At 44.4% G+C, this 144179-nt stretch overlaps 2 protein-coding genes across 20 annotated transcripts in view; both read left to right on the forward strand.

The window, feature by feature from the left end:
- The window catches only part of ATP5IF1 (ATP synthase inhibitory factor subunit 1), a 1744-nt gene extending 31 nt beyond the window's left edge, over positions 1-1713 (forward strand). Inside the window, exons 1-3 of the mRNA XM_037881847.2 lie at positions 1-132; positions 259-371; positions 1422-1713. The exon at positions 1-132 is cut by the window's left edge and continues 31 nt beyond it. Of these exons, the coding sequence (XP_037737775.1) occupies positions 40-132; positions 259-371; positions 1422-1563 (348 nt within the window). The 5' untranslated portion in view covers positions 1-39 and the 3' untranslated portion in view covers positions 1564-1713. The remainder of the gene's footprint in view (positions 133-258; positions 372-1421) is intronic.
- A 22323-nt stretch (positions 1714-24036) lies between these two features.
- HNRNPR (heterogeneous nuclear ribonucleoprotein R) lies at positions 24037-114186 on the forward strand. 19 transcript variants are annotated; one of them, XM_037881859.2, is made up of 14 exons: positions 24037-24458; positions 24745-24930; positions 33548-33716; positions 36069-36187; positions 36612-36719; positions 39424-39537; positions 52546-52722; positions 60646-60781; positions 64097-64302; positions 71127-71276; positions 78535-78656; positions 78836-84094; positions 97679-99426; positions 100874-114186. In XM_037881859.2, exons 2-12 carry the CDS (start codon positions 24766-24768, stop codon positions 79443-79445), a joined length of 2076 nt encoding a protein of 691 aa, XP_037737787.2. In that variant the 5' UTR covers positions 24037-24458; positions 24745-24765; the 3' UTR covers positions 79446-84094; positions 97679-99426; positions 100874-114186. The 19 variants fall into 19 exon arrangements, with proteins under 19 accessions (XP_037737787.2, XP_043388308.1, XP_043388302.1 ...); XM_043532367.1 differs by having other exon boundaries at positions 24213-24458; positions 33551-33716; XM_043532371.1 differs by lacking the exon at positions 24037-24458 and having other exon boundaries at positions 24689-24930; positions 33551-33716; positions 78836-79377; positions 84003-84094.
- Positions 114187-144179: the final 29993 nt, after the last annotated feature.

Raw genomic sequence — 144179 nt, forward strand, 5'->3', positions numbered from 1 at the left:
AGCGCCTCAGAGTGCGACCGCGCCAAGGGCAGGCGGGCGATGGCGGCGGCGGGGCTGCGTGGGGGCCTGCGCGGGGCCTTGGCGCTGCAGCAGCGGGGATGGAGCTCGGGCTCCGGCTCCGGCTCCGACCAGGTACTGCGGCCCGGCCGCCCGGCGTGACTCTGGCCCGGCCGCTGAGGGGTGCCGGGAGGGGCGAGGCGCCGCGCGGCGGGGGCAGGCGGGGCCCGGGGCTTCCCTGACGTGTGTCTCTCCCTGCAGCTCGGCGAGCTGGGGAGCGGGGCTGGGAAGGGCGGCGGCGGCGGCGGCTCGATCCGTGAGGCTGGAGGGGCCTTCGGGAAGAGGCAGGCGGCCCACGAGGAGCGATACTTCAGGTGAGTCTCGTGCGCCGCCGGACTCCTGGGTTCCGAGCTGCGCGGCCCCCGGCCCGCGCGGGAGAGGGGGGAGCCTGGCTGCCCCTCCCCGGGTCCGGCCCGCCCGCGGCTGCTGCCCGCGTAACCTTGGGGCGCCCGGACTCGCCTCCTGGGGGCCCTGGCAGCGCGTCTGACCCCTTGGGGGGCTGCCCCGGAACACGGGGTCACCGCTCGCTGCCGTAGGCTCTGCCTCGCGGCCCGGCTGGTGCCCTCGGGCCGGCGCTCGGCTGCTCGGGCCGGTTGCGGGCTCGTTCCTCCTGTAGCAGCAGCCCTGTCAGGGCTGGCTCGCAGTGGGAATCCCGACGCCTCTCTCGCCGGCGGCTGCGGTGGCCCTGGCGCGCTCAGTCCGGTCGAGAATAAGAGAGGAGTCTCGGTGCCGGCATGAGGCGAGGGGCGGGCGAAAGACCCTGGAATACCCCAGCTGAGACCTCAGATCCTCCTAGATGTTAAGGAAATATCAATAACTGGGATTGTCCTCTGTTAGAAGAGCTGTCTCGTATCATGCCCATCTCTGTAGTATCCCAGCACCTTATGTAGTGACCTGTGTGTGTTGCACCCTACCCTTTTCATCCTTTTACAACCTGATTTCTCTTCATAAAATTGGGGTATGACCTGGTAAACTCTAGCCTTTTCGTTTTGGGGCACTGCTGCTAGATAGGGTCAGGTTTGGTAAATGTTAACAGCAGAGCACTCCTGATTGCCGCCCTCCCAGGAGAACATACCTGCTTGGTGGGGATTGTTGGTGTAGCTCAGCAGCCTAGGCTTTGTGTCCAGTGGTGCCAATCAGTCTATAGAATCCTGTGTTCCTGTCTAGTTGGAAACATTGTCTGCTGTTGTCCTGAAATGAAGGTGATCCAATTAGCTATGTAAGCTTTGAAACCATTCTGTGTCTCGGGAATACTTGTGGGGGGGGGGGGGGGGGAGTTTGATTTAAACAGTCTACTTAAACCAAGTCAGTCTCAAACTCCCAAATAACTTGGTTTGTCTGAACTGGTGATGTGCACTGTGCAGGGAGAAGGAGGCGGAACAGCTGGCTTCTTTGAGGAAACATCATGAAGAAGAAATCGATCATCACAAGAAAGAAATAGAGCGGCTGCAGAAAGAAATCGAACGCCATAAGTACAAGATCAAGAAACTTAAAAATGATGATTAAGCTGCTGTTGGTTGTTTTTTCATGTACAGCCGGTGCTTCTCAGTGTAATCATTGCATTGGAGACTGTATGCTTTAGCCAACATAATATAAATTTTCTCTGTTAGAGGATGTACTACAAAAGTCAAATAAAATTCTGTCTCCTGCTCTGTTTAGTGATGGTCTTATTTAAAATAACTTTTCTTTTTCAGCTAAACCCTTGTTGGAGTTTCATATAGAGTTGAAATGCTTTTTATACCTTTCTGTAGACCACATCTAAATAAATCTAATTTAAGGTAATTAGAAGGTCATCAGCTGAACCCCCACATGAGGTTATGGGCTGGAGAGTTATCAGCTAAAAACTAGCACCAATAGTACTCAGTGTTACACCTTCTTTGTTGAACAATTGAAACTTGTTTTCATTGCCTCAAACAAACCTTCACCCTAGTTAAAGGGGGGTTGGAACAGATAGGTGAAATAAATGAGGTTGTAAGGGGTTTTTAATCAATGTGCAATTTATTATACACCTTGTTAAAGAAGAACCCACCCCAAATACAGTGGAGTATTAGTGGATATGGAAAGTCAACCTGTTTGATTTCCTTGTTAAAATGTTCCCTTATTCAAAAGATTTAACCTATCAAGTGCTGGCTTTCAGTCTTTCTGGGTGAGCGTGTAAGTCCCCTTTCAAAGGGTGGGTTATGTTAGACTTGACATTTTACTGTTAGTGGTTTTATTTTGATGGTCAACAGATTTTCTCCATATCTCAACTACTAGCAAACAACCTACTCAGCTAGTATGTAGCTTTCTGCAAGTAGGGAGCTAAAAGCAGATGAGGAGAAGGAGGCAGACGGACAGCAAGAGTTACCACTCCTGCTCTACTCTCTCCATCTGCCAACCTATGAGTTAGGGGCAAATTCCCTAACAAACTATTTCTAAGTAGTCCCACCTTGTGCAGACTAGTGTACTTAGCTATAACACAACTAAGTAGTGCAGTGCAGTTGGTTGCATCTCAGGATTATGTGGCTGGAAGAGATGCTTCTGACCAACTGGTGGGTAGCTCACAGAGGCTTTGATACAGAAAATGTTTTCACTAGGGTACAGTTTCCACAGACTGAATGAGAATAGAGTAATTGTTTTTCTTTAAGAGTGCATAAATCAAATAGCAACTAGAAATAATTGATTTCTGCATCAGTATTTTTTTCTCCTTTCACCTGAGAAATTGTGCAGCTGCCATGTGTTGGGTTCTGCTAGTGCTGGTAAATATTTTCATTATGAGCAGGGGCATAGTGTCATGTGGTGCTGGATGCTCTGCAGACAGAAAAGAATCCCTGTCCTGACAAGCTTATTTTTACTACATCTGCATTAAACCTGATAAATAATCAACTGTGGAGGAAAGAAACTGCCTTGCAGAATATTTCATGCCCACCCTACTTTTAGCTTGTGGGGGTGGTTGCAGGGTGTTCCCAGAATGCCTGTCCTATGTCTGAATTCATTCTCTGAATTTTAAGCATTTTATTATTTTAAAGGAAGGTCTTATCTTCACACACAAGTTACGGTAATTTAAATTGGTTTGAAAGCTAGTTAAAGCAGAACAAACTCCTATGTAGACATTAGTTTAAGAGGATTATTTTGCTTTAGTTTAAACTGAATCCTGACTTAAGATAAACAAATGAGTGTCTACTTGGCCTTTTATACGTGTTAGTATCTGCAAAGCCCAGCCTACTATGGTATGAGAGGTGTGAACTACCCCACAGTCATCTCAGTGAGTATTAATGTAAGTGCCTAAATATGCTCATTTAAATGTCAGTGTTAACTATTTCTCTGCTGCCAAAGTATGTATTTTTAAAAAAAAAAAAAAAAAGGGAGGATCATATATGAATGCTATGCATCCGATGAAGTGAGCTGTAGCTCACGAAAGCTCATGCTCAAATAAACTGGTTAGTCTCTAAGGTGCCACAAGTACTCCTTTTCTTTATATATGAATTGTGCTTCATTTTGGTACCATAAGTATATGGTAGTGGAAGGCACCACCATTTCTTCTATCTCAGGTTGACCAGTAGAGTAAAAAAGGCCTCAGAGGAGGGATGGAGTGAAATATGCATCTGTGCCCCCAAAGAGCCAGTCCCTTTAAGACCAGTGGGTCATCTAAGGCTTGCAGCCAGTCAGTCCCACTCTCCTCTCAGACTAGCAGAGGCAAGGGCTGCTCTGATGGATGTGGCTTAGGCAGCTTTCTCCTGGAGTCAAATGACTGATGCTCCACCGAGGGGAGGAGCTCAGCAGTGTCTCTGATCATATTTTAAGGTGGCACAATCTGCTATGGGAGGCATTTCCAGTAGTATTCTTTCTTTTTCTTTTTTCTAAAACAGCCCTGTATTAGCATGTTTTCTTCACCCACACCTGCCAGCTGTGAGAGAGTCTAAGTAGGGGCTGAGTCCTCGCTCCCAGGGAGCAGAAATGGGGAAAAAGGCAGGCAAAAGACATAACATTTGCAATAAAAGAGCTAACTGCATTAACAGCAGCACAATGTGATGTTCACAGCCCTGAGAATGAGGCAACATTACTAATCCATGCTTTCATGGAGTTGATGTCATTGGGGGTACTGATTTCAAGGCATCTAAAGTATTTGATTGCAGGATACATATACATACATCATCTGCGTACAGCTGAGGTAGCTTTGCAGGCAGTATATGGTAAGGCAGCTTGAACCCCCAATAGAGAAAATGTATTTGTTTTGAAATGGATGTCCGTACAATATGATATGCCTCAGAAAGTGCTGCTGGACAAAGCTTTGGCCGTTCACCTGAGGAATTCCTCTTCTGTTAAACAACTAAGCAATGGTGCTGGGAATGCTGGGGTGGAGGGAGAGGAATAGTTCACATTCCTCATTAAACTATTCCAATAACGTGGGTGGGTGGAGAACATTTCTCTTTAATGCTGGGAACAGAAGTGAAGAGGTAGGGGATACAAAATACAGGTACTATCAGCATTAACAATTGCTTTTCTCCACTGAAATTGATTTAATTAGATTTTTTAAAAATATTTAGAAATTTATTTTAAAATGTTACTTTAAATACATTAATTTCTCTTCAATGTTCAGTGAGTGCACCTATGCCTTGCTCTTACATAACCACCCCACCTGGCAAATTTGCTGTCAGTTACACTGGCATCACTTTGGAGTGTAATTCTACTGACCCCAGTGGACTTACAGTTTAGCTCAGATCGAGCCAGGATTCTCTAGTTTCCATGGCTGCTTACCCACCGCCGTGGGAGGTGGATATAATAGGCCAGGGAGGCCTCACCTCTTCCCCAAGGCCCCACCAATTGCTGCATCCCTCCTCTCCCCCTCCCCTGTGAGACCCCCCTTCCTGCTGCTCGGCATGTCCCTTTTTGCCCCCCAGCCTTTATGGGGGTGGGGGATGTAGGAGAGGGGGGACATGGAGAGTGAGAGTGGTGGGAGCCTTGGAGGGAGGGGATGGAGGAGAGGAGAGACACGGCAGGCATAGGGGGGCCATACGGGGGAGGAGGATGGAGGAGAGGAGGGATGTGGTGGGCAGAGGGGCAGAGGAGGGCCTGGGGCAGAGCCGGGGTAGAGTGTGGGTGGAAGAAGCAGGGCAAGGAGCTAGCCTCCCCAAGGAGAAGTTTCACCTGCCGCCCATGCACCCTCCAGGCTGTACATGGAATTAGGTAGGGTCATGTGGAAATAATAGTTTGTGATTGTGTAATTAAGGACTGTAGCAGAATAGACAAGCACAAATGTTGAGGTTTCTCTATGAGAATAACACCCACCAACTCTTGTCTCCTTCATTTTTCTGTTTCTCCCATTGTGTTTGCCACAGCCCAATGGCATCATAACTTCCTGGCAGAAGATTCCTCTTCCCAGGCCCCTTGATTGAGACTGGGAAGGGGGGCATAGGTTCCAGACACTCTTCACTCATCAGCATTTCCCCATAGAGGTTACGCGTCCTCTTTTCCATGGAGATATCTGCATGAAATTACTCAGACAACAGTAACCTCGAAAAAGGAGAAGAAACAAAGGAAAATGTATTGAGAAGAGAAAATGGAATTTAAACAAAAGAAATTGTTAGTTTATCAGACAGGTCAATCTAGATATACTGTGCTAGATATGGCCTTGTCAGCTTAGCTATAGCGACAAAAGGAATGTGAAGATCAATCCCCTTGAATGAAATCCAATCTCTCTCTGTGATCATGCTGGTCTGCTAACAGTCTTGTACCCCATGTTCACCCATTTTACAAGACTATGATAAATTTTGTACAAAGTATGCTTTGTGAGGTATCATTTGAAAATTCATAATTTGCTGATCGGTATTGTCCTGGTAAAATATGTGTGGCAACATATTGTATGTAAAGTTAAGTTATAAAATAAACTAAGAGATGGGGGAAAGCCGATTGCTGCAGAGGAGCACGTGGATCGGACAGAGACTTCTCTTAGAGGAGAGTCTGTTGATAGAGATTATCTAGGTTTTAGTCAGGAGGAGAGGATGGAACAGGATAAAGGAGGATATTGATATAATAGGCATCACAAAAACCTGGTGGAGTGAGGACAATCGATGGGACACAATCGTTCCGGGGTACAAAATATATCGTAAGGACAGAACAGGTTTTGCAGGAGTGTGTTGGGGAAGTGGCACTATATGTGAAAGAAAATGTAGAATCAAATGAAGTAAAAATCTTAAATGAATCCGCATGTTCCATAGAATCTCTATGGATAGTAATTCCATGCTCTAATAAGAATATAACAGTAGGGATCTATTATCGACCACTTGACCAGGACAGTGACAGTGACTATGAAATGTTAAGGGAGATTAGAGAGGCTATCGAAATAAAGAACTCAATAATAGTAGCGGATTTCAATTATCCCCGTATTTGACTGGGTACATGTCACTTCAGGATGAAATGCAGAGACAAAATTACTCGAAACTTTAAATGACTGCTTCTTGGAGCAGCTGGACAGGAACCCACAAGGGGAGAGGCAATTCTTGATCTAGTCCTGAGTGGAGCGCAGGATCTGGTCCAAGAGGTAACTATAAGAGGACCGCTTGGAAATAGTGACCATAATATAATAACATTTAACATTCTTACAGTGGGAAGAACACCTCAGTAGCCCAGCACTGTGGCATTTAATTTCAGAAAGGGGAACTATGCAAAAATGAGGAGGTACTTTTAGTTTCTGTTTAACTTATCAGAGGGCTAGCCGTGTTAGTCTGGATCTGTAAAAGCGGCAAAGAGTCCTGTGGCACCTTATAGACTAACAGACGTACTGGAGCATAAGCTTTTGTGGGCGAATACCCACTTCGTTGGATGCATGCAGTGGAAATTTCCAGAGGCAGGTATAAATATGCAAGCAAGAATCAGGCTCGGGATAGCGAGGTTAGTTCAATCAGGGAGGATGAGGCCCTCTTCTAGCAGTTGAGGTGTGAACACCAAGGGAGAGAAACTGCTTTTGTAGTTGGCGAGCCAGTCACAGTCTGTTTAATCCTGAGCGGATGGTGTCAAATTTGCAAATGAACTGAAGCTCAGCAGTTTCTCTTTGAAGTCTGGTCCTGAAGTTTTTTTGCTGCAGGATGGCTACCTTTAAATCTGCTATTGTGTGTCCAGGGAGGCTGAAGTGTTCTCCTACAGGTTTTTGTATGTTGCCATTCCTAATATCTGATTTGTGTCCATTTATCCACAAATAAATATTAGGAATGACAATATACATTAGTTTAGTCTTTTCTCAAGACTAAACATGCCTAATTTTTTAATCTCTCCTCACAGGTCAGGTTTTCTAAACCTTTTATGATTTTTGTTGCTGTCCTATGGACTCTCTCCAATTTGTCCACATTTCTCCTAAATTATGGTGCCCAGAGTTGGACACAGCGCTCCAGCTGGGGCCTTGCCAGTGCTGAGTAGAGCGGGACAATTAACTCCTGTGTCTTACATATGGCCAGGGGTGAAAGTGAACGGGCCGGTACTGCGTACCAGTAAGAACTCGCACCGGCCCATACCCAGCCCACAGTAAAGCGCTGCTGCGGCGTCTGGAGCCCTGGGCCCTTTAAATCAACATGGGAGCCCTGAACGGCGCGGGCCAGCCGGACTGGAAAGGCTGGCTGGGGGATGCTGACCCCCCCAGCCCCGCCCCTTCCACCCGAGGCCCCGCCCCTTCCCGGGGCTGGAGCTGCCCCGGCCTTCCTGGTAAGTGGACCCAGTTACTTTCACCCCTGCATATGACACTCCTGTTTATTCACCCCAGAATCATGTTAGCCTTTTTTGCAGCTGCATCACATTGATGATTCACTCAGTTTGTGGTCCACTATAACCCTCAGACTCTTTTCAGGAATACTACCGCCTAAAATTGAATTAGCTTTTTTCGCAACAGCATCGTATTGCATTAGTTTTTTCTTCCCCATGGGTGGCACATGAACTGCCCATTTGGGGAGGCTAGCCCTGGGCTCTGCCCCTTCTGCCTGAGGCTCTGCCCTTCCCGTCCTCCTCAGCCGACCGGGCCCCAAGCCCTCCCCCCCCCCCCCCAGTGCCCCCTGCCTGGAGTGCCAGGTGGGTGCCCCCAGCCCTGGGCTGCAGGCTGGCCTGTCTTAGCCCAAGCCGGGGAAGAGGAGTAGCCTGGGCTAGGGCCATGGGGGAAGAGTGGGAAGCAGGAGGCGGGGCTCAGGGTGGAGCATGGGTGAAGCCACGCCTGGCTGTTTGGGAACGCTCAGCCTCTCCTGGCCTCCGATGCTCACCGCCCATGTTCTTCCCAAAGTGTAGCACCTTACATTTGTCTTTGTTAAAATTCATTTTGTTGTCTATAGCCCACTTCTCCAATTTCTCAAGATGTCTCTGAATTTTAGCTCAGCCCTCCAAAGTATTGGCAACCCTCCTAGTTTTGTGTCATCTGCAAATTTGATCAGCATGCTCTCTCTTCTTACATCCAGGTCATTGATAAAGATGTTAAACAACACCGGACCCAGAATAACAGATCCCTGTGGAACCCCACTTGAGACCGCCCTCCAATCTGGCATCACTCCATTAATAGTTACTCTTTGTTTCCACTTAATGTAGTTCTACCAAGCCCACATTTCTCCAGCTTATTTATGAGAATGTCATGTGGGATTGTGTTAAAAGCCTTGCTGAAGTCCAGGTATATTATGTCCACTGCATTCCCCCATCCACCAAACCAGTTACCCTGTCAAAGAAGGAAATCAAGCTGGTTTGGTATACTTTGTTCTGAGTAAATCCAGGCTGGCTGCTAGTGATCACCCTTTCATCCTCCAGGTATTTGCAAATTGAATGTTTTGTACATTGCTCTAGTAGGGTTCCATGTATTGAAGTCAGGCTGACTGGTCTATAGTTCCGCAATTCCTCCTTTTCCCCCTTTTTAAAGATGGGCACTACACTAGCCCTACTCCAGTCTTCTATTATCCATTAGTTTGTAAATGTTATTGCCAGGGGCTCTGAGTTTTCTTCAGCTAATTCCTTCAGCACACTGGGATGAATAGCATCAGGCCCCACTGACTTGAATTCATTCAAAGTTCTTTTCTTCTCCCAATCTGCATCCCTTCCCCTTTATTGTCTGTGGTAACTTTGCTAGTAGTCCGGTCACATGTTACTTTTTGTGAGAAGGCTGAAGCAAAGTCGGCAGTGAGCAGCTCTGCCTTCCTATCATCTTCCATTACCAGCTCACCTTCTCCATTGAGCAGCAGACCCTCACCATCCCTGATCTTTCTTTTTTTTTTCTCTGACATATTTGTAGAACCCCTTCCTGTTGTCTCTAAAATTTCTTGCCAGTTGTGACTCATTCTCAGCCGTGGCTTTCCTGGTTTTTGTCCCTACATGCTTGTCCTATTCCCATGTATACTTCCTTGGTGACATGCCCCTCCTTCCATTCCCGGTATGTAACCCTTTTGGTTTTTAGATATCAGTACAGAGTTCTGCAACTCAGAATTTCAACTGCACCAAGAGAATTCACCACATGCTTGGCAGTCATGGCAGTTCACCTGAAGAATCTGAAACACAGGCTCCCATTCTAAGCAACAATCAGCCCAAAACAGCTGTCCTCCAGTGGGGTCCCTTTTAGGGACAGTACTGCAAACCCAGCCGTTGAGGCCAGTTCTCAAGGTGCTGCATTTCAGTATTGAGGGGATATTGGTCGCTAAAAGGGATATCCTCCTTCTCTTAACTACAAACCTTGAAGCACACATAATCTTGCTTTCGGAGATGCACTCAATCACCAATATGCAACTTCCTGTTCCATGCTGTGCTGTCACAAACCATATGGGATGGCATCTTATGTTAGAGAAGGGCTGTCTGCTGCCTCAATATTGGCATCTGGTCCAAATGACCTCATAGAATGGCAGGCGATAAGGGTGAATGGGCTTACTCTGATCAATGTCTACAAGCCTCCATCAGTTAACTGGCCATCTCCCACTGTGTCCAGCTTTTCAGGTCCTTCCACCTACTGTGGAGACTTCAATTCTCACATTCAATTGGCGATATCCTGACAGCAGCACAAATGGAGAAAGTCTAATGGAATGGGCAACAGGTGCTGACCTACAACTCCTCTACAACCCAAAGCAAATGCTAAGCTTTCACAGTAGCAGATGGACAACAGGCTCTTCACCCAACATTGCATTTTCATCTTCTAGGCAACTGCCACCCAGTGGTCATAGAGTGAAAGCTGCTTGAAACTTTCCCAAAGTCTCATCATTAGCCATCTTTGAACACCATGGGCCTGCAGATATCAACAACTCACAGAAGTCCCTGTGGAATTTTTGGAAAGCTTAGTGGGAGGTCTTTCAAGCAGAACTAGAGAAATATGTCAGCGAACTGGCTGAATTGGACTTTATATGTCCAGCCAACATAAATGACTCCGACCGAATTTTCTGTGAATTAGTTCAGGCAGCTGCTAAGAAATTGATCCTTAGAGGCTATTTTGGACCATATATCCCTGGGTGGTTGTCATAGGCAATTAAGTTCTATCAGAAATTCAAATATGCTGGTAGTGAACAGGAGGTCTGTAATAAAGGCCTTGGTGAGTTAGGTGGCCTATTGGTTAGCGCACCTAATAACTCCTTCTCAGTGGGTTGGTTTTACAGTCCTGGTCTCCTTTAATCAGAGGTGTGGTGAGGTGGACAGATGGTTTGACTCCCTCCTTTTGTGGGGGCAGTGGTAGGGCAGCCTAGGCCCATGCACTCCACTGGGCTCCAACCCATGGCCCTAGAAGGATCAACAGTGTCTGGCCTCCAAAGGCGCCCTCTGAGTTACTCTCCCTGGGTCACTTTTCTCTCCCCACTTTGCTGCTTTTCTCTCCCCACTTTGGGTCCTGGATAAGATGAAAAGAAGAAGAAAAGGAAACCACACTGTCAGCCCCACCGGGCTCAGCATACTGTCTTACTCCCTCAGGGAGGCTTCTCTGATGCCCTTGTCAGGAATCTGCAGAGTAGGTCTATCCTCCTTCCCAGCCTCCCGCTTCTGAGCTGGGTGGATCCATTTTGCCAGGGTCCAGTTCTGTCCTTTAAGCCCTTCCGGCCCAGTATGGGGTTTGTATACCCCATCATTAATAAGAGCAAGGAACTCATTCAACTCCTGGATCAAACGAGGTTCGATTGATGCAGAGAGACAGTAACAAACATGGACTTTACTTATGCTAGCTAGAAAGACTGGCATATCATCAGAAGACTTTCTGGAGTGTCCAGTCTCAGCAAAAAGGAGTTTCCAGTCTCTGCAAATGCTATTACATCTCAGTTAATGGCTCATGGTTGTACACAGAACTTGGCTTAGTCTTTCAGCCATGAGATCAAAACTGAGGTTACAGAGAAGTGGCAGGTAGAACCCTGTGTGGGACTATTTTAAAATCCCGCTCCCACCCACTTCCAGTCCTGCAAGATCCGTGGAAGCCCAGCTCCGCTGCAGGGCTCTACACTAGTCTGGCGCAGGGTTCTACTGGCAGGCTCCTAGTGTGGATTCAAACCTGATGGCTCCTTTTTTCAAAGAGCTGGACCAGGCCATAAGTTTATGACAACAGGAAAGGTTCTAGGCCTGGATTACATTAACATGGAGTTCCTTCTTCACTTAAGCCCAAAAGCTTGACCGCTCTGGGTTCTCAGACAATGTTTCCAGGACAACTGCATCCCAAAAATCTGGTGCAGGGCAAAGGTCATTGCTATTCTGAAACCAAGAAAACTGCTGGAAGATCCCAAGAGTATCGACCCATCTCTCGCCTTTGTGCCACATACAAAGCTTATGGAGAGACTAGTTCTGATGCGCATCAACGAGGTTATTGAACCACAACTGCTGTCTGTTGTGGCTGGCTGCAGATGAGGCCAGTGTACCCAAGAGAAGTCACTTGCCTAACACAAGACATCGAAGAGGCCTTTGAGAAGGACAAGAAAATTGGAGCTATTCTGGTGGATCTGTCAGCTGCATAAGACCCTGTTGCAGACTATTCTCTGTAAGCCTCTGATGCAGTCCATCACAGAAATAACAAATCAGAGCTTCATCTTACAAGCTGGAGACAAAGTCAGCTAGCTTAGGTGTCACAGTAACAGAGTCCCCTAAAGATCTGTTCTAGCTCCTCTTCCTTTCAATGTATAGACTTGTGACCTACCAACAACTAAGGCTGATAAGTATGTATATGAAGATGACTTCTGTCTCGCTAATGTGGGTAACGATCGACACAATATCGTAGGGTCACTCAGCCAGGACACAAATGCTCTCTCCACTTATCTTTCAGTGGAGACTTACATTAAATGAATTTAAGACGGCGGCCACAATCTTCCATCTGAACAATGACCTGGCCAATCAACTCCTTTCAGTCTTCGTTGAGGACAATCTATTCCATTTCCAGCCAGTTGTCACTTACTTAGGAGTCAACCTGGACTGTAGTCTAACATACCAGTCCCCTCTTGAACGCTTAAAGAAAAAGATGACCTCCCCCACTGTGATCCAGAGGCAAATGTTTTTTAGACCTCAGTACTAGTGCTGGTATTCCTTCCCGTGGACTATTTTGCAGCAGTTTGGGGCAGGAGTTGGCTCATGTTAGCTGAAATTGGGCCAGCTCGTAAGCTTAGGGAGGACTAATGACCCACCAGAGTTTGGCAGAAAGCAGCACGTTTATTATACTGATAGCTAAGCTCAAAAGAAAGGAGGGGGCCACACTCACACTTGCATACTCATGCTCCCAGGACAGGCATGGCACTGGAGATGTCAGGATCCTTCAAGGTAAGTGTCCCACAGTGTAGCGATGGGTGGGGCGATGAAGGTCAGTCTTCCCGAGGCATGATGGAATGCAACGTGGCGAAGCACTGGCCAGGCGGTCCGGGCGAAGGGCGTTCACGGGAGGTACAATCTTGTGAGTGCACTGCCGAGCACATGGCCTCTTCCCCTTTTAAGGACCTGCTCCTCATGGCCTGCGACTAGAGATGACTTGGCCACGTCTGGTTGGTCACACTCCACCCGGGCAGTGTCCATGCATTGGGTGTGTGATCGCTGCCTAATCAGACTCCCAGACACCTTGTCTACCGGGGAGCTCTTCTGATCTTCCAGCTGCTCAAGCAACCCATTCATTCAACAAGCATTCCAGGAGGGAGCGGGAGGGGGAAAGCCACTTCACAAGTATTCAAAGAGGGAGAGGAGACAAAGGGGGGGGAAGGTGTTACAGCCTTTTGAATATAAAGGTTATACAGAGCATACAGATCACTGCTGCTCCTACAACAACTCATGCATCTTGTTGATTCAGAGCTGAATACAGCTACCTGTATCATTAGTGATTGACTTAGCCACACATTAACGTCTAACTGATATGTGTTGGCTCATATAGCTTCCCCAAACTTCAATGAGATGCCATCACCTTTAAAAATGCACAGAGGGCTGCACACAAGTTTGACAATGGTTTCAATAGGTGTAAATAAGCAACATACCTCGCCACAACCAACTTTGTAACATCCTTTTGTGGTGGCCATTCTTACATTGATGTCCAGTGCTGCATATCAGAGCTGACAGCTATATCTTTGCAGAGTAGCAGCAACTAAGGGATAGAGAGACAGGAATACTGATGAACTTCTGAAGTCCTAACTTACACCCACCTGTTTGCAATCTGGGATGCAGATCCTGGTTTAACAGGCTGCTGACTGGAACAGCGAGTGTGGCTGCCACAATGCAAAAATTTTGGCTTAGCCCAATCTTCACAGTGTGACTGAGGAGCAGCAAAGCAGACAGTCAAACACGTGGTGGAAGAGCGAACAATGAAAAGATTAGAGGGTGAACTGCAACACCTCCTAGAGGATGCAGCACTTAGATGGCTCAACGATTTAGATATTGACTTGTGCTAAATATGAAAGAAGACTTGAAGAGACAAGGGATCCAGGCGTATCCATACCTGGACAATTTGGCTCATTTGAGGAACCCCAGATGAATGACTCCATTCACCGATCCTACATCTTTCAACACGCTGGGCCTCAGGATCAACAAAGAAAAGTTGTTACTGCTTAAGGACAGTGCTAGATTCTACAGCAGCAAGGGCCTGTCTGCCATGAAACAGGTTCAACACCACAGTAGATCTCATCAACCAGCTACAAGCTCACTTTCAAACATGAGTTTACCTCAGACTTCTGGGTCATACAGCCTCTTTTACATATGTCGCACAGCATGACAGACTTCATCTGTGCTCCATGCAAGGATTGCTGAAATCTGTGTATCTCCCAAACAGACATCACACAAAAATAAAGGTCCCCTGAGAAGTTCTTGCATCCCGAGAATGGTGGAAGACACCCTCTACAGGTAAACAAAGGGTTATCATTTTCTCCTCACCTAATTAGTGGGGCTGCCTGGGTGTGGCTCCACTAATTAGGTGCCTGGACCCTAGAGAGGAGGACCCACATGTAAGCTGGTGGTGTGGGGGGAATAGAAGGTAATGGGGGGGGCAGTGGGGTGAGGAGATTGGTGAGGGAAGGGCTGTAGCGCCTGGGGAGCTCGGCTGACCCCCTCCCCTGGCCAGGTCGCCGCAGCCAGGGAGAGATGCGCCTCTTCTCTCCCAGCCCCGGCTGGGCTGCGGTGGTTGGGGAGAGGTGCCTCTGGGAGCCAATGGAGAACAAAGTAGTAAGCTCACAGTGGCTGGCAGTTGTATTCTTCATAAGCTGGTGTCTCTGTTGCTCGAATGTTTAGCCCCAAGTACAGTGACAGTAATCAAGTCTGAAGGTGACAAACACATGGATTATTGGGGCTAGATCTCCAAGAAAGTAGGAGTAGAGGATTTTAGCAGCTGAAGGTGGAAGAAGGTGGTGTTGTATTCGTATGGTTCTGGTTTTTTGTTTTTGTTTTTTTGCCACAGACCATTTTATGGTTATAGGGGACCCCCCCGGCCACTGACACTGCCTGGTTATTTAGGGGATGGTGTGTGTCTCCCAGACAAACTAACTCTCCCAGTGCTAATGGGAGTGTAACCCTTCTGCCCATCAGAGTTGGCAGCAACAAGGGCCGGGTTCAATATCTAGGGGATCCATTCCAATAACACAATGCAAACCGGCTCGAGCCCCCACCCAGTGACCTGGGACAAATATATACCACCCCCGCTGGGCGCCTCCAAGAGGCAATACTTCCCCTCTCGCAAGCACATAGTCTGAGTGTAGCAAAAAGCCTTTTAATAACAGAGAGAAACAATGTGGCATTATGCTGGGGAAACTCCACCAACAGGATTCATAACACAACCCATGAGCAAAAAAAAACCACCCCAAGCAAATTGGGGCATGCCCCTTTCCCTCGGGTTCTTGAGTCCCAGCACCCAAACGTCTCTTGAGTCCAGCAATCCACAAATCACCCAAAGTCCAAAAAGTCCAGCCCCAGAGTTCAAAAGTTCATCTACATAGTGTTACTCCCCAGTCTGGCTAAAATGTGCCTGTGTGGGGGGGAAAGGGGTAAGGGGCACCTTACGTGTCCTGAAGCTGACTGCCCCACAGGGCTCTGCTCTGCTACGCTGTCTCACGAACGGCTCTGCTCCACCACGACCGGCTCCGCTCTGCACAGCTCGCCGTCTCACGAACAGCTCTGCTCAGCTCGCCGTCTCACGAACACACCGCTGTCTCACGAACGGCTCCGCTCTGCACAGCTCGCTGTCTCACGAACAGCTCTGCTCAGCTCGCTGTCTCACGACCGGCTCTGCTCTGCACAGCTCACTGTCTCACAAACAGCTCTGCTCAGCTCGCCGTCTCACGAACGGCTCCGCTCTGCACAGCTCGCCGTCTCACGAACAGCACCACTGCACTCTAGATCTTCCGGCTCCCCACTACTTGACACAGTGCTTAGCGATTTCAGCTCTCAGTGATTTCAGCTCATAGTAGTGGGGGCCTTAGTGCTGGTGCACCATAAGGCCAAAGTGAATGCAGCACAGTACCTGTAGCAAGACTCTTAATAGACCCAAAATTAGCTCTGACATTCCACAGTGGAGAGAGACAGAGGTGCAATTGGTGCTTCAGGCCCACACCACCAGGTACTAATACCTGTCTCAAGTCTCTCTCAATTCACACAGTTTTGGAACCCATGACCCTTGCCTAGCGAGTGCTACTTAGTTGATGGTGAGTCCCTCCATCATAGCAAAAGGCCAAGTACAGTTCCAAGCACAGTTCCCATAATCAGGGTAATAACAATTTATTCTTCCTGCCCCAATAACAGAGACACTGGGGATCCCACAGCAGCCGAAGTGACCATTTGGGCAGCTATGGCCTCAGTCTAGGCGGGGTGGATGTGCCTATGCAAATGAGATCGGCCCCTGAAGTTTTTTTTCCACAACTTGCCACACCTCACCACCAGATGTCAGGGTGGAGCTCATCCTGACACTGCTTACATCAGTACTTGATCTTCACTGGCGTTCATCAGTGACCAGGGGGACAGCACAGCTTTCAAATGTTTCCAAGGGCTTCCAGCACTTTATTGTGCAGGAGTTAGGGCCAACTCTTGTCCAGCCCTCTCCCCAAACAAATTTTAAAACTTAATGGAAATCACTTGTCTAGATTGCAGACAAGTGATCTCCATTAAGGTTTAGAATTTGTTTGGGGAAAGGTATTGGAAACCATTAAGGCCAGATCTTTGCTATCTGCTATAGTTCTCAGAGTGGCAGCCATGTTAGTCTGTATCAGCAAAAACAACGAGGAGTCCTTGTGGCACCTTAGAGACTAACAAATTTATTTGGGCATAAGCTTCTGATGAAGTGGGTTCTAGCCCACGAAAGCTTACGCTCAAATAAATTTGTTAGTCTCTAACCTGCCACAAGGACTCCTCGTTGTTTATGTTATAGTTCTGGCTCTTCAGAGTACTCCCATTGACTCATGAGTAGCAAGCACTAGGTTTGGTGCTAGGTGTTTTGTAGGATAAAGACTTTATTTGCAAGCTCTTTGAAGCAGGGATCTGTCTGCAAACTCCGCAGCCATTTGTCAATGTGCTCTGTTTACTTAAGGGGCTTGTAAAAACTTAATGAGCCTACTCTGAGTTTTTAAATTGGTGACACAAACAATGTGAAACCAGAAGTTTAACTTTGTCTGTTTCTACAGGGTTCTGTTGGACTTGTACAGTGTGGGTCCTAAACACTCATTTAAAATACACAGAACCAACCACTTGATGTTTTACTTCCCTTCATATTTTCAATGTTGCCACTTGTTTGTTTGTGGTTTTGTTTTCTGTCTGTGTTTGCTTTATTACTTATTTTTACTGTTCTATGTGTGTGAAGTATTAATCAAATTAAGAATTGACATCCCATAGAAATTGTGTAAGCCTGAGTGAATGCCTTTTACTCTCCTTTCCAGTATCAGAAAATATTGTATTAATATTTGCGAGGAGAGCATGACAATTTCCAGTTGACTCATAGAATCATAGAATATCAGGGTTGGAAGAGACCTCAGGAGGTCATCTAGTCCAACCCCCTGCTCAAAGCAGGACCAATCCCCAACTAAATCATCTGAGCCAGGGCTTTGTCAAGCCTGACCTTAAAAACTTCTAAGGAAAGAGATTCCACCACCTCCCTAGGTAACGCATTTCAGTGTTTCACCACCCTCCTGATGAAAAAGTTTTTCTAATATCCAACCTAAACCTTCCCCACTACAACTTGCTCCTTGTTCTGTCATCTGCTACCACTGAGAACAGTCTAGATCCATCCTCTTTGGAACCCCCTTTCAGGTAGTTGAAAGCAGCTAGCAAATCCCCCCTCACTCTTCTCTTCCGCAGACTAAACAATCCCAGTTCCCTCAGCCTCTCCTCATAAGTCATGTGTTCCAGTCCCCTAATCATTTTTGTTGTCCTCCGCCGGACGCTTTCCAGTTTTTCCACATCCTTCTTGTAGTGTGGGTGTGGGGCCCAAAACTGGACATAGTACTCCAGATGAGGCCTCACCAATGTCGAATAGAGGGGAACGATCACGTCCCTCGATCTGCTCGCTATGCCCCTACTTATACATCCCAAAATGCCATTGGCCTTTTTGGCAAAAAGGGCACACTGTTGACTCATATCCAGCTTCTCGTCCACTGTAACCCCTAGGTCCTTTTCTGCCGAACTTCTTCCTAGCTACTCGGTCCCTAGTCTGTAGCAGTGCATGGGATTCTTCCGTCCTAAGTGCAGGACCCTGCACTTATCCTTGTTGAACCTCATCAGATTTCTTTTGGCCCAATCCTCTAATTTGACCTCTAATTTGTCTAGGTCCCTCTGGATCCTATCCCTACCCTCCAGCGTATCTACCTCTCTTCCCAGTTTAGTGTCATCTGCAAACTTGCTGAGGGTGCAATCCACGCCATCCTCCAGATCATTAATGAAGATATTGAACAAACCTGTCCCCAGGACTGACCCTTGGGGCACTCCACTTGATACTGGCTGCCAACTAGACATGGAGCCATTGATCACTACCCGTTGAGCCCGACAATCTAGCCAGCTTTCTATCCACCTTACAGTCCATTCATCCAGCCCATACTTCTTTAACTTGCTGGCAAGAATACTGTGGGAGACCGTGTCAAAAGCTTTGCTAAAGTCAGGAATAACATGTCTACTGCTTTCCCCTCATCCACAGAGCCAGTTATCTCATCATAGAAGGCAATTAGATTAGTCAGGCATGGCTTGCCCTTGGTGAATCCATGCTGACTGTTCCCGATCACTTTCCTTTCCTCTAAGTGCTTCAGAATTGATTCCTTGAGGACCTGCTCCATGATTTTTCCAGGGACTGAGGTGAGGCTGACTGGCCTGTAGTTCCCCGGATCTTCCTTCTTCCCTTTTTTAAAGATGGGCACTACATTAGCCTTTTTCCAATCATCCGGGACTTCCCCCGATCGCCATGAGTTTTCAAAGATAATGGCCAATGGCTCTGCAATCACATCCGCCAACTCCTTTAGCGCTCTCGGATGCAGCGCATCTGGCCCTAGGGACTTGTGCTCGTCCAGCTTTTCTGAATAGTCCTGAACCACTTCTTTCTCCACAGAGGGCTGGTCACCTCCTCCCCATGCTGTGCTGCTCCCCATGTTTAGCATATTAAAGCCGAGCTGTGTGTGCAGGTAATATGCATGCAAGAGGGATAGTTCTGTGAACTGCAAAAGTCTGTAGCGTGCTCGTGTTTTGGCAGATGCTTCATTTTTGAGAGCAGCTTTCCCTGAAAAGTTATGGTCTACGGTAGGAGTAGGTTATTAAATTGGGCCTCTGGTGCATATTTTTAATGCTTTCACTTAATGGCCATGTCTTTGTTTTATTTATATAGCAGTTTTCAGTATGCTACATTTTGGTGTGTTTACTAGCTTGAGTTGTTAGAAAGGATGATAAAATACATGTACTTCAAGGGCAGTGTTAATTTTCTTTTTATCTGATTTCATATTAAATAAACATCTTAAGCAGTGCACCTTATTAATTATCCTTTGTTTTAATATTCCTTTCTTCTTCTTCCATACCTATGAACTTTAAACAAAAAAAAATTTTTAAATCTAGGGGTCTTTTTTGTACTGGTGGTGCACGTCTACCCATTACCTTGACATTGGTGCTGCACACAACAAAATTCATTCCGCACATGGATGAAAAAAATTAGAGAGAACATTGGCTGGCCAGGGGCCAGTGGGGCTTGAGCCAGCTCTGCATGGTGGGATCCGTGGAGGGAGTGTTGCCTCCAACCCCTGACTCACCCCAGCAGGCGACCCAGCCTGTGTGGGTTGCAGGTGGGAGGGGAACAAAAATTATAACTCAAAGGTAGGGGGCTCAGCTCAAAAAGTTTGAAAGCAGCTCAGGGTGCAGGGAGGGGGTACCTAAGGGCTGTGTGCAGGCAGGGGGCTAGCTCAGGGTGCAGGGAGGGGGTACCTAAGGGCTGTGTGAGGGCAGAGGGGTAGCTTAGGGTGCAGGGAGGGGGTAGCTAGGGGCTGTGTGTGGGGATGGGGGTAGCTCAGGGTGCAGGGAGGGGGGTAGCTAGGGGCTGTGTGCTTGAAGGGAGGTAGCTTGGAGTGCAGGGAGGGGGTAGCTAGGGGCTGTGTGCCGGGAGGGCTCACCTGTGGTCCCTGTTCCCCGAGGGCTCAGCCAGCCATGGAGCTGGGTTCCAGGCTCTTACTGGCTGCCTGAACAAAGGGGACGGAGTGCTGAGGAGTAGCTTCAACCCCCTGCACCAGCAGGAGACAAGGGAACACCACGGCACCAGCCAGAGCAGCAACTGTCCTGCACTGCCCGGCTCTGGCTTCCCACCTGCGACCTGGCCAGGGGGCGGGGAGAGAAGGAGGTGGAGCGGGCGCATGGAGCTGCCCCGGGACTGCCCTGCTCTTGCAGTGTAGTTTCCAGGGTTGGGGCAACACCCCTGTGTCTCCCAACTCTGCCCATGGGCTCAGGGCTTCTACCCCGTGGGGAATAGTGGGGCTTGGGGCTCTGGGATTCATCCCCACTGCTCCCAGGTTCAGCCCTGTGGGGGTGCCAGAGATTGGGGCTTCAGCCCCAAGAGAGATGCTGGGGCTCAGGCTCTGGGTTTTAGTCATGGGGCCCCATGACCCCCCCCAAAAGGGTTCAGGGACCCCCTGTTGAAAACCACTGCATTAGATCATGCTATGCATTAGACTGCTTCCACCCTTGCAGGTCAGAGCCCATGCCAACTAGGCTTATGCATCTTCTGTGGCTTCCCTGAGAAGCATACTGTGACAGGCTGGATCAATTTGTGAATTCCACTTTGTTTTATGAACACCATTTATGATTATAACCTTTATTGCGGATTACAGCAGCCACTTCGTAGCAGAGGTTTGACACCTAGTGGAGAGACTTTAACTGAGAAGCTATGACAAACCAATGCAGGGCCATCAGCCCTGAACAAGTCTTCCCTAATGGAATGATGTTTTCTATCAACAGGAACACACACAAAATGGCCTTGCCTCCTGCTGGTGCTCATCAAAATACCTTTTTGACTAAGGGAAGGTACATTAGGCTGGGCACCAGAATGCCATAAATTAAAGTCACACTTTCTATTGACTGGTATTATTGCACTGTGGTAGCACCAAACAGCCTCGGTCCTGGACTAGGACCCCACTGTTCTATGCTATGTTCAAACACACACTATGATGTTCCCTATCCCAAAAGAACTTACAATAATTCTGTGTGCAACGAGCTGGGTCACAGAAACCCCCTTAGGACTGCCACCTGATGTGCTGAGACTACTTTTGACCCCGTTTTCCCTGGCAGCTTGGGACTTCAGTACCCTCTCTTGTTGAGCCAGACACACTAGCCTGCTGCAAACACAGATTCCCAATGGGGTCCAAACCCTAAATAAATCTGTTTTACTCTGTATAAAGCTTATACAGGGTAAACTCATAAATTGTCCACCCTCTATAACACTGATAGAGAGATATGCACAGCTGTTTGCTCCCCCAGGTATTCATTAGTTGCTCTGGGTTAATGAATAAGCAAAAAATGATTTTATTAAGTATAAAAAGTAGGATTTAATTGGTTCCAAGTAATTACAGACAGAACAAAGTAAATTACCAAGCAAAATAAACAAAAACACGCAAGTCTAAGCCTAATACAGTAGGAAACTAAATGCAGGTAAATCTCACCCTCAGAGATGTTCCAATAAGCTGCTTTCACAGACTAGACTCTTTCCTAGTCTGGGTCCAGTAATCACTCACACCCCCATAGTTACTGTCCTTTGTTCCAGTTTCTTTCAGGCATCTCTTTGGGGTGGAGAGACCATCTCTTGAGCCAGCTGAAGACAAAATGGAGAGGCTTCCAGGACCTTTTATATTCTCTCTCTTGTGGGCAGAAACCCCTTTGTTCTCCTGTGCAGAATCACAGCAACAAGATGAGGCTGTAGCTACCTGGGCAAGTCCCACATCTATGAATGATTCAGCTTTTTGCAGGCTGACGCCATTGTTTACATGTTAGTTTGAACTTTCCCAGGAAAGCTCAGATGCGGATTGGCATCTCTCAAAGTCCATTGCTAGTTAAGTACTCCCAATTACTTGAATAACCCCTTTCACACTATGTTGACTAAATCTGCCTTATGTGCTTCCTACAGCAAACACTTTAAATACAAGCATAGAGCCAACGCTCATAACTTCAGATATAAAAGTGATACATGCATACAAATAAGATGAATATATTCAGTAGATCATAACTTTTGCAAAGATATGTTACATAGCTAGCATACAATATATTCCAGTTATGTCATATTTACACTCATAAGCATATTTCTGTAAAGCATTATGGGGTGCAATGTCACACTATGCACTTCAAAACAGTTCTGTAAGGCCCCAGACTTTCCCTAGAAGGGAAGCAAGCATTTTACAGACAGCGGTTGCACAAGGTAATATCTGCCCTAGCTGAGAAGAGAATGCAGGTATCTAATATGACAAACCAAAGTCTCAGCCATTTACTTACACTGTTTCTCAAAAAGAACCTGGAAAAACTATGCACGCTACGTATGCTGCCTGTAAAATAGGTCTCCTCTTGCTTACATAACCCAATGTTTCAGTGTTTGTGTAACCCACACACCTGGTTACTTTGCATTTTGCATCCCCTCTAATGGCTGGTTAAAGAGAACAGCAGCCACTGCTTCTGCAAGCTAATGTAATGAGTCCTTTAGCTCAAGCAGTAGAGGCTTGTGGTAAAGGCGTAATCCTACCGTTGACCTATATGTGAGAAGTTGTTATAGTTGCACATGATAAAATGTGTTTTTCTTTAAAAATGAAGAAAAACCTAGAAAGTTACATATAAATTCTACTTGCATCCGACGAAGTGGGTATTCACCCACGAAAGCTTATACTCCAATACGTCTGTTAGTCTATGATGTGCCACAGGGCCCTTTGCCAATTATATTGAGAACTTTTAAAAATTGCAAAAGTCAAATACTCAGTAGTTAAAAATACTAGAATTAAGGTTTCCCATCCAATCCTAAATTTGCACCCTTTGTATCTGTTATGTAATCTTTAATTATTTGATAGTCCCTCACTGTGATGTCTATAAGGAGATAGCTTTCAGGTCTGAGTCACAGCCATGAACGATATAGAGAAACTAGTCACCTATGGTTATGGCAATACAAATTATCAACATGGGTTGAGACTGTTAATTGTTATAAAAACGTATTCATTGACTACTTTTATTTGAAAAAAAACACATTGATTAAGTTCTGCTTTTAAGAACCAGATTGGTTTTTAGTGTCCTAAAAACCCAAGAGGCTGGTCAGTGCTCACCTTGTTTACTCTCAAGCCTCCCCAGGAAAGGGGGTGAAGGGACTTGAGGGGATATTTTGGGGAAACAGGAACTCCAAGTGGTCCTTTTCCTAAATCTTTGTCTAACTTACTTGGTGGTGTCAGCGATACCGTTCCAAGGACAAGGAAGAATTTGTGCTTTGGGGAAGTTTTTAAACTAAGCTGGTAGAGATAAGCTTAGGGGGTCTTTCATGTGGGTCCCCACATCTGTACCCTAGAGCTCAGAGTGGGGAGGGAACCTTGACAGAGGTGGGTTAACTTCTGCAGAGGTGACATCTTCACTAACTGCTACAGCACCGCAGCAGCCCCAGTGCCGCTGCTCCACTGTAAGTGTAGCCAAGCCCTTAAAGTTCTTCCACAGACTTCAAAGCAGTTCTTAAATACTCACTGCCCCTTTGCAGCCCAGCCAGATCAGCACCGAGTACACAATGAAACTGACTTCTTAACAACTGCAGGACAAAGAACACTGCTAGTGACAAGCAAATATCTGAATGCATCCGATGAAGTGAGCTGTAGCTCACGAAAGCTCATGCTCAAATAAATTGGTTAGTCTCTAAGGTGCCACAAGTCCTCCTGTTCTTTTTGCGAACACAGACTAGCACGAACACAGACTAGCACGGCTGCTACTCTGAAGCAAATATCTGTTCAATATCCTCATCAATGATTTAGATAATGGCCTAGAGAGTACACACATAAAGTTTGTGGATGATACCAAGCTGGGAGGGGTTGCAAGTGTTTTGGAAGATAGGATTAAAATTCAAAATGATCTGGACAGACGGGAGAAACGATTTGACTACACAGGATGAAATTCAATCCAGACAAATGCAAAGTACTCCACTTCGGAAGCTGCACGCAGACAGAATGGGAATGCCCGCCTGGGACAGGGGGCTGTGGGAAGGGACCTGGGGGGGTCACAGTGCAGCTCAAGCTAAACAGGAGTCAAAGGTGCACGGCTGTCGCGAAAGAGGCGACCGTGACCCCGGGCCGCGTCAGCCGGCGTTTTGTTAGCAAGACCCGAGAGGCGTCTCCCGCTCGGCTCCGCGCGGATTAGGCCTCAGCGGCGGAGGTGGCGGGACTGGAGAAAGCCCAGCGAGGGGCAACGCAGGAGCGGGAAGGCCGGGAGACCCGACCGGCGGGCGAGGCTGGATCCCGGGTGCGCTCAGCCGGGGGAACCGCCTGAGCAGGGCCCGGCCGCCCGGACAGACCCGCCGCTGCCAGGAGCGGGGCGGTAGCGCGCCCTCGGTGAGCCCGGAGCGCCGCGCGGGAAAGCGGGCGGGGCAAAGGCCCCTCGGGGTGGCCTCGCCAGATCCCCCGGCCGGCCCAGGGCCGCGGCCCGCTCCGCCAGCAGCGGCCCCGCCCAGCTCTGGAGGCTCGAGGGGGCGGGGCCTGGCTCGCCCTCCCTTTGTTTGGCCCGGTGGCGGGAGGACGCAGCTGCCGCGTTAAATCCCCCAGCTCTGCGCGGCAGGGCTCGCTGTTTTCTCCAATTGGCCGGAGGGAATAACGGTGTCCCGCCTCCCACCTCTCATAGGTTTCGAACGGTGCTCGTCTGATGCCCAATATGCTGATTGGCGAATGCCGGGATCCCTGGAAGCAGTTCCGGGAAACCCCGCGTGTTGCCGGGGTCGCGCCGCCGTCCATGAGGAGAGAGGAAGTGCGCGGGCGCCATTTGCAGTCGCTGCTCAGGCCTCAGCCGCGCCGCGCAGGCCGCGCTCCGGTGAGTGCCGGGGGGAGGCCGCCGCCGCCGCGGGGGGGGGAGAGCGGGGCTGCCGCGCTCTGAGACAGAGAGTCCGCGGCCGGGCCTGCGCCCCGCATGGGGAGCCCGGCGCGGTTGCGAGGCCCGGCACGAGAGGAGGCGGGACCGGGGCCTTGTGGAAGGCGGGGGCCGCAGGCCGCGCTCGCAGAGGCGCCTCCGGGCACCTGGCTGGGGAGGCCGGGGAGGGGGCGGCTGGGGCGGCCAGCAGCGCGCGGGGCGTCGGCTTCGCTGGCGGGGCGCGGGGCCCGGGGCCCGCCGTGGGGGGTGGGCGGCTGCTTGCCGGCGGCGTGGGGGGGGCGGGGGGCGCTTTGCGTGCGGGTCGGGCCTGGCGGCGCGGGTGGCGGGAGACTGGCCCGCTCCGCTCCACCACGTGGACTGGCTGCTGCCTGCGGGTGGCGAGAGGCGGGCGCTGGCTCCTGCTCCGCGCGAGGCTTCGCGCCGGCCGCCTTGCGTTACAGCCGCTGTGGGCGAGGCGCAGCCCGCTCCCTCCGCAGCCTGTGCCGCTGCAGGGCCGCTCGGGGAAGCTGCCTGCAGGCAGAGCCCCGTGGCTACTGGCCCCGGGAGACCCCTTCCCTGCCCTGCCCCGTGTGCGTGGGTTGGCTAGGAAACCTCTTGCCTAAATGCGGATTGATCTGTATTGCCATGAGGGTGGCGACGGCGACACATCTGTTCTCTGCAAAACCACCCGTAGGAAGTATTCTGCTAGTGTGGGTTTTAGTAAGCTAAATTTTACATTAAACCTATTTAAAATAATTCAAGTTACCACTTACCTATTTCGTTCTAGATGGTAAATCTTACTTAGTGTGAGAGAGAGATAAAATTCTCTAGGACCTGATCACTGTGAAATTGCATTTTCTTTTGTAAACTTTACCAAACTTCTGTTCAGTACCATTTTGAATAAAAATACAGGGTTTTAAAGTGGATTTAGTTACTGTATGTTAGTGGCCTTGTTATCCATTACTCTGAATGTAGCCAGTTACCCTACTTGGCCTGTGGTTCAACATAGGTTTATTTAGAGGAAGTTGCTTAGACTTTTCTTTGTATCTTTTTTGTCTTCTCTCCCACTACTGAGCAAGAAGATTCCAGCAGCTTTGATACTTTTGTGCTGTGGAGAGCATTGTGAGGGCCACATAAACATTTTGGAGTCCTATTTGTGATGTATTACAGAACGATTACTAGTGTGATACACAGTATATTTTGTAGGAGTAAAAAAGCTTCTGTAATTTCGAACTACAGTGCTTTTTTAATCCTTTCTGTGAAGTGACTGGCTTTTCTGTGTAAATTATAGGGTTTGCAGACTAGCAAAATTCTACTTAACCTTTTTATTCTAAAAGCTGTGTTTCCTAAGAGTATTTAACATCCCTACTCAAGTGTCTGTCTAGGTAGTTATGATGTGAATCACAGTAATACTGGATTTATTCTGGCAGTATCACTGTGTGGTAGATAAATGATTATTACCTCTGTTTTACAGATCAAGAACTGAAGTGTCCTTTTTTGGAAGATAAATTCATGGATGTTAGGGCATGTCTTCACTGCAGAGTTAATTTGAGTGATAACTCAAGTATTGTCCCTAACTTTAGTCCCGTCCACACCCAAACCCTTAACTTGGTGTGGTCCTGTTTGTAACTTGAGTTGGCTGACCCTTTTGTGGAATGGAGTCGGGGGTTAGCACAATTTGTCAGCTGCTAGTACAATCACCGAAGCCTGATATATACTAGGAAATTAGGTCGGTATAACTGTCGCTCAGAGGTGTAAAAAAGTCCATACCCCTGAGCAGTGTGGTTAAACTGACATAACCCCCAGTGCAAGGTCACTGGTAGAAACCCTCCAATTGACATAAGTAGTTTCTTGCAACTGGAGGGGTGTTAGGCTAGTTTGACAGGGAGTTGACTCAAATGTAGATAATGTAATATGAGTTAATTCTGCAGTGAAGTTACAGCCTTTGGCATTCATACCATGATGACAGGGTATTATACATCTATATAGATACTCTTGAGCATAGCCTCTCAACTTGGGGTTGTAATGACCTCCCTCTAGATGTGGGGGAGGTGTCCCTATGCTTTCCCATATCATGAGGTCATTTTATGGGAAAGGTTAAGAATAGCTGGTCTGGAGGGGTGGATGTGTTAAATACTCATTGTAACAATTGTGTTTACTGTACTAGAAGTTAGACTTTAGGACCTTGGTAATCTGCAAAGCTCTTAATTTGCATGAAGGCAGTAACTTCGGAGCAAAAACGTAGTCCTGTAGCTTGTTCACTACTTTTACGCTAATTAATGTTTTGTGGTATATCTTATATAATTGAAACTGTCATAAATAACTACTCATTTGTATCACAAGTATTGCTTAAGACAGTGGTTTTCAACCTTTTTTTTCATTTTGTGGACCCCCTACATTTCAGTTGAAGGTGTTGACCCATTTGGAAATCTTAGACATAATCTGCGGGCCCCTTGGGTCCTGGACCAAGCTTGAAAACCACTGACTTAAGGTAAACTGATGCATTATAGTTAGGTTTTTTTTGGCGTGTGTGGAACTTGCAAAACTTTCTTCTGGATTGCCAGTCGGAAGTGTGGGCTAGTGAGGTTCTTCAGTAATTCAAGTCACTGTTCAACTTCCATTATAAACCCTTGCATTCCCTCACATCTTTCTTAAATTCTTCTTTTGGATTTGAAATGTCCATGATCTTAGAAAGAACAGGAGTACTTGTGGCACCTTAGAGACTAACAAATTTATTAGAGCATAAGCTTTTGTGGGCTACAGCCCACTTCATCGGATGCATAGAATGGAACATACAGTAAGAAAATATATATAATACACATACATACAGAGAAGGTGGAAGTTGCCATACAAACTGTAAGAGGTTAATTAATTAAGATGAGCTATTATCAGCAGGAGGAAAAAAATCTTTTGTAGTGAGAATCAGGATGGCCCATTTAGACAGTTGACAAGAAGGTGTGAGGATACTTAACATGGGGTAATAGATTCAATATGTGTAATGACCCAGCCACTTAGTGGCTGGGTCATTACACATATTGAATCTATTCACATATTGAATCTATTAATTAGCCTCTTACCGTTTGTATGGCAACTTCCACCTTCTCTGTATGTGAATATATTATATATATCTTCTTACTATATGTTCCATTCTATGCATCCGATGAAGTGGGCTGTAGCCCACAAAAGCTTATGTTCTAATAAATTTGTTAGTCTGTATCCGCAAAAAGAACAGGAGTATTTGTGGCACCTTAGAGACTAACACGGCTGCTACTCTGAAACATGATCTTAGACTGAAGGTAACTTTTTTGGGTGAAGGGAGGGATAAATCTGTTCTGCTGTGCTTCAGTAAAGCTGCTGGGGTAGGACGTAATTTTTCAGTTTCAAAAAAACCCTTTTTTGATACATTGAACATTTTGAAGTTCAGCCATTTTGATTTATCATTGTAATGTTTTTAAACCTCCAGTGAGGCACTAGTTGTCTAGTAGGTGGTGATGGCGGGGGGTGGGGAGATTAAAGTAAGTAATTTAGGGCAGGTCTACACTATGGGGCTAAATCAACCTAAATTATGCAACTCCAGCTATGTGAATAACATAGCTGGAATCGACGTATCTTAGATCAACTTACTGTGGTGTCTACACCATGCTGGGTCGATGGGAGTTTCTCCCGTCGACTTACCTTATGCTTCTCATCCTGGTGGAGAACCGGAGTCGACAGGACAGCAATCGGCAGTTGATTTAGTGGGTCTTCACTAGACTCAATAAATCGATCCCTGGATTGAGCGCCACAGCATCGGTCCACCAGTAAGTGGAGACAAGCCCTTTGAAATGGCTTTGGTGCAGGCTCAGTGCAGAATATCCATAAGGTTTTTAGTTATGCCTGCTGTACTTTAAAGTTGATTATGTACAGCTTTGCTGCTTCATGGTAGCATAACTGTTGTAGCAAGCTGAATAGCAGTCCGGAACAAGTCCATGTTCTCAGCAGCTGTATCATCTTGTAGTGGGATTTATACTAAAAGAGAACTATTTTGGTGAGGAAAGTGCAGGTTTGACTACTTGAATTACTTGCGCATAACTCCTCCCCCACATCAGGTAACTAAATAACCAAACCCAGAGTTCCAACTTTGCATGTGGCTAGACCTCAGTGAGGATTAATTACTTTGACTTTGAGATATGGGTGGGCAAGTAACTCAACAAAAATTATACAGTGCTGTCTTCAGTTGCACAGTTGGCAGTGCCAATATGGAGTCTTACGTAAAACACCATTCTGCAACTTCAAAATGGTGCAGTTAGGTAATGGCCTGGACACCAATATGGATTCTACACAAAACATCCACACTTACAATCTACAGTTGCTCCCAAACTTTATATACTGCTGCTTGCTTAATAGGCACATCTTTATACGTATGCGCATCCTGAAGTCCACCTGTCTTTGCACATTCTACATATTTCACGCATAGCAAAGTAAATGATCCTTCTGGAAGTGTATCTATACTCTTTGCATACAACTGGGTTAAAGAATCTCCCTGTCCTCCCGAAACTTGGGTTGTACAATTTCTGTATGTGTACCTAATCAGTTTTATATATGCATTTTGTGCTTTCACGTATGGCTCAAACTACCAACTAGCCATGTCATGGGCATGATCCACGTGCAAACTCCAACATCTCTCCTCCTTTTTCAAACTTGCTTCACTTCAAAGTTCTTTTCTAGTCTGAATAATGAAAGTAAACATGTTACCTTCTTAATCAACTGATCTTATAGCATATTCAATTAACTTTCTTTGGTGACAAAGAAATTGTACTGGTGTTTACTTCTGGTGTCTTTGCATAGCTGACACAGCTAAGAGGAAGAGAGCTGGATTACCTTCCTCTTTGTGCATCAGTATGACTCTTGAATTCCAGTTATACCTGTGCAGCCCCATTGAAGGCAATGGGGTCATAAGGGGTGTTGCAGGGGATATGATTTGGCTTGTGTGTTGGTGAAGCATGGAGGAAAAATCACCATTTAACCATCAGATTCTGATCTGAGTTTGCAAAACTAGCTGATGGGGTGGGGGGGGGGGAAATCTCTGCTTGTGGTTGGAATGGTGTGCATGTTCATCTGGAAATCAGTGAGACACAAATTACTCCTACCATAATACCTTCATGTTTCAGAGTAGAACCACACTTAAAGAAGAGTTTGCAGTTAGACACATGACAGGAAATGCATAGTTAAGGATGAATAATCTTAACTTTGCTGGTTTGTGCACATGCATTACAGTAGTCCTAAATTTTGTGATCTCATACTAATTCTCAAGTTTTTTTTACAAAGATAAACATGTATAGCATGAAGAATACACTTGACTTACATGAAGTGAAGTAAAATAGGCTTAAAATTCATACTAAAAGTGCATTCTGCATTGGAGTAATACTGTAGCAAAAAGTTATTGGATTGTACACTCCTATATAAATACTAAGCTGATAGTGACACTAAATATTTCATACCATTAGGTTACAAAAGTAATACTGCATAGCTTATGAGAAGCTTTAGCTGTGGAACTGCAAATGCATTAAGTTTGCAGCTAAAAGTGTACAGCCAATAATTCTCAGCACAAGTTTTAGGTAAGCTTGAGAACATGACTAAAGTCTTAACATCTTCCATCAGGAGAGGGTTGAATACTGTGTGAAAATGACATTTGAAGTGTTAATCCAGCTTTAAGAAAAGCCTCTTAAAGGGACATCAATTTAAACTACTCACTTAGGAACATTTTTACTGTTAGAGGTAAAACAATTACTGTAGTTGAGGCTATTTGTCTATTTCACTTGTTTACTTTGTGTAATCAGTTTCACACTTTCCCTGTATTTTCTTGTGCAAAACCCTACAAGTGAGAGAAAGTAAAGTAAAATGATTGTCAAGCTTCAAAAACTGGCAAAGGGGTTGGGGTGTTGGGGGAGAAGAGACAAGACTCAAAGGCTGATATGGTACCTGAAACAATTTTTTTAAAACTATTTCAAGTTATGGGGGGGGCAGGGGTGGCTTCTAAAGATACCTAATGAGCAAATTTCTAGCCTTAATTTAGCATTTATTGACTTTTGTGTAATTCACTGCACAAACTAACATTGCAGTAATGTTTTGGGATTTAATATAATGTGAGTTTGGTGAATATTGTGTGTAGAGGTGAATAAGCATGGTTCTGTTGACCATGTTTTGTACAGTAATATTGTCACTTTAAATCAGGGTGGATAAACAATTTTTTAAAAAAACCAGAAATCTGATTTTTTTAATTTAAATCAGATTTTTTTGATGAAATGCTTTTAGAGGGGAAAAAACCTATCTAAAGATAGTTTTAATTAAGACACATTATAGCTCATCATGGAATAGGGATTATAAATTCTAATTCTATGGTATGAGACAATATATTCATGAAATTTTTAAGAAACATTTTGTAAATGAGCTCCAGTAGTTCATGGATTTAGGGACCCAATCTTATAGGGTTCCAGGGGCTTCTGTATAGATTATTTAGGTTAATCTTTCTATCTACCCAATGGGACTCAGTGCTAAGTCTAGAAGATAACATCAGAGATGCTTAGTTTTGCAGTTCTCAGACTGTGGATTTGTCTCCAGAGATAACATGCTTGTTAATAGCAAAAATGTTTTAAAATATATAGAGGAGAGAAATAACAGACCTCCAAACCTATTATCCCTCTGCAAATTTGTGTACACAGAGTCAGTCCCTTACCTCTCTCTAAAAGTGCAGTTTCAAAATGTTCAATGAATAGAAGATTGTTGGGAGCGGACTAGATCTAGACAAGGAGACATCTGGAGATAAATGTGAGAAGGGAGGGACAGGCAGTAGAAACAAAAGTGAAACTATTTGTTTGAGCAGCATATTCTAGGAGTCTTGAGGTCTTTTTGAGCGTAGCCTTCATTGATTTGAGATCTACCACACCATTCTCTCACTAGAAGGGAAAACCTATAATGGCAGCAGGCCGTAAAAGAGACCCAGTTTGGCTCTCCTCTATCCCTGAGTTGTGAAGAATATGTATTAAGGTTATAACAACCAACAAGAATACACTTTTATGTAGAAAGCCATGATTAAATCGAGTCTTCCTGACTAGTGATTTAAATCATGATTTAAAGTGATTTTAATAAATTCAAATAAGGTATAGTATATGGTTTCTATTTAAAACTAATGTGAGGCTTGATCAAGAAGCAGAATGAACAGTCTAAGTGCATACATGTATACCATGCAGCTGCAGAAGTTGGCTTTGTTGTATAGCTTGCATGAGGGACTGTCACTTGAGTCTTGTCCCCTCCCAGTCACCACAGTTCTCTCAATCCATTGCAGAATCTCTTGTCTGTCTAATAAGAATGATTTGGCTCAAGCCAGCAAATTTGCCCTGGTGCATTTTCAGAGCAGTGCATAGGCTTTAGTTTAGAAGCTTTGGATATGTTGCTTGTCTGTCTTGGATGTAGTTATTTAAGAGAGTTGTTCTGTGGTAGCTGACTAGATATCTTGAGGCTTAAACATTAGAAAAGGTTTATTCTTGAACCATCTTCAAATCATGTATTCCAGTACATATTGCATTGCTCCTGTCATATTGCATATGTCCGTGTAGTTACTGTTCCATCGCTGATACATGCATCATCAACTTTTCTTTCATGTCTTATAAGGCCCAGCACCATTTGCATCTCTGCTGATCTTATACAGTTGACAATCCTAATTAGGTAGTTGGTTGCAACCTCAGCCATGAAAGCTGAGGTGAAAACATCTATTGGCCAGCTAATAGAGAAATTGAGACAAATTGTACAGTGAATTAGGCAAAGCCCATTAGAGTTGTCTAAGACAGTAGCTGTCCCTCTTTTGAATGCACATCCTTGCAATCTCTACTGATTGTTGCATCAAGTCTTTTACTTATGAGAAATTCAGGATGCTGCAGTCATGGCTGCGTTTGAAACTAGTAACATTCAAAATATCTTGTTGTGCTACAATTTGCAGAATCTAAAACATTCTACCGGAAGTGGTTTTTCACTTTCAGATTTGTACCACTATGGATTGAAATTGGTAATATGTCGTAGTATGGCACTTTTCATGTTTGAGTTCTGAAGCATGTTGAGCAAAAGAGTATGGCCTCTCATATAACATTAAGTTGGGTTTGAAAGAAGGCATGACAGCAAGCCAGGAAACTATGTGAAAGTTGGCAAACGTATTGACATGTTAAGATACCCTGCATAAGAAATAATCATTTTAAGAATAGCAGTAGTTTTGATGTGGCTTATTGTTCACCAATTGAAGGGTGTTATGTAATACACCAGTACACTCCAGCTGCTATGGTAACCAGATACCTTACTGACAATCAAAGTTGAGTTTAGATCTGATGTACATGAAGTACTTAAAAATGTAAATTCTTCCATGTACATGTTCCACAATGTTACAGGACTGTACTTGTTGAAACTTAAATCAGCTGCATCCCAAAAGCATTAAATACGATTTTGATACAGGTCATTTGCAGCATGTATACCAATTAGTTTAGATAAATCATGCATTGTCCTACAAACTAGTTATTTCTGGCTTAATGTAATATAGCTCCTGAATTTTTTCCAGCAGCATAATAAAATGGCTAATCAGGTGAATGGTAATGCGGTACAGTTAAAAGAAGAGGAAGAACCAATGGATACTTCCAGTGTAACTCACACAGAACACTACAAGACACTGATAGAGGCAGGCCTCCCACAGAAGGTGGCAGAGAGACTTGATGAAATATTTCAGACAGGTATAATATACATTTCTTGTTTCTGATTGGTTATGAAAGTGAGGGCATACCATTTTCAAATTTTATAGATTAAGGTTTAAAAATTCTCACTGTGTTTGATCTGTGTAGCTCTGAATGTATTGCTACTTTCACTTCCCTGAAGGCAAATTGGGTTTGACACTGACTCTTTTTAATTATTGGAATCATCCTTAGTGTTGAATGACATCCTAGTTCCTTCAGGAGACAGTGCATCAGTTTGTCTTAGACTTTCACAAGTAAAGATGTATGTTCCAGCATACTAAACTGCACATTTTTCTTAATCCAAATAGTCATCACTTCGCTTTTACTTTTCTACTGTCAACTCCTCACAGTGACTCTTAGAACACTTAAGGGCTGAGTAGATGGCTCAGTGGGGAAAGCAACTAGCTTGTCTTGACTGGGACAACATTTGAACTCCAGTCTGCCTATGGATTTTATGTTCTGTCTAGTTCCAGCTGAACAGTTGAATCCATGTCAGTCATTACACTGAAGTTTTCACTCTAACTGCATTTTAACACAAGTCCAGGAGTAAGCTATTCAGCAAATTGAATAATATAGTCTCTGGAAATCCTAGCAAGAACGGGTCCCTTTGCAGGAAGAGGTTTTTTTTTGTTTTTGTTTTTTTCTGGGGGTGGGGGGGGAGGATAATTTCCCTCCATTATTTTGGTCTTATAAATGGAAACTTCCTCTTCCTCTTTAGAGTGTTCTTTGAACAGATTTAGAGACATAAATGGAACTGCTTCATGCACTTACCTGAATATCTCAGTGACAAGATGCCAGTTTCTCCTTTTAAACAGTCTAAAAATTCCACAAACCAAGTGAAGGCAGTTCAAAATAATACCTTATCCATCTTCAGTATGTTGATATTCTGGCTTGTGTGGGCAATCTCTTTTGGAAGTCAGTCCAGTGAGTTTCTACCAGCTTTTATTTGCTTAGAGATGCATTTCTCTAAGTGTGGGTTATGATAATATCCACATCATGGCTTGAGGATAGATGTAAATGGCTGGGCAAGGGACTTGTAGGACTCTAGTCTAGACGGTGTTGCAATTGTGTTGTGAGGAGTTCTCAAGTAAGAGTATTTTAACCCAGAAATTGACTAGCTAGTATGACTTCATTGCATGGGTAACTTTTGAAAACACATTTGTTCAAATTTCCTTAATACCAACTGAAGATGTTCTACACTATGCAGGGTTTTATCAGCTCTATTAGTTTCTTTTGATGCCACAGCCAAATTTGGGGATGTACTTTGGGATTTTTTAATCTGCTCAGTCTTTTCACTTGTGAATGATACAGGTGCCTTCCAATATGCAGGATCATTTCTGAAATGCAGTCTTTGTGCTCTGTGCTATTGTGTTTTTGAACTCCAGTGGAGATTAAGGAGTGTGCAGTAATTTAAATTCCAGAATGTTCAGTGTTGGGAGGAGTTCTGTATGTGGATTCACACTGAAGTCTGTTAAATATCAGCAGGTTTCTTGGAAAATGTAATCTTTGTCTGTAACTGGCAGCACTCCACAGCTTCCATAAAACCACTGATATTCCAAAGAGAGGAAAAACTTCTAAATAATTTGAAAATAACATGCGATTCAGAACTGGTCCACTGTCTTTGGGTCTGTACCTGTACAGCTGCTAATAGTGTACTTGGGGTACATAGCAGGGCTCGAAATGTCTTTCTGGATACTAAAAACAGTGGGTGGGTTAAAATGTTTTTTTGTACTTTCCCAAGTGGAAAATTCACTGTAATCTCCACTCTTCCCACCTACTTCAAGAAGTCAACAAATTGTTCTATCTCTAATGCTTTTTGAGGTGAGGTGGGAGGTGGCTATAAGTGGCTCAGGTCCTCAGTCAGTTGGCTCCCTTTTCATTATGGGTAGGGTACAGGCAAGTGAGTAAGGTATAGGCAATGCTTCCCTGTCAGTGTATTTTAGAATGGCTCCATTCAAAGAAAGGAAACTTAAAGCTTTGGGTTCACAGATCTGTTGGAAATATGAGCCAAAGTTTTAATTATTTCAAACCCTGGTATGTAGCATTGTTTTTTTGCAGCAGATTGGATTTCCAAAGCTTCTGAAACTATTACTCTTGGTTTAATATTGCACTTAGTTTACTGTAGTGCCTAGGTATATACATTTTAATTTCTTAACTTTTTCATTCGTATACCCATATCCTTTCATATACTTGTGTAGGAGTATGTAGTTAATATTAAATAATGCATAATTCTGTTTACTAATATGCAGTATAACTGTTGCTTGTTTTAAAAGCAAATAGCTTAGTTGTTAGCCATCTTGCTTTTGTATAATTAAACAGAAATCTGTAACTTTTCTATCTTTAACTTTTTAGGGTTGGTAGCTTATGTCGATCTTGATGAGAGAGCAATTGATGCTCTTAGGGAATTTAATGAAGAAGGCGCCCTCTCTGTATTACAGCAGTTTAAAGAAAGTGACCTGTCGCATGTACAGGTAAGGTGAGAGCTCCAGAAGTGTGAGCAGATAAGTGTAATGGTGTTTTGGCACTTCTGAGTTCCCGAAAAGCAAATACTTGATGTTGCAGTGTTCTAATGTTTCAAACCCAAATTGGAAGTTTGGCATATATCTTTGATATTGGTATTTTGAGTGCAAGGCAAAAGCCTCTAATGCTAGAATGAGCACTATATATTGAGTGAATGTGTGACCTGTTAGTGCTAGCTGGAGCCTTACTGTCTTTAACAATCATCAGTTTGTTCTGATAATTTACATCAGCTGGGATGTTCTTAATGTAATAACCAAAATGCCAAAGGAATCCTTAACATGACACATTGGCTTTTGTGATGTGTAAGATCCAGTGGCTTTAGATGGCTTTTTATAATACGCTCCAATTGAATTACTTTATAAATTGTGTCTACAGAACAAAAGTGCATTTTTATGTGGAGTTATGAAGACCTACAGGCAGAGAGAGAAACAAGGAAGCAAAGTACAAGAGTCAACAAAGGGACCAGATGAAGCAAAGATTAAGGTAATGTATTTAGATACAAAAATTAAGCTGTAATGGAGGAGCAGGTATATTTGTCTCTAGAAGGAGACTGGGTAAATCTGAGTATGCTCATAAATCCTCTTCAATACACTGAAGTAGCATACAACACTGTTTGGAAGCTTTCCACTCTGATACTGTCAGGAAATGCACATCAGACAAATACTTAAGAGGCATGCTTCCACTAGTAAACTAGCAGGTGTTTTAAATTAAATACTTGATTTGAAACTTTGGTTACTGTAAGTATGTAAATTTGAACGACTAGACTGAGGCCTGTCTGAAGAGAGCATGCCTGAGTGACTTTTTTCCATCAAATTTTGTGGTAATATAGATATTTTTTTGGAAACTTGGAAATAAACATAGCACACATCTTAAGCAACTATTATGAATAGGGGTCTACTTAAATTGTGGAAAAATAACACTTTTTGCAGGTTGAGCAGGACGTAAAGCGCAAATTTCGTGGATATGTTCATACAGTTGTAAGTTCTATGCCATCTTTACTTCTGCGCTGCTGCTGATGGCGGCACCACCTTCAGAGCTGGGCAGTGGGAGAGTGGCAGCTGCTGGCAGAAGTAAGGGTGGCATGCAATATACAACTATATTTGTTGCGCAAAAGTCAGCATGGTTTCTGTAAAGGGAGATCATGTCTTACTAATCTATTAGAGTTCTTTGAGGGGGTCAACAAACATGTGGACAAGGGGGATCTAGTGGACATAGTGTACTTAGATTTCCAGAAAGCCTTTGACAAGGTCCCTCACCAAAGGCTCTTACGTATATTAAGTTGTCATGGGATAAGAGGGAAGATCCTTTCATGGATTGAGAACTGGTTAAAAGACAGGGAACAAAGGGTAGGAATAAATGGTACATTTTCAGAATGGAGAGGGGTAACTATTGGTGTTCCCCAAGGTTCAGTCCTAGGATCAATCCTATTCAACTTTTTCATAAATGATCTGGAGAAAGGGGTAAACAGTGAGGTGGCAAAGTTTGCAGATGATACTAAACTGCTCAAGATAGTTAAGACCAAAGCAGACTGTGAAGAGCTTCAAAAAGATCTCACAAAACTAAGTGATTGGGCAACAAAATGGCAAATAAAATTTAATGTGGACAAACGTAAAGTAATGCACATTGGAAAAAATAACCCCCACTGTACATACAATATGATGGGGGCTAATTTAGCTACAACTAATCAGGAAAGAGCTTAGCGTCATCGTGGATAGTTCTCTGAAGACGTCCACGCAGTGTGCAGCGGCAGTCAGAAAAGCAAACTGGATGTTAGGAATCATTAAAAAGGGGATGAAGAATAACTTATTGCCCTTATATAAATCCATGGTACATCCAAATCTTGAATACTGCATGCAGATGTGGTCTCATCTCAAAAAAGATATGCTGGCATTAGAAAAGGTTCAGAGAAGGGGAACTAAAATGATTAGGGGTTTGGAACGGGTCCCATATGAGGAGAGATTAAAGAGGCTAGGACTTTTCAGCTTGGAAAAGAGGAGACTAAGGGGGGATATGATGGAGGTCTATAAAATCATGAGTGGTGTGGAGAAAGTGAATAAGGAAAAGTTATTTACTTGTTCCCATAATATAAGAACTAGGGGCCACCAAATGAAATTAATGGGCAGCAGGTTTAAAACAAATAAAAGGAAGTTCTTCTTCACTCAGTGCAGTCAACCTGTAGAACTCCTTGCCTGAGGAGGTTGTGAAGGCTAGGACTATAACAGGGTTTAAAAAAAGAACTGGATAAGTTCATGGAGGTTAAGTCCATGAATGGCTATTAGCCAGGATGGGTAAGGAATGGTGTCCCTAGCCTCTGTTTGTCAGAGGGTGGAGATGGATGGCAGGAGAGAGATCACTTAATCATTACCTGTTAGATTCACTCCCTCTGGGGCACCTGGCGTTGGCCACTGTCGGTAGACAGGATACTGGGCTGGATGGATCTTTGGACCCAGTATTGCCGTTCTTATGTTCTATGTTCTTATGAACACAGCTGTGAAATTTGCTCTTTATGCCCTGACCAACTTGTGAAAAAGTGTGGATCCACCCACGCGCCCCCCTCCCCCCCCATTTTAAGTAGACCTGTACGCATAACTGTTGCTTAAGATGTGCTCGGTGTTTTATCCCAGGTTTCCAGAAGTATCTATATTACCACAGAATTTTGATGGAAAAGAGTCATGCCAGGCATGGCCCTATAGTATAGGGTAAAAGTAAACAAAAGACAAGATTTCACGGTCCATGATGTGTTTTTTCACAGCCACGAATTTGATAGACCCCCCCCCCCCCCCCCTCGTTGAGGCAAACTAGGCGCCCAAAAATTAAAAAAAAAAAAAAAAAAATGCAATCAACTTTTGGGAGGAATATGTAGTGTGCTGTTCAGTGTGTCATAGAGAATGCACTAAATACTGGAAATATGTTGCATGTTGCTTCTGGGACACCATGTCAGTGTGTTTGCTTAAAACAGAAGTGTTCAGGCTTCCTTTTCTGAAAAGCAAGCTGAACAGTTTTTTGCTGTAAACTTTTCTATACAATGTAACACTTCTGTGCCCACTGACAGTGGTCTGCACAGCCTCTTGAAGAGGCCTATAGCTTGCTGTATGGTACTGGCAAAGTGCAAATTAGGAAATGTCAATCCCAATTAACTGTCATATCGTTAAAACTATCTAATGTGACAACTTTTTACAATTTTCAGGCTTTGCTAGAGAGGACTGGTTATACTCTGGATGTGACCACTGGACAGAGGAAATATGGGGGCCCTCCTCCAGACACTGTCTATTCAGGCATTCAGCCTGGTATTGGAACAGAGGTTAGTGTATGCAGATTATTCTACTGGGCCTTTTTGTTATGCTTTTACTAAGAAATTCAGGAAATTAGAAGTAAACAATACAACAAGTAAAAGCATAGAGTCTTGCAGATAAGGACACACTTCAGTATCCTATTGGCTTTCCGCAGTTACGTTCTGCTTCTGCAGAAGATAACCACAGATGGCAGAAGAAGCAGAGATGGTGTAGAGAATAAAACTAATTGAACAAGCTTTTAAAATAGGATAAGATGACCAAAGTGTCAGATGACTTAAAACTCTAGCCAAACAGATCTGATTGAAAAGAAACCATTTGACCTTTTTCTTGTACAATGTGACTGTAACTTGAGGGACACTAATTGGTTTTGTTAGAGACTACATGCAAAAAATGGGTTTCAGAGTAACAGCTGTGTTAGTCTGTATTCGCAAAAAGAAAAGGAGTATTTGTGGCCCAAAAAATGGGAAGATGCTTGCAAATGTAAGTAAAGTGTTCAGGTAGAGAGCTCTGAAGTGTATACTAAATAAATGAGTATTTGTGGATGGGTTGCCTACATTTTGTGGATCGTTCACATACATTTTGTTTCAGTTACACAAGCATCCTGGAAACTTTCAGAGGACTACTATCAAAACTTCAGTTCTGTCAGTGAAATCTATTAACAAAATTATTGAAAAGGCAAATTTAATTAATTGAAGTACTTAGTATTTCGTTCAAATAGTCTTGAATCTACTGTAAACATATTGGCATCAGTAGCTGCCCCACAGCATCTTAATAGAATCTTCCTATAAATTGCTGTAGGGAACCCATTGGTATTATCTCTCTTCCAATGAGCTAAAACATTAGTTTTAAGGTGGTTGTCATTTCCTTTTAATATTAACCAAAATGACTGAAGTATGTAAATAAACATTGATTAGTTGAGTCCACTATCACTTGTCCACATCCAGCTGTTCTGCAATAAATTTGATATTTTGCTGCAAGTGAAAATAAGTTACTCTCAATTAAATATATATATATATATATATATATAAATAAATAAAAGGCAAGAGGATACAACACTTAGTAAAGGAAACTTTTATATATCTGTCTGAAAGGACCTCTTAATTATCCTGCATTGTGTGGCTCAGTCTGGTGTAGGTCCCCAGCTTTTAAGAGCCCTAAATTCACCCTGAAGTTACAGTTCAACAAAGGAAAACTGAATGAAGTTGGATATTTTAGGGTTGGAGTGGCTTTGGTTTTTGTTCTGTCAATGCATTTATGATTGCTGTTACCAAATTCCCCCATCCCCCTCACAAACGTAAAATTTAACTGAATTTTACATCCACATCACACTCTGGTTAACAGTTTGTATGCCAAATTTTAGCCTAGATTGACGTCGTTTGCCTAAATTGAAGACCCTGTGCAATGTGAACGTACAGCTGAAACTGCTAAACTGCTCCTATAGCTATTTACAGAAATAGAGTTTATGTATCCATTTTATGACACTTAATTTCAAATTGTATATGTTGGTATGTAAATCAGGAGCCTGTTATTATCCTTTACATTGAGAAGCTATTGATGTTATATAAGTAGTGGTCAGGCTGCTCACCTCCTTTTCTTAGCTCCTCCACAGTAGCCATATACAACTGCTGGTATTGCAGACTTCCTTTCTACCTAGTGTAGCAGAATGATTGGGAGTAGTACAGTGATTGGTAACCCCTGTGAATCTACATTGTATAGTTGAGAGGGTTTAAGAACAGACAACCTGATGGGCACTAATTTCCATCTTTTATATACATGGAGAGGAACTCTTTCATCTCCTTCTCCGGGGATGGAGTTTGAATTAGGCATTAACACAACTGACTTGTATACTAAATGCATGAAATGGCACTGTGAAACAAAAGTCAAGAAACACTAAAGTTAAGATTGAACTCACAATCTTATGCATATGCAAAAGGATACAACTTGGGTCTTGAATTCCATCTAATCAGGCCTCAATGATTTGTGTATAGAAATAGTAATATTCATAATGGTAAATTGCCTAGAAATGGAAAGGAGATGGTTATTTTTAAGGCTGGATCTTCCTTCTTCTTTTCAGTATTTATAGGTATTATAGTGATGCTAAAACTTATACTGAGATTGGGGCCCTGTTGTGTTAGGCATTGTACGCTCACTCTCAGGCAAGGCAAAGCATGGGAGGGGAAATGGAAGCACAGAGGTGAATGAGTTCATTGTGTGGTGCTGCTGGTGTGATTACATGACATAGTATGAATGACAAATATCCATTTATTCCTTAGGACAGCATAAAGTAGTGTTAAATAGCTGTATTATGACTCCTACCTGAAGGCACTCAGTTGGAGTCCCCCAAGACTCAATCACCCTTGTTCATGAATCCACTAGGGACACAATGTCATGCTAGTGTAATCAGCTCTGTCTTTCTGCTGCTGTTTACCTCTTCTGATACCTTCTGTATATTGGGGCCTGGATGAAAACCAACTTGCTGAGGCTCCTTTAAAATAAGGAGATAATGCTGATTTTAAGACTTTGCAAAATCTACAGTCAGTATGGAGGTCTTGTTAAATTTGTTCTTAGACCCCCAGATTGCTTTTTTTGGCCAGAAATACCCTTTTTGTCAATGGATGCTGACAATTACATCCCCTTGCCTCCCCGCAATCCCCTTTTCTCCGTTTACAGTTTTCTATAGTTTTGTTACCTTTAGTTTTGACAGTTGGGGTGGGCTATACATCAGGCCTAATGAGAGCTCATCAGAAGCTCCACCTTCTGAATAGTATAGGCTGGCAAGAACATATTGAGCTTGATTGCTTCTAGAGATACAAGACAAATACCTAGTGTAAGCTTTACACTGAATGAAATTCTAAATTCTTAGCCGACAACCACACTTCTGGCTGTAGGGCAGAGGTGGGAAAACTACGGCCCCTGGGCCACATCTGGCCCATGAGACTGTCCTGCCTGGTCCCTGAGCTCCAGCTGGGAAGGCTTGCCCCCGGCCCCTCCCCCCCTCCCCCGCAGCCTGAGCGCGCTGTGCCGCCAGTGCTCTGGCCTGCTGCTCTTGCCAGGTAGCGTGGTGGCGTGGCTGGCTCCAGCATAAGGGGGTGGGGAACAGGGGGTCCTGGGGCAGCAGTCAGGGGACAGGGAGCAGGAGGCGGTTGGATGGGTCTGGGTTCTAGTGGGGGGGAGGGCGGCAGGGGGCAGTTGGATGGGTCGGGGTTCTGGCCGGGGGGGGGGGGGGAGGTCAGGGGATGCAGAACATGGGGGTTGGATAGGGCGTGGGAGTCCCAGGGGGCCTGTCAGGTGTGTGGATAGGGGTTGGGGCGGTCAGGGGACAGGGAGAAGGGGGGGTTGGATGGGGGTGGGGTCCCAGGAGGGGGCGGTTAGGGGACAAGCAGTGGAGGGGTTGGATGGGTCAGGGATTCTGAAGGGGCAGTCAGGGGGTGGGAAGTGGGAGGGGGCAGTTGGCAGTGGGGGCCAGGCTGTTTGGGGAGGCACAGCCTTCCCTACCCGGCCCTCCATATAGTTTTGCAACCCCCATATGGCCCTCGGGCCAAAAAGTTTGCCCACCCCTGCTGTAGGGGGAGTGTGGTATATCTACTCCTATTGGGAAATTGATCTTACAGTAGCCTATGACACAATTTGGCAGACTGGTGTGCACTACACGAAGTAAAGAATTCTTCATAGATTGTACTGGCAGCTAGCTGAGGCTGTGAGGTAGATGTTTTTAAGTGGCTCTGTAACTGGTGATTCTAGAAGAACAGACTTCTGCAAGGCACAGTGCTCATACCAATTTTATTTAATGTAGTCACCAGTGACCTACTGAATACTTCAAGGCAGTTCATGTACACCAGTATTTGTTTGTCCACAAGGGACTGACTTCAAAAGACTTATGAGGAGAGGCTGAGGGAACTGGGATTGTTTAGTCTGCAGAAGAGAAGAATGAGGGGGGATTTGATAGCTGCTTTCAACTACCTGAGAGGTGGTTCCAGAGAGGATGGTTCTAGACTATTCTCAGTGGTAGAAGAGGACAGGACAAGGAGTAATGGTCTCAAGTTGCGGTGGGGGAGGTTTAGGTTGGATATTAGGAAAAACTTTTTCACTAGGAGGGTGGTGAAACACTGGAATGCGTTACCTAGGGAGGTGGTAGAATCTCCTTCCTTGGAAGTTTTTAAGGTCAGGCTTGACAAAGCTCTGGCTGGGATGATTTGATTGGGGATTGGTCCTGCTTTGAGCAGGGGGTTGGACTAGATGACCTCCTGAGGTCCCTTCCAACCCTGATATTCTATGATGCTATGATTCTATGACTGAAGAGAACCTGAACAGTGAGATTCATAGATTCATAGATATTTAGGTCAGAAGGGACCATTATGATCATCTAGTCTGACCTCCTGCACAACGCAGGCCACAGAATTTCACCCACCACTCCCACAAAAAAACCTCACACCTATATCTGTGCTATTGAAGTCCTCAAATTGTAGTTTAAAGACCTCAAGGAGCAGAGAATCCTCCAGCAAGTGATCCGTGCCCCATGCTACAGAGGAAGGCGAAAAACCTCCAGGGCCTTCCAATCTGCCCAGGAGGAAAATTCCTTCCCGACCCCAAATATGGCGATCAGCTAAACCCTGAGCATATGGGCAAGATTCATCAGCCAGATACTACAGAAAATTCTTTCCCGGGTAACTTGGATCTTACCCCATCTAAAACCCATCACAGGCCATTGGGCCTATTTACCATGAATATTTAATTACCAAAGCCATGTTATCCCATCATACCATCTCGTCCATAAACTTATCGAGTTTAATCTTAAAGCAAGATAGATCTTTTGCCCCCACTACTTCCCTCGGAAGGCTATTCCAAAACTTCACTCCTCTGATGGTTAGAAACCTTCGTCTAATTTCTAATCTAAATTTCCTAGTGGCCAGTTTATATCCATTTGTTCTTGTGTCCACATTGGTACTGAGTTTAAATAATTCCTCTCCCTCTCTGGTATTTATCCCTCTGATATATTTATAGAGAGCAATCATATCTCCCCTCAACCTTCTTTTAGTTAGGCTAAACAAGCCAAGCTCCCTGAGTCTCCTTTCATAAGACAAGTTTTCCATTCCTCGGATCATCCTAGTAGCCCTTCTCTGTACCTGTTCCAGTTTGAATTCATCCTTCTTAAACATGGGAGACCAGAACTGCACACAGTACTCCAGGTGAGGTCTCACCAGTGCCTTATATAACGGTACTAAGACCTCCTTATCCCTACTGGAAATACCTCTCCTGATGCATCCCAAGACGACATTAGCTTTTTTCACAGCCATATCACATTGGCAGCTCATAGTCATCCTATGATCAACCAATACTCCAAGGTCCTTTTCCTCCTCCGTTACTTCTAGTTGATGCGTCCCTAGCTTATAACTAAAATTCTTGTTATTAATCCCTAAATGCATGACCTTACACTTCTCACTATTAAATTTCATCCTATTCCTATTACTCCAGTTTACAAGGTCATCCAGATCCTCCTGTATGGTATCCCTATCCTTCTCTAAATTAGCAATACCTCCCAGCTTTGTATCATCTGCAAACTTTATTAGCACACTCCCACTTTTTGTGCCCAGGTCAGTAATAAAAAGATTAAATAAGATTGGTCCCAAAACCGATCCCTGAGGAACTCCACTGGTAACCTCCCTCCAACTTGACAGTTCACCTTTCAGTAGGACCCGTTGTAGTCTCCCCTTTAACCAATTCCCTATCCACCTTTCAATTTTCCTATTGATGCCCATCTTATCCAATTTAACTAATAATTCCCCATGTGGCACCGTATCAAACGCCTTACTAAAATCTAAGTAAATTAGATCCACTGCGTTTCCTTTATCTAAAAAATCTGTTACTTTCTCAAAGAAGGAGATCAGGTTGGTTTGGCACGATCTACCTTTTGTAAAACCATGTTGTATTTTGTCCCATTTACCATTGACTTCAATGTCCTTAACTACCTTCTCCTTCAAAATTTTTTCCAAGACCTTGCATACTACAGATGTCAAACTAACAGGCCTATAATTACTCGGATCACTTTTTTTCCCTTTCTTAAAAATAGGAACTATGTTAGCAATTCTCCAATCATACGGTACAACCCCTGAGTTTACAGATTCATTAAAAATTCTTGCTAATGGGCTTGCAATTTCTTGTGCCAATTCCTTTAATATTCTTGGATGAAGATTATCTGGGCCCCCCGATTTAGTCCCATTAAGCTGTTTGAGTTTCGCTTCTACCTCAGATATGGTGATGTCTACCTCCTATCCTCATTCCCATTTATCATGCTACCATTATCCCTAAGATCCTCTTTAGTCTTATTAAAGACTGAAGGCAAAAGTATTTGTTTAGATATTGGGCCATGCCTAGATTATCCTTGACCTCCACTCCATCCTCAGTTTATATTAACTAACTTTATATTAATGCTCTTATGGGCTTTCGTCTACATCTTAAAATATAAACACTTAGAAAACTTGTAATTGCTAGTTCTAAAACATTGGATGCTTGGCATCTAAGCCTGTGATTGCAAAGTCTATGACGTTGTTTGCACAAGGGGCAGCTAAAGATGTACATCAGCCTTTAACTCTTGCATTTCCTAACTTCTTAGTACTTACTGTTGAAGCCTTTGGATTTTTTTTTTTTTTGGTTTAATTGTCCTAGGTATATCTAAAGGAAAAGTGCCCAGTTCTATAGGCAGACAGCTGTCAGTCACAAATTCCCTTGTGTAAAATAGTTTTAGGGCCAAGTATGCAGCTAATATCTCACTGTATTATTTGGATTGAGGAGTATACATCTGCCATCGCTCTGTTGTGCTGATTTTGCAAAACTCTTGCACTGTGTGCAGCTAGCACCACAACCATTGCACCTAACAGCTGACAAGTTCTGTTGACAAAGCTTTCTTCATAGCTAATCAACTTGTCCTGCTTCTGAAGCTAATTAGAAGATGGAGCTTAGTTAACTTACTGCGCACACATGTATACCGTATACATAAGTGCTTAACTAGTGGCTTAATGGAATCGTCTACTGAACGTGTTTAATTCTACACTTTCAAACTCTGCATGAAATTTAAGCCGAACTTCATTAAACTTGGCAAAGCACTTCTCCTCAAATCCTGTTTATAAGTCCAGTTTGACATTACATAGCGCAGATGTTTGTGTTATCCCTGAGTGGGAAAAGTGGCAGCTGCTTTACGATGAGGAAAATGCTTTTTATGCTCTCAATTCTAAAAGAAAGGGGTTCTGCTGAAACGTTTAAAAAATCATCTTTTGGCAGAGGCCAAACATAAAGCGGTGTTTGAGAATAGATTGTAGCGGAAACTTGTTAAATATACTCATCTGCTATTAAGTGACTGCTATATCTCTCTTCCAAATGGGAAGAACTCTTAAAACTTAAGTCTGGATTTTTAAAGATACATGTGAAAACTGTTTTACCTATTAAGTAACTCAGATAAAGTGTGAAGAACATTTGGTATGTTTAACTTGGTTTTCTTCTGAGTTACCAAACCCCATGTTTTGTTTGTGTGCCATTCAGTGCATGATACTCTTAAATTGTGTTGGAACCCAACTTCAGGTGTTGCTTGTGGGTCCTGTGGCTCAGAATTAGGGTACTTGGTATCATGTCCAGCTCTGTTTGGATGGAAATTCAAATTCAATTAATGCACAAACATTTTATTTTTTATTAAATAAAACTACCTTAAGTGCACTGGATAACTTTTTTTTTTTAATGTGTCAAAACATGTTTGCATTTAAACCTGATTTTAAGAACGTTTATCTGTAATTTACGTATTGAACTGTTTCTGGCCACCACGTCCTTCAATATTTTACAACTAGTAGGTCTTATAATTTAACACCTAATTTCCATTCATACATTGGATGCAAAAAAACAAACATTCCTGCTTTTTCAGATCCAGGGTTTCTTAACTTTGAATGAACTAGTTAAATAAACTGAAATGGAAAAAATATTCTCCCTGCATCTTCAGAATAGGCCACTGCTGTCAAAGCTCTTTTAGCACTTCAGTAAACCCTGGTTGAAGGTGCTTAGCCAGTGACTTCCACCAGTTCGTTGGGTTGACTGTCTTTTTTTTTTTTTTTAAAGTTGGCTGCAAACTTAATACTTTTTGTATTTCATTTAAATTATTTTAATATATTAGTGAGTTTAGGCTGTAGACCCCTGCAGGTCCCCAGCTGCCCTGCAGCTCCCGGTGGCTGCAGAGGGACCCCGAAGCTGCTCAGCGGCTGTGGGGGGAGGAGGGGAGTGCTGGACCCTCCTCCCTCCCCATTTTGTCAGGGATGGTTTTTAGTAAAAGTCATGGACTTCTGTGACTTTTTTTTTTATTGCCCATGATCTGTTCCTAACTTTTACTAAAAATATCCATGAGTCCTGTATCTTCAGGAACATGGGCCGGTACAGAAAGCTGCAAGTGGGGACTTTCTTTCCAGACCAGAAGATTAAAGTGGGTGATGTTGAAATGCCCTTAGTGATCCTGGGAGACGCGGCATGCCACTTAATGCCATGGCTCAGTAAGTGCTGCCTCAAAAATCCCTGAGCTGGACCCCACCAAGAGTAGGGTCGGCCCTCCCTTGCTGCGTACGCACCGTCCTCTCCAGCGCTCTAAATATTAGTGGTTTTAGTACCCTGAGCATGCGTGTTGGGGAAAATGCTTTCTCAAATTAACTTAAATAATCTGTGCTCTTTTAACACATTCTCCTAGGTACTGATGATGTGGCTAGTGCCACAGCTGATCAGGGTCTTTGCATAAGAAGCAGTATTCAAATCACACTATCTCTAATACATTGTGGTAAAAAAATTTGTTACTCTCTCTCTATGGCAGAGGAGTATTTTAATCATCCTTGGGCTCCTTCTTGTTTGAGAATATTAGGCAAATAATTGTTGCCTTGGTTTTGTTAAAGGGAAGTGGTCTGCTTGAAAATCACACCTATTGAATCTTCTACCTTCTGTTGAAAGAGTCCCCCCTGAACCCGAAAGCTGAAGGAGATTAGAGGAAACCTTTCTCTTCTTTCACGGTCTGGTAGATTTCACAGTCTTGTTAGTCATTCGCTTTTTATCCTAGCACATGTCTAGCCAGCAGCTAGGAGGTGTGATTGCTAGTGCAGGTGGATTTGCACACACTAGCTCTGCTTAATCTAGAGCAGGGATTCAGATTTTTTGGTGTTTTCAGATCTTGCTGGTGGCCTTGCTGACAGTTTTTCCTAAAATACTTAACTTTCGGAAAAACAAATACGCACATATACATGTCCAAATCATTGTAATTTATGTAGGATTTTTTCACTCAGTAACAAATAATTGTCTGTCCTTTACTGGACCGAAGCAGAATAGAAACGCACACAAATAAGGTGCTTTGCGTGTTCTTGTCTTTGTATCTTTGCTTTTTTGGTTTCACTTTTTTCTCCCTAAGACTTGCTAGCTGATAAGTCTTCTGCTGTGAAAAGAGATACTTGTATGATTGTTAACATCACTTTTCACACTTACTCAGCTCTGGCAAACCCTGGGACAAATTAAGCCCTGGATGGGGAGGTGGGCAGGGAGGCAGTGGGGCCCAGGGATGATGGCAGGGTGCCGAGCTTGGGGCCGGAGCCTGGAACCAGAGTTTGCCACTGTGTGGACAGAGCCCAAAGCCTCATGGCCAAAGCCTGCCTCCCGTACCCCTGGGAAAGTGGGGAATTCACCAGCTCCCTGCACCTCCAGCATTTGTGTCTCCAGAGGGGGGGCAGGACCCAACCGCTGCTAGTGTCCCTGGGAGAGGCTGTGGCAAGAAAAGGCCCTGGTAGTTGCATTTAGAAACCCTGATCTAGAGTGCTAGATATACAGTAACGCCTTGCTTAACATTGTAGTTATGTTCCTGAAAAATGCTTCTTTAAGTGAAATGATGTTAAGTGAATCCAATTTCCCCATAAGAATTAATGTAAATGGGGGGGGGGGGGGGGTTAGGTTCCAGGGAAATTTTTTTCACCAGACCAAAGACTGTATTGTATTGTTTTTTATTTTTATTTTTACTTACACACACACACACACGTTTTAAACAATTTAATGCTGTACACAGCAATGATGATTGTGAAGCTTGGTTGAGGTGGTGAAGTCAGAGGGTGGGATATTTCCCAGATAATGCCTTAGTGCTAAGTGAGTGAGTTTGTGTGTGTGTGGGGGGGGGGGGGGGTGAGAGAACCTGGATTTGTGCTGGAAATGGCCCACCTTGATTTTCATGCATGTTGTAAGGAGAGTGGTCACTTTGGATAGGCTATTACCAGCAGGAGAGTGAGTTTGTGTGTGTGGTTTTTGGAGGGGGGTGAGGGGGTGAGAGAACCTGGATTTGTGCAGGAAATGGCCCACCTTGATTATCATACACATTGTGAAAAGAGTGGTCACTTTGGATGGGCTATTACCAGCAAGAGAGTGAGTTTGTCTGTGGGGGGGCGGAGGGTGAGAAAACCTGGATTTGTGCTGGAAATGGCCCATCTTGATGATCACTTTAGATAAGCTATTACCAGCAGGAGAGTGGGGTGGGAGGAGGTATTGTTTCATGGTGTCTGTGTATATAATAATGATATTCTGCAATTTCCACAGTATGCATCCGATGAAGTGAGCTGTAGCTCACGAAAGCTCATGCTCAAATAAATTGGTTAGTCTCTAAGGTGCCACAAGTACTCCTTTTCTTAGTCCTAAGTGATGAACTAGCACTCGGCTGAGCCCTCAAGGCTTAACACGTTGGTTAGTCTCTAAGGTGCCACAAAGTATTCCTTTTCACATTGTTAATGTAGCCTCACACTCTACAAGACAGCATGAATGGAGGGAGGGGAGACACAAGGCAGAGAGAGACAAAGACACACACACCCTGTGTGAGAGACACCTGCATTGTTCCTTTAAGTATGCTGACCCCACTCCAAGTACATTGCCTTTTTAAGTAGATTAGCAAATTGAGACAGCTGCTGCCAGCAAGCTCCCTTTGTCCTGAGCCCTGTCATGTCCCCCCCTGTGGAGATAAATTACAGGAGATGGGGGTACAGGAGCAGGGGGGGGGACACCCTGATATTAGCCCCCTTGCCCCACCGCAAGTAGGAGGCTTCTTGGAGCAGCTCCAAGGCAGAGGGCAGGAGCAGCACACGTCAGTGGGGGGAGGGATAGATGGGCGGCTGCTGCACAGGGAACTTAGGGGAACGGGGAGCTGATTGGGGGGAGGGGGGCGGCTGCCGGCCCACCCTAATTCCAAGCCCCCACCAGCTAGCTCTGTCCACTGACAAAGCAGGTGGCTGCCAAACAACGTTATAAGGGAGTATTGTGTAACTTTAAATGAGCATGTTCCCTAATTGATCAGCAATGTAACAACGAAACAATGTTAACCAGGACGACTTTAAGTGAGGAGTTACTGTAGTGGTATGGTCACTGCTATATTCAGCATGGTAACTCTAGCAGAGCTAGTGTGCATATGTCTACCTGGGCTGGGAACCACCTCCCTGCTGTTGTGTAGACATACCCTGGGATAAAAAGTATAACCTTAGCTAGCTCATTCTGACTAACAAAGTTTAATGTAGACAAGGTGCACGCTGCCTCTGATGTGCTGAGATGATAGAGTTTAAGCTTTGCCTTTAATTACATGGACTTAGTATGTGTTTAACTGTACACTGCCTTGGCTAACAGCAGGTTGTCCACCCTAGACTTAACGTGATGCAGGATATCTTTTTTAATCTTGGTCTAGATAAAGGCCATAAGAATATGTATACGGGTGATGAGAGTGTTTGGTGTTCTTGAGTCTGCTCATAAACCCTTGTACTTCTTTTAAAACTGCTTTAAAAAAATTCAAGACATGCGACTTTGCTTTCTTAGAAAACTGCATTATTTTAAAAAAAAATCAATTGTTTGAAAAAGAAATTGGGTGGACACGTGTCTGTAAATTGGTGGTAAAATCTCGATACCTCTCCGCTTAGGCATACATTGTGTGTATCTTCAAAACTGTTTTTATAATACTTGTGTTCGGATGCTCAGAGCTGTCAATAACATTCAACTGTCAGTACTGAATTTCTGTTTGATATGCGTCCAAAAGTGACTCTGAGAAATCCGACCAATTTTTGAAAACTGACTTAACTTTAAAACTTAGTTTAGGAAGAAGAAAATTTTTAAGGTTGTCTACCATTCATTCATTCATTCGTTACATTTAGCAAAAATTTGCCAAGTTAGTTTCCATCCTGCACCGTTTAAACTTACTGTTTAGAAAACATCATGGGTATATCTTTACAACTTGACTTAACAACAACAAAAAATCCACCAACCAACAAGTACAGCAAGGGTGAGAACTTGTTTCTTTTCGACAGAAGTTACTACAGTTTAGACTCAGGAAATGGAGAAGTTCAGACGTGAATAGCTATATCACCTCAATTGTGTTTAATATATTAAACCTCTAGTGTTTTCTGCTCTTCCTTATTAATTACATATTTAAATCTGTCTGTTTTTGTGTGATACATTTTTAGGTTTGGAATGGGCATGTTACTTATGAATGGCAAAGCCAGACAGACCAAAAATAGAATATCTTGAATGAATGGCTGGGAAAACTTAAGGATAGGTCCACTCTAAAAAGTTAAGGTGACCCAGCTATGTCTTTCATTGGTGTGAAAAATCCATACCCCTGATTGCCATAGTTAAGTTGACCTGTCCCCGAGTGTAGACGGTGCTAGGTCAACGGAAGAATTTTGTTCAACCTAGCTACCCTCTCTAGGAGAGGTGGATTAACTGCATTACTATAGGGACGGGAGAACTGCTTCAGTTTAGCCACTCACTACAGCTGCAGCTGTGCCGCTGCAGTGGGTTTAAGCGTAGACATATCCTAATTGTGAAATGAGTCTATAATGGATAGATAGTATTACAGCCGTAACTAGGGGTTTCTTTTATAGTTGTTCATAAATTTATTGTTCATGCAGTTTTTGTTCCCAGAGAACTTCATTTAAAATGCCAATTCCAGGTCAGAATCTGCAAAGGCTTTTAAAGAGGTTTTGTTTTCTCTCCAGGTTTTTGTTGGCAAGATTCCCAGAGACTTGTATGAGGATGAATTGGTGCCACTCTTTGAGAAGGCAGGCCCAATTTGGGATCTGCGCCTCATGATGGATCCTCTGTCTGGTCAGAACAGAGGTTATGCTTTTATTACCTTCTGTGGCAAGGACTCAGCACAAGAAGCAGTCAAACTGGTGAGTTAATTCATTCTAGACACAGCAGGTTAATAGTATTACTCCACCAAGTTTAACATACCTTCTTCAAAATCCCTACTCAAAGCTCAGCTCTGCTATAGTTCATGCAGTGAATTGCCATGTGACAGTGGCTATGTGGTTGATCTCTGATTATTGCTGCTGATTGGTTTCAGATTGTGCGCACCTCCAGTCTGTGGTAAAACAACTGTGTTACTCCTTCTGCAGCCCCAACACCTTATGTACAGATGCAAACATGCTTTTTCTTCCACCTGTTATATCTTTGGTTTGGGGCTCTGCACCTAGGGACAGTCCTGGTACAGTGAGGCTTCAGCCTGCTTGGGCCTCTAAATTGAATCACAATATAAGAGTTGCAGGAAAAATAAAGTATTACGTACTAGGTTTCACCTGTGAACAGTGACTTTCACTACCTGTTATGTCAACACAGTTCCCCACAGTACATAGAATCCAAACTCTTCCTGTGGTTTTTTTTTAAGGAAGTATTAGCTCAGATTTTCTCCCTGGACATGGCCGTTTCTAGGGTTCTACTGTTAAGGCTGCTAAGCCCCAATCTAGACCTGTAGTGTTAAGAAAACTTCAGTTTGATTCCATATTAAAAAATGAACTTAGTTCTGTGGTGCAGGCAACAGCCAGAACAGAGTAAGAGAACTGAGACCTCAGGAGAAATGGCAGACTCAGTGCCCCAATCTCCCTTTCTTCTGGAAGCTGGAGAAGGTGTCACCTAATCCTCCTCAGTATATGGCCATCTGAAGAGACAACCTCATAAGACCACAGGGCAACTTCATGTGACATCGCTGCTGTTTTGCAATCAAGTTTCACTATATGACATTGAAGTATTTGAATCTGCCTTCTCACTACAGAGGGGCGGATGGGAACACTGTCTCTCCTACTGCTTCCTTTGCAGTCCCAGGAGAGCTCTACTCAGCTGCTTTACCTTTTCCTGCTGAGGTACAGCAGCTCTTCCTCTATATTCCTGACATCAGGGAGAGCAGGATAGATACTTGATTGACTCAGCCTGAGCCTAGAGGAACTCCTAGTAAGGGATTACTCCCTTCCCTCACAAAACCATGAGGGATAGCCCAAGAGAGGGAAAGTGTGAAGACTGCTAGTTGACAGCTGTCCCCAAAAGACCATATGCCAGCTGTGGAGAACTAGAATGGAAGCTGTACACTTACGTATGACCTGCCCCTCCACAGCCCAGTAATATCCTCTGTGCTGGGGCTGCAGGATGAGAATCACAGGAACTGAATGCTTTGGTTCTATTCGCTCTTGGGTAAATCCTTAACAGGTGACTTGCAGGTGCCTTCTGTTCTCCTTGTATTGCCTAAGTAGTCCAAATGGTGCAGAGCGGACCAGAGAATTCATCCCACTTGGGGGGGCGGGGTGGGGAGTGATTGGCTCTCAGGCTGAGAAGGTGGAATACTACTGCTGCTGTGTAGCCTCTCTCCAGGTTCATCGAAACCCACTTAACCCTTTCCTGGTAGGATCAACACCTGTTAACAGGGTGAGGTTTCAAGCAAACACTTGCAGCTTATTAGCCTCACTGAAAAGAACTCAGCAGTCATAATCTAAGAACTTGAACAAACATATGGCTGTGTAAGATTATCTTGGGCTCTTCCAGGACTCAAATTCCCAGGAGGACATGCATAATTCATCTTTTCCAATAGTATGGAGCTGAAATTCATAGCCCTAAGAGGTCATGAAAAGTCAAGCTTTGAAGTTAACACTTCCAAAAACCATTGTTGGCCCACTCCTGATTCTTGTGCTGGGCCTTGATGCAATAATTTGAAGCAGGAGAAAACATTCCTTGGGCAGGTTAGTTTAAGAAACTCCACAAAGTTGTGTCTCTGAAGCTGCCCAAGATATGGAAATGTTAAAATAACTCTCGGATGTGGCTTAGTGGACAGGCAATGGGTCACTGGTGAATGATTTATCACAATCTGCAATTTATCATATGGATGTTTTCTCCCATATGTGCATTGTGTGTGTATATAAATTTCTAAAGTGTCCTATCCAGAATTTTCAAACTCAAAATGTTTGTACAGGCAGTCCTTGACTTTATGATGTTTGACTTACAACAAACAGCACTTACGTTTATGAATTGACACCCTGATTTGACTTGACAATTGGTTTCCACTTTGACGCTTGGTCCCGCAATCGAGTTACGACGTTTTGGCTTATGACGCAATTTTCAGGAACCAGTTGTCGAAAGTCCGAGGACTGCCTGTATTAGTGTTTCGTGGTTGAATTTATACTTGGCAAAGAGGTGAAACCTGCTTTTGAGAAATAGAATGTCGTTTCTGCAAGATACTGGAAAAAATCAGTCTTAGAGCTTGGTGTTCATTATTTTTAGCAAAGATTTGAGTTTCCATTCAGATTGAATTAAGATCATTGCACTTCAAGTAGTATGGGACAATGTTGACTTGTGTAGGCTTCACTCATAGGGTATGATTCTGCTTTTGTTAACATCAGTGACAAAATCTTTAATGACTTAAATGGGAGTGGGATCAGGTTTGATTAAAAAAAAAAAAAAAAAAACACACAAAAAACCATAATCAACACTTTGTTGAAAAGCAGATTGAGTTCACTTACAATAGTTAATAGAAAATGAGAAGTTTATTATGAATCACTCTATTTGTATTGAAAGCAAATTTTCAAATGAATTTGGATCAGATATTAATCTGTCCCTTCAATAAACTGTTCTTTAAGTGCTTGCTCATTGTGATTCCATTCTAGGTGTGCGCGTGCCCATGCCCATGTGCGCGGTTGTCAGAGATTTTTGCCTTAGTGGCATCTGGAAGGCTGTCTGTGGCACCCCCTTGAGTTCCGCATCCATGCGTGGATATATCAGGCGCCGCCGGCCTTGTGCCCTCTCGGTTCCTTCTTACTGCCCGTGGTGGTCAATCAGAGCGCCTTTCCTTGCTTGACAAGGACGAGCGGTTTTTCTCCCTTTGACTTTGTGCCTTAAGGCCTTGTATGTAGTTAAGTACCCATTAATACCTTAATTGTTAAGGTTCCAGCAGGTTCCCCTGGTGGGGCATGCCCCGGTCTCTGGGTTTCAAGCCCTGAACAGACTGTAACAGGCCTATACCTGTTAGTGACCCTCACGGCAGTTGTCTCAACTGCTTGGGGGAGGCACGTGTTAAAGACAAGTACTGTATCTGTAAGAACTTCTGGTCCCACACGCAAAAAGAGTGGGACATTCAGCTCCAGGCTCTCCTGATGGAGTCCATCCACAATCCAGGTCTCCTCGGCATGAGTCACCAAGCACCTCGGCATCGATAAAAAGTACACCGGCACTGGGCTCCTCCCGGCACCACTCCCTGTTACCAGTACAGAAAAAGAAGGTGTGGAAGCACAGCTCCCCAGCACCAGTGAAGAAAAGCAAGGGGACAGCAGGGAAAGGAACTGCCTTGGGCCATGCACTCACCCTAGAGCCCCGCGGTCAGCTTTCTCCAGCTGTTAGCCCAGTAAAAGGTCCTCCCCTGACTACTGCGAGCAGTACTAGACTATCTTCCTTGCTGGCACCAATGCCAACACATGCTCCCACGCATTGAAAGAGCACAGGTCTCTGCCCACACAGCTAGCGCAACAGGTGCTGCAAGCTTTGGCGAAGGCTCCCGAAGAGGGCAAGTGAGTGTTGGAGCGCCGCAGATCCCCCAAGATGATGGTGTGCTCTCCACCACCGTGCCGATGCACGTCAGAGCCTCTGTCCAGGCTGCCAGATGCTTGCCGTTGGTCGCCGGCACCGTGGCCTCTGTCACTTTCACCCAAACAGTTTGCCAAAAGGAACGTGCTGGTCCCTCTACTACTGGCACCAATTGCCATCATGCAGGTTGTTTTCTTGTTGCCGATCACTGATGCCGTGGCAACGTTCTCCTTCCTGTCTCTGGTCCCCCCTGGCACCGACACGGGTCTCCATGGTGTGGGTACCGGCCCCCCTATGCAGGGCACTGGTCACCATTATCAATGAGCTCAAGGCAGACTCGGGCATCTACAGCCCCTCTGTAGTCTCTGGAAGGAGGTTCCTCTGGAACCGAGGGTCGCTTCAACTTGTCGCATGGACCCCCAGAGGCGGGAATGTGTTACTGAGCCGGCATAGACAGTATAGGGGCAATGGCGGCAGGGACGGTAGCCGGTGCAGTGGCCTTGTTGAAACGCATGGGTTGTTCCAGTCATGGCTATGACCCTTCATTGGTAGCTCCCTCGGAGTGATAACCACCAGCACCAGTGGCACTGAGCCTGGAACCAGAGACACACCCAGAAGCTGAGACTTGGTACGTGGTCCCCACCACTAAGCCACCCTCCCCGATGGAGGACGATGACCAGGGTCCGCCTCCGGTGGGACAGTTGTCATTTGCATCCCTGGATGAGGCGGTTGCAGGACCCTTCACAGCCAGCATGCCCAATGATTTTTTTTTATTATAGCCCTCCAGGCCTTGGGTGGCCAAGAACTTGGGCCTCAAGGTGAAGGAGATGGCTGAACAGGCGGACACTTTATTCAGTGTCCTGTCGGCCTCCACCCTGATTTTTGTGGTGCATGCAGAGGTCTTCAAAATTGCCAGGGCCATCTGGCAAACACTCTCCTCCATCTCCCCCACCTCAAAACAGGCCGAAAATAAGTACTTAGTCCTGCCCAAAAGTTTTTGAGTATCTTTATACCCACCTTCCCCTTGGCTCGCTAGTGCTCTCCTTGGCCAATGAAAAGGAAAAGCAGGGGCTGTTACCTTTCCTCCACCGCCTCCTCCCCTATGTGCGGCCTAGCTGTTGGTCACATCGGACTGCTGGGTTCTTGACATAATATCTTGGGGCTATCCCCTGCAATTTTTGGCTACCTCTCTTTCCCCTCCCCAACAAGGTTTCTACTCCTGGTACTTCCTGATGCCGGAGGCAAAAGGGGGCCTCAGACCCTTCCTGGACCTGTCACTTCTTCAACAAGTCTCTCAAGAAGCTGAAGTTTCACATGGTTTCCCTGGCCTCCATCATGCCTCCCTGAATCCAGGAGACTGGTAGGCTGCTCTCAACTTAAAGGGCACTTACTTCCACATTTCTGCATTCCTGGGCCACAGGTGTTTCTTCCAGTTTATGGCAGGAGGGTGCCATTTCCAGTTCACTGCGCTACCCTTTGGCCCTGAGGGTGTTCACAAAACGTGTGGCGCCAGTAGCAGCTTAGCTCAGTCGTCGAGGAATCGATCTGTTTCAATACTCAATGACTGGCTTACGAAGGGCAGGTCTCCAGAATAGGTACAGAGAAGCCTCGACCTAGTGCGTTCTACCTCCTGCGACCTGGGCCTGTTGATAAACACGGAAAAGTCCACATTAACGCCTGTCAAATGCATGAAGTTCATCAGAGTAGTTCTCGACTCCAGGCGAGCCAGGACCTTCCTTCTGGAAGAATGCTTTCAGGCCTTGTCAGAATTGATCTGTCTGAAGAGGGACCACCTACTCACTACAGCCCACATCTGCCTACGCCTGATGGGTCACATGGCCACTTGCACGTATGCGGTTCCCCACACTTGGCTAGACCTACAGCCTCTCCAAGCGTGGCTGGCCTTGGTCTTTACCCCAAGCAAACACGCTCTGGACCAGGTGGTCATGGTACCGAACCAAGTCCTACTATCTCTGCGCTGGTGGTTGGATCCCCGGTCGATGCTTCAAGGGGTCCCCTTCGCAACTCTGTCCCTATCTCTAACCCTGATCTCTGACATGTTGGATCTGGGCTCAGGCGCTCACCTGGGCAAGCTTTGCACACAGGGCCGTGGGCTGAAGGACAACTTAGCCCACCATATTAATGCAAGGGAGCTCAGGGCAGTCCTCCACCTGGCCTGCCAGGCATTCTTTCCCCACCTGAGAGGCAAGATGGTGCAGGTCCTGACTGACAATACAACTGTGATGTATTATATCAACAGGCAGGGAGGTGCCAAGTCCTCGACCCTTTGTCAGGAGGTGCTCAGCCTTTGGGTCTTCTGCGCATGGCATGCCGTCCATCTGTTCGTGGCCCACCTACCTGGCTCCAGCAATGTCCTGGCAGATCATAGAATATCAAGGTTGGAAGGGACCTCAGGAGGTCATCTAGTCCAACCCCCTGCTCAAAGCAGGACCAATCCCCAATTTTTGCCCCAGGTCCCTAAATGGCCCCCTCAAGGATTGAACTCACAACCCTGGGTTTAGCAGGCCAATGCTCAAACCACTGAGCTATCCCTCCCCCTGTAGGAATTTCTCAATTGTGACAGCTCACTCAACTAGGGCAAAGGCGTCGTCAGCAGCCTTCTTGACACAGTGCCATTCCAGGAAATCTGTCAGGCTATGACCTGGTTGTCCGTCCACAGGTTCACATCGCATAATGTGCTGACCCAGGAAGCTCAAGATAATGTTGGCTTTGGTAGAGCAGTGCTTCAGACTGCAAGATGGTAAACTCCAAGCCTACCTCTGAGGATTTTGCTTGAGTCACCTAGAATGGAATAGACATGAGGAAGCACTCGAAGAAAAAATGGTTACCCACCTTTTGTAACTGTTTTTCGAAGTGTTGCTCCTGTCGATTCTATTACCTGCCCTCCTCCTACTCTGTCGGAGTTGTTGGCAAGAAGCAACTGAAAGGGCGTGAGGGCGGCGGCACTTGATATTCCAACGCATGGGCGCAGCACTCAAGGGGGCGCCACAGCTAGCCCTATGGGTACAGCTAAGGCAAAAATCTCTGACTGTGCATGTGGGCAAATGCACACCTAGAATGGAATGGACATGAGCAACACATCTCGAACACCAGTTACAAAAAGGTGGGTAACCGTTTTTTTTCAATTTGAAGAATTACACTACTGGTGAATAAAGAGAGAAACCTTTCTTTTGAACTTCTCAAAGTAACCTACTTCTTATTATGAGGGCATTTTATCAAACATCTGTTGTCCCGAGCTGCTGTTAGTATCTTAAAGTAGGTAAACTGCTTTGAAAATTCCAATTTAAGGAAGTTGGATAGGATTTCTGCCTAAAGATGTTTTTGGAAGTCCTACCTGCTAAGTTTTTCTTTTTAGTCTGGGATTTTCAGAGGAGCCTAAACAAAAGTCATAAAGGAATTCTGGATAAACTGAAGAGAATTGCAAAAAGAGGAAGAAGGCTCTTTCCTCTAAATATTTCATCATCTTGCCACCATCACCCGTAGAGTAATCTGGCTTTGACTAAAACTGGGACTAATGTGGATTAGCTGATAGGAACTAAAAAAAACAAACAAAACATTTCCTAGAAAGCTTTAAAATGTTAAGTGAGTTTTTAACTAGAAAAGCTTTGTCTATGGCACTTCACAAAAGGAAAAAATATTCTCATCACTCTGGGTCACTATAATGAGCATGAAACTTAAATGAATTGTGAAATTAAGGAAAGCACTCTTTAGGGAAATGAGGAAATACAAATGAGGATTGGTAGATATCATGTTTTGTTACACTGCTGAGAAAAACCACCAACCTTATGTTGTGATTGCATGTTCAAGAACGTGAGAAATACAAATCAAACTGTTTCATACTTTTAATTGATTTGATTCTGTTTCATATCAGGCTAATAATATCACTATTTGTATTCTGGTAGCAGCCACAATATTCAGGATACTCTTCAGATGCAGGAAGAATTTTCTTTTGGCCTAAGAAGAAAAGCAGCATATGAAGGGTGGCGAGAGAGAGAAGCTATCAAAATGTGTTTTTTGTTGTCTATATTATGTGGCTTTTCAGAAAGCTAAAAATCAACAATCTCTAATTCTGGCCAGTATAGCATGATTTCTATTACAGTATATAATCTTTACTATATATATCTAAATTCACATCTCTATTAGGAATTTTAATTTTTTTTACTATCCTTTTGATCCATATTGAATTAAGGAGTTAAAACGGAAATATACTAGTGGCATATCTTAATATTCCCTAGTGTGACAACTATGAAATCCGTCCTGGGAAACACCTTGGAGTGTGCATCTCTGTGGCGAACAACAGACTGTTTGTTGGATCAATTCCAAAGAACAAGACCAAGGAAAACATTTTGGAAGAGTTCAGTAAAGTCACAGGTAAAGAGCTTCCGCTTAACAAAGAGTTTGTATGGTAAAAGATTAGTGCCAGGAATTAATTCATAGCAAGGTAGCAACTGATAGTAAATTTTAAATGCCAGTTGTAATGAAAGATTATTTCCAAATGGGAGTTCCAGGTTCATTGCTGCTGGGAAGTACCATAAGCTGTATGAATTTCCAGATTGATAGCCCGTATAAAAGGTTCATGTTTCTTTTGCATTCACACACTCTACCTGAATTGTATATGTGACTGCTAACAAAACTTTTTATATGGGGGAAACTGAGCATCAGAAACTAACTCTTAAAAGGCTGATCTCACTTTCTTGAACTCTTTGTTTTAAAAAGAAGAAAAAAGTGTGTGGGGAGGAGCAAGGTTGGTTAGAGTTGATCTACCATTAAATGAGACTTATTTTTATTCTGGGTGGCTTTGAGTGGTCAAACTCTGATCTTCTAACAGAGGGAGAGGCTCTGGGGCAGCCTCTAAATATAGACCATCTGGTGAAGAATGTCATGGAAGCAGAACCTAGAGCCAATTGAGAGGTTGGAGGGAATGATCAACTTTTGGCCCAAAAATATGGAGTTGATGAAGGGTGGGAGGAGCCAGATCAGGTACCAGTGCAAACCATGTTTTGTTTTCTTCCCTCCCCCCCTCCCCCCATCATAAGCAGTGGGTGCGAGGAGAAAGCAACCCACCATCACGAAGCTGGAGAAGATTCAGGGAGAGTTGGTGCAGAATTATTGATCTCTCATGCAATTCTCCTACAGGAAGGGAATGTCCCATTGCTTCCTTAATAGGGTAGCAAGTTATAAGAACTGCAGGGAGCAGACAGGAAAAGAGTTGGTCTGCCCCGTCCAGCCTCTGTCCTTTTCAGAGGGATATGGTGAAAGGATCCCTTGAATTCTGTTCTAGGATAGACGGGATTGAAGTGTTAAATATTTTTCAGAAATGAAGAAAATATAAAACAAACGGTATAAACTAAAATTGATACTGTATTAGGATTCAGAGTGACAGCCCTGTTAGTCTGTATTCGCAAAAAGAAAAGGAGTACTTGTGGCACCTTAGAGTACCTTAGGAGTACTTGTGGCACCTCAAGTGAGCTGTAGCTCACGAAAGCTCATGCTCAAATAAATTGGTTAGTCTCTAAGGTGCCACAAGTACTCCTTTTCTTATTGTATTAGGAGTGTTTCATGTGTGTTTGGTGCACCTTGGATTGATACACAGAATACATAGACTTCAGAAGTAGGATGATTAAGTATTTTGAGAGAGGCTTCTGCATAATACTATTTAGTGTAGGGGAAGCCTCCTTGACCTGGAAACCATGAACCTCTATCAGCTGCTGTTTTGTATTTCTGTGTATGTCCCCACCCTTGTTACTGACCTGAATTGAGACCCAAACCGTATCAGCCAGTCAAATATGTACCCTATCACGCTCTAATGCAGTGGTGGGCAAGCTGCGGCCCATCAAGGTATTCCACTGGCAGGCTGTGAGACAGTTCGTTTGCGTTGACCGTTTGCAGGCACGGCTGCCTGCAGCTCCCAGTGGCCGCGGTTTGCTGTTCCCGGCCGATGGAAGCTGCAGGCGGCCGTGCCTGCGGATGGTCAATGTAAACAAACTGTCTCTGGCCTGCCAGCGGATTACGCTGACAGGTGGGCAACCTGCAGTCCCTGCTCTAATGCAAAACCTTAATGGTGACCGTAGTAGTAATAAGGCAATTAACAGACTGCGTAGATGTGGTGTCGTACTCGTGCATCAACACAATTCTGTGTTAGAATACAGGTTAGAAGCTGGGATATACATTGCTTTTCAGTATCTGCTGGGGAATGGAAGTGAAAGTCCTGTGGACTCCTGGATTGTCTGACCAACTGTGCTGTAATGCAGCATGGAAGTGTCAAGGAATTCAGGAGACTCTTCCTTTAAGGCTGAGTGGGTTAGATGTGTCATGTTGCAACCTTAACTGTCACTAAATGTTTTGGTTAATAACTTCTAAGTCAGTGCTGAAATGTAGGCTGTACATCATGTGCCCCATCCTCCTATCCACTTATGACAATTAATAGGTCTGGTGTGCAGAATTCAGGAAGGTGGATCTGGGGTAGGGGAGTGGTGGGGTTTTTTTTTTTGTTGGAGAGTTCCAATTCCTGAGAACCTGACTCTTTTTGGGGGTGGGGGGAGAGGGTCTAAGGGGGGGGGGGTAAATTGTGTGCATGTGTCTGACGGAGGTACTTGGATGCACTTAGTTCAGTGTTCAGCTTCTGAATCTGCAGAGACTGGATGGAAGCATGTTGAGAGGTGGCTTGTTCACTTTACGGGTACTTAGACATGGAAAAGATATGTGATACTGCAGAGCTTTTTAATGTTGTGGATAGAGGCATACCATGGTCACATGCCTGGAATATGAACATGCACAAATTCAACCCTGAAATGCTGTAGTTTCCTAGTAGTCCAGGTGATCAAATAGTGGAACAGTTTACCCAATAAGGTGGTGGACCCTTAATGTGTGCAGGTTTTGAGATTAGACAAGATTAGAGAATTTCCTGAAATACATGTTCTAATCCAGTTTATGGGAGAGGTTTTGTGGCCTGTGTGCTGGAGTTGGGCTGGATAGGCATGGTGGTTTTACCTAACTGTGGAATCTCTGAATCTATTAATTGCTCTCTTCATCCCCTCTCCTTGTGGGTTTTGGTGGAGAATGAGACTGGCAGCATTTCCCTCAAAATCCTCATAACTGTTGTAGCTCTGTATTCTGGTGACTGTATAAGCTGATCTCATGTCTCAGCTGGCTGCCTGCAGAGGTCAGGAAGGATTTTTTTTATCCCCCAATACACAGTTGTAATACGGATTTTTTTCTCCTTCTGAAGCATCAGATCTGCCATGGGTAGAGATGGGCGGGGTGGGCCAGTGCTCTTGAGATATAGAAAATCCTGTCTTAGATGCTTGTCTGGTGTCTTGCTTCCATGGTCAGGATCTAACTGATTGCCAGTTGTTTTGGTTGGGAAGGAATATTGGTGGGTTTTTTTGTCTTCCCCTGAAGCATGGATCTTCTGCTAGGATTACTTTCGCATACCTCACCTAATAAATTCCCTGTCATTGCAGGAGGCTCAAGCATTGGTGGCGCCTCAGTTTCTCCTGTTTTATACCTGTGGCACATGCCAATTTAGTATCCGAAGGAATAAAATGCTTTGGTTTTAACTGAAGTTGCTGGGCTCAGTGTAGGGGTATTTGGGTGGAATTTGTCTGAAATATACAAGAGGTCAGACCTAGATGTTCCTTCTGGCCTTAAATTTTATGAAACTATGTCCAGCTGTTGGTTTTACAGAGGGTTTGGTGGATGTAATCCTTTATCATCAACCTGATGATAAGAAAAAGAACCGGGGATTCTGCTTCCTGGAATATGAAGATCACAAGTCTGCAGCACAAGCTCGACGTCGGTTGATGAGTGGGAAAGTAAAAGTCTGGGGAAATGTTGTGACTGTGGAATGGGCTGACCCTGTAGAGGAACCAGATCCAGAAGTCATGGCAAAGGTAGGGATGGCAGAACTACTCTGCATTCTGTGATGATTTTATTTACACCTTGGTGGCAGCAGGTTTGGTGCTGCCTCTAAATGATGTCACTCTTCAGTTGGTTGGGGAGTTAGATGGACTAATATCTCTGAGTTCAGTGCACTTTCTCCCAATACTCCCGCCCCTAGAGTGGAAATAACTAGCACTAGAAATCAAACTTGCCTGTCCAGTATGGCAGTACAGGGCACTTCTACTAGAGAGGCCATTCCCATTAGTTTAGAGTTAGATAGGACTGTCATGCTGCATTGGACTAATGGTCTATCTCTTTTAGCATTCTGCCTCTGCCTTCCTTAGCTTTAGAGGAAGATGAATCCACCCATAACTCATTGACCCCAAGGCATGTGGCTTATGTCAGCACTATAAACTCTGTAGTGTTCTATTGCTTAATAAAAAAAAATACCTTCCACAGATATTGAGGGCTGGATTTTCTGCTTTATCCAGTTTCCTCTGGGCACATTGAATATGAGGGAGATGTGATTGGACCACAGTTTTGAGAATCTCACTCCAGCCGTCCCTCCTCCTCGTACTGGAGGGAGCAAGCATAAGAGCCAGCTCTGTTCCATTGGTAATCTCTAGCAAGGGATTTGAGACAAGTTTTCCTTCGAGTGCTTGCTCATGTCCATTCCATTGAAGGTGTATGTGCTCGCCACATATACCGGTGCCAGAAGTTTCTCCCTCAGTGGTATCCATAGGGGAATGGCTCTGGTGCCCTCTGAAGGGGTGTGCATATGCCCCAGTATAAGGGGTGCTGCCGGCTCCCTCCACCCTCAGTTCCCTCTTACCGTCTGTGATGGTGCTGGAACATCTCCTTGCCTCAGAAAGCTTACTCTTCACAATTAGGCACATTTGAGAACTTTCTGTATATAGTTGTTAGAAATTTGTTAGTTTTATAGTTCCCTTAGTGTAGACTAGGTGTTAATTTGTTAGTCCCTAATAGGATGTAGCCCAGGTCCCTGGGCTTCAAATCTTGTGACTGTTGCAAGAAACCCATGCCAGTCCATGATCCCCAGAGAAGCTGTTCGAAGTGCTTAAGGGAAACCCATGTTAGCCACAAGTGTCACATTTGCAAGAGCTTCAGACTGTGGACCAAAAAGGAGCGGGACAGTCGTCTCAGAGCACTCCTTATGGAGTCGTCCCTTACACTTGCCTCAGAGCCGACCAGATCGGACTCTACTCCCAGCCAGTGCTGCTTCAGTGCGGAGTGAGCTGCCATCACCGGTACCGATCCCCATCCCTGGTACCAGCTGAAAAGCAAAGAGAGGCTGGGAGGGGATGTTCTCCTACATCCTGTAAAGGGGAGGAGAGGGCCGGAGGAGAGCAAAGATCTGTGAGGCACAGCTCTTCCCCCTCCGGATGGAGGTCAGACTCTGAACCCCACTGAGCACTCGAGCCCACTGCAAGACCCACCCGCCACCCTGGGGAATGGCAGAGGCATTCAGCACCTGGTGGTGCTGTCGACACTGGAGGCTTTTCAGGCCACAAGGAACATTCTGTCCCTGTTGGTGCTGCCCACGCTGGTCACGGAGGTGCCCCGTTTGAGGAGTAAACTTGCCTTGGGATCCTTTCAATGGTCCCCATCAGTGCCGCACTGCTTCTCACTTCAGGGGGTGCCCCGTCAGCGCTCACCTGAGCTGTGCCACCAGCCACCGGAAGCAGGTCGGCTTGCCTGCCAGAGTTCCTGGCATCTGTCCCCGGACTCCAGGCCGCACTCCTCAGGCTCAAGGTGGCGATCACTAGAAGGCTAGCACAGACCTGTAGAGGCGCGGCACCTTTCCCCAGAGCCCTGGTGCTGGGAGCTACGGAGAGTCAAGACGTTGGTCCCTGGAGCCCCGTCACCGATCGCTGGACTGCTGGTGTGGTTCACTGCAAGCGCATTGACGGTCTCCAACACGTTGGTCTACTCATTCACATTTTCCCTTGACGGAGAGGCATTGCTTGCTAACCATAAGGCGTCGATTGCTGGGTACCATTGCCGATCCGCCGAATGTCGTCGCTGGGATCATGGCACCAAGAGCCATCGCCCTCGTAAGGTCCTCAGCGGAGGTCCAGGGCCAGAGCCAACGGGATCAGTGTAGACAGGCAGCCACAGCACAGTCGTGCCCCCCCCCAGACATGTGTCCCTTTTCTTGGGCTCCGACAGCGAGAAGGAGATCCTGCCTGCGGGCCACGGTCACCCATTGGGGGCACTGGCATTCCCTGCTGGGCCACCAGTGGCAGCATGGCCCCAGGGCCAGTGGCCTGCCCCCTGGCAACTCTGAAACTTTTGGGGATTTCCCCAACATCACAGGGGCATAGGTCGGCCTTGGGGGCAACCGACAAATGGTCAGAAACAGTCTCCTGCCCATCCCCTGATTCAGACGCAGAGTCAGAGTAGGCTTTCCAGGATCAGCCAGCCTCGGCTGAGGCTCCCATGGCAGAAGCAGCAGAATTGGCAGACCTGCCTGTACCTGCCTCTTCGTCGTCTTTGCCTTATGAGGTGATAGCGGGGGCCCTCTCACCCAGTTTCCCAGAACAATGCCAAGGCTCACCAGGAGCTCCTGAAGAGGGTTGCCTCAAACCTGGGGCTGGAAGCCAAGGAGCTGGCAGAGCCCTCAGACTCCCTGTTTGATGTACTGAGTGTGGGAGCCCCCACCAAGGTGGCATTGCCGGTGCACAAGGGAGTGGTGAAAAATCACTAGACCCTGTGGTAGACACCCTCCTCCTGCACCCACATCTCCAAGTGGGCAGAGCGAAAATACTACGTCCCCGCTAAGGGGTATGAGTCTCTTTATACCCACCTTGGCCCAAGCTCACTGGTTGTGTCAGCGGCCAATGAGCATGACAGACAAGGCCAACCGGCAAAAAATGCCTAAGAACAAGGAGGCAAGGAAGTTAATCTTCTTGGTAGAAAAATTTATTCTACATCCAATATCCGGCTGAGAGTGGCCAGCCATCAGGCCTTGCTTTGCCGTTATGACTTTAATATTTGGCAGTCAATTCTCAGACTTGCTGCCAGAGGAACCCAGGAAGGAATTCCTGGCTGTCCTCGATGAGGGCTGGGTGGTGTCCAGGGCAGCCCTCCAAGAGGCCTCAGATACAGCAGACTGTGTGGCCCGAACCATGGCCTCAGCCATTTCAATGAGGTAGGTGTCCTGGTTGCAGTCGTCAGGCCTTTCGACGGAGGTTCAACAGTCTATCCAGGACCTCACGTTCGATGGCCTGGCCCTGTTTTACGAGCAAATAAACAATAAATTGCACGCCTGAAAGACTCGAGGGCTACCTTGTGCACCTTGGGCCTGTACATGTCGGGGCCGGCAAGGAAGCGGTTTAAGCCGCCACAGACCCATTGGTTCAGGAGTCAACCCTGGTCAGAGCCCTTTTGTAAAAAGGGAAAGGGCTATGAGTGCCGGCAAGGCCACCAGCGGGCATCCTCTGCTCACTTGAGCGCCACCTCTAACCAACCGGGTGGGAAGCAGGCATTTTGTGGGTACACTCGAGGGTGACCTTCCAGTCTGTGTCCTGGATCCTGCTTTCCTGTTTTCCAACAGTCTGTCCCCCTTCCTCCCTGCCTGGGCCTCTATAACATCTGACCGATAGGTCCTCAGCACGGTAGCAGGGCAGTATACCCTCCAGTTTATTTCTATATTCTCTTCCCCCCCACCCCCGGTCCTCCTTCAGGGACTCTTCTCAAGCATCTGCTCACTCAGGAGGTGCAGAGCCTTCTGTGGGTGGGAGCCGTGGAGAAAGTCCCGCTGCATTTAAGGGGCAAGGGGTTTTACTCCCACTATTTTTTTAGGCCAAAGGGGGCCTGTGCGACCTGCAGAGCCTCAAGAAATTGAAGTTTCATGTGGTCTCCTTGGCCTTCATCATTCCTTCCCTGGATTTGGGAGACTGGTACGCTGCCCTCGATTTGAAAGACGCTTACTTTCACATATCGATATTCCACGATCAGACGGTTCCTAAGTTTTGTATTTGGGACCGCCCACTACCAATTTGCAGTGCTCCCTTTTGGCCTGGCAACAGCGCCAAGAGTGTTTATGAAATGCATGCTGGTGGTGGCGGCCTACCTCGGGCGTCGGAGTATCGAGATTTGTCCATACCTTGACAACTGGCTCATCAAGGGCTGGTCCAGGTCCAGCGCAGCATTGAGATGGTGCAAGCTGCTTGTCGAGCTCTGGGCCTGCTGATAAACGAACAAAAATCAACATTAATCCCAATCCAATGGATAGAGTTTATTGGGGTGGCACTCGACTCTACCCGAGCCAGAGCATTTCTGCCAGAGGCCAGGTTCAGGGCAATGTCAGATCTGATTGCTAGCGTCACTGCATATCCGCTCGCCATGGCCTGGGTCTATCTGACTATTGGGTCACATGGCAGCATGCACATGTCTGCCATGTGAGACTCAGGCTGTGCCCCTTTCAGATGTGGATGCTGTCAGTCTGCTCCCTGGCCAGACATCACCTAAACAAAGTCATCACAATCCCTACTAGGGTACTTGCCTCTCTGTAGTGGTGGTCCGACCCAAGGTTGGTGTCGGAAGGAGTGCCGTTTGCAAGCCTGCAACCCATGGTCTCCCTGATATCGGATGTGTCTGACCTTGGTTTGGTGAGCACATTGGTTGGTCTGCTGCGGACTCAAAGGTTATGGTCTTGAGAGGAGCTTGCGTTACATATAAAGGTCGGGGAGCTCAGGGCCATTCTTCTAGCCTGCGGTGTCTTCTTTCCCTAGCTGTACGGTTGGGTAGTGCAGGTGTTTTGACAGACAACATGACCTCCATGTTCTATGTCAACAGGCGGGGGGAAGCGCCGCGCGGGGGGTGTGTGTGTGTGTGTGTTCATCGGCTCTGTGGGACTTCTGTATACACGGTATTCTACAAAGACAAGATCCAGCTGCAGCCCCATCTGGCTTTCCTGCCTAAGATGGTGTCGCATTTCCATGTCAACCAAGATATCTTCCTCACGGTGCTCTGTCTGAATCCTTACTCTACCAATGAGGAGAGGCAGCTGCACGCTCTGGATGTCCAGCACGCCCTGCGTTCTATCTGGAGCACATGAAGCCCTTCCGCAGATCAACCCAGCTCTTTATCGTGACATCTGACAGAATGAAGGGCCTTCCGGTGTCCTCTCAGAGGATTTCAAATTGGATCACCACCTGCGTCCGTACTTGTAATGATTGGCACAGGCTGTGCCTCCACCGATAGTGAAGGCTTACTTGACTAGGGCTCAGGCGTCTTTGGCTGCCTTCCTGGCACATGTCCCTATCCAGGACATCTGCAGGGCCATAACATGGTCTTCAGTACACACATTCACGGCACATTACGCCATCAGTCAGCAGGCCAGAGATGAAATCGACACGTCCATGAACTCCTACACGTCTCCATGGTACTGCTTGGGGGTCACCTACAGGTGCTTGCTCATGTCCATTCCATTGAAGGAAAAAAAAGACTGTTACCTCTTGTAACTGTTCTTCGAGATGTGTTGCTCATGTCCGTTCCGTGACCCGCCTTCCTTCCCCACTGTCTGAGTTTCTAGCAAGAAGGAACTGGGGGTGAGGGGAGCCGGTGGCGCCCCTTATACTGGTGCATATGCACACCACTCCAGAGGGCGCCGGAGCTGGTTCCCTACGGATACCACTGAGAGGGAAAACTTCTGGCATTGGTGCATGTGACGAGCGCACACACCTACAATGGAATGGACATGAGCAACATCTTGGAAAAAGAACAGTTATGAAAAAGTAACTCTTTTCTCTTGCACCACCTTAGTGTCATCAAAAAAACAGAATGGAGTGAAGAATGTGCACCCAGACTCTAGAGTTCCCAGTCAGAAACCCTGATGATGTTGCATGTGACACTGGTTGCAAGCAATGTTCCCTCTAATTTTTTCTATCCGTGTGGAATGAATTTTGTTATGTGCACCAATATGCACACCAAAATGTGAGATGTGCGCCACCAGTGGAAATAAAAAACCTACATATAATATATATTTTTAAAAAGTTACCATAGGGATAATTACTCCAGCCACCAGTACAGGTTAGGCATTTTAGAAGTCGCTACTCAAGGAATTAAATTTTAAGCATAAGAGAGAAATAAAATTACGAAATGCGTAGACCAGTCAAAAAACTAAAATAACAGCACTTTGAAAGAATAAAATTACTGAGAATATACATGCATTGCAGGAAGTACTAAAGTAACAACACAAGTATGTGGTGGGGGGAGGGTGTGCATGCACACGCACGCTGACTGCTGAGGAAGTATGAGACTGTGTGCTGTCTCTTTAAGCAGAGAGGCACTCTCAAGCAGTTCTGTCCCGCTCCTGAACTGCCCTATTCCCCCTCTCCCTCTCTGTAAAGATGGGGTACATGGGTGGGGCCACCCCGGCTCTGCATAGCAAGCAGGAGGGGCCCGGGAGCAGCTGGCCACAAGCTCCAGGGCAGAGGGCAGGAGCAATGCAGCTGCAGAGCAGCAGGGGAGAGGGTTGCCCTAACACAAGTCACTGGATGTGTGTGGCTCTACTAATCAAGTGCCCAGTACTTGGTTAACTCTTGGGCGGCTGTGCAACTTAGAAGGAAAACTAATTGCCAGCAAGGAAAACAACTAAACTAAACTGAAAACCCCAAAGGATATGACCTGCTTTCTTTGAAAATAGTGACTGATTTTTCAAGACTCAACTGAAATATGTCATTAGGAAGTAGAGCATAATAGAGGAATGGGGTTTGTTTGCGGGATGTCAGCTAATACTTTTGTTCCCTCCGATGTCTGATTAGTTCTGGAATTACTTACATCTTTGTCTGATACTTTTTTTCACTAGGTGAAAGTTTTGTTTGTGAGGAACTTAGCCACTACAGTGACAGAAGAAATCCTAGAAAAATCCTTTTCAGAGTTTGGAAAGCTGGAAAGAGTGAAGAAATTAAAGGATTATGCTTTTGTTCACTTTGAGGATAGAGGTGCGGCAGTAAAGGTAGGATTGTGGTTTTTATTTTTGTATGGCTAAACACTAACTGTAGCCTTTGGTGAAAAATATATAGAAAGTGTATGTTGGTAAGAGATTATTTTTCTCAACTTCATGGTACATTGCAGTGTACATTTAATTCTATATAGTGTAGGGTCTGTTTGATATTGCTTCTGCTTCAGGAAAACTCCAGTGATTTATTCTAATCACTTTCTGTTGCAGAAATTCCTTTTTAAAAAGCATTTTTTACTCCTGGGGGAATTTTGCACCAAAAAATTAAAAAATCTGCACACAATATTTAAAAATTCTGCATATTTTGTTTGTCAAAATAACAATAGAATCACTCCAGTTTACATTATTTTGGTCATTTATTTCAAAACATCTGTCAACAAATATGTCCATGATACAGATGGGGGGTCGGGGGAGAAAATATTCCTCCAGAAGTAGAAAGGGAGAGAGACCTCTATGATGACCCAGTTCCAGTTGCGGGGCACCCCCTAAGCCCAGACACTTGCACCCCGTCCCTCCCAGAACCTTTACCTCCCCTCAGGTTTTTCACTGTCCCACCGGGAGATGTGGTGCAGTTCAGCCCTGCCCTTCCTCACTCTTTGCCAGAGCCGGGCCTCCCAGTCTGTCTTCCATCCCTGAGCGGATGAGGATCAAGCCAGGAAGCCAGAGCATGCAGAGCCTCCATCCCCACAGGGCTGGGTGTTCCGTGAGCTAGAGAGCTGGGCTCTGCAGAGTACAATGGTCCCTAATGGCTGCCAGCAGCTTTGCTACCCCAATTCTGCGAGGGAAACAGGAAATTTTGCACAGAACATTAATTCTGTGAAAATTCTGTATTGCGCAGGGGCGCAGAATTCCCCCAGAAGTAATTTTCTGGCTCTTGTTTGCTGCATGCTATCCCATTGATGGGAGGTCGGAAGAAGCTTGCTGACTTATCCACTTGAGCCCTTGCTCTGCTTCCAGAGTCTGGAGCAAGGTGCATGGTGGCTGCAGATTCATTTCCTCATAAGTAGCTTTTGGCAACAGCCTGCTGAACAGGCACTCAGCTTTTTACTGTTGAGCCAGTGCCTGGGGATGAGGATACAGTGGAGTCGCATCTTACGCAGGGGTTAGGTTCTAAAAGTGAAAATGGCGTATAGTCAAAATTACCCTTGAAAATCCCTTAAATCACCCATAAAGTACAGTATACTGTACATGGTTTTGGGTATACAACCTTGTACAGTAATATGTATAAATGTATGTGTACAGTATATAATAAAGAGTATATATGCCAAATATAATTTTACAGTACTGTATTTTTAATTACGGGGGTAATTACAGCGGGTTGTCAGGGCTTGATGTCGATCCAGGAGACAGAGGTGATGGAGAGCTTGGGTGACGGAGAGAGTTGTAGATGAAGTGGTTGGCTCTGGTTCAGCTCGAAGTTGATTGCGTAGGCTCATCTGCTGCTGGTGGTTTTTCCTTGAAAAACATGGTGATCGGCAACTGTCGCTGTTGTCTCTTGAGCTGCTCAAACATTTCTTGATACGGTCTCAAATCGTCCGTAATACTACATGTGATTTTGAGGCTTCGTTCCATAGAGGGATCATATTCAGAAATTAAATCATTCAAGTGTTTTGCTGCTTGGAACACTTGAGCAAATTTATGAAGATTCCAACTTGCTGGCTCTTCTTGTTCGTTGTTGTCGTCATCTTCTGTAGACGATTTTATCAGTTCCTCTAACTCTTAGTTAGTGTTTCTCTATGGCTCTCAATTCTTCAGTTTTTCCTCAAGGATGTCGACGAAGCCATCACCACCCACTTGCCTGGCCAACTGAACAATGCGTTTCGCTTCTTTGTCAATGGTTGGGAAACCCTTAAAATCATCCACACATTCTTTCCATAGGTTTCGCCAACATGCATTGACTGTTTCAGGCTTGATTGCATCCATTGCCTGTTTAATATAAGTGAGGCAATTGGCAATGTTGAAGGACTTCCAACACTCCATCACATTAAGATTGGGATCAGCATCCATAGCACTACATATCCGTGAGAATGTAAACCTCATGTACGTGGCCTTGAAACAGCGAATCACGCTTTGGTCGAGAGGATGGAGGTGGTATTGGTGGGGAGAAAGATGACTTCAACATCGTTATGCGCAAACCGGAGTGCCGCAGGGTGGCCAGGAGCATTGTCTACGATCAGCAACACTTTAAAGCCCAGTCCTTTCTCTTCGAGGTACTGCTTGACCTCCAGAATGAAACACTCTGGAACCAATCCAGAAATAATGCTGCCGTCACCCAAGCCTTTTTATTTGATTGCCAGAATGCAGGCAGGAGATTTTTGTTCTTGCCTTCTAGTGCACAGGGAATTGCAGCCCTGTAGAGCAAGTCCGGCTTTATTAAATGCCCAGCCACGTTGCTACAAAACAACACAGTCACATGGTGTTTAGCTGCTTTGAAGCCAGGGACTTGTCTTTCTGATTTCGAAATGTAAGTGCAATTGGGCATTTTTTTCCAGAAGAGCCCAGTCTTATCAGCATTAAAAACTTGTTCCGGAAGATAGCCCTCTTCTATGATTTTCTTTAATTGTTCAGGGTAGGCTTTTGCTGCCTCTTCATTGGCAGATGCAGCTTCACCAGTAGTCTGCATGTTTTTGAGGTTGAAGCGGTTCCTAAAACTGTTAAGCCAACCTTGGCTGGCTTTGAATTCCTTCTCATCAGAAGGCTGTCCCTCTTTGGCGGGAGGTTTGAACAGCGCGTAGAAGCTAAGATCCTTTTCTCACAACGTGTTGCCATCGATAGGCACAAGTTTACGGTTCATGTCTTCCAGCCATAAGTTTAATGCCTTTTCAGTCTTCACTAAAGTCTTATCATGCACCCGGCTCATCACCTTAGTAGTTATTGGAGCACTTGATGCCATGGCTTGACGAATTTCTCTTCGAATCTTGATGGCACGGATGCTAGATTTGTTGTGGCCATATTTACGTGCCATGTTGGAGACTGACATACGGTCTCTCAATAAGTCCAGCACAGCCAGTTTTTCCTCCAGCGTTGGAACAGATCGGTGTTTCTTCAGCTGAGCACCAGCTGAAGTAGTTGGCTTGCGTTTAGGGGCCATGTTGTATGAAAAATATGTATCTTTAAACACTAGAATCACACAGCGCGGCGGGATGCTCACACTATGAGAAGCATGCGGGAACTGAGACCGACTGAGGGAACAGCAGATTCACATCTCCCCATCTCGCGCTCACTCCAGGGCATACGCTCATTGAGTGGAATGGTGGGCGGAATCGCCCGCACTATTTACAGGTATCTTTTTTTTTTTTTCTTTTGCAGAGCGCGTATAGTTGAATTCGCGTAAGTTAAATGTGCGTATGATGCGACTCACCTGTACAGCTCCTTTCCATCAAAGCTCAGCATTTCTGAAATGTGGCCACTGTGGCTGCATGCCACCACCAGGGGGTTTTCCTGAGGCCACAACAGCCTCCTGGGCATGAATGGGGGAGGAGGCAAAGCAGTGGCTCCTTGCCGCAGCGCCCAGGATCTATGGAGAGGGCTTCAGCTCCCCTCCCCCGATTTCAGCTAGAGGCGGGCTTCTGGGCCCCCACCACCCAGCTTCAGCTGTGGGACTCTGGGGAGGGGGCTTCAGTAGGGCCAGCCTTACCGGGTTCCCTGGCCAAGTGGCAAGGAGTGGGCTGAACGTGGGATGCGAGGCTGTGGAAGGGAGCTCAGGACAATGGGGGAGGGAGGAGAGGAGCAGGGCCTGGATGGGATGATGGGGCACCCAGGAGGACGAAGGGAGGCAGCAGGAACCAGAGGCGATGGGATGAGAGGCAGCAGGGGCTGGGGCACTATAAAATACAACTGTACGTTATTTTTATTATTGATTCTGGGGAAAAAAAATCCCCACCACAAATAAATTACGATTAGGACATGTATATGTGCATATTTATTTGCTTTCTCTAAAGTTAATTAAGTATTTTAAGAAAATTTGTCAGAGCGGTGACCAGTGAGAGTTGGTGGCTGCACTCTGAGTCCACCAAAAATTTTGTTGTGAGAACACCTGTTCACCTCTATCCTGTAGTTGCTTATACATTAAGAGAGTCTACTGTTTTAATTAAGCAAAAGGGAGCTGTGTTTTATAGAAATTACTGCCCAGGAGAACTAGTCAAATGACATTAAATCAAGAATACAGTTTGAGCAAATGAGAACAGAAGAAATATTTAGTCAGATTTAAGTTGTTTTTTTTTTATACGTCTACTTCAATTACTGAGATTTTCTTTCTCCAAAATGTTGGATTCCTCTTTCAAGTAAGGTTTAAGAGATCACAATAAACACTGTCCAAGATCCCCTTAAGTCCTCCCTTTCACAGGGATCCTTTTCCCACCCTCCATCCACAACCCTGTGTGACTTCTGGAGGTTACAACTTGCTCACTTTTCTTTTTGGCTGTGGAGCATCCCTGGCGGATTCCATGGGCAGCATTTGCCTGGGGATCTCTTAGCACAGGGGTGGCCAACCTGAGCCTGAGAAGGAGCCAGAATTTACCAGTGTACATTGCCAAAGAGCAACAGTAATATGTCAGCAGCCCCCCATCAGCTCCCCTGTTCCCAGCACCTCCCACCCACCGGCAGCCCCACCAATCAGCACCTCCCAGTCAGCTGTTTCGTGGTGTGCAGGAGGCTCTGGAGGGGATGGGGGAGGAGCAAGGGCATGGCAAGCTTGGGGGAGGGGGTGGGAAGGGGTGGAGTGGGGGAAGGGCCTCTGGCAGAGCCAGGGGTTGAGCAGTGAGTATCCCCCGGCACATTAGAAAGTTGGCACCTGTAGCTCCAGCCTCGGAGTCGATGCCCATACAAGGAGCTGCATATTAACTTCTGAAGAGCCGCATGTGGCTCCAGACCCACGGGTTGACCATTCCTGTCTTAGCAGAATGGCCTTCTGCTCGTCTTTTACCCTATACTTTTCAGAGAGAGGACCGATCTTTTAAGTGTAGTCAGTGTGCACGTCTGGTCAAGCTGAAGACTACCTTTCTGTGTACAGATGCCTGATATGGATGCAAATCAGGTTTTCATAGGTGTTTGTGGTTTTTTGGTGGGCATGCTGTTCATACCTGTAGTCGAGAACTTGCTTCTGTGCAATTATCTGAAATATGAACAGGAGTACTTGTGGCACCTTAGAGACTAGCAAATTTATTTGAGCACAAGCTTTCGTGGGCTAAAACCCACTTCATCGGATGCATGCAGTGGAAAATACAGTAGGAAGAGACGCGCACACACACACAGAACATGAAACAGTGGGTGTTGTCATACACACTATAACGAGAGTGATCAGTTAAGGTGAGCTATTACCAGCAGGAGAGAGAAAAAACATTTTGCAGTGATGATCAAGATGGGCCATTTCCAGCAGTTGACAACGTGTGAGGAACAGTAGGGGGGAAAAATAAACATGGGGAAATAGTTTTACTTTGTGTAATGACACATCCACTCCCAGTCTTTATTCAAGCCTAATTTAATGGTGTCCAGTTTGCAAATTAATTCCAATTCAACAGTCTCTTGCTGGAGTCTGTTTTTGAAGTTTTTTTGTTGTAATATTGCGACTTTTAGGTCTGTAATCAAGTGACCAGAGAGATTGAAGTGTTCTCCGACTGGGTTTTGAATGTTATAATTCTTGACGTTTGATTTGTGTCCATTTATTCTTTTACATAGAGACTGTCTGGTTTGGCCAATGTACATGGCAGAGGGGCATTGCTGGCACATGATGGCATATATCACATTGGTAGATGTGCAGGTGAACGAGCCTCTGATAGTGTGGCTGATGTGATTAGCCCCTATGATGGTGTCCCCTGAATAGATATGTGGACACAGTTGGCAACGGGCTTTGTTGCAAGGATAGGTTCATGGGTTAGTGTTTTTGTGGCGTGTGGTTCCCGGTGAGTATTTGCTTCAGGTTGGGGGGGCTGTCTGTAAGCAAGGACTGGCCTGTCTCCCAAGATCTGTGAGAGTGATGGGTCGTCCTTCAGGATAGGTTGTAAATCCTTGATGATGCACTGGAGAGGTTTTAGTTCGGGGCTGAAGGTGATGACTAGTGGTGTTTTTTGTTACTTTTTGTTGGGCCTGTCCTGTAGTAGGTGACTTCTGGGTACTCTTCTGGCTCTGTCAGTCGGTTTCTTCACTTCAGCAGGTGGGTGTTGTAGTTGTAAGAATGCTTGATAGAGATCTTGTAGATGTTTGCCTCTGTCTGAGGGGTTGGAGCAAATGCGCAATATTACAACTAAAAGTCGCAATATTACAACAAAAGAACTTCAAAAACAGACTCCAGCGAGAGACTGCTGAATTGGAATTAATTTGCAAACTGGACACCATTAAATTAGGCTTGAATAAAGACTGGGAGTAGGTGTGTCGTTACACGATGTAAAACTATTTCCCTGTGTTTATTCTCCTCCTCCCCCCCGGTTCATCACACGTTTCTGCTCAGCTGCTGGAAATGGCCCATCTTTTTTATCACTACAAAAGGTTTTTTTCCTCTTCTGCTGGTAATAGCTCTCACCTTAACTGGTCACTCTTGTTATAGTGTGTATGATAACACCCATTGTTTCATGGGGGGGTGTGTGTGTATATCTTCCTACTGTATTTTCCACTGCATGCATCTGATGAAATGGGTTTTAGCCCACGAAACCTTATGCTCAAATAAATTTGTTAGTCTCTAAGGTACCACAAGTACTCCTGTTCTTTTTGTGGATACAGACTAACACGGCTGCTACTCTGACACCAATCTGAAATGTTTCTTTTTAAGGAAAATAGGTGATTGTGTCTATGCAACGTACAGTTCAGTTGCTTCTCACTTTTTAGTAAGTTCTAGACTGCGCAAAGATCAGGTTTCTTATTGAGGGGCTCTTAAATTTCATTTTGTTTTTCACTTTATCATACAAAGACAAGGAGAGCAAAACAAATGTTTCAGTGTTAATGATAGAAGAATTTAAATGGTATTGACATGTCATCCTTATAACTAGTGTAAGAGTGGAGTGTTGAAGGAAGTTTTTAACTTCTGGTGGCTCAAATAACCTAACAATTCATAATAGATGTAGAAGTTAACATTTGGGGGTGACAGTTCTGTTAATTTGTTCAACGTATCCTGCAATGTGAAATCTCTGAAAGGGTTTATTATATTTCCTCTTCAATTGAAATTGCATCTTTTTTGGAACACTAGTGAACATTTTTAGAAAGACTTAAATTTTTTCTGATGACTGGAAGTAAACTCAAATGTGTTTTTCTGACTTTCATACAGGCCATGAATGAAATGAATGGAAAAGAGATAGAGGGGGAAGAAATTGAAATAGTGTTAGCCAAACCACCAGATAAGAAAAGGAAAGAACGCCAGGCTGCCAGACAAGCCTCCAGAAGCACTGCGTAAGTCTTCACTTCTGCAATATTGTAATGTACAAATAGCAGAACTTCATGCTGCTACAGAACGTAAGCTAACAGAGGCAGTCCTTCCCCAGCCCATATATTGTCAAACTTAAGCAGAAAGTAACGGTGGTTTAGGAGACTTACAAGACAAATTTAATGCATGTTTCTTTTTTTATTAGGTATGAAGACTATTATTACTACCCTCCACCTCGTATGCCACCTCCTATTAGAGGCAGAGGTCGTGGAGGGAGAGGTGGATATGGCTATCCCCCAGATTACTATGGCTATGAAGATTATTATGATGATTATTATGGTTACGACTATCATGACTACCGTGGTGGCTATGAAGATCCCTATTATGGCTATGATGATGGCTATGCTATAAGAGGAAGAGGAGGAGGAAGGGGTGGGAGAGGTGCTCCACCACCACCTAGGGGGCGGGGAGCACCACCACCAAGAGGTAGAGCTGGCTATTCACAGAGGGGGGCACCCATGGGACCACCAAGAGGAGCCAGGGGTGGGAGAGGGGGTCCTGCACAACAGCAGAGAGGACGTGGTGCTCGTGGAGCCAGGGGCAACCGTGGGGGCAACGTAGGAGGCAAGAGAAAGGCAGATGGGTACAACCAACCTGATTCCAAGCGCCGCCAGACCAACAACCAGCAGAACTGGGGCTCCCAACCCATCGCTCAGCAGCCGCTCCAGCAAGGTGGTGACTATGCCGGTAACTATGGTTACAATAATGACAACCAGGAATTTTATCAGGATACTTATGGGCAACAGTGGAAGTAGACAAGTGAGGAGGGCTTGAGAATGATATTGGCAACATAGAATTGGCTATAGCTCTACATCCTTAAAAAAAAAAAAAAAAAAAAAAAAAAAAAATTGGCTTAATGTTTCATCTTTCAGTAGCAATTGGCTGCCATTTGTATTGGGCTGAAGAATCACTCTATTGTGTATATATTCGAGTCTTTTATTTTCCTTTTTCATAAACGCACTTGGACATTATTGGGCTTGCAGAATTCCCAAACTCCATTTGGGGTTTCAGTGCTTTTATTGTTTTAGGCTTCATTTTAGCAGTTTAAAAGCAGGATGGGCACACTGTTCAATCATGATTTTGCAGAACCTCTGGTTTTGGACAGTTTCCTTTTTCGGATTTTGGGTAGACTACAATAGGAGTATGCTGTACATAAAAGTAAAAGCTAGTGCTTTGTCTTAGTAGTTTTAAGAAATTAAAACAAAAAAAATTAAGATTTCTTGTATTGAAAATAACATGATTGTATGTTTTGCATTCCTAGAAGTAGGTTAACTGTGTTTTTAAATTGTTATAACTTCACACCTTTTTGAAAATCTGCCCTACAAAATTTGTTTGGCTTAAACGTCAAAGCCGTGGCAATTTGTTCCTTGATGTGATTGTATTTCCAATTTCTTGTTCATGTAAGATTTCAATAAAACTCAAAAATCTATTCAAAACATTACCTATTTCAAATTCAATTGTGTCCTAAAACATTATTTCATTGGTAATTCTTGGAAGAAACATTGTTTTCAAAGTATAACTGCCTATGTGAGTGATCAAATTCATTCAAATTTCTTGTGCTTTCCAACATATAGCATTGTGGACATCAGACTGAAAGCTAGGCAAAATTACAAATAGTCCAAAGGGGGGCACTGTTATTTAATTGGTGTTCTATAACCTAATCACATCTAGTTCTGATGCTTACTACTTTGCTTTTTAAAAGGGGTCAAATGCATCTGAATGTTCTTGCAGAGCTTAACAGTTATTAATTTTAATTATCTCATTTGGAGAAGGAATTTGGAGACTGCAATTTTTTAGCCCCTGTTCCTTTTTGTTACTATTATGTATTGTGGGGGCCTCTAGCAGCCCCAAAATAGGTATCTGTCCTTTTTGTACTATATGGTATACAAACATGTAGGAAGACAGTCTCTGTCCCAAGAATCTTAGTTTAGGTGAAATGGTTAAATTTGTTTGTGCTAATGTTTATGACAAGGTCGAGACTTGTAAGTTAAAGTGCTGTGGCAATATAGACTGAGTTTGCTACAGACAACACAAACATGTTCTCTACATTCTGCTTAATTCCGTCGCTGGCATTTCAGTGATCTGCCATGGTGAACAGTTTGCCTTAGAATTTTCATACCTTTTAATAAAGGCTTAAATTTAAAAAAATGCTAGTCACCATCTTTCTGGGTGATTACTAGCTATGTTTTTTGGAGTATTCTGTATCTGTTGGGCTATGCTGTTACCCCAGTGAACACTTCTTTTTCAAGAAAGAAAAACAAAAGGATTAAAACTTCTGTTACCAAAAAAAAAAAAAAATCATTCCCAGACCTTCAGAATGTCCAAATTAACACTCTCCCTCAGATATGTTGATCAAACTATATTGCACAAATTGTTGGGGACATTAAACTTCAGTGGGCACACGTTCCCTTTGCCTCTCGGTGCTGTTTGGTGTCTTTCATAACAATTGTATTAGATCAGAATATAGAGACTATTTCTTCCCTCACATACCGTTTTTGTTTTTTGTGAGTCTCGTAGACATTTGCATGGGTTTTATGGCTTCTGACCTGACTGAACTGGAGTGAGAAAATGTATACCTGCTTCTCAAAATGAGTTTTCCCTTTGTGTCAATGTACTAACTTAAAGGGTACAGATCCAATGAAAACATCAGCCATGCAACAGTCCATAAAGCATTTTTTAACTTTCATTCTAGTCATGGTATGCCAGTTTAAAAAAAACCAAACCATACAAACCTGCCTTAAATCATTGGGCCAAATCCTGTAGTCCTTATTCAAGCAGTGAAATCAGTGGGAGTATGGCCTATGTAAGGGTTGCAGGTTTTTGCTTGTGGTGACTGTCTTTTGTAATTCTATTAATACATGAGCATACATCTTAACCTCTTCTATCAGAGTCTGGCTTCATAGTAGTTAAAGGTTTCAGAGTAGCAGCCGTGTTAGTCTGTATTCGCAAAAGAAAAAGGAGTACGAGTGGCACCTTAGACTAAAAAAGTAGTTAAAGTAATTGTCATGAAAAGATGTATCTCTTTGTGGTAACCAAACAAAATCCCACATCCCCAAATAGTATTTTCATTTTAGTAAATTATAAAGATGCGGGGGAGGAAATCTGGTATAGATTAAACTAAACTGGAATCAAATTAAAGTACTGCCTTCCCTCCCTGGAAGGAACAGAACTTTTACTTAATGGTCAGTTCAGACTGCTTAGAGACCCTTGACAGAGGGAAAGTGTCAAAATGTTTGTTTATGGGGACAAAGGCTAAAGTTACTCTAATATAATCTGTTACAAAAAATAGCAAGGAACAGAAATAACGTTAAAACTGTTTGCCTGAACTACAAAGCTGCATCTTTGGATACCTTTACACCAAAATACAAGTTATTCTAATGCTTTGATAGACATTGGAAGTGAAGTAATCTGTTTTGCACAAATTGAAAATGAAATTCAGTTAATTTTGATACTTGCAAGATTTACAAGCTGCATTGATTTCTTTATGCAGCTTGTAGATGCCCAAATGCACCAGTTAAACCTTGCAAAAACTCTCTAAATAAAACCCGTATTTTTTAGAAGACTCTTCCCCATAGCTTAGCGCATCAGTGGTATTATACATTGAAGTTAGAGAAAACTGCACCAAAAGATATTGCCATAAATATACCATAATAAAATGGAAGAACATAGCATGTTCAGTGACAGACACAAAGGAAGAATTTTATACCACCTTTCCAGTACCATTTTGACAGAACCAAATAGTAAATAAAATAAAATTTAAAAAAAAAAAATTACTCTTGCACATCTGTGTCTTGACCTTTCCTTCTGCATAATTTGTTAGAAAATAATGTATGGCAGGATTTTTCATCTTGAAAATGGGTTTCACCTCACACACCCATGTTTAAATTCAATCATGCAAGTGTCCTTCTGGGGTTGGTGGGGGAGCCATGAAATGGGATTCTTATAATTATTTGATCACTCATTTATAGCAGTTGCTTAAATGTCTGCATTGATATGAAGGTGTTTGACTTTAAAAAAAAAAAATTAGGTTGCCAGATTTCTAGTAATTCCAAAACTTTTTGAGCAAAAATGTTAACGCAGTTATGTTCTGGTAGACTTAATTTCACATTGAAAAGGTTAAATTCTTAATTTTTATTTTTAACAATTCATTAAGGTTAGTCTTCATTTACAAAGAGCTAAATGTCTTTTCTAGTACTATAATTTATTCTAACAGGACTCAATTTCATTATTATATATTGATACAAGATGACAATCTTTCAACAAGCATACTGTTTAAGCATTTTTTCAAAATTCTTAATCCAAAAGAACTAGGAGATAGCCACATGAATGTGATTTTGTATTTATAAACACCTGGTTATATTTTTGCCCCCTCTGCATTTGGACCCCATTATCTAAGCCCATTTGTTGTATTTGAATAATAAAATATACAGTAAACACTCTTGCTATAAGGCTAGTAATAAAACAAATGCAAAGTATAGTGAGGGAATGTTACACTTTAGTATAGAAGTAGTACTACACTAAGCACCCAATCCTGGAGTCCTAATGCAAACAAAACCTCCTATCATTTCAACAGGAGTTGTTGCTTGGTGAAGTACTACAAGGTTGGGTTCTTACTGTTTCCTATATATAGGTCAAATCCTGAAAATTTCCTATCTGTAATCTCTGCTCACCCATTGATTTAAATAGAACAATTTTGTGTGAGTAAGGCTACTTGCATGACTACAGCTTACAAAATTGGGCTCTCAATCACTTGAGTGAACTATTTGTGAGAGTGGCCAAGAGCCTTATAGAAAGAGTGCGCTGGGTGATGCGTGTTTTCCTGTTTCTCTTTTTAAAAAAAATAAATAAATAAATAAAATAAAAAAAAAATGGGAGCTTCTGTTAACTTAAGGCTTGTATGAAGCTGCTTTGTGTGTAACGAATTGGCTTACTTAATCTGTCTGGACAAAGTCCACAGTGACAAACTGGTATATTTTAATTTAGCATCTAAAATCTATTGGGTAGAAAAGAGTATCTTAATCTTTAAAATCAAAATCTTGATTGTAGTATTTTTTTTTTTTTTTTTTTTTTAAAAGCAAAAGATTACATGGGCAAGGTGTATCTGTCAAATAACTGAGTATCAGTCAGGAACCTGTGAAATTTTAAAGTAGTTGAGTCCCTCTGGAGAAATATTTTAACATCTTGTTTGGAGGTTACCAGAAGCTCTGAGTGACAAGTCAGAATATATTGCATCATATTTTCTGATGTTATCCAGAAACCTGTAAGTGTCACTTTCCTGTTTTAACTCCTTCCTTTTATTACCTGACTATCAGGGAAGCGTGGTTGAGGCTGCCCTGACCTGACATGTCATGATGTCGACTTGCTAGGTGGGGTTCGCAGGGGACATTAACCATTGGAGTTGTCGGTAAGAGAACTTTCTTTCTAATTTTCTTCAGTAAGATGAAAGGGCTTTTGGGGGTGGAGGGAGGAGCCAGGCTCTTGTGCCTTATTATAAGCATTTGTCGAGAGCCAGCATTTCAACGGAGAGTTTCCAAATGTAAAGGTAATGCTTAAAGTTAAAGCCATCATGTCTATATCCAAGAGGTGAGCGTGACTTCTTAGCTAAATGATCTTTTTTTCTCTTCCAAATTATTTGGGATTGTGTAATATTTGAAAACAAATTATTCTATAGATGTTAGAGACATAGGAGGCTCTAGGTACTTCAAAAGTGTATCCAGAATTAAAACAAGCTTATTTTGGGTACATCAGGAACAAGCTAAGGAAGCATATGAAATGGTTCTTCACTAGTCTCAGAAAGCTGATTAATAATTTTTCCCACTAGGCCTTTTAAACTCAAAACCATAGTTTTGAGAGACCTTACTAAAATAGAGGTGGCATGAGCATAGTGCATGTCCCTGTTGAACCTAGACACCTGAAAATTAGTTGAAGTCTCAACTAGGGACTGTCCTAGTAACATTTAACCACTTAGCGAAACCAGCGTGCAGTCTAGAACAGATGGGCATTGTTCATGGAAAGCCTGTGACTATACAGTGTTGTGACACAGAGTTGAGGTATGTTGGCAAAACTTTGAGGAAACGAGTTATAGAAGGTGCTGCATGTCAAGATAGAAGTTCATCGACAAGATTGAGGTGGGAATCCTGTACAGTACCTGTTAGTACTGTGCTTGGCTTGTGCAATACCTGTTTCCCTGCATAACATAAGAATGGGCATACTGGGTCAGACCAGTGGTCCATCTAGCCCAGTATCCTGTCTTCTGACAATGGCTAATATCAGATGCCTCAGAGGGAATGTACAGAACAGGGCAATTGAGTGATCCACTCCCAGCATCTGGCAGTCAGAGGCCATGGGACACCCATGTATCTCTGACCATCTTGGTTAATGTCCGTTGGTGGATCTATCCTCCATGAACTTATCTATTTCTTTTTTGAATACAGTTATAGTTTTGGCCTTCAACATCCTCTGGCAACAAGTTTCACAAGTTGACTGTACGTTTTGTGACGTGCTTCCTTTTGTTTGTTTTAAACCTCCTGATCCCAAGATTGCTTAGTTTGCTTAAGAGCTTTTGGTGCGGGACCTTGTCAAAGGCTTTCTGAAAGTCCATGTATGAGAGATTCACTGGATCACCTTTGTGTACATTTGTTGCCACCCTCAAAGGATTCTAATAGATTGGTGAGGCATGATTTCCCTTTACAAAAGCCGTGTGGACTCTTCCCCAATGAACTGTATTCATCTTTGTGTCTGATCATTCTATTCTTTACTATAGGTTCAACCAATTTATCTGGTACTGAAGTTAGGCTTACTGGCCTGTAATTGCCAGGATTGCCTCTGGAGCTTTTTTTGAAAATCTGCTTTAATTAGCTATCTAGTCATCTAGTACAGAAACTGATTTAAGTGTAAGTTACAGTTCTGTAGTTTTATGTGTGAGTTCCTGCAGAATGCTTGGATGAATACCGTCTGATCCTGGTGACATAATACTATTTAATTTATCAGTTTGTTCCAAAACCACCTCTATTGACACTTCAGTCAGGCACTTTTAAGAACACAAGAATGGCCATATTGGGTCAGACCGAAGGTCCATCTAGTCCAGTATCCTGTCGTCTGACAGTGGCCAATGCCAGGTGCTCCAGAGGGAATGAAGAGAACAGGTAATCATCAAGTGATCCATCCCTGTCACCCATTCCCAGCTTCTGGCAAACAAAGGTTAGGGACACCATCCCTGCCCATTCTGTCTAATAGCCATTGATTGACCTATCCTCCATGAATTTATCTAGTTCTTTTTTGAACCCTGTTATAGTCTTGGCCTTCACAACATCCTCTGTCAAGAGTTCCACAGGTTGACTCTGTTATGTGAAGAAATGCTTCCTTTTGTTTTAAACCTGCTGGCTATTAATTTCATTTGGTGACCCCTAGTTCTTGTTATGAGAAGGAGTAAATAACACTTCCTTATTTACTTTCCCACACCAGTCATGATTTTATAGTTCTCTGTAGACTGTTCCTCAGATTTGTCACGTAAAAATGTCTCAGGTGTGGGAATCTCCCTTGCATCCTCTGCAGTGAAGACCAATGCAAATAATCCATTTAGCTTTTCTGCAATGACCTTGTCTTGAGTGCTCCTTTAGCAGTGTGATCATCCAGTGGCCCCACTGATTGTTTGCCAGGCTTCTAACATACTTAAAAAAATTTTTGCTGTTAGTTTTTTGAGACTTTTGCTACCACACTTGACTTGCCAGAGTTTATGCTCCTATCTGTTTTCCTCAGTAGGGTTTGACTTCCAATTTTTAAACAGTGCCTTTTTGCCTCTAACCATTTCTTTTACTTTGATTAGCCTTGGTGGCAGACTCTCAGACTTTAAGGCCAGAAGGGACCCACTGTGGTGATCTACTGTGACCTCCTGCACTTAGCAGGCCACAAAGCCTCACCCACCCATTCCTGTAATAGACCCATTACCTTTGGCTGAATTATTGAAGTTCTCAAATCAAAATTTAAAGACTTCAAGTTACAGAGAATCCATCATTTACTCTAGTTTAAACCTGCAGGTGACCACCTCCACGTTGCAGAGGAAGGTGAAAAATCTCCAGGTGCTCTGCCAATCTCACCTGGGGGAAAATTCCTTCTCAGTACCAAATATGGTAATCAGTTGGACCCTGAGCTTCTTGGCAAGACCCACCAGACAGACACCTGGAAAAGAGTTCTGTAGTAACTCAACCGTCTGTGACAGATCCCAGGGGACAATCTGGAATTGGGGGACCGCTGTAGTCTCTTGACTTTCCAGCCTGAGCGCTCTCTCATGATGGTTTTGCTAGGGTCAAGCAGTAAACCCTTTAAGGTGCTGTGATCACGTAGTCAACAACATGCTGCTGGGACACGCCCAGCTAAATTGCATGAATGCTCTCTAATCCAACCATGAACCCCACACAGAAAAACACAAGCAAATACCCCCAGCGTTGCAGCCTAGAAATGTACCATCTTACACTGCCGAAGACCTTCTACTGAACAATATAAAGTCATTAATTCATTCACTGCTTCATCAAAAGATAGTGGACAAGCACCAGCCTTTGTCATCTGAGCAGATTCCTCAAGCACTTTAGACAAAGTCACTGGTAAAGATAGACCATTAAAGTAAGTTGTATTAACCACAGAAAGATAGATTTTAAGTGTTATGCATAGAGGTCATAGTTAGTTACATAAGAAATAATAGGTAAAATCCCAATCTATATTCTGAATGGTATCAGACCAACCAAGATTGAATCAAGCAGTTTTTCTCACCCTACTGGATGTTGCAGGAAGAATTCTATTCACAGTTCATACTAACTAGAAAGCATTCTAGCTAGGACCATCCCTCCTCAGTTCGCTGAGGCTTCTCTTTGTTTTCCAAAAGATCTTGGTTTCCAGTTGTTGAGATGGAGGCGGAGAGTGGTGGACTCATGATGCCACTGTCCCTTATTTTATTTTATACTCTTCATGTGCCTGGAAAAATAACAAGCTCAAACATGGAGTCAAGCATCAGGTATCTGGATGGGCCTTGCTGAGTCAGAGAGTTAAGCTATCCCTATTGTGTGGAGCTTGAGTAATTCTTCTGTTGAATTGTAAATCTGTTTACTATGCCCTGCTGGTCAGTGGCTGGTGAGGGTCTCTTAACATCTGTCTAAGTATGTGCCACCTCCCTTGTTGCAACTGGGGAGCTAGCTGAGGGCATCTCTGAGACTCAGCATATTTCAATAACCACCATATAGCAAAGTCTCATAATTCCATATGCAATGTTGATATAATACGCACGTATTTTGACAGAACAATGAGTTTCAGCAATCATGACTTTTCATATGGTGCTTGCAAAGCATTCTTTGTACAAAATATCATAAACATTTAACAGTGATGAATATGTGGGTATAGGGTGCTATTGAGGTACAGTATGTCACACCCTCCCCGTCTAATGCCCTATCTCTGGCTGTTAGGGATATTTTGCTTCTAGCAGGTGTAGATAGACTACATATTTTAGGCAGTCTCATCGTACCATCCTCTCCATAAATTTATCCAGCTGGATCTTGAAGTCAGTTAGGTTTTTTGCTCCTGCTGCTCCCCATGGAAGGCTGTTCCAGAACTTCACTCCTCTGATGGTTTGAAACCTTGATCTAACTGAAAGCCTAAACTTGTCGATGGCCAGTTTGTATCTGTTTGTTCTTGTGGCAACATGGGTGCTTAACTGAAATAACTCCTCTCCCTCCCTGGTATTTATCCCTCTGATATATTTAGAGAAAGCAATCATATCTCCCATCAGCTTTTGTTTGGTTAAGCTAAGCTTGCAAAGCTCTGAGTCTCCCCCCATAAGGTAGGTTTTCAGTTCCTCTGATGATCATCCTAACACTTCTCTGAACCTGTTCCAGTTTGAATTTATCTTTCTTAAACATGGGAGACGAGAAATGCACACAGATGAGGTCTCACCATGTCATATTATGGTACTAAGGCTTTCCTGATCGCATTAGCCTTTTTCACAGCCACATCAGGTTGGCAGCTCATAGTCATCCTGTGATCAACCAATGCACCCAGGTCTTTCTGCTCCCATGTCTCTTCCAACTACTAAGTACTCTTATTTGGTCCTCTTACTATTCTTTTTAATTTGGGGTATAGAATTAATTTGCACCTCTGTGGTGGTTTCAAAATTTCCATACAGCTTGCTGGCATTTCACTCTTCTAAGTTCTATTTAACTAGCTTCATTTTTGTGTAGTTCCCCTTCCTGAAGTTAAATACTACTGTGGTGGGCTTCTTCAGTATTTTTCCCTCCAACAAGGATGTTTAACTACTGAGTGGTTCAGCTATATTCACCTCTTGGACCAGACCCCGTGCTCCATCTAGAACTGAATCAAAAATTGCCCCTCTCTTTGGGTTCTAGGACAAGCTGATCCAAGAAGCAGTCATTTATGGTGTCAAGAAACTTTCTTTGCATCCCGTCCTGTAGTGACATGTATGCAGTAAATATGAGGATATTTGAAATCTTGCATTATTATTGAGTGTTCTGTTTTTATAGCCTCTCTCATTTACCTGAGCATTTCACATCCTGGTCAGGTGGTCAGTGTTCATACTGCTATACTCTTCTTATTCAAGCATGGAATTTATTATATAGAGAGATTCTATGTCATAGTTCGATTTTTACTATATTTGACTTTCTTTCACATACGCTAGTAGGTGGTTGGCACGCCATCATTCCTGTATAATTTGTACTTGGTATTAGTGTCCCATTGATTTGTCATCATTCCACCAAGTTTCTGTGTTACTATCTCCATATCCTCATTTAATATCTGACACATGAGTTCACCCATCTTAGTATTTAGACTTCTAGCATTTGTATACATGCAGTTACAAAATTGGTCAATATTTGTGTCCCTTAATGTGATGTAATTGAATGAGACTTTTTTTCATTTGACTGTTTCTGTTCAGTTTGTACCTCTACTTTATCAACTTCTGTCCTCTCCTCTTTACTAGGGTATAGAGAATCCCTGTTAATATATCCTCCTCTATTGGATGTCTGTCTAAACCATGTGCTCCTCTGCACCTTTCCCCTAGCCCTTTTAAACAAAACAAACAAAAAAAAACCACTCCTCCTACCACTGTTTTTATTTTGAATGCCAGTAATCTGGTTCCGTTTTGGTTTAGGTGGAACCCATCCTTCCTATATAGGTTTCTCCTTTCCCCAAAGGTTCCCCAGTTCCTAATAGTATTGGGAGAAGGGATACAAGTTTATCATCTCAGATGTGCATTGGGCCCCTGCAGTTCTGCATGTCTTTCTCACTATGCCGGTGGTACTGGAAGCATTTCAGAGAATGCCACCGTGGAGGTCCTGGACTTTAATCTCTTATTTTACAGCCTAAAATTGGCCTCTAGGACCTCTCTCTCTCTTACCTTTTCCTATGTCAGTGGTACCTATGTTTACCATGGCCACTAGCTCATCCCCAGCACTGCACATACATCTGTCTAGATGTTTTGAGAGTTCCACAACCAGTGCACCCGGCAGGCAATGCACCATGCAGTTCTCCCAATCAACACAAACCCAACTACCTGTATTTCTAATGATGAAATCCCCCGTTACTGTTGCCTGTCTCTTCCTGATAAATGGGATTCCATCTGCAAGATGGGTATCCTCAGTGTGAGAGAATACCAAAACATCATCTGGAAGGAGTGTCCCAACGATGGGATCATTTCCCTCCACTCCAGTTTGAGGATCTTCTACCTCAAGACTTTCATCCTCAGCAGCACAAAGGCTGTCAGACTGGGGGTGGAACTCCTCCACTGTGTCCCTGAAAGTTTCCTCTGTACCTCTAACTCCTTTTGTTCCTTCAGTTTAGTCACTTTGGTCTCCAGTACTCTGTCTCAGAGGGTCATGAGCTTCTTGCACTGAATGCATATATAAGGCATGTAATCATACTTGCCACATTCAGTGCAATAAACTGGATAGCCTCCACTCTGGACTTCTGCCTGCATTCTTTTCACTCCTGCAGTTTTTTTTGGTTGTTTCTTGGTTGGTGTTTATTGGCCTAAGTGTGGAGAATGTTAGGTGTCCCTTATTGTCTTACTACCTCTCTGAACTCCCTTGCACAAATCCCCTGTTTGGTAGCTCCTCTGATCACTTAGGAGCTGGCTTTTTAAACCCCTGTTTTCTTACTGAGTAGCCCTGCCCCTGATTAACAGTTAATGCATACTAAATGGATTAGGGATCAAAGCCTCATTAAGCTCTCAGCTTTGTCTAGCAGGCCGGTAGGCTCAGCACACAGCCTCTCCAAACAGACCACAATATATACTACACTCAAGTAGCAAGCACACATCATGCAGATAATAAACTCCCCTTGTCTTAAAGTTGTATGCATTTACAGATTAATAGTTCTAATAGCCTACAGCAGAAATGTAGTATGATCAAATTCTACATCTTTGAAGTTTGTGCCAATTTTTACAGCTATCGTAGTAAAACAATGTCAAAAACCACAAGTGGTGGCTGGTTGTATTCCTTGGAGCTACAGATTTGAAGCAATACTCCAACTCCAAGTGCAAACATAGACTGGAGATGTCACTTTACAAGCAGTTACTAGTGTATTTATACTTCAGTGTGGTTTTTTACAGCATGAGTGGTGCTGTTTTCATGATGATGATCACAGTGGTCTCTTTTGGCCTTGGAATCCAAATCATTTTACTAAAATACTTTTCCTTTATCAAGTTAACACAACTGTAAGTTTTTGTTTGTTTTCAAACATGGCATCCCAAATAGGCTGTGTAGAGCTGGGAATAAAAGGTTATGGGACCTGTTAAGTGTAATCTTGTAGGACAATCTTTTGGAGACAAAGCAAGTCTAAGGATCATGTGTAATCACGGGAACGGTCAAAATGGTGGGTTAATAGCTCCCATACCTGACACGTGGAGGACATAGTTACAGCAAGTCACAATGGAAATAACTACAGGAGCCACACATGGCTTCTGAGAAATAATACCAGCAGTCTCTATGTCAGTGAGCGCATTCTGAGTTAATACTGTAGCTCATAACAGAATATTGAATCATAGAACTGGAAGGGATCTCGAGAGGTCATCTAGTCCAGTCCCCTGCACTCATGGCAGGACTAAGCATTCTCTCTAGACCATCCCTGACAGGTGTTTGTCCAACTTGCTCTTAATCTCCAATGATGTAGATTCCAGAACCTCCTTAGCAATTTATTCCAGTGCTTAACCACCCTGACAGTTAGGAAGCTTTTCCTAATGTCCAACCTAAACCTCCCTTGCTGCAATTTAAGCCCATTGCTGCTTGTGCTATCCTCAGAGGTGAATTACTTTAAAAAAAAAAAAAAAAAAAAAAAAAAAAAAAATTAAAAACACTAATGCTGCACAGTCAAGCACTCAAGTTTGAAAATGCCCAAATTTCTGTGCAACTTTAATTTGCCTCCCTAGTAGTTTTTTAGTTACATAATCGCCTACTGTCTCTTCCATAAGACTCCTGCAAGTTTCAGTGAATGCGTAGTTACTCGATACTTTTCATGCTCCTCTTTCCATGTGCGGCTCTAGGCCTTATTTTCTGCACGCCACCCAAACCCCCTGCACTAAAATACAAAGTCCTTAACTTTTTCACGAATGTTTCTATGCTGCTAACTCTAGTATAAGTTTCAGAGTGGTAGCCGTGTTAGTCTCTATCAGCAAAAACAACGAGGAGTCCTTGTGGCACCTTAGAGATTAACAAATTTATTTGGGCATAAGCTTTCGTGGGCTAAAACCCACTTCATCAGATTCATGGAGTGAAAGCTTATGCCCAAATAAATTTGTTAATCTCTAAGGTGCCCCCAGTGTAAGTGTTGCACATGTTTTAGTGAATTTATCTTCACAACACCCTTCTGAAACTGGTGGTCATATTCCCATTTTACAGATGGGGAACTGACGCATAGAGATTAAAGTCAGCACTGTCAAGTGTCCACTAATTTTTAATGCCCAACTTGAGACATCTAAGGCCTGATTATTTTCAGAATAGTTGGCATTTTTCTAGCACTTCATATGCTCAAAGCACAGATCCCATTGCGGTAGTTGTAGTTGGGAATGGTTGGCACTTCTGCAAATGTGGGCCTAGGCATTTCTCATTGGGAACATGCACTTAGCAACCATTTGTGAAAAGTTTGGTTTGAGTGACATGCTGGAGATTATTCAGAACTCTCTGGCAGGGACAGGGTAAAATCCAGTTCCCCAAGGCAGCATTCAACAGCCATAGCTATTCCATCCTTTTATTCCCACTATCTACTGCTTCATCTGCTGTGCACCTTCCAGTTTCTGAGACAAGTGAGGCAGGAGTCCTGCAGTCCTAATTCATTTCCATAGCAGAAGTCATGCCATAGACTGGATAAGGCTGGAGTCCTGTGGCAAAAAGTGTTTTATCATATAATTCAAGACGTACCATAATGCATATGCACAACGGGGCTGAATTAAGGTTGCACAGGCAATCTTAATTTGGGCATTCTAACTTTTGAGTGCTTGACTTTGCAACCATAACATTCTTTTAATGTAGTTTTTTGGATGGAATTTCCTTACTTTTAAAGAAGCAGACTGAAAAAAACCATATTCCATCACATGGAGCCATATTGATTCCCAACTTGGGTCAACAGCACAAACATCTATTGCTTGAGCTAATGCTGTAATTAGTAGCATTAGTAGTCCGTTATCGTCTGTGAATCTGAATAGGATGAGACCCCGCATTTCTGCCAATAGAGACTTGGGACTTGTCAGTTCAGTTCCAGGTTCTGGAGGAGGGTGTGTTCTAGTGCTTATTCTGTCCTTGTACCCCCTCACTAGCTTTTGTCCCTTTTCCCATTTCTCATCCCTCTTCGTTCTTGTTAGGGTGTTTCCTCCTTACATAAGAATGGCCATGCTGGGTTAGATCAAAGGTCCATCTAGCCCAGTATCCTGTCTTCCGACAGTGGCCAATGCCAGATGCCCCAGAGGGAATGAACAGAACAGGTAATCAAGTGGTCCATTCCTTGTCACCCACTCCAAGTTTCTGTCAAACAGAGGCTAGGTACACCATCCATGCCCATCCTGGCTAATAGCCATTGGGGGGAAAAAAAATTTTTTTCACCACCCACCCTGGGTGGAGGGGATGTGTGTGTAAAGAGGTACCTTAACTTGTTCTCCACCCCTCTCTGCGGGGCTCTGCATACGCCTTTGTTCATACTACCGGGATGCCAGTGGTGGGGGGGGAGCATTGAGACCACAGCTGAGTCTTCTTGCTCTTAGTTCTGTGCCCAGCATCACAGCAGCCAGAAGCACAATTGCAGGGAAAATTCTGCTCAGCCCTGCAGCTCCCACGTTGGAGTGTTCTCCAGTGCAGGTTTCAGAGTAGCAGCCATGTTAAACTGTATCCGCAAAAAGAAAAGGAGTACTTGTGGCACCTTAGAGACTAACAAATTTATTTGAGCATAAGCTTTCCTGAGGCTACAGCTCACTTCATCGATGCATGCAGTGGAAAATAAAGTAAAGTAAAATGAAAGTTTCTACGTAAAAGAATAAATGGACACAAATCAGACGTCAAGAATTAGAACATTCAAAAACCAGTTGGAGAACACTTCAGTCTCTTTGGTCATTCGATTACAGACCTAAAAGTGGCAACTCTTCAACACAAAAACTTCAAAACAGACTCCAACGAGAGACTGCTGAATTGAAATTAATTTGCAAACTGGATATAATTAGTTAGGCTTGAATAAAGAACTGGGAGTGGACGTGTCATGGATTGCCATGGAGGCTATCTTTCTCTCCCACTCAAAGGGTTGGGAGGCACTAGCTTACTTGCAAACTTGCATCAGTCTAAATTAGAGAATTATATTTAAAATTTTAGTTAAACCACTGCAAGCACTAGTGTGGATGTTCTTAAATGGGTTTTAAATACCTTATATCAGCTGAGTGTAATGTAGTAATAGGCAGCACTCCATTTAAGCAAGCTTTAAATCCATTTAAGACTCCTACATAGGGGTTTTACACCAGTCTCAATTGTTTTTAAAACATATTTTAATTAAGCACTAAGTTGCTCCTATTTAGAAAAGGCCTTAATGTCTCCAGGAGAGTCAGACTCCCAAGTGAGCATCAGTCCACACAAGGATTGTCCCTTAAGACTGATTTCTTAATAACAACTGAATCATAGACTATCACGGTTGGAGGGACTTCAGGAGGTCATTTACTCCACACCCTGCTCAAATCAGGAAACAATCGCAACTAAATCATCCCAGCCAGGGCTTTGTCAAGCCTGGCCTTAAAAACCTCTAAGGATGGAGATTCCACCACCTCCCTAGGTAACCCATTCCAGTGCTTCACCACCCTCGTAGTGAAATAGTTTTTCCTAACTATCCAACCTAACCTCCCCCACTGCAACATGAGACCATTACTCCTTGTTCTGTCATCTGTACCACTGAGAACAGTCTAAAGCCATCCTCTTGGAACCCCCTTTCAGGTGGTTGCAAGCAGCTACCAAATTCCCCCCTCATTCTTCTCTTCTGCAGACTAATAAACTCCACTTTGGGAGGGCATAAGACATACTCTTTTATGACTCATTTGAAAATAAAACAGGAACTTTAAAAGGAGCTCATGGCAACAACCAGGGCTAACAATAATACTCTTGGAATATATTTTCCTCTGGCAGGTCTCAAATCCTTGATAATGGTGGGTATATATTTCTCCATTCTAGAAATGGGGAAATAGACAACTTTTTTAGTGTGTTGCCCAGTATGCTGCGGACCATTGTCAACTTGATATAGAATCTGGGTTTCATAATTTCCAATACTCTGCTCTGACTCACTCATTTACTGCCTTTTATACTGGATAATTCAATGTAGAAGACATCACACTGGGAAACAGGGAGTATGGATAATATGTAGGGTTTTAATTAGGGCTGTCAAGCAATTTAAAAAAATTAATCGTGAGATTAAAAAAATTAATTGCAGTTTTAATCGCACTATTAAACAATAATAGAATACCATTTATTTAAATATTTATTTAAATACTTGGGGTGTGGGGCTCCAGCCTGGCGCTTCAGCCCACCTGCTGCTTCCAGAGCTGTGGGCTGGGGCTTCAGCCCCTCTGCTGCTGATGCCTCCCTCTCCCTGCTCAGAGGTCTGAGATTAATGTGTTTAAAAAAATTAAATACAGTGGTATTGTAGCTGGGAAGAAACTCTTAATAAGCTATAAAGGGGGCACCTGTTACTTTAGGACAGTTTAGAACAGCCGCTTGAAATAGTTCTTGTCCATCATAGCCGTCTTTCTACCTCTCTTGTGATGGTCACTCCATCTCCAAAGTCTGGATCCAAATCAGGTTCTTTTGTTAATCAGTTACCAGAGGACCCTCTCCCATCCATCGGCATCACATTGAGAAGAGAACCTCATAGATAGGAGAAACTTGAGCCACATTCCCCTTGGACAAGTAGGTACTAGCACTCATGAGGAGGTACAGAATATAGAGTTCTTAGTTACCACAAAATTAATATGCTTTTCTCTAGTGTCAAAGGATCCCCAACGAGAATGTTCTAACCAGAATAACTCTCCGTTCTCCAGAAAAACTTGGGTGGTATTGTTTGTTACCAAGATCCTCTCAACACGAAGTGGAGAAGTTGCTGTAATAGGCAGCACTCCCATGTGTGCTAGTGATGTCTAGTGATGTGGGCATGTGCTGGTGTCAGTGACCCCCAAGAGACTCTGAATTTGAGGACATTCCAGTTTACCCAGGCACATCATCCATAAGTTAGTACAAGGGCCCAGGCTTTTCCGTTCATGCTATTAGAATACTGCTAATTGGCTTAAAGATAGAACAGCTGCAAGCTCTACAGACCGAGGGAGCACATTTAGTGTCTGGGAGCAGCTCTTCTACCTGTCCAACCCATGGCTGAGTGACTGGAGCGACTTGCTGTACTTGTGGATGAGGAAGCAGAGGGCAGTCAGCCTACTTGAGCCACTCTGGGAGATCCTTCAGACATAAGTCTGTCTCACTTGTGGAGCAAGTAGTTGATGGAAAATGCAGCAGCTCTGAACACAGATACAGCTGTCCTCGCCCAGAATGGAGCATAAGGCAAGGATGATGATAGTAAAACCTCAGTTTGTCTCTTTTGATATGCTCTTGCTTAAGGTGTTCCCTGAGTCTTCCTGCATGCAAAATATGTGACCTGTGAACCCCTTCCTGAAAATCCTATTTCCTGATTTTCCACAAGGAAAGTCATTATTCAGGCCATCCTTATGCTTATTTCTTTTCACTTCAGTCTCTGACTTCCTGTCCTGAGCCCAGATATGAAGAGAATAGTCTGGGCTGCTCATGGGAGCACCAGGAACTCACTGGTCTAATACAACTTTAAAAACCTAGATCAGAAATTTCATCACCGAGGCTACCTAGAGTGACTTAGAGGACTAAGAAGTCATTTTGTGGTGCTCAGTTCTACTGTGATATACACTATAGAAATGCTTGTATATAATACAGATATTTCTACTCCCATCATGCTGCCCCTCCGTACTAGTGGTATTCCAAAGTTGTCTTTTCTCCCATGTTCTTACCATTACAAATTAGACACTGAATCCTCACCAGATGTGACTTTAGAGTGCAGTTAGGAGTGTGTGTTCCCTCAAATCTTTTGCTTTCCCTCTTTTCCCATTTGCTTTAGGATTTTATTTAAGGATTGCTACAAAGATCCACTTGTTCTGAGGTAATCCCCTGAAGATACAGAAACAGAAGCATCTACCTACCTTTATGATTGGATTTCTGTTTCTCTTTTCCCTAATTCAGGAGATTTTTCCTTAAATTCAGATGGCTGTAATTTCCTAGGACACTTAAGCTTTTTAGACTTCCAGGAAAGAATTTAACTTAAGCTTTTCTGTGGAATTACTATTAGAGAACATAGCATTTCCTTATCTGAGACCTTAGTTAAAGTTAAAGATGCAATCATGACTGCCCCCTTGTGGCTATGCGTGTAATTATGAGGCCAATTAATATTTTTTTCCCCTCAGTACGGATTCAGACTGAAACTGCCACATCTAGGGTGCTTGCACAAGGAAGAGGTTGAAATGCTGGTGTGATGTTCATTGCTCCTACTCCTGCTGGTTCGTCCTGAAGTCCTGAAGTGATAACTTGAGGCCCCTGGGAAATAAAGATATTTCTTCCTGCATTGTGGCTTTGGTTGTTAGGTGCTGCAGGTTCCTCTTTTCGCCTCTCCTTTTTAGCTGGACACTGCCACCCACTATTTACCTATCTTAGTCCAGTTCTGGACACAATTAGCTGTGATGGCTGATATTTTAAGGAATTTGGGGTGCCTGGGGAAGGATGGTAGAAGCTTGCACGCTAAACCTTGATGTTTGCAGGTGAGAGGGGGAACCACAAATGAATGGCTAGTCAGTGAGCTTCAGATTTGCTAAAACTGACCCTGCTATTTCTCAAACGAATAGTGTATCTTACAATGTTTTTCTACAATCTTAAGAACATAATGTTGTATCTTACAATACTTCTTAATTTTTACTTAAATTAATTTCTTATTATAAAGGTCCAGTTTCTTTGTTACCGTGCACTTTTTATAGGATAAGCACGAAGGTTGATATTTGAATAATTTGGTTATCGCTGTACTATCCATTTCTTTTTAAACAGCAGTGTGCAGGCTTTTTTTAGATGCAGTTAACTTTGAAGCTAAACTGGCCTGTTTGATAGTAAGTGTTCACTGTTCTGTGTACTGAATGTGCACTCTGTGCTAGTACAATGTAAAATGTTTTTCATATTGGCAACTCTCATAAACATAAAGTAGTTCACAAGGCTGTAGGATACTGCATGCATGTATCTAAACAACAGTCCTCTCTAACTCCTATGCATCTTACAAGGCCCTGAGGAACTGAACATTTGGCTCAGCCTACTCTGATTTTCTGTCCCCTTTTCACTATGTTGGCCTCTTTGAAACGCAGCCTTCCTTAGCTGTACACTATATGAACTTGATCAAAAATCTCTGCAAAGGGTGCACCGTGTATGACATTCAAAGGGTCATAAATTAGGCAAATCAAAACCAATTTCACTGTTCCAGTCCAGGGTGCTTGCAGTGAAGACTCTCTCTGCCAAATTTCAGCTTAAGAAATGTTCCGGGGAAGAAAAGGGTTGCAAGACTCTTTGATAATGTAACGTGGGTTTTTTCATTTCCTTTCACTAAACCTGAAAATATTCCAAAAGGTGAAAGTTTCCAAAAGTTATGAGTAACAGATCGCAAGGGGTTAAAACTGAAACTCTTAAGTAATTTCAGCACTCCAGCTATAGCATTGGCGGCTGCTGCTTTTTTCTTTTTTTTTTCTTTTTTGCACCTTCTGTTTGAGGATCTCAAGTAATTTTATAACATGTTCATTGAGTCTTACCCAGCTCACAGGATGTTGTATTATCCATCTTCTACAGACAAGGAAACTAAATCAGGTATTTTGTCCAGTTATGAATCAGGGACAGTGCTGGAATACAAATTAGGACTTCAGCTTGCATTTCCCTGCTCTTACCACTTGACTAAATTTCCTCTTTTTGAAGACAGCTCGACTAGGAAGTCAGTTGCAGAATTCATTATGAAATCATTTAATTAGTTATGTTAATTGAGATGTATTATAGAATCACTTGCAACTGGTGAAGGAAACCCCCAGAGGACACCGGAGACTTTAATTCCTCCAATTGGTTGAGTTTGCTGCCTGTCAAGAGCAAGATCAACCCGTCAGGAATGTGTGTGCTGGGACCCAGTTAACAGGTAAACGTTCCCATCTTGGAGTTTTGTTTCCATAAGCAGGATGTGGCAATAGAGGAGAGGTGCAGAGTGTCAGACCAACTTTAAACAACATAGTTCTTGCTATTCCTGTTTAAAGCCTATAACTTGGACTGCCATAAAATTGACACGCCTGATTAGTAGCTACTTGACATGGTTCTGCTGGGAAAGGCAGAATTTAGAATACTGTCCTCGAGGAGGGGGAATTATCACTATCCTGGAGTTTCACATTCTCTAGCCATCTAGTTAATGTGAGTGGAGTACCGTGAGTGCTCTGGGGACATGATATAATGAGTTGCCCTCTCTAAATATACTCTACTTCATATGCTCCTAGTGACCTGATCTGTGAATGACTGATCTGCTTCCAGTAGGTTTGGCTGGAGGTGGATGGCAAGAATAACTGAAACTGTATATCCATAAAAAAATACTTTCAGCACTGTCCACTTTATGTAGAGTAATTCAGTCTTCACTTCTGGACTTCCTTATTATGTTTGTAAATGAAGGGAGGGTCGGGGCTCAAGTGAGGTAAAAAATGAAACTGGGTTTCTATTAAATATTTTAATAGAAAAGCGTGTTTTTAAAAAAAGGGGGGGGGGACGAGGAGTGATCTTAATATATGCTAGTTAGTTGACAGCAAAACAGATTCACTGTTTTTTAGTGACAGACTTATTCGTGAATTGACTGCATCTTCACTGTCCCAATCTCTTTCTAACAGTGAGCCAGCAGGTGTTCTGACTGAGAGGAATCATGATTGTTCCACCCCAGAGTTGGCTAAAACAAATCTCTTCTATTCCTCAGTTCATAGTGAATGTAGATAGTATCAGTGAGTGGAATTGTACTTGAATAAAACTACCTTTAGTTTGCACAGCTGCTTAAACTTCCATATAGAGACGCGCTTCTTGCTATGCAAGAACTGGCCGTTATACTTGAAAATAAGATTTTAATTGAATAGGCGTTTCTGGACTTCCTTTTGGCAGCCCTACTACTCGCACGTTGATCTCATTTGGGAATCTGCTTTCATAATGATTCAGTATAAAATCAGTAGGGCTGTCAAGTGATTAAAAATATGAATAGCGATTAATCACGCTGTTAATATAATACCATTTATTTTAATATTTTTGGATGTTTACATTTTAAAATATATTGATTTCAATTTCAACATGGAACGCAAAGTATACAGATTACAGATGCTTGTAAAAACACAAGAAATTATTTTTCAATTCACATATTACAAGTATCGTAGTGCAATCTCTTTATCATGGAAGTTGAACTTACAAATGTAGAATTATGTACAAAAAATAACTGCATTCAAAAATAAAACTATGTAGAACTTTAAAGCCTACAAGTCCATTCAGTACTACTACTTCAGCCATTGCTCAGACAAATTTGTTTACATTTGCAGGAGATAATGCTGCCTGCTTCTTGTTTACAGTGTCACCTGAAACTGAGAACATTGCACTGTTGTGGCCGGCGTCGCAAGATATTTACATTCCAGATGTGCTAAAGATTCATATGTCCCTTCATGCTTCAGCCACCATTCAAGGGGACATGTGTCCATGTTGATGACGGGTTCTGCTCAATAATGTTCCAATGCAGTGTGGACTGACGCATGTTCATTTTCATCATCTTGAGTCAGATGCCATCAGCAGAAGGTTGATTTTTCTCTTTTGGTGGTTTGGATTCTGTAGTTTCCGCATCGGAGTGTTGCTCTTTTTAAGGTTTCTGAAACCATGCTCCACACCTTGTCCCTCTGAGTTTGGAAGGCACTTCAGATTCATAAACCTTGGGTCGAGTGCTATAGCAATTTTAGAAATCTCACATTGGTATCTTTTTTGAATTTTGTCAAATCTGCAGTGAAAGTGTTTTGTAGTGAGGCGGTGTGGCCTCCCTCTGAGCCAGGAAGGGAGGAACTACCCTCTGTGCCCAAGTGGGTGGAGCAAGGTCTGCCTCTCCCTCCACTGGAATTGAGTAACAGGGGAAAGGAACTATAAAGGGCGGGGCTTCCAGCTCAGTTGGAGCTGGAGACACGGAGGGAAGCAACGAATCCTGCTCGCTCCTGGCTGCTGACTCTGCTGCTGAAACCCAGTGGTGCCCTGCCTGCCAGAGAACTTGCATCTGCCATGGACCTGCCGGGACTGCCATTGGCCACCTCCCCAGAAGAGACTGAGGATGCCCCGCTGATCCAGGTATACCCCGAGGGGAGGAAGAGGCCCCAGGGACAGCCACCTCAGTCGGGCTGTAGCTCTGCCTGAGGCAACGGTCACCATGTTGCAGCTGGAATCTCCGCTGAACCCAATGGCGGACCACTCCACCACTGTTAGGTCCTGGGGTCGAGGTCTGGTGAAGTAGGGTGGGTGGGCCCGGACCCCACCTGTCACCTCACCCCCTGGGGTGGCAGCCTCTCCTCGCCAGATCCAGAGGCCTTTGTTTGTCGGTTGTCTGCCGGAACTAGGACGTTTGACCCCTGGGGCTTTTGCTCTGGCTCTGCATCAAAAGCCCGAGAGCTAATTGACTACTGGGTTTGCTCTGTGCCTAAGAACCCAGAGCTTTATTGACTCCTGGATGTTCGCTCTGCCTCTGCATCCAGAGCTCAGAGCTAATTGACTGCTGGGTTTGCTGTGCTCCTGCTTAAAGCGCCCAGAACCCATATACTACTGGGTTTGCTTGGCCCCTGTTTAAAGGGTCCAGGGACTAAAGACTGTTGGCTGCTCTGGCCCTGGGCTAAGGGCCCCAGAGCATATGGACTCCTGGGAGGCCCTGTCTATACCTAAGGGCTGGAGCCTGTTGACTTTTGGGGATTTAGCCCTGTCTGGGATGCTAACACCTATTTGCTAGTTTTCCCCCAGATACCAGGTGGTGATCCCAATGGCATAGTGAGGCAGCATGGCCTCCCTTTGACCCAGAAGGGGAGGGACGACCACTACAGTTCTTAAAACGAACAACGTGCTGGGTCATCATCTGAGACTGCTATAACATGAAATAAATGCAGGTAAAACACAGAACAGGAGACATACAATTCTCCCCCAATGAGTTCAGTCACAACTTTCATTAATGTATTGTTTTTTAAACGAGCATCATGAGCATGGAAGCATGTCCTCTGGAATGGTGGCCAAAGCATAAAGGGGCATACGAATGTTTAGCACATCTGGCACGTAAATACTTTGTGACACCGGTCTACAAAAGTGCCATGTGAACACCTGGTCTCACTTTCAGGTGACTTAAATAAGAAGTTGCAACATTGTTTACATTTACAGGAGATAAAACTTGTTGGTCTTAGCAATTGGCTGAACTAGAAGTAGGACTGAGTGGACTTGTAGGCTCTAAATGTTTACATTTTGTTTTTGAGTGTATTATGAAACAAAATTAAGTTGTAAGTTGCACCTTTCATGATAGAGATCGGCACTACTGTACTTGTGTGAGGTGAATTGAAAAATGATTTTTTTGTTTATTCATTTTTATAGTGCAAATATTTGTAATCAGAAATAATATAAAGTGAACACTATACACTTTGTATTCTGTGTTGTAACTGAAATCAATATATTTGAAAATGTAGCAAACATCCAAAATATTTAATACATTTCAATTGGTATTCTATTTGTTTAACAATGCAATTAAAACTGCGATTAATCCCGATTAATTTTTTTTAGTTAAATTGTGTGAGTAACTGTAATCAACAGCCCTAAAAATCAGCTTATTTACAAAAGTATTTTTTTAAAACCTTAAACCAGCAAGTCACTTTCCATCTCTCCCCTAGTTTCCCACATGTAAATAGAGGTAATGATACTTATGCTCATTTCTAACCGTGCCTTGAGCTCTACTGGTGAAAACACTGGATAAAAGCAGGAGTGCTAGTGTTGGTATTACAGGCAGCATGGAATTTTTGACGTTGGATTCCATTTGATGACATACATCCTCTTTCAATAGATGATGGCTGCCAGCAGCAGTACGGCTGAGATTTGTTCCAAAGGGACTCTAGTTTTGGTGCATTTTTTCTTAGTGCTATACTCTTGGTCATGTGCAGCCCATACGTGCCATGTTGGGTGTTCATTATACAGGTGCTGATTTAGCAAATCACAGGCTTGACTTCAGACATGTGGTTAACCTCATCCATATTCAGCAAAACACTTAAGCATGTGTCAAGTGAGTCCAGCGCAATGTTGAATCTGATTGCATTGCATTTTGCTTAGGGCAACTTCTTTAATACTGTTGTCAGAGCCACTAGAGTGGCAACAGAGAACTAATGGAGTATGCTAGAGGTGATAAAGCATCCCTTATTTTCAAAGTAAAGCCACTGCTAGAAGCTTGAATCATTAGAGCTTAGAATCATTTTAAAAGGGTCTAAGTAAAATTGCATTTCCTAGCTACAGCACAGTGTCCCCTAACAATCTGTTCATCCACCTATCTCCTGGCAAGGAATCCCTCGAGTAAGCAGAGGTTGCTTGCTAACCCCATGTACAGAGGTTCCCACTCTCATAGGCCCAATGTTTTTCTTATGTCTTAATGTGTCTAGACTTCGAGGGGTATATATTTAATATTAAACTACTCACATCAGCAGCTTAACTCTACAGAACAGAGCCAGCACAGCTCCCAGAGGTCCTTCATCAGTGATCCCTGTTTAAAATAGTTACCAGATAGAATGAATTGAATAACAACCAATGAGTATTAGAAAACAGGCAAATTGGGGGGACGGTGTGTAGAAAGGGGGATGTGTAGTCTGCTTACTTGAAAATCCTGCAAGCCAAGTCATGCAGTGCCTAAAGTGGTAAGATTAAAGACTTCTGTGAACTCCATTCCCATATACTTGGACTTCTTCTGGTACGTACCTTTTGAGTGCAGTCCTGAAGGAGGAAATGTAGCAACAAATTGGAGGATTCTAGGGTATAGTCCCAACTGAATCACTGTTTCATGATGTATGTGACCATGGCCAGATGATCGCTTTCTCGTAACTCAGCATGTCCAGATGGACATTAGGGAAACACAGCATATTGTTTCACAGAGGATCCTGCTTATCTGACCTGAGCTTTCCTGGAGTGGCCTCCAGGAAGACAGTGAAAGTATGCAACTCTGGATTTCCTGATGCTGTGTTAAAGGCAGAATGCTTTGATACCCCACCCCAAGAGTTTTAGGTACAATAAACCACAGTAACAGGCCTGACTAGAAAGTTGATACTTTCACTTTATAAATGTCTAAATCAAGCTAATAAAATCTTCTAAAATGACTTGTTTGCATAAAAATGAAAGTTTTGAAATGGAGTAGCTGGTCCCGAGTATCACTGGTATCCGTAGTAGGTTCCAGGAGTCTTTTGGGAGGAAAGAAAGAGAGCATGGTGGTATCAGAGTGAAGTATCACTAGTGTAAATTAAAATCTTCGTTTCTTCTCCTCTTGTGAAAGTTTGCCTCTGATAGCTGCTGAGACCCATGCCCATCTTCCCTGCGCCTCAACCTCCTTGAATGCAGGTGTGGAGGGATGTTTGGAGGACAAGATGGCAGTAGTGATCTATTGGTGGGGGGAAGCAAGACATGGCTGGGATCCCACATTAGATTTTAAGAAAGTAACTGAGTTGGGTTGTTCACATAAACTATTAAAGTGCCGATAGTCTCATATCAACCCTGCCCTCTTACATTGGTCCTATACCTACATGTCTTATTTGCATTAGTTTGTCCCATTGGAATGAATGGAACTACTTGTAAATAAAGATCACAGGTCAGATTTCTAAGGGGATCTACAAATATGGCAAAAATCTGTTGGCTAATAAAAATATCCTGTTTCCTGGCTGAAATCTGACCTTTCAAAAGTATGACACAAACTGCTTGTCTGCATGGCAACCAACAGAGTGGTAGTATATAAATGATGTATCTGTATACTTACTGCTTTAGTTTAATCTGATGTCTTAATTCCTTCACCTGCCAACCAGGAGGCATTTTACCGGCTTGAAGTGTGTGTGTACTATCTTCTTTTTGCCATCTCGGATCTCTAACCAAGCATCTGACAATGAATTAATTCAAGTCTTGAGAGAGCAAAAAGTCATTTTTTATGACTTCATATTAAAATTGTGTGGTATCCTACAATAAACTAGACACAGAAAACTGAATAAGGCAATAGATCCATCCCTGAGTTCTGCTGATGGGAGCTTTGCTCTTTCTGACAGAGTAGTTGTCAGAATTACCAGTGGGAGTTGTGGCTGTGTAGTAATTCTGAATTAGGAATCATTGCAGATGGCATTACTCAAAAGGACACTTCAAGTCGATGCTTGGTAACTTACTGAAGGCTTCAGGGCACTATATCAAGAGTCCAGAGGCAAGCAACCCTATAAAATTTACATAATTTCTGCATAAGCACATCGGGAGAGTCATGCCTCATTCAAAATGTAGATGTTAATTCACAATAAACATATAGCCAGTAACAATTACAAATGGTCTTGATTAACAAGTCTCTACTAGAGTTGTGTTAAAACCAGGAGAGTATAACAAAAGTTAGATATTAACAAACAAACCAAAAAAAAAACCAAAAACCCTACTAGATCATCCGGTTCATCTCCCTCAGGCTAGTGAAGGGTTGCTCTGTAGGACATACTGTATATCAGAGAAAACTGTGAGGCTACTAATATTAAAGATTTAACACCTATTCCCTTCAGAGTAAATTGCATTAATGGTTTAGTGGGTGGCCTTTCCTTCAGAGGAAGGAGAACCAGACAGTCTGAATATAGTCGATCCACTGGGAATGTGGAACAACCATACAGCATTTCTAATGTCCCACTTCTGCTTCAGTATCCTAGACCAATTCTGTCTTTCACACCCAGAGGTGTGTTGGTACAATCGCAGCAGCCAGTGGGGAATGAATAGGGTAGGGTAAGGAATAAGAATACACGGTCCATAATAGCAAAGAAAAAAAATGCCTTTTTCCTTCTGGATAAATCAGCTGAAGCCAGGTAATACTGACTGCTAGCAATGAGGGATAAAGGGGAGAGCTGATGCTCACAAATGGAGATGCAGTCTATTAGGGGATAGGGTCAAACTTCAGATTGGTTTTTACTTGTGACTATTACAGTTTCTAAGGGGCACATCTTTTCTACAGCATGGAGTATCCTGCTGGCAGTGGATTCAGTGTTCCATTGTTGCGGTGGTTTGAAATGGATTCCTAGTGTCTTTGCATGGGATGATATGTACCATGGAGTACTGCTCTATGCAGGATTCTGAGACACCAAAGGAGAGTCAGGCCAGGGATGGGGTCTGGATCTGCAGTTACATGGATCTGCTGGCCATTTCCTCATCGAACAGGGTAGGCATGTATTCCAGCTATAGATGTGCTGACTGATGGGGAGCATCTGTATTCCATCCCCCTTGCAGGGACCTTCTTGCACCAAGTCTGTTTGCTATGGCTTAGTGCAGGCAGGACACTTTGCCTTGAAAGCATAGAGCCTTTGATAGTATTGGTCACGCAGAGAGAGCTCTTTGGAAAAAAGGACTGAGATTTTTAGCTCCAAATTATAATAAGGGGACTGAACTGTAGTGCCAAAGGCACCTGGATACTTTGGACTACATTCAGTTGTGATATACTGACAATGACATCTTCATCATATGTGCAAAGTGGTGTGATACCAGTGTATGGTCCTTCTACTTCCCTGTGATATTAAATTATGTCCTAATCACAGCTCAGTCAATGAGCTGAATGCTATTTTGCTCCTTTCTGGAAGAATGCAGACGCTGGTGTAAGGAAAGGAGAAGTGAAAAACCTTTTTGTTATCTATGTCCTAATATAAAATAACTTTCCATGACGAGTGGGGATGGCCATGTTAATGACCTATTAAATGAGCAGATGCTTTGCAAATGGTTAACTATCTCCCGTTCCATTGAGAAACACCAGTCAGAAATCTTCAAACTGTGTCCAGATTTTTAATTTATTCATGACATTTTAGTAGTGTCTGTTTTTAAATTGTCTTCTCTCCCATGTTTACTAATACATTTTAGCCTCCCTCCCCTTAGGATATTCATCAGATGCTACAAATCTAGATGTATGGTAAGTAATGTTAGTTTTTCATTCTCATGTTTCCGAAGAGCAAACTGGACTCAAATTACAGTGTAGTTTTGTGTGTTGTTTGTATATTCTCCCCATTACTGTTTTTAGGCATTCTTGAACCATCTCATCCAAATAATTGTTCTGTTCCTCTCCATGTCAATACATTCGCCATTTGAAATCAGGCTAGATCAGTTAAATTGCATCTTGGATAAGCTTTGAATTTATATTGAAAAACTTCTAAAATATTTTACAATTAGAATTTGCATGTTTCATTTGAATAATGTAACATCATTCTGGGAGGAACATTGAGATGCAGAAGCGGAAATGTGATTGGTAATATCACAGACAATTTAAGCAGGCTTCCAAAATGGGTATAGTTTTCGTCTGCTTTATGCTGCACTAAATTGCTTCCCAAAATATATGGCATGACATTTGTAAGCCACTCTCTTGGGGGGGTGTGTGTGTGTGTGTGCGTGTTTACTAAAGCACAAATGTGTAAATTTTATTAGTGTTGTGTTCTGCAGTACATTCAACAAGAACAATTCAATAACAGGGAAGCAGCTGCAGTGAATCTCTGCTTACACCAGGCTTAACTTTGGTCCAGTAGCTCTTTATTTAAAATAGCCTGAGGTAGAAGGTTTAACTTGTGATAATGAATTTGATATATTTTGTCTTAATTTCTCTAGTTTTGTGTAACAATTGAGCTTTGTTGCACATTAATTTAGGAAACCATGATGTTCCAATGCTATGTTGTAGTAGTAAACTGACAGAATGTGCTGTTTGGCTGAATGCCTTCTGCCACCCAACAAGTCCACCAAATAGCAGACTGTTTTTCACTCTAGGGTGGCTAATTGCTATTTAAACATAAATATTGTGAGTCATGTTCTAACAGTTTTACTTTTTGGTGGGTGAGAGGGTTTATGCAATATATCCTTCCACTTTGAAAACTAATTCCTAGTGGAAGGATAAATGAAAGGTAGAGGAAGTTGTATGCATCTTCCATTTAGTATTTTGAATGTTCCATTCATTTAAAAATCTTTCTCCTTTTTAACTTTCTAGGTTGCCTGAATTCTATTATCTAGGAGCCTAACCATAGTTTTGTGGCTCACAGTCCTTGCTTTGTCAGAAAAATTTAAGCTCCCATTTACTAATATTAAAACTAATTCTGTTTGCAAATGTAGAAAATTAATTTTCTGGCACACAGAAGCACCTTCAGCATCTAGCTAATCTTTTTAAAGAGTTCACACTGTTAGTTCTTTAGTTGTGCAGGGTTCAGCCTTAAACAACTTTCTGTGGCAGGAAACTGGGGAACTATTTCTGCTATTGTAGATTATTTTTGCTTAATTCCCTTCACTGGAATGGTAATGACTGGGAACTTCAGTGTGCACTTATAATGTATCACTGGGGAGCTCACTCTCTACCAATAATACTGCAGTACTAGTGCAAGTGACTTATGCCATGCAGGAGGGGATAGAAGGAAGGAGAAGGCAAAGTAGAGTGAAAACCCCACCACCCTCCTCAGCGAAGTACAGAGTTCAGCGACTGAGGAAGGCTCAGCTGCCTTACTGTGTGTCTGATTAGGATTGTGAGAGGGAAAGCAGAGCCAGAGTAATTCCTGATGTCTCTTTGTTCATGACCACTTCCCTAAGACTTCCATGCTTGAAGTAAAGCCTCCTGCCTGTGCAACACTCTGGCTTTGAACCTCCCGAATAGTGAAGACACTATTGCGTGGGCGCAGACCCTTGGAAGGAGAGAGTAGGTGAGATCTTAGTGCTACTTTCCTCTTTGACATGAACATCCATTAAAAGGGCAGGTGTTTTGCCTCTTTGGGCTCTGTTGGCTTGATGTTAAGTCAGCTTTCCAGGTGGAGGTCTAATAAACTGTTCGACAGCTCAAGTGTACTGACCCGTATCAACCAAACCTTACCTACACGGTGAAGGGAGTGGGTAGAGTTCTACTGGAACTTCAGAACAAAGTGTTTCCTATGATTCCCTTTGTTTTTCTCTCCAGATCTAACGTGGTTCTGACAGTATGCGTATTTGGATCTTCCTGTGTGTTTTGATCTTTAGCCCCTCTCTCTTTTTTTGCATTTTTGAGGCCCATATTTTCTGGTTTAAACCTTTGCTCATGTTCTGTTTTTCAGTTTGACCTAAGTTTTTTGGATACAAAGTGGCTACAAATATGTTCTGCTTCCAAAACCATTACTAAATGACCCCCATTTGTTCGTAACCTGCTCTCTTACGCTTTGTAAAGCAAACTAAAGGCCTGCGGTTCTGAGGAACTTACTTTCTGATAGTGATAGGAACTTCCTTTGCAACGGTCACTGAGCAAAAATACTGAAATAAGCATAGAAATGGAGGAGGATAAAAACCATCAAGGTGCACAGGTGACCCACCCTTTCATTTTAGGGAATACATCTGCCTGTTTCTGAGGCATGATCCATGCTCCAAGAGAAGATAAACCTCTCCCCTCAGGCTCCTGCCACTCTATCTTGCAGGAAACATCTTCCTCATTCCAGAATTGTAAGATTTTCATGGTGGTACTTACTCATGACTACATAGTTAAGCATCTGGTTCCATTTATATCCAGAGATACTATTGGCTTCCAAGGAATTCTTCTTTTTCCTAGAACCATGATAAGGTGGATTTTGTCAGAAAAATTCCAAATTGAACCTTGTTTTTAATTTCTAGGGGATCCACATGTTCTGCTGCTTGCATTTAATTCACATTTAATTCATTTGAACCTCTATCTGGGATATAGGTAGTACTTCTACTAAGCAAGAAAAATCCCCCTGTCCTCCTCTGTAGCTTCCTGTCACCAAAATAAGGTCATTTAGAAGACCTTCTCCAAATATGTATACATCTCTGTGGAGACCACACAGCACTTAGATACTAAATAAATAACTTTCTTTGTTTATAATACCCCCTCTGTTCCTCTTTTTTTCTCCAGTTAAACAATGAACCATCACACACTCCGCTGACATTAGTAAAGTGAACTCAAAATCCTTATCCCTGTCAGTACATTTCATAAACAGATTGCTTCACAACTGTTAGATCCACAGTATTGGATTGCTCCCCTACATTGCTCAGGTGTTACACAGCTTTGTGTGGGGGCAGGGCTGTTTGCAAATTCTGGAACCCTTGTTCAGTCTGGATTACATCTTTGCTCTGCATTGTGTAGCGATGGGAGGACTGAGGCAGCACTGGTGGATCTGTGACTCTGCAAATCCATCAGCCATTGCTTTTTCCCAGAGTGAAAAAAGAGTGCAGAGTGACTTAGTGGGACGGAATTGTGTGACTTGGCAAGCTCATACTTCCCCAAAATTCGACACACTGAAGTTTTCTCTGGTTGTCTTCATCTTGCAGAGAAACGGCCCCATGTTGTGAATCACAGCTGCCAAGTAGTTCTTGAGGAATCATAAAATTAATTTCTGCAGAATTGGTGATCGTTCGGCCTATTCACCCCTTGTGATTATACTGACTAGCTACAAGATGTTCTGTCAGTAAAGTCAGTAAATTATGTTGTTGCCTGCTATCTTTAATTTTAGTGTCATGGATTGTGCTTGTCACTGAAAATCCATTCCACGGTATTGAGTAATGCTCTGCAGCTCAGGTGCCCCCTCAGCCTCCTGTGGTTCCACCGGGCTCAATTGGAACTTTAAGGCTTTATGGACAATAGGGGATTTAGCTAAAATTTTTTACTGTTCAGTGTTTTAGTCCAACTGTAGTAGAGTCCGATGCCACCAAACCCCAGTCTACAGTAGGGCTCCCATCAGTGCAGCTTGATAAAATTCCTTGTGCATACAAGGCCTGTGAGAAGTGTTGTGGAATACCATTCATTCTGTCTTCAGAAGTGTTAGGAAGGACACTGCTTACTGAGTCCAAGATTGTTAGATTGCCTTTTATTGGTATTGCCATAGTGCTTAGTGGTCCTACTCATGGCCCCGGACCCCACTTGGCTGGGTGCTGTACAAACACAGAACAAAAAATGGTCCCCGCCACAAAGAGCTTGCTATCGAAGTAGAAGGCAGCAAATGGGTACGGACAGATTGATGGGGGTACAAGGACACAGTGAGACAGTAAGTGACAGTAACCAAAGTAACAATCTGTTCTATAGCTGATCTTTTAGTGGTCTCACATGAGATTTCCAGTGTACAGCAGGAAGAACACAAGCAGTAAATCGTCTTTACACCATTCCCAGACCTCTCCCTTTCTGATTTCTACTTGGAAAGTGGGTTAGTTGGTTTTTTTTTAAGCACACATGCCTGTTAGTGTCTAGCTCAGATTAAAGTGTTTGGTGTTTTTTCCTAGTTCTTCATACTACACCATTTCAAGATAATGCCTAATTAATCAGATACAAAACAAACATTTTTATCTGTTCAACTACAATTTTGGCTTATTTGTACAACGCAAAGACCCCACGTACATAAGGTCTGCCAGTTTGTTGTACAGTAGAACCTCAGTTACAAATACCTCGGAAATTGAGGTTGTTCATAACTCTTAAATATTCATAACTCTGAACAAAACATTGTGGTTTTGTCAAATGTTTAGGGCTGAACAGTGACTTAATCCAGCTTTGATACATTACTATGCAGAAGAAAAATGTTGCTTTCCCTTTATTTTTTAGTCGTTTATGTTTAACGTAGTACTGTATTCTCTCCCGCCCCCAACCCCCCGCCCCCCCCGGCTGCTGCTTGATTGTGTACTTCCGGTTCTAAGTGAGGTGTGTGGTTGACTGGCTGGTTCATAACCCTGGTGTTTGTAACTCTGAGGTTCTACTGTACATTTACGTTGCTTTTTACCTGACAGTTGTTTGCCAGATATTTCCTTTGGGAGATCAGTATTTTCATTACTAATACCTAATAAAATCTGCTGTGGAAGGGAGGCATTGGCTACAGAATGTCGTATTCACATCTTTAGAGGAACAAAGTGGTTTCCTGGCCAAAGTTGGGTGTGAGGCTTAATCCATCCACGTTATTTACTGACAGTTGTATATCAGACTGTATCTACTCATTCAGCACCAGCCTCCTTTGCCTTGATGCAGCATGGGTCTTCACAGATTTTTCGGTCTGGGATGGTCTTCCTTTATCACTCTCCTTTAGAGCTGCCTTATCTGTTATGAATAGAATCTAAAACATCTCTTCTTCCTTGTGTGTCCTTTTTATAATTGCTGTATCCTTCTGCTATTTAGTTTTAGAATTTAATTATTTCCAATTCATTGTTTTGATAGCTTGGTTTAGCAACACTACAAATAATTGGAATCTACACTAAAAGTGGAAGCCAATATTGTGAATGTTAATGGTAATTAATCAAATTTAAAACCTCTGTAATGTACTAACATGAGAAGACTTGGATGCGAAGTGCATCTTTTGCTTGGCTAATATCTTTTTTCTATTGTTTGGTTGTTTTGCTATATATTTTCAAAATCTTAATAGAAATGTGTTTTTTAAGAAGTAATGAAACAACATTGTTGAGGTGCAAGCTGGTAACAGAGAATGGTAAGTAAGCAGTAAAAAGCCTTTCCCTAACATTGTCTCATCTTAAATTCCCAGAACAGTGTGTGAAGTGTATGGGAAGCAGCTGAAATCAGGATAAGATCTAAAGAACAATGCAAGGAGAGCTAGGAACACATTTTTAGCTGTCTAGAGGGTGCATGGTCTGGAGTAATGAACACTGTTTGGAATTAAGGACTTGGTCTACCACTGACCTGCTCTGTGGCCTTTGACAAGTCACTTCACTTCTGTGCCTCAGTTTCACCATCTGTAGAATGTGAATAGTGCATATCCACTTATCTCACATGGAAAGCACTGTATAGGTACCAATTTTTTTTCCAGGCAGTTTGCGCACATGTTCAAATTAGGTATCACTGCCTGCCTTGTGGTGAGAGAATGCAGCTTTCTACCACTGATAGGTGGTTAAGGACAGATAATTAAGTTCATTGAAGTTTTAAGGTAGTGTTTGCTGTGATTGCTGTGAAGGCTAATGAAAAGTGACTCTGGCAAATATGTCAAGATTCTCTAATGTTTATACAAGATTTGCATAGACTGCTCATTTGTAGGGGACTTCCGTTTAAATTTCTGAATTGCTGCCCTCATACCTATGAAAGTGATAGGTCTTGTTGATACCCTGACTATATAAACGCTTGTTTAGAAGCTGAAATGTTTCATGAGGAATAATGAGCCATAAGAATTTGAGAGCAGGAAAATAAGATATCATTGATACAATCCCATATTTCTTGTATTAGATCTTGTATTTTTATTTGCTGTTCTAAATCAATCATGAGAATTCAGACTACAAAGGAAGAGATTCAGGAGAATATTGTGGATACCTTGATGCAGGTTAAACAGAGTTGCTACAAGAATTTTCAAGTTAAGAATTAACTGCTAGAACAATGTATTCAATCTATATTTTGGAAGAAAGGCCTTTTTGTCTTGGAATACGTTGGTACTATAAAAAGGGACAAATGACAGCTAGTAAAATGATGCAAAAATAGCATTGTTTAGACTGCTGTCCTCTTCAAGGAACTCCTGTACCTGCTGATCAGACAGTATGTGATCCAAGAAATGAACTACATGTGTATCAAAATATCAGGTGGGTGTTGTAAGTGTATTTTACAGTCTTCTCTTTTGTAGTTTTGTAGTGTATTGAAAGCTATGCATGTGTATTGTATGTTTTTATTGGTCCTTCTTGTAATTGCCAGTTTCCTCTAATAAACATCTCTCTGAAGTCAGTATTTTGTGGCTGTTTTCCAAAGATCTGGGTGTTTTTCATGTCACCTGCTCTCAATGCAGCACCCTTTCCCTGCTAAACCAAGAGAAGAGGACTCCTCTGTCATAACCATTCATTTTGGGTTGGAACTCTGTATACGAGCGCTCAGCTTTCAACTAAAATACTTTCCACCCTAGTTTTCAAAAATCATGTAGCTGGTTTAGATGTTCTGAAGATGTATTGGCTCAATTCAATTGTGAAAATATCAGTAAAATTAAAGTTTATCAAGTGATTCCTGTGGAGCATGGTTCAGTAACTTTGGCCATTTTGGGGGTGGGGGTGGGGGGAAGAATCCCAAAAACAAATCAAAACAATTACATTCAGATGTTCTTGGTTGAGATCTTGTCTCTTTGCCCCAATTAAGGGCCATGTCCTGATTGGAATTACCGTAGTGAAAAAGAAAGTCAGTTACTTTGAACTTACACTAGTGACTGAAAGAGGAATTTAGTATCCGCTTGGTTTTACTGTCAGCTGCAGTGGTGCAATAATAATAATAATAAAAAGTTAATCAAAATACCTGCCGGAATGCAGATATCCACAACTGCAACACTCGCTGCTTGTGCCAAAAGCATGTGCTGAACTGACTTCAGGCATTGAGTGTTAGGTACCAAAAATGTGGAGGAAGGGAATTGACATGCAAAATGTAGGCACAGATGCAGTTTATAGTCCCTCTCCCCTTTGGGAGCTGTTCTGGTCAGTCATGACAAGCAGCTGGGCTTTGTTTTTAATTCTGAATACACACCTTACCAGAGACAGAAGCGGATTCCTTTTCCTTTACTGTCTTCTCATTGCAGTTTACCAACATGCTAATATAGCAGTATCCACAGAGATACAAAAATCAGTCAACCCTACTGTGACCTTCCCCTCTGGTGTTATCTGGACCAGTGATCTGTTTGGTCACTCCAATCCTTGACTCTGGGAGCCAGCCTTACCCTGCTCGGCTGTGAGAACCCACACTCCTGGGTTGTTCACACAAAGCCTCTGGCATGTAAGCTGCTTGGATTGTGCAACCAAATGACACTAGCCAATATCTCCGGTCCCAGACGCTACACTAGGAACCTCTGTCTTGCAGTGTCCAGTTATGCCCACTGGATGTTGCAAGCTTACATGAGTTTGTTAATTTAACAAAGAAATTGATATGTACCAGGCTTATTATCCCAAGGGGAGTCTCTGACACGCTTCAAACCAAATGCACTGTTTCAGGTAGAATAAACAAATTTATTAACTACAAAGATAAATTTTAAGTGATAAGTCAAAGCACAAGTCAAATTTGGTCAAATGAAATAAAAGCAAAACGTATTCTAAGCTGATCAATGCCCACACAAACTTAGATGCTTCTCACCAGAGGCTGGCTGGCTGTCCTTCAGCCAGGCTCTCCCCTTTGATCAGTGCTTCAGTCGCTTGGTGGTGATGTCTGCAGATGGAAGTGGAAGAGAGAGGAAGAGCATGGCAAATGTCTTTCCCTTTTATCATGTTTCTTCCCTCTTGGTTTGCTCAGGTGAGCATTACTTCATCGTAGTCCCAAACTGACCAAAGGAAGGGGGGTGACTCGAGTCCAACAGATCCTTTGTTGCTGCCTAGGCCAGTGTCCTTTGTTCGTGTGAGGCTGGACTGGGTTTGTCCCATACATGGCCTGATGAGGTGTGAACTGCCTGTCTGCTCTTGGAGAGTGTTTTGATTGGGCTTGTTTTAAACCAGGAGGACACATTTTCAGCCTCATAACTATATACATGAAATTACAAGCTATAACATTACTATAACAGCGATCAGTGCCTCATGAGCCTTCTGAAGACACCCCACATGACAAACTTTGCATTGGATACCACACAATCGTATAAGGATGAACATGGGGTGTAGGGTGTTCCTATGAGGTACAGAGCGTCACACCTATCAACTTAACAGAAATGAAAGTTCAAGATCTGGGACAAGATGTTGAGGATGGCATGTTTATTGGTAGCTCTGTGGGAAAATGATGAATTAAAGGAACAGAGCATCTGACCTTGCAGGGCCCTTCTCATTAGCACTGGGCTGCATGATCTGGGTATTTCTTGACTTATAATCCTCTTAAAACTGACTAGGTAGTGATTGGCACTGAGATCTGCTGTAGATGGGCTTTATTCTGGGTCACATGTACAAATCTTACTGAAGAATGCTTATGTGCAGGCCTTTTAACATTGAGCAAATGACAATACTCCTGGGTTTCCTAGGTATGTAAAAGCGGTGCTGTCGTCTTAGTCGCCCCCTCCTCCCACTCAAGGACAGTATTGTGAAGTCTGTCAAGTTTTCTTAAAGCTCCAACTGTTCATCACTTGATGCTTGTTTCACCATTGCGTTTGCTTAGTAGCATGAGAGCTGTGCAGTGTGTGTTCTATGGAAATTATTTTAGTGACTAATGATGGGTTAAGCGCGGCAATTTAGGATGAGAACAATGTGGGTGAGCATCACAAAGCAAGCTTTTCTCCACAGCCCAATTACTCTGCCTCCCTGTGTCTGCTGAAGATCCTGTTGGGAGCAGAACTGATTTAACCATTGTTTGGGAAGGTTAGCTACCACTGACTTGGGCACATCCTTAACTGTAGGCCTAGATGTGAAAGGCTGTGTCATCTTGTACTAAATATCTTCCAATCCTGTCTCTGCATTTGGATTCCACTGGAACCTAAAGAAACACATCTTTAGTATTTGGGCTTGATTGTGCGAATTGCTGAAGTCAGTGGAAACTGAGTGTGTGCTGCAGATAAAGAGTGGGCCCTATGTCTCAGGGTTTTTTTCTTGGTGAGGCAGGAGCTGTTTAGAAGTGAGGCTCTATAGTTAGCTGTACCTAAAATCCTGCAGCAACGTTCTTGGAGTCTGCAATGCTGGATGCAGCAGACTGAAAATTGTGTGGCAGCTTCATTTAAATAAACACTGATGCTTTACATCAATTAAATTTGAAAATTAGTACCAGTTGGTTTTGTGATCCCAATAGGGAAGCAACATCAACATATTAGATAGTTGTCAGCTATACTTTGAGTTATACTTACGCTGTATAGTTGTCAGCTGAACTTTAATCAGCACTGAAATAGTTAAGTGACACTTAAAATATTCTTCAGTTTCAGAGATGTCAGGCAGTTCTCAGAGCTGCCTATAGGCTGGCTGGCTGGCTTTGTCTACAGAGGAATGGAGTACTAGTGGCACCTTAGAGACTAACAGATTTATTTGAGCATAAGCTTTTGTGAGCTACAGCTATGCTCAAATAAATGGGTTAGTCTCTAAGGTGCCACTAGTACTCCTTTTCTTTTTGTGAATACAGACTAACAAGGCTGCTACTCCGAAACCTTTCATTACACAGAGGAATGTTACACCAGTATAATCTAAGGGGTCAATTTAAACAAATACAGTTAAATTGGTTTGAGTGGCTTTTTAAAGTTTAGCTTAAGGTACAGGCTTCATGAAGAACTTTGAGTTATACTTATGCAAGTATAATCCCTCCATGTGAACACACTCCTTTTGGTAGTTTTTTTTTTTTCCTTCAGTTTAGCTTAGACCCCTTTCCAAGAAATATAAACTAACCTCCAAAAGCACTCTTATCAAATAAGTGTCCACACAGTGTTGTACCAGTATAATTATATTGGGTTAAATTCACATCTTAGGTTATAGTGGAAAAATTTGCCCATGTAGGTCAAGCCTAAGGCAGTTGGCAACAGGCCTAAATTAAACTGAAATAAAATGAAGCAAGAACATCACACAGGTTTGTTTAAGGGCAACTTTCCCTATGTTGATAAGGCTGCAAGGAAGAAAACCTTTCATGTAGGAAGAGAATGTAAACCAAAGCGGCCTCCTGTCTTTGCAAGAGAGGCTAAAAGTACTTTTTAAAAATGAAAACTAAGGCTCAGCAGGCTGCTGTACAGGGGCCTCTGCTTGCTGCAAATTTTACAGGATTTTCTTTTGTCTCCTGTGACTGAAGTTAAAACCTGCCTTCATATTTATTTTAACCAAAGCAGCAGGTCCCTTAACAATTTTTTTTAAAAGAATTAAACTTGTATGCGAGTTTAACATTAATATAAACATTCGAGGGCTTGCCCACACTGCCATGTGCAGCTGGAATTGAAAATAGAAAAAGATCAAGTTTCTTTTTAGCCTTCAGACACTCTCATATCCAAAGTACGTACAATAGAGAAGACAGATGGGTATGAAAGCAGCTGTGCTCTATTTTATTTATGCTCTTATGGATGTATTAACTAATAAGAACACACACATACTGCCTTTGAGGAGCTTCCAAAAGTTTAAAAAAATCTCCAGACACAAGGCCACCATATTCAATATATTTTAATAGAATTAAGTGTTCTGGAGACTTGTGCAAATAATAGACCTTAAACAGTCTTGAATCAGCATTCCCTCTCTTCCGCTGCGCCCCCCGCCCTCGGCCTCCGACTGTTATCTGTGGGATGTGAACAAAAAAAGTGAGGAAAACAGCGGGGACCTACAGGGCACAACTCCTATATACACAAGATATTGTAGATTTAAGAAATGCGGTCTTCCTTGACATTCTACTCTGCCAGCGATGCTCTGAATATTCTTCTCGTGGCATGTTCCAGCAGCCTGCTGTCCCACAAGAAGTGCATGAACCTCTCAAAGAATGAAAAAACTCAATAATGGGGATTTCAGCTATCCCCCTGTTGATTGGGTACATGTCACCTCAGGACGGGATGCAGAGAGAGAGTTTTTTGACACCTTAAATGACTGCTTCTTGGAACAGCTAGTCCTAGAACCCACAAGAGGAGAGGCAATTTTTGATTCAGTCCTAAGTGGAGCACAGGAGGTACGCTTGGTAATAGTGACCATAATATAATTAAATTTAACATCCCTATGGTAGGGAAAACACCACAGCAGCCCAACACTGTAGAATTTAATTTCATAAAGGGGGAACTGCACAGAAGTGAGGCAGTTAAACAAATTAAAAGGTACAGCGCCAAAAGTGAAATCCCTGCAAGCTGCATGGAAACTTTTTAAAGACCTCATAATAGAGGTTCAACTTAAATGTGTACCCCAAATTAAAAAAAACATAGTAAACAAAAAAAAAGTGACACCATTGCTAAACAACCAAGTAAATGAAGCAGTTAGAGGCAAAAATATGTCCTTTAAAAAGTGGAAGTTAAATCCTAGTGTGGAAAATAGAAAGGAGCATAAACTCTGGCAAATGAAGTGTAAAAATATAATTAGAAAGGCCAAAAAGAATTTAAAGACCAGTTAGCTAAAGACTCAAAAAGTAATAGTAATTTTTTTTTAAAGTACATCAGAAGCAGGAAGCCTGCTAAACAGCCAGTGGGGCCACTGTACAATCGAGATGATAAAGGAGTGCTCAAGGACAATAAGGCTGTTGAGGAGAAACTAAATTCTTCACTGCTGAGGATGTGAGGGAGATTCCCAAACCTGAACCATTCTATTTAGATGACAAATCTGAGGAACTGTCCCAGATTGAGGTGGCATTAGAGGAGGTTTTGGGACAAATTGATAAGTCACTAGGACCAGATGGTTTTCAACCAAGAGTTCTGAAGGAACGAAAATGTGAAATTGCAGAACTACTAATTCTAGTCTGTACCTATCATTTAAATCAGCTTCTGTACAAAATTGCTGGAGCATAACTAATTTGACGCCAATTTTTAAAAAGGGCTCCAGAGGTGATCCCGGCAATTACAGGCCTTTTAAGCCTGACTTCAGTACCGGGCAAACTGGTTGAAACTATAGTAAAGAACAAAATTGTCAGACACGTAGATGAACATAATTTGTTGGGGAAGAGTCAACATGGTTTTTGTAAAGAGAAATCATGCCTCACCAATCTACTAGAATTCTTTGAGGGGGTCACCAACCATGTAGACAAGGGGGATCCAGTGGATATAGTATACTTAGATTTTCAGAAAATCTTTGATTACCTGTTCTGTTCATTCCTTCTGGGGCACCTGGCATTGGTCACTGTTGGAAGACAGGATACTGAGCTAGATGGACCTTTGGTCTGATCCAGTATGGCCGCTCTTATGAAAACCTACCTGTGAAGAGTTTCACAGTTGTGTGTTGAAGACCCCCTACTACCTCCTTCCTTCTTGGTAAATACCAAGGCTGAAATGTCCTTGGTGGTTTGGATCAGGTTATTTATCGTAAACTATGAGAATGGGGTAAGGGAATGGTGTGGAATAAAGCAGCATCTCAAGGAAGGTAAGGGCTGTGTCATCGCTGTAGAGTCGGGGCAGATCAGTCCCATCTCTTAACAGCTGGGAGGAGTCATCAGTGGGTTTATTAGACAATGGATCTGCAAGTAGCACCACCAAACCATTAACTGAGCCCAGGAATGAAACTTACCATCAAGGGTTGATTTTAGAAGCGTTGGCTGAAAATTAAGTTAAACTGCCTTGTTAAAACACATGCCCGCATTCCTGGATCTAGTTCAATGGTTTGTGATAGACTGTAGTTCAATCTTAGAAACACCCAGTGGCTTCCAAGATTCTGTGATTAGAGAACTTGTCCAGTCCCTTCTAGTGGTTTATTACACTTAAAAAAAAAAAAAAAAAAAAAATCTTGAACATTGATGACTTGAACTCTGTCATTGCATCTTGTTATTCCTTTGTCTACTAGATGAAAATAAAGTTCTGGGATTGGTTATTTTCTCCCTGTGAAGGTACTTACAGACTGTGCTTAAGTTGCCTCTTAAACTTCTCTGTAGTAGCCTAAATCGACTGAGCTCCTTCAGTCTCAACCCAGTTATTCACAGCTAGGAAAGGTAATTTTTAATGGATGTCTACAGCTGCTCTCCTGCTATCTGAGAGTTTTATACACATTTGGGTATTGAATTGCAGCTGCCACAAGGCTATGGGGTAGCAATGAAGCACTGCATCTTTGTGAATGCCAGAAGTTGTTCTGTTTCCCATTAGCTGCTCCACTTCCCCTCCTCCTCCTCCTCCCCCCCACCCCCAATCCACCACAGCATGTTCCTTCTCCCAGTTGCCCTCCAGCAGTGGAAGTGGCCATAGTTTTGAGACTGGGACAGTGTGTGTAGGTGCAGCTAATCCTCCCCCTTGCAGAGGACTCTGTTAGATCTCAACATTATCCTACAGCAACAGGGTCCCGTGTGCCTTTCTATACACAAAACACACAGTTGGCAGGCACTGGGGAATGCTGGGGGTCAGCTGGGCCTGGTACCCAGTTTTTCTGTGCTGGAGAGGGAAGAGCTGAGTTGGGCCTGCCAAGATTTGATGCTGTGTACGGCAGGTGTGACTGGTCCCCCCTAGGGTGCAACCTGGAACTCGGGTACCACTGAGCCCTCTGACTCGCTAGCCTGGGTTGCCTCTCACCCTGTGCTGCTGTGACAAGCTGCAGACCGTTTGTTCCTGGTCCTACACTCCCACCAGCATTCACACAGGCAGGGATACACCCAACTGCAGTTACATGCAGGCTCTGGCCAGCCACTGCATGAACCAACAATAGAGGCTACAGCCAAATTATCCTCAGCTCCCCAGCCTAGGATCTAGAGCTGTACTGCCCTGTCCTGGTCAAAAACCCAACCAGTATGAATTCATTACCCCTCCCTCCATGTGAAGAGGAATATGCACAACACCTTTGTTAAGTGGGCAGAGATTTTCCCAAGTACTCAAAAATACCTTGGTTAAGATAAAACATAAAACAAGTTTATTAACTACAGAAAGATAGATTTTAAGTGATAGCAAACAGATTGAAGCAGATTACCTAGCAAATAAACAAAACTGCAGTCTAAGCCTAATATATTAGATAGGACTTGAATCAGCAATATCTCACCCTGACTGATGATACAAGCAGTCCACCAAGCTTCCACACGCAGGCTAGAAATCCCTTTAGCCTGGGACCCAGTTCAGTCTTTGTTCCTTAGGTGTTCTCTTGTATGGGGAGTGAGCCCCCAAAATAATGTCACTGCCCATCTTCTATAGTCTCTCCATATAGCAGGAACCCCTTTGTTCTAAGCCAAGTTCCCAGCCCTTTTGTGGAAAAATACAGGTACCAAGATGGGAGTTCCGTGTCATGTGGTCTGGTCACATGCCCTTGCATACCTTGCTGAGTCATAGCAGCCATTATCCATAGGCTGTCTGAAGCGTCCGCAGGTGAGGATACACTTTTCCATGGTTCATTGTCTTTGTTCATGGGCCATTAGCACTGTCTAGCTTCTTCATGGTTGTGCCTGAAAGGCTAGGTGTGGGTGTTTCCAACTTCACAACATCTTTCAGTAACATGGCATAGCAAAACTTTATAATGTCACATACAATGACAGCACATACAATCCAACGAGATATTAATTTTCAGCAGATCAAGATGTTTAGAACGATAACTCACAAGGCACACTTTGTACAAAACGTAATTCTATGACAGTCTTGAATATGAGGGTACCACAGTGTCACAGCAGGAGTCGGGGAGTGTCAAACCTATTGCCAGCCTGAGCCTAGTCCCTGCAGCTGAGCGGCACCGCATCTCCGGAAAAATGGAAAGGAAAGTCCACTTAGCAGTGACACATCTCAGAACAAAATAAGGTGACTGCTTCCTAGCTGCTGTATCACTAGCTACGGCAGAACCAATTGAATGCCCCTTAACAACAGGCAAAGCTAGAGATTCCTTGAATTAAAGTGGTCCTTAATGGTGACCTACAATGGGAAATACATTGAGTGCCTTGTCTGCTTTAGCTTAAACTGTTATTCTGGAATAAGCGTTCCCATGGAGCTAGGCAGGAAGAGCTCCAGGGATAGACAAGCTCTTATTTAAATAGGTTTTAAAAACCAAAGAGTCTGAATAAAAAAAGTTAATCAGGTTTCATTTTCTTGGTTGAGGGATGTCCTAGTCCTACTTGTGCTCCAGTCAGCCACACCACGCTAAACAAGTAATCTGTAGCCACCAGTCTAGGAAAGAACGTAAGCACCTGCATAACTTTATTTATATTATCATAGCACGCAGGAGCTCACGTCATGGACAAGGATCCCATAGTACTAAGCACTACACAAATCCTTATGACTAATCCCACTGACTTCAACTGACCAAACAAAAGGTCAGTGGCAGAAGGTTCCATATTGGCACTGCCACGGGGGTGGGGGAAGGAGTGAAATGGTGAAATCTACAGAGAACACAAAATAACTTAGGTCAGTCATGACCAAAGAGGACTATGAGGAACCGGAGAAAGAACTAATTCAGCCAGCTGAATGGGCAATTTGTTGGTAGAAGAAATTAAATGCTGATAAATGCAAAGGCCATGAATAATGGAGTGAAGAGTATGCTTATAAAATTTGCTGGTGACATCAAGCTAGGAGGAGTTGCAGGCACTTTGCAGGACAGGATTAGAATTCAAAATGATCATAAATGGGAGAATAAGATAAAATAAGATGAAATTCAATAAAGACATGCAAAATATTACATTAGGAAGGAAAAATGAAATGCACAACTATAAAATGGGGAAAAACTCGAGGCAGGCAGCAGTGCTGATGAAAAGGATCTGGGTGTTAAAATGAATATGAGTCAATGAGTTCTGAAAAGGGCTAATATTCTGAGGGTGCATCAGCAGGAGTGTCGTATGTAAACAGGAGCTAATTGTTACATTCTAGTAAGTATGGATGAGGTCTCAGCTGCAGTATAGTGTCCAGATTTGGGTGCCACTCTTTAAGAACGATGTGGACAAACTGGAGAGAATCCAGAGGAGAGCAACAGTAATGATAAAAGGTTAAGAAAACCTGACTTATGGTGAAAGATTTTTTTTAAAATTGTTATGTTTTGTCTTGAGAAAAGAAGATGGGGGGCGGGGGAGATAAGGGGAGAACCTGATAGCCTCCAAATATGTTAAGAGCTGTTACAAAGAGGGTGGTGATCAATTGTTCTTTTTCGAGTAGTGTCTCTATGGGTGTTCCACTGTAAGTGTATCTGTGCCCCTCCGCCTCTAATGGGAGATTTTTAGGAGCAGTGTCCATTGAACCTGCACATGCGCCCTCCCTCCCTCAAGGGCAGCCTCGAGGCTATCTAGCACTGTGCGGGCAAACCCCCCTATGACATTCTGCACCTCAAAGCACCCAATGTTTACCATGGTGATATGATTATGATATGTTCTGTACAAAAGATGCCTTGTGAGGTATCATTCTAAAAGTCTGGATCTGCTAAACATTAAAATCTTGTGGGATTGCATGTGCTGTCATTGTATGTGAAGTTATGAAGCTTTGCTATGTATGTGTTACTGAAAGATGTTGTGAAGTTGGAAACACTCACAACTAGCCTTTCAGGCATAACAATGAAAAAGCTAAACAGTGCTAATGGCCCAACAAGAAATTCAATGGATCATGGAAAAGGCTTGTCCTTACCTGGGAACTCTTCAGCCAGCCTATGAATAATAGCTGCTCAGGAAGGCTTGCAAGAGCATGTGACCAGCCCACATGATACTGAACTCCATTTTGGTACCTGTACTTTTCCACAAACTGGGCTGGGAACTTGGCTTGGAACAAAGGGGTTCCTGCCATATAGGAAAACTTTATAAGAGAGAAGTGACATCAAGACTAGGACTCACTCCCCTACAAGACAACACCTGGAATCACCAGAGGAGCAAAGACTGAACTGGGGAAGGGGATCCCAGGAGAAAAAGAAGAAAGCCCTGCCTGTTTAAGGAAGCTGAAACCTTGTATCATCAGTCAGGGTGAGATATTTCAACTACCTGAAAGGGGGTTCCCAAGAGGATGGATCTAGACTGTTCTTAGTGGTACCAGATGACAGAACAAGGAGTAATGGTCTCAAGTTGCAATGGGGGAGGTTTAGGTTGGATATTAGGAAAAAACTTTTTCACTAGGAGGGTGGTGAAGCACTGGAATGGGTTACCTAGGGAGGTGGTGGAATCTCCTTTTTGGGGTATGGGGGGAGGGATAGCTCAGTTGTTTGAGCATTGGCCTGCTAAACCCAGAGTTGTGGGCCTCTTTCTTGAGGGGGCCATTTAGGGATCTGGGGCAAAAACTGGGGATTGGTCCTGCTTTGAGCAGGGGGTTGGACTAGATGACCTCTTGAGGTCCCTTCCAATCCTGATATTCTATGATTCTATATTCTATATATGATTCTCCCCGTGGAAGGAAAAGGCCTGGGTAGAGACCGTCGAATTGTGGAAGTCAACGAATGGCTACGCAGGTGGTGTTGGAGAGAAGGCTTTGGATTCTTTGACCATGGGATGGTGTTTCAAGAAGGAGGAGTGCTAGGCAGAGACGGTCTCCACCTAACGAAGAGAGGGAAGAGCATCTTCGCAAGCAGGCTGGCTAACCTAGTGAGGAGGGCTTTAAACTAGATTCACTGGGGGAAGGAGATCAAAGCCCTGAGGTAGGTGGGGAAGTGGGATACCGGGAGGAAGCACGAGCAGGAACGCGCAAGAGGGGAGGGCTCCTGCCTCATCCTGAGAAAGCGGGACGATCAGTGAGTTATCTTGAATGTCTAGACACAAATGCAAGAAGCCTGGGAAACAAGCAGGGAGAACTGGAAGTCCTGGCATAGTCAAGGAATTATGATGTGATTGGAATAACAGAGACTTGGTGGGATAACTCACATGACTGGAGTACTGTCATGGATGGATATAAACTGTTCAGGAAGGACAGGCAGGGCAGAAAAGGTGGGGGAGTTGCATTGTATGTAAGGGAGCAGTATGACTGCTCAGAGCTCCGGTATGAAACTGCAGGAAAAACCTGAGTGTCTCTGGATTAAGTTTAGAAGTGTGAGCAACAAGGGTGATGTCGTGGTGGGAGTCGGCTATAGACCACCGGACCAGGGGGATGAGGTGGATGAGGCTTTCTTCCGGCAACTCATGGAAGTTACAAGATCGCGGGCCCTGGTTCTCATGGGAGACTTCAATCACCCTGATATCTCCTGGAAGAGCAATACAGTGGTGCACAGACAATCCAGGAAGTTTTTGGAAAGGGTAGGGGACAATTTCCTGGTGCAAGTGCAATCAACTAGGGGCAGAGCTCTTCTTGACCTGCTGCTCACAAACAGGGAAGAATTAGTAGGGGAAACTAAAGTGGATGGGAACCTGGGAGGCAGTGACCATGAGATGGTCAAGTTCAGGATCCTGACACAGGGAAGAAAGGAGAGCAGTAGAATACAGACCCTGGACTTCAGAAAAGCAAACTTTGACTCCCTCAGGGAACTGATGGGCAGGATCCCCTGGGAGAATAACATGAGGGGGAAAGGAGTCCAGGAAAGCTGGCTGTATTTTAAGGAATCCTTATTGAGGTTACAGGAACAAACCATCCCGATGTGTAGAAAGAATAGTAAATATGGCAGGCGACCAGCTTAGCTTAACAGTGAAATCCTTGCTGATCTTAAACACAAAAAAGAAGCTTACAAGAAGTGGAAGATTGGACAAATGACCAGGGAAGAGTATAAAAATATTGCTCGGGCATGCAGGAGTGAAACCAGGAAGGCCAAATCACACCTGGAGTTGCAGCTAGCAAGAGATGTTAAGAGTAACAAGAAGGGTTTCTTCAGGTATGTTAGCAACAAGAAGAAAGTCAAGGAAAGTGTGGGCCCCTTACTGAATGAGGGAGGCAACCAAGTGACAGAGGATGTGGAAAAAGCTAATGTACTCAATGCTTTTTTTGCCTCTGTCTTCACGAACAAGGTCAGCTGCCAGACTTCTGCACTGGGCATGGGGATGAGGTGACCAGCCCTCTGTGGAGAAAGAAGTGGTTCGGGACTATTTAGAAAAGCTGGACGAGCACAAGTCCATGGGGCTGGATGCGCTGCATCCAAGAGTGCTAAAGGAGTTGGCGGATGTGATTGCAGAGCCATTGGCCATTATCTTTGAAAACTCATGGCGATCAGGGGAAGTCCCAGATGACTGGAAAAAGTCTAATGTAGTGCCCATCTTTAAAAAAGGGAAGAAGGAGGATCCTGGGAACTACAGGCCAGTCAGCCTCACCTCAGTCCCTGGAAAAATCATGGAGCAGGTCCTCAAGGAATCAATTCTGAAGCACTTAGAGGAGAGGAAAGTGATCAGGAACAGTCAGCATGGATTCACCAAGGGCAAGTCATGCCTGACTAATCCAATTGCCTTCTATGATGAGATAACTGGCTCTGTGGATGAAGGGAAAGCAGCGGACGTGTTGTTCCTTGACTTTAGCAAAGCTTTTGACACGGTCTCCCACAGTATTCTTGCCAGGAAGTTAAAGAAGTATGGGCTGGATGAATGGACTATAAGGTGGATAGAAAGCTGGCTAGATTGTCCGGCACAACGGGTAGTGATCAATGGCTCCATGTCTAGTTGGCAGCTGGTATCAAGTGGAGTGCCCCAAGGGTCGGTCCTGGGGCCGGTTTTGTTCAGTATCTTCATAAATGATCTGGAGGATGGTGTGGATTGCACCCTCAGCAAGTTTGCAGATGACACTAAACTGGGAGGAGAGGTAGATACACTGGAGGGTAGGGATTGGATACAGAGGGACCTAGACAAATTGCAGGATTGGGCCAAAAGAAATCCGATGAGGTTCAACAAGGACAAGTGCAGAGTCCTGCACTTAGGACGGAAGAATCCCATACACCGCTACAGACTAGGGACCGAATGGCTCGGCAGCAGTTCTGCAGAAAAGGACCTAGGGGTGACAGTGGACGAGAAGCTGGATATGGGTCAAGAGTGTGCCCTTTTTGCCAAGAAGGCCAATGGCATTTTTGGATGTATAAGTAGGGGCATTGCCAGCAGATCGAGGGAAGTGATCGTTCCCCTCTATTCGACATTGGTGAGGCCTCATCTGGAGTACTGTGTCCAGTTTTGGGCCCCACACTACAAGAAGGATGTGGAAAAATTGGAAAGAGTCCAGCGGAGGGCAACAAAAATGATTAGGGGACTGGAACACATGAGTTATGAGGAGAGGCTGAGGGAACTGGGGATGTTTAGTCTACGGAAGAGAAGAATGTGGGGGGATTTGATAGCTGCTTTCAACTACCTGAAAGGGGGTTCCAAAGAGGATGGCTCTAGACTGTTCTCAGTGGTAGCAGATGACAGAACAAAGAGTAATGGTCCCAAGTTGCAGTGGGGGAGATTTAGGTTGGATATTAGGAAAAACTTTTTCACTAGGAGGGTGGTGAAACACTGGAATGCGTTCCCTAGGGAGGTGGTGGAATCGCCTTCCTTAGAAGTTTTTAAGGTCAGGCTTGACAAAGCCCTGGCTGGGATGATTTAATTGGGGATTGGTCCTGCTTTGAGCAGGGTGTTGGACTAGATGACCTCCTGAGGTCCCTTCCAACCCTGATATTCTATGATTCTATGATTCTGTATTGCTGATCCAAATCCTATCTAGTTGATATGAGACTTAGATTGCGGTTTTGTTTGATTTCCTAGGTAACCTGCATTGATCTATTTGTTATCACTTATAATCTCTTAAAATCTTGCTAGTTAATAAATATGTTTTATGTTTTATCTTAACCAGTGTGTTTTGAGTGAAGCATTTGGAAATCTTAGCTCTGGTCACAAGGGCTGTTGCATATCTTTCCCACATCGAGGGGAGAGTAGACTAATTTAATGAGCTTGCACCATACAGACCCCTGTGCAGTGCAAGACCGTATAATTCTAGGTTTATACTCCTGTAGGGGTTCCAGACTGGGGAGCTGGGAAATTGGCTGGTGCCTTTATTGTTGGTCCATAAGTGGTTTAGGTAAAGCACTCAGGTGACTCAGTTGGGTGTGTGTTGCCACCTGCTGTCATGTTGGGTGATAACAGGGGCTGGCTGGGTATCACCAACAGAGCAGTGTGGGAGGTCAACCTAGCTGAATAGTTGGGGGCACAATGGTTCCAACAGCTTCCAGGTTGCACCCTGGGGGTACATCTCGTTATACACCCGTTGGTCCCTCTCAACTGCCTTTGGCTGCAAACGGAGCAAGCAGTTGTTCCTTCCTTATCTGTGTCAGTAGCATAAGTGGTAGTTTTTGTTTCTTTTGATCTCCTTAATAGTGTTTCCTTTTTTTTCCCATTGGGATTAAAGAAAAAAAAAGAACTTTAGTTTACATTTTCTGGCCTGTCTGTGGGGATTCCCCGCCCCCCCCCCCCCCCCCCCCCGGATGTTTAGAAGACTAAACTTTTTCAAATTAAAAAAAAAAGGAAAAGAAGAAGAGGAGAAAAGAAGATGTTTCTTCTGCATTCCTCACTGATACAGGGTGATAGCCCCCCTCCCCCAGGGGCATGCCCAGCTTGCCTGGCTCCAAGAGGTGCCTCTCCTGCGAGGAGTTGATTCCTGCAATGGCCACACACTCTGACTGTGTCTGGTGTCTGGGAGACTCCCATATCCCTCAGATGTGCTTCCTCTGCCACCAGCTAAAGCTGCAGTCTTGCAGGAATTGGGAGCTGAAGTTAAAACACTTCCTCCTCCAGTCTTCAGGGGACACCAGTGCTGACCCCAGATCATCCCCAGAGCCTTTAACTTCAAAGGGGGTACAGTCATGAAAAAAAACAGCAGAGTCCCCTTGAAAAGCATGGGCTCCAAGTAGTTGGCCAGCCAGGGGTTGCCCCGTGCTGCCACCTCAGTACCGACAACACCAGCAGGTCTGAAGCACAGTACCCAGAATGGGGCCTCTACTATGAGTTCTGCTGCACTGCCTGGATAAGCCAGGGGCTCAGGCTCTGAGGCAGTGGTACCACCCCATAAGGAGAAAGACAATTACTGTACCATCTCTAAAAGAGCGGCACAGAGAAAATTTTCAGTACCGGGTGTGACAAAACTCCCGTCTAGGGAGTGCTCTGCACCTTCTCAATGACAATGTACCACAGACACTCCTCCGCAGTGCCGAGTGAGCCCACAGTAGCACATAAACTCCAGTACCCTGGAAATCTGATGGTTGGGGAAGAACTGCAGTCCCCAGTACTTGGTACCGGGGCCCCAGTACTGAGCACATCCTGGCACCCAGAATCACTCTCAGCACCGGGCTGTGTACCACCAGTACCCCAGTCAGTGCCACCCTTACCCAGTGACGAATCTAACAGTGGCCAAGAGGAGGTCATTTCCCTGGCCTCACATCGTGGCCCATCATCACAATGCAAGGGTCCTCCTCAATTCCATCGAGCTGACCCATGATCATGGTACGGGCCCCCTGGAGTAACCCCACTGCCCATACCATCCTCCCCCCATGGCTGTACTGTGATCCTTGGGTGACCACATCCCACGTGTTGTGGCTGTCCAGTGTCTCTTAGAGAGTCCACCAGATGGTCTCCTACAGCCTAGCTGTCCAGAGCTCCTGAGCCAGGAGAGGAGAAAGCTTTTTCAGAACAGGAAGAAGGGCCCAAAGGGGAAGCTACCCCACCAGCAAACTTTGCCTCATCTCCACCAGATGAGGCCATAAAGCCTCCCCCACATCACTAGGTGATGATTTTAAAAACTTTCTGGATCTTCCCAAGAGGGTGGCAGATGAGCTGCAGATTCCCCTACAGGAATTGGCAGATACACATCACAAGTTGGTGGAAACTACATCTCTCCCAAAGAAGCAGACTTCCTGTTTCAACATTTGCAACCCAACTCCATCATAGTGGCTGTGGTTAATGCATGACGCAAGCAACATCATGCCAAGTCGACCCCATATGATCAGGCTTGGGAGGACTACCTATTCGTCAGCAACATTACAGTATAGAGTCGCGACTTACCAAGTTGTCATGGCCAAATATGATTTTATTAATTATGGGAAACTCAATGTGTTTATGGAACATTTACTAGAAACAAAAAAGGAACAGTTTCAGGCCATTCTCAGAGAGGGTCAGTTAATAGCCAGACTGGTGGTAGCAACAGCACTGGATGTAGCCAATACAGCGGCCTACGTGGTGTCCATGACAGTGGTCATGAGGCGGGCTTCTTGGTTACACCTTTCTGCCCAAAGAGCTGCAGAAGACCTCCAGTATGAAGGGCCCAACCTGTTCTCAGAGAGGACAGATTCTTCTCTCCACATCCTGAAGGATTTCCAGGCTACATTACGCTCCCTAGGAATCTACACTGCGGGACAGAAGAGAAGATATAGCTCTCAGTCAAGCACAGGTCACAACCTCCTCAATACCCACCATCTCAGTACTGTTATGAGCCACAGCGTAAGAGGACTAGAGCTCAAAAGTGGAAGCAGTCCGCATCCCAGTCTGCGACCTCTCACACCGCCTCTTCTAAGCACTTCTGATGGGTTGCTCAAGGGCCCGAACAGTTATATCTTGCAGCATCAGCTGCCATCTACACACCTGTCATGCCCCTTCAGAAGTTGCCTGGCCCTCTTTCACAGCAGCTGGCAGACTATCACCTTTGACAGAAGGGTCCTGGAGATTATTTCAGAGGCTTACGCCATTCAATTCATGTCCCTCCCTCATCCCAGTCCTCCTTCCCCATCCCTCTTCGGGGACCCTTCTCATGAGAACCTACTTCATTAGGAAATACATCATTTGTTATGCCTAGGGACCATAGAATGAATCCCAGTGCAACTCAGGAGCAAGGGGTTTTACTCCCATGATTTCCTGATCCCTAAGGCAAAAGGAGGTTGGAGGCCCATTCTAGATCTAAGGGCATTAAACAAATATGGGAAGGCACAGACGTTCAAGATGGTCATGCTAGCAGACATTATTCCAGCTCTAGAGCAAGGAGATTGATTTCCAGCCTGCGACCTACAAGATGTCTACTTCAATATCTCAATACAACCAACGGTACCATCCTTTGGGCAGGACCAATATCAGTACAGACTGCTCCACCCAGGGATTCTCCAAGGCTCTCTATATTGTAGCAGCATACTAAGCCCGGTATGGTGACTGGAGTTTATCAGTGCCAACCTTGATGCAGTACAAGTGAGAGCTTTCCTCCTGCTACACAGATCCACCACCCTGGGACAGATGCCTTCCTTAATAGACTGGGGAGCTCACGTACACAACCACAAGGTTCAGGGCAGAATCAGAATATCAAGTTTGGAAGGGACCTCAGAAGGTCATCTAGTCCAACCCCCTGCTCAAAGCAGGACCAACCCCAACTAAATCATCCCAGCCAGGGCTTTGCAAGCCTGACCTTAAAAACCTCTAAGGAAGGAGATTCCACCACCTCCCTAGGTAACCCATTCCAGAACTGACCCTCCATATCAATCTTTTGGAGCTAAGGGCTGTCAGGAATGCATGTGCATGCTTTTTGCTTTTCATGAAGAACATCCACACAAAAGTCATGAAGGACAAAACAACCTATATGTTTTACATAAATCGTCAAGGAGGTGCCAGGTCTCCCTCCCTCTGCACGGAAGCACTCAAACTTTGGAATTGGTGCATCCATCACAATGTGCTCATCTCAGCTGTCTATGTACCCAGGACACAGAACGTGACAACTGACAGTCTCAGTTGGAATTTTTCTCATGACCATGAATGGGAACTGAACTCAGAGATGCTTCAAGATATATTCGCCCACTGGGGAACCCTCTTTGCTACTTACCGGAACAAGAAATGTCCTCGTTACTGCTCCAGAGCTGGCCTGGTGAAACATTCACTGGGAGATGCCCTCCTCGTCCCATGGGACGGGGACCTCTTAGAATCATAGAATATCAGGGTTGGAAGGGACCCCAGAAGGTCATCTAGTCCAACCCCCTGCTCAAAGAGGGGTTGTATGCCTTTTTCCAGTTTCCTCTTCTATCCAAGGTCCTGTTGAAAATTCAACGAGACAAAGTGAGAATTATTCTGATTGCCCCTTATGGCCAGGCCAAGACAAGTCTGGTTCCCTTACCTGATACAGATGGCAATATGTCCTCCGGTTCCTCTTTGGCCCATTCCTCACCTGCTCTCTCAAAACACCGCAACCTGCGGGGCCTCCACCTCCAGGCGTGGCTCCTTCTTGGTTCCAAGGCTTAGAGGCAGAATGCTCTGACAAGGTGAACGACATGTTGCTCCACAGCCAAAAGTTGAGCACTCAATGTATTTACCTACATTCCAAGTTTGCGGGTGCTCCACAACCCGCCCTCCTCTCGTCTACTTCTGAGTTCTCCTGAGTTCTCCATAGGGCTCTGTGGTAGAGAAGGAACTGAGCGGGGGCAGTTTTCCCATGCAGCGCAGTTAGCCTCAAAGCAGACCATGAGGGAAGGAGAGCGCATGTGCGGTCTCAATGGACACTGCTACCAAAAATCCCTGATTAGAGGCGCAGGGGCACAGATACTCTTACAGGGGAGCACCCACGGGGGACACACCTTGAAGAACCATTGTTATTGCACAAAGTGAGTAATTTCCTCTTTTCCAGGTACACTGAAGGTAGGACAAGAAGTAATTGGCTTAATCTGCAGCAAGAGAGAATAAGGCACAACAATTGCTGAGGAGGATTTCAAGACCCCTCTGTGCATCTGACTAGCGAAACAATGGGTGACATTGCTTGCAGTCCTGGTGGGAAAGAGGATCCTGCTCCAACTGTGAGCACTCTGAACAACTAACCTAACAGCAGAGAGCTGACATGGCAGCTGTACTGGACATATGGAGGCCTTTGAGAGTGCCATGGAGGCTGGAGCAGTATTTTGAAGTAAATGAGATTCCCTAGAAAAACGTGTAGCAGCTTTACTGAGTGGGATGGGGAAAAACCTACAGTTTGGTTCGCAGTCTGATCACCCCAAACAAGCCAGCCTTAAAAGACATCGTGCCGATTGTTCAAGAGCACTTGTTATCCAAGACCCTGATTATAGCAGAAAGTTTCAGGTTTCATAAGCAGAATCAGCTTGAAGGTGAATCTGTTTCCTCTTTTGCAACAGCATTAAAAAGATTATCAGAACACTGTGCTTTTAAGGATGGGCTTAACGAGGTCCTAAGAGACAAATTTGTGTGTGGACTGTTCAATGAAAGCATACAGAAGAGGCTCTCAACTGAGGAAAATCTTACCTTTAAAAGGGCAGTAGAAATTGGAGTAGCAATGAAAACTGCAGAAAGAGATGCAATAGATTTGCATACCAGCACTAAAACAGAAGTAGGAACTCATAAACTCTCTGGAACCCAAAGCAAGAGCCGGTCCGCTCGGCAGACATGTGGAAAAGGGTTCCACGCTTCTTTTGATTGCCAATTCAAAGATGCAGATTGTAGCAGCTGTAAGAAAAAAAAAAAAGCCAAATCGAAGTAGTTTGTCGCACTAAGCCCTGGTCTACACTAGGAGTTTAGGTCGAATTTAGCAGCGTTAAATCAATGTAAACCTGCACCCGTCCACATGGTGAAGCCCTTTTTTTCGACTTAAAGGGCTCTTAAAATCAATTTCCTTAATCCACCTCTGACAAGTGGATTAGCGCTTAAATCGGCCTTGCCAGGTCAAATTTGGGGTACTGTGGACGCAATTAGACGGTATTGGCCTCCGGGAGCTATCCCAGAGTGCTCTATTGTGACCGCTCTGGACAGCACTCGCAACTTAGATGCACTGGCCAGGTAGACAGGAAAAGGCCCGCAAACTTTTGAATTTCAATTTCCTGTTTGCATGGTCACCTGCAGCTTGCCACGCTGGCCAGAGCTCATCAGCAGAGGTGACCATGCAGAGCTCATCAGCAGAGGTGACCATGATGGAGTCCCAGAATCGCAAAAGAGCTCCAGCATGGACCGAATGGGAGGTACGGGATCTGATCGCTGTATGGGGAGAGGAATCCGTGCTATCAGAACTCCGTTCCAGTTTTCGAAATGCCAAAACATTTGTCAAAATCTCCCAGGGGATGAAGGACAGAGACCTTAACAGGGACCCGAAGCAATGCCACGTGAAACTTAAGGAGCTGAGGCAAGCCTACCAGAAAACCAGAGAGGCAAACGGCCGCTCCGGGTCAGAGCCCCAAACATGCCGCTTCTATGATGAGCTGCATGCCATTTTAGGGGGTTCAGCCACCACGACCCCAGCCGTGTTGTTTGACTCCTTCAGTGGAGATGGAGGCAACACAGAAGCAGGTTTTGGGGACGAGGAAGATGCTGATGATGAAGTTGTAGATAGCTCACAGCAAGCAAGCGGAGAAACTGGTTTTCCTGACAGCCAGGAACTGTTTCTCACCCTGGACCTGGAGGCAGTCCCCCCCATACCCACCCAAGGCTGCCTCCCGGACCCGCCAGGCAGAGAAGGTACCTCTGGTGAGTGTTCCTTTTAAAATACTATACATGGTTTAAAAGCAAGCATGTTTAATGATTAATTTGCCCTGGCATTTGCAGCTCTCCTGGATGTACTCCCAAAGCGTTTGCAAAAGGTTTCTGGGGAGGGCAGCCTTATTCTGTCCACCATGGTAGGACACTTTACCACACCAGGCCAGTAGCACATACTCGGGAATCATTGTAGAACAAAGCATTGCAGTGTATGTTTGCTGGCATTCAAACAACATCCGTTCTGTATCTCTCTGTGTTATCCTCAGGAGAGTGATATCATTCATGGTCACCTGGTCGAAATAAGGTGCTTTTCTTAAGGGGACATGCAGAGGTGCCCGTTCCTGCTGGGCTGTTTGCCTGTGGCTGAACAGAAATTTTCCCCACTGTTAGCCGGGGGAGGAGGGGTGAGGGGCTAGCCACGCGGTGGGGGGAGGCAAAATGCGACCTTGGAACGAAAGCACATGTGCTGTGTATGTAATGTTAACAGCAAGGTTTACCGTGAAAGAGTGTAGCCATTGTTCTAGAAAATGTGTCTTTTTAAATACCACTGCCTCTTTTTTTTTCTCCACCAGCTGCATGTGTTTCAATGATCACAGGATCTTCTCCTTCCAAGAGACTAGTGAAGATTAGAAGGCAAAAAAAACGCACTCGTGATGAAATGTTCTATGAGCTCATGGTGTCCTCCCACACTGACATAGCACAGATGACTGCGTGGAGGCAGACAATGTCAGAGTCCAGGAAAGCACAATATGACCGGGAGGAGAGGTGGTGGGCTGAAGAGAGTAAGTGGCGGGCTGAAGAGAGGGCTGAAGCTCAAATGTGGCGGCAGCGTGATGAGAGGAGGCAGGATTCAATGCTGCGGCTGCTGGAGGATCAAACCAATATGCTCCAGCGTATGGTTGAGCTGCAGGAAAGGCAGCAGGAGCACAGACTGCCACTACAGCCCCTGTGTAACCAACTGCCCTCCTCCCCAAGTTCCATAGCCTCCTCACCCAGATGCCCAAGAACGCAGTAGGGGGGCCTCCGGCCACTCCACCCCAGAGGATTGCCCAAGCAACAGAAGGCTGGCATTCAATAAGTTTTAAAGTTTTAAACTTTTAAAGTGCTGTGTGGCCTTGTCCTTCCCTCCTCCACCACCCCTCCTGGTGCTTCTCTCCTCCACCACCCCTCCCGGGCTACCTTGGTAGTTATCCCCCTATTTGTGTGATGAATGAATAAAGAATGCATGAATGTGAAGCAACAATGACTTTATTGCCTCTGACAGTGGTGATCGAAGGGAGGAGGGGAGGGTGGTTAGCTTACAGGGATGTAGAGTGAACCAAGGGGCGGTGGGTTTCATCATGGAGAAACAAACAGAACTTTCACACCGTAGCCTGTCCAGTCATGAAACTGGTTTGCAAAGCTTCTCTGATGCGCACCGCGCCCTCCTGTACTCTTCTAACTGCCCTGGTGTCTGGCTGTGCGAAACCAGCAGCCAGGCGATTTGCCTCAACCTCCCATCCCGCCATAAACGTCTCCCCCTTACTCTCACAGATATTATGAACCAGTGGGAATATTGGTTTCGCTGAGGTCTAACCGAGTCAGTAAACTGTGCCAGCACGCTTTTAAACGTCCAAATGCACATTGTACCACCATTCTGCACTTGCTCAGCCTGTAGTTGAACAGCTCCTGACTATTGTCCAGGCTGCCTGTATATGGCTTCATGAGCCAGGGCATTAAGGGGTAGGCTGGGTCCCCAAGGATACATATAGGCATTTCAACGTCCCCAACGGTTATTTTCTAGTCTGGGAATAAAGTCCCTTCTTACAGCTTTTGAAACAGACCAGAGTTCCTGAAGATGCGAGCGTCATGTACCTTTCCCGGCCATCCCACGTTGATGTTGGTGAAACGTCCCTTGTGATCCACCAGAGCTTGCAGCACTATTGAAAAGTACCCCTTGCGGTTTATGTACTCGCTGGCTTGATGCTCCGGTGCCAAGATAGGGATATGGGTTCCGTCTATGGCCCCACCACAGTTAGGGAATCCCATTGCAGCAAAGCCATCCACTATGACCTGCACATTTCCCAGGGTCACTACCCTTGATATCAGCAGATCTTTGATTGCGTTGGCTACTTGCATCACAGCAGCCCCCACAGTAGATTTGCCCACTCCAAATTGATTCCCGACTGACCGGTAGCTGTCTGGTGTTGCAAGCTTCCACAGGGCTATCGCCACTCGCTTCTTAACTGTGAGGGCTGCTCTCATCTTGGTATTCTTGCACCTCAGGGCAGGGGAAAGCAAGTCACAAAGTTCCATAAAAGTGCCCTTACGCATGCGAAAGTTTCGCAACCACTGGGAATCGTCCCAGACCTGCAATGCTAAACAACCAGTCTGTGCTTGTTTCCCGAGCCCAGAATCGGCATTCCACCACATGAACCTGGCCCATTAGCACCATGATGCCCACATTGCCAGGGCCCCTGCTTTGAGAGAAATCTGTGTCCATGTCCTCATCACTCACGTTACCGTGCTGACATCACCTACTCGCCCAGTATCGCTTTGCCAGGTTCCGGTGCTGGATATACTGCTGGATAATGCGTGTGGTGTTTAATGTGCTCCTAATTGCCAAAGTGATCTGAGCAGGCTCCATGCTTGCCGTGGTATGGCGTCTGCACAGAAAAAAAGCGCGGAACGATTGTCTGCCGTTGCCCTGATGGAGGGAGGGGCAACTGATGACATGGCTTACAGGGAATTAAAATCAACAAAGGGGGTGGCTTTGCGAGAAACTGAATGGCCCCCTCAAGGATAGAACTCAAAACCTCAAGGATAGAACTCAAAACTGGGTTTGGCAGGCCGTTGATTTCACAGAAGGAAGGAGGAGAAAATGAATACAAAACAAATCTGGTCTATTTCTTGTTTTGAGCCACTTCATCTATCTTTATACATCTTTCTGGCAGCAGACTGTGAAGTACGACCGCTAGCCGTCATCATCTCCTGGGTGCTCGGCAGAAGACAGTGCAGTATGACGACTAGCCATCATCTTCTGCTGGCTGGAGGTTAAAAGACAGTGCACTGCCGGTGGGACTGAATCGCCATGAGATGAAACTTAAAAGGGAAATGACCTGGCTGAGTCACCCCCATGTTTGCCCAGGCGCCCGATTAAAAGAGCACCCAGGACTACGTCGATGACAGGTACCAGTCATACTGCACTGTCTGCTGCCAAAAGGCAATTAACTGCTGCTGTGTAGCAATGCAGTACCACGTCTGCCAGCACCCAGGAGACATACGGTGACGGTGAGCTGAGCGGGCTCCATGCTTGCCGTGGTATGGCGTCTGCACAGGTAACTCAAGAAAAAAGGCGCAAAACGATTGTCTCCCCCTGCTTTCACGGAGGGAGGGAGGGAACGGGGGCCTGACGATATGTACCCAGAACCACCCACGACAATGTTTTAGCCCCATCAGGCACTGGGATTTCTACCCAGAATTCAGATGGGCGGCAGAGACTGCGGGAACTGTGGGATAGCTACCCACGGTGCAACGCTCCGGAAGTCGATGGTTGCCTCGGTACTGTGGACACACTCCGCTGACTACATGCACTTAGAGCATTTGTGTGGGGACACACACAATCAACTGTATAAAACCGCTTTCTACAAAACCGACTTCTATAAATTCGACCTAATTTCGTAGTGTAGACATGAACCAAGAGAATTAAGGAAGAGACCGAATCAGAATACAGAAAAAGGAATATCAATGCACACTCCGTAGCCAGAGGCAGTAGCGACACAGACTGTGAGAGTGGAGTGGCCAGCCTGGATGTATATAGGGTGAGCAAAAATGACAAGTCAGCAATCTGGTTGAAACTCTGGGTGCTGGGCAAATGCTCAGCGTGGAATGGAATGCTAGCTCTGCCATGTCCGTTATCTCACTTTCGGAATATGAAAAAACTTTTCTAAATACCAAACTGAAGGGGCCACTGATATTACTAAAAATATGTGGGAGGAAAAATAGTGCCAACCGGCGTGATGCAAGTAAATCTGGAGTATAACAATAAGCAGCATTTTTTTTAGACTTGTATGTTGTTGAGAAGGGGGGTCTGGCTCTGTGGGGCCATGAATGGTTACGTAAGGTTCCTCTGGATTAGGACTCTATAAACATGCTGTAGTCACTTTCAGTAGAGTCCACTAAAACAGTGAAACAACCACTGAAAGGGACACTAGGCCAGGCATCATGAGTATTCAAGGAGGGCATAGGAACACTAAAACAGCGACCAGGGTAAAACAGTAAGGCTTAATATGTTTACTAGGATTTTCATAGCAGATGATGCAGGCTGTGAGTCATAGAGTCATAGACAGAAAGGCCTACTGAGATCATCCCTTTTAACCTCTGGCATAGCACCGGCCGTAGGTCATCCCCCAGGATCCAGCGTCCAGCCCAGAACCTGTGCTTTGAGCTAGAGCAAAGCATTTAGAAAGAGACAGCTGGTCGGGAGTTAAGGACTGCAAGTGATGGAGATTTTGCTATAGCCCATGCTAGTCTGATCCAGTAGCTAATCACTCTCTGCTACAAACCTTTCCTGTTTCCAGTTTGCACTTGACTGCCTTCACCACCCAGCCATTGAATCCCATCATGCCTTTGACTGTGAGATTAAAGAATCCCCAAGTAGGGACCTATGACTGCAGTTAAAGCACCATGTAATTTCCACTGGTCTGGGCTGGTAAGATAAGCTACATGGGCCAAAGCACCACCTGAGTAAATCTATCATTGCACTGAGGCCAGTAAGAGCAGGATTTGACCAGGCTGCTGGGTACTTCAATTTCCCATCAATCAGTGGTAATGATCCCTGGTTTTCTAGTGCTCTAAGAGGACTCCTCTGGCATGGGCAGATTCCAGTTCTGGTCACTGACCTTCCAGCTCCCGTGAAATTGTTCAGTGAAAAGTGATTCCACTGCAGAAGCTCGAGCATGCACTTGAATCTGCCACAGAACACATGGGGCTTAACGTAAATCCACCCCCTCCCGGCAGTGAGAGCAGCTCCAGGAAGGGATTAAACCAGCAGGCAGAAAATAGGCCAAATCATGGACTTTGGAGACTGAGCCCTGCCCTGTCTCAGGGAGGCAGGAGGATCTGCTGGTTCAAACACAGGAGACCGAGTGGCCTGATCCTCACTGCTCTGCACCTTCCTCATGCCAACGAGGTTAAGACTAGAAGGGAGCATTGTGATCATCCAGTCTCACCTCTGGCACAGGCCAGAGACCCTCCTGGGGATTGCCGCGTCGAGCTGGTTTGTCATTTCCACCAGTGCAAAGTGATCCTCCTGATCTGCCAGCGTTTTATGCTCACTTTGCACTGGTGCTAGTGACTGCAGAAGGGGCAGGGAAGAAGATCCAGGCCCTGTAGTTTATCCTGGCTCTGCCCTGACCCACTATTGGACCTTGAATTCACAGTTGCACCAATTTCACTAAAAGCTCATATCTTAAACCCATTCAGTTAAACCAGAGCAAACCCTGTGTGAACTCTCCATCAATTTAATTTAGCCTGTATTGATTTAGCTTAACTCCAAACAGGCCCACCAATGCGGGAGCCGGGGGGGGGGGGGGAAAGGGGGCAATTGCCCAGGGACCCGGGCGATTTAAAAGGGCCTGGGGCCCCTGGCTGCCACCGCTGCCCTGGTGCTGGGAGCCCCGGGCCCTTTTAAATTGCGTGGGGTGGTAAGGGCAGCGGCGAAGGCAGCCAGGCAGGCATGTGGAAGCCCTGGCTGTGCCGGAGGAGCGTGCCCAGCAGCGCAGCACCTGCCCTGAGGCCTGGAATTGCTGTTGGCGGGCCTGACTCCAAATCAAGATGAGCCAGGCTGAAACTGAATTAAGAGCGTCAACCCAGGGCTTTGCAATTCTTGTTTCATTATGTCGGGTTTTAAACCCATGCAACTTTGAACACGGCCATTTTCACTTTGGAGTCCAAAGTCGGGCACTAAATCAATAGCACATCACCTCAATGCGAGCTGAGCACCCGCAGCCCCCAGGGGTGTCACGGAGGAGAGTTCACAAGGAAGGGAACCAATCTAGGCAGCCAGGTTTGAAGGCATTGCCCCCCCCCGTGCCTCAGTTTCCCATCTGTACAAAGGAGATAATGGTTCTTGCTGCCGGGAAAGGGCGGAGCTGTGGTGGCTGACTGTGTGTGTGAAGGGATGGGGTGCTAGAGAAATGCAGCACACTATTACTGTGATGGTTCTCTGCTTGGCCACTACATTTCACGGGTGTTAGAGTCGTAAAGAGAGAGAAATGGCATAAGCTGTCATGTCAAAACCCTGGGATAATGCAGACCTGTCCCAACCCATTCTGAAATGGCTCAGTTCACCAGCAGGTTTGGTCTGGCAGTGCTGGCAGGCACAGGGAGCAGGAATCTTCCAGCATCCCCTACAAGTGGGAGAATGAACCAGTGCCAAAGCCGAGTCCTAGCCAGGCTGGGTCTGGAAACTTCCCTAGGAGGCAGCGATGAGAGAACGGCCCTTGGATTATAATTAACAACAAACTTGTGTCAATCTCATCAGGCTGCTCAGTCAAGGGAGCCTTCCCCATTAGCCAGCCCTGCACACCAGAGTTAATTAAGCACACAGGGACAGGGCCAAGGGCCCCCGGGGAGCACAGGGAGCTGTTCTAGAGCAGGAGACACCCCAGGGCATTGCGGAGATCCCCCTGCCGTGTGGATATTGCTACAGACAGGAAGCTGCTCCAGGGACAAGGGAAAGCTGGGGTTGTCCAGCAGGAGAGAGGCAATATCAAGCCTCTGGGCCTGTGAGCAGGGCTCAGAGCTTGGCCTGCATCTAGGGTTGCCAATTTTGCTTGGACATTTTCCTGGACGTTTTATCACATGACCTAATCTTAAATTAAAGATTAATCTTTAATTCCTGGAGACTCCAGGACAATCCTGGAGGATTGGCAATCCTGGAGGATTGGGGGAGATTTAGGTTGGATATTAGGAAAAACTTTTTCACTAGGAGGGTGGTGAAACACTGGAATGGGTTACCTAGGGAGGTGATGGAATCTCCTTCCTTAGAAGTTTTTAAGGTCAGGCTTGACAAAGCCCTGGCTGGGATGATTTAATTGGGGATCGGTGCTGCTTTGAGCAGCGGGTTGGACTAGATGACCTCCTGAGGTCCCTTCCAACCCTGAGCTTCTATGATTCTACCTGCATCTCCTGGGTCAGCAGGAAGAGGGGCTGCCTAAGCAGACCTCAGTGCTGTGGAAGGTAGGGAGCACCAGCTCACCACAGAGCCTGGGCTCCACGCAACATGGCTGGAGCAGCCAGGAGGTGTAGCATTCAGGCACCACGGTTTGGGAGCTGCACTCTTGGGGCCACTGGGGCAGGGGCTCCCTGGTCCCACCCGTCATGGAGAGGGCATCTCAAAGGCCAGACCTGGAGTGGTACAGCCTGTTGCTCAGCAGGATTCGTAGGCAGCTGGAGCCCTGCCGGCTTGTGGGGTGGGGCAGCACAGCCAGGTTGCTGATTAGACCTGCAGTGGGATGGCAGTGGGGTCCGCGCAGCTCTGCGTGCGGCTCATTCCAGGGTTGAGGCCTTCACTTCGTTGGGTGGGAGGCCTGCCCTCCTCTGAGCTGAATCCCCAGACAGCCCCAGTGAGCGAGAGGGACATTCGCCAAGGCATTAGCCTGCCCCAGCCTGCACTGGGCCCAGCAGGCTGCAGTCCACATAGGTAATAGATTCAAACTTCCACCCTCTCACTTTTCACAGGCCCCTATCTACCTGAATTCATTTTTAGGCTGCAACATCCAAGCATGGTCTTTGGGGTATTGATAGGATACAGAGGGATACGGAGGGACCTAGACAAATTAAAGGATTGGGCCAAAAGAAATCTGATGAGGTTCAACAAGGACAAGTGCAGAGTCCTGCACTTAGGATGGAAGAATCCCATGCACCGCTACAGACTAGGGACCGAATGGCTCGGCCGCAGTTCTGCAGAAAAGGACCTAGGGGTGACAGTGGACGAGAAGCTGGATAGGAGTCAGCAGTGTGCCCTTGTTGCCAAGAAGGCCAATGGCATTTTGGGATGTATAAGTAGGGGCATTGCCAGCAGATCGAGGGAAGTGATCGTTCCCCTCTATTCGACATTGGTGAGGCCTCATCTGTAGTACTGTGTCCAGTTTTGGGCCCCACACTACAAGAAGAATGTGGCAAAATTGGAAAGAGTCCAGCGGAGGGCAACAAAAATGATGAGGGGACTGGAACACATGAGTTATGAGGAGAGGCTGAGAGAACTGGGATTGTTTAGTCTACGGAAGAGAAGAATGAGGGGGGATTTGATAGCTGCTTTCAACTACCTGAGAGGTGGTTCCGAAGAGGATGGCTCTAGACTGTTCTCAGTGGTAGCTGATGACAGAACAAGGAGTAATGGTCTCAAGTTGCAGTGGGGGAGGTTTAGGTTGGATATTAGGAAAAAACTTTTTCATTAGGAGGGTGGTGAAGCTCTGGAATGCACTACCTAGGGAGGTGGTGGAATCTCCATCCTTAGAAGTTTTTAAGGTCAGGCTTGACAAAGCCCTGGCTAGGATGATTTAGTTGGGGATTTGTCCTGCTTTGAGCAGGGGGTTGGACTAGATGACCTCCTGAGGTCCCTTCAAACCCTGATATTCTATGATTCTATGATCTGGGGCTCGATTGTTTGGTTGTGAGCAAAGTTATCTTGTTTTGGGGGCTTTTTGAGGGAGGGTGTTGCATGAGAGGAATGAAGGCTTTCCTTATTAAAACAAGATTTGGGAGGCTGTGCTGAACAGCGCCCCCGTGGGGAGATCCTGGGCAAGCACACCACTGTCTGGTTTGGAACTCAGCTTCCTTGGGGAACCCTGCAAGCCTGTTCCAGAAGGATGACAGAGTTCTGCTTGCACAATGGATTTTGCTAAGCTCACATGCTG

The sequence above is a fragment of the Chelonia mydas genome, chromosome 19 (genome assembly GCF_015237465.2).
Source record: "Chelonia mydas isolate rCheMyd1 chromosome 19, rCheMyd1.pri.v2, whole genome shotgun sequence".
Lineage (NCBI taxonomy): Eukaryota > Metazoa > Chordata > Testudines > Cheloniidae > Chelonia > Chelonia mydas.

Excerpts from the sequence above, each read along its gene's own strand:
- HNRNPR (XM_037881858.2), top strand. The coding sequence starts at position 24,766 with ATGCCCAATATGCTGATTGGCGAATGCCGGGATCCCTGGAAGCAGTTC. Across the intron at positions 33,717-36,068 it reads TGATGAAATATTTCAGACAG|GGTTGGTAGCTTATGTCGAT; the intron begins GTATAATATACA and ends TTAACTTTTTAG. Across the intron at positions 64,303-71,126 it reads ATCCAGAAGTCATGGCAAAG|GTGAAAGTTTTGTTTGTGAG; the intron begins GTAGGGATGGCA and ends TTTTTTCACTAG.